The sequence below is a fragment of the Semicossyphus pulcher genome, unplaced genomic scaffold (genome assembly GCF_022749685.1).
Source record: "Semicossyphus pulcher isolate SPU_LCO1_2020_fin unplaced genomic scaffold, fSemPul1.0.p SCAF_3, whole genome shotgun sequence".
NCBI lineage: Eukaryota > Metazoa > Chordata > Actinopteri > Labriformes > Labridae > Semicossyphus > Semicossyphus pulcher.
Genome location: NW_027211704.1, coordinates 20,588,473 through 20,691,707, shown reverse-complemented (window position 1 = coordinate 20,691,707; position 103,235 = coordinate 20,588,473). Strand labels below are relative to the sequence as shown.

The 103,235-nt window shown below is 41.7% G+C and overlaps 5 protein-coding genes and 1 long non-coding RNA gene across 8 annotated transcripts; 2 read left to right on the top strand and 4 right to left on the bottom strand.

Annotated features, from left to right (window-relative positions):
• Positions 1-9,957: 9,957 nt before the first annotated feature.
• LOC138606096 (histone deacetylase 7-like) lies at positions 9,958-51,747 on the top strand. 3 transcript variants are annotated; one of them, XM_069678554.1, is made up of 26 exons: positions 9,958-10,032; positions 17,567-17,644; positions 27,368-27,552; positions 28,216-28,306; positions 28,798-28,912; positions 29,116-29,195; positions 30,201-30,314; positions 30,588-30,685; positions 31,093-31,191; positions 31,672-31,825; positions 33,943-34,172; positions 34,365-34,568; positions 35,082-35,280; positions 35,381-35,514; positions 35,618-35,738; positions 35,828-35,877; positions 36,906-37,013; positions 37,246-37,301; positions 38,424-38,511; positions 39,113-39,232; positions 42,410-42,507; positions 45,510-45,628; positions 46,516-46,649; positions 46,731-46,815; positions 49,111-49,258; positions 49,357-51,747. In XM_069678554.1, the coding sequence occupies exons 3-26, from the start codon at positions 27,421-27,423 to the stop codon at positions 49,397-49,399; spliced, it is 2,820 nt and encodes a 939-aa protein (XP_069534655.1). In that variant the 5' UTR covers positions 9,958-10,032; positions 17,567-17,644; positions 27,368-27,420; the 3' UTR covers positions 49,400-51,747. The 3 variants fall into 3 exon arrangements, with proteins under 3 accessions (XP_069534655.1, XP_069534654.1, XP_069534656.1); XM_069678553.1 differs by lacking the exon at positions 17,567-17,644 and having other exon boundaries at positions 10,009-10,032; XM_069678555.1 differs by lacking the exon at positions 9,958-10,032 and having other exon boundaries at positions 17,304-17,644.
• Positions 51,748-51,934: 187 nt separating this feature from the next.
• Positions 51,935-58,053, bottom strand: LOC138605967 (twist-related protein 2-like). Its single transcript, XM_069678429.1, has 2 exons — positions 57,030-58,053; positions 51,935-52,840 (listed from the first exon to the last, which is right to left on the bottom strand). Exon 1 carries the CDS (start codon positions 57,877-57,879, stop codon positions 57,307-57,309), a length of 573 nt encoding a protein of 190 aa, XP_069534530.1. The 5' UTR covers positions 57,880-58,053; the 3' UTR covers positions 51,935-52,840; positions 57,030-57,306.
• Positions 58,054-68,046: 9,993 nt separating this feature from the next.
• On the bottom strand, positions 68,047-73,255 carry LOC138606206 (heme transporter hrg1-A-like). Its single transcript, XM_069678671.1, has 3 exons — positions 72,863-73,255; positions 70,814-70,981; positions 68,047-69,192 (listed from the first exon to the last, which is right to left on the bottom strand). Exons 1-3 carry the CDS (start codon positions 72,990-72,992, stop codon positions 69,056-69,058), a joined length of 435 nt encoding a protein of 144 aa, XP_069534772.1. The 5' UTR covers positions 72,993-73,255; the 3' UTR covers positions 68,047-69,055.
• Positions 73,256-75,671: 2,416 nt separating this feature from the next.
• On the bottom strand, positions 75,672-82,189 carry LOC138605263 (uncharacterized). Its single transcript, XR_011309314.1, has 3 exons — positions 82,041-82,189; positions 75,956-75,996; positions 75,672-75,871 (listed from the first exon to the last, which is right to left on the bottom strand). It is a non-coding gene; the product is annotated as an uncharacterized lncRNA (long non-coding RNA).
• Positions 82,190-84,601: 2,412 nt separating this feature from the next.
• Positions 84,602-91,609, top strand: phf13 (PHD finger protein 13). The gene is made up of 5 exons (XM_069678238.1): positions 84,602-84,946; positions 86,031-86,132; positions 87,677-87,856; positions 87,947-88,367; positions 88,461-91,609. The coding sequence occupies exons 1-5, from the start codon at positions 84,902-84,904 to the stop codon at positions 88,691-88,693; spliced, it is 981 nt and encodes a 326-aa protein (XP_069534339.1). The 5' UTR covers positions 84,602-84,901; the 3' UTR covers positions 88,694-91,609.
• Positions 91,610-91,667: 58 nt separating this feature from the next.
• Positions 91,668-99,708, bottom strand: LOC138605825 (dnaJ homolog subfamily C member 11-like). The gene is made up of 16 exons (XM_069678271.1): positions 99,625-99,708; positions 98,949-99,078; positions 98,737-98,810; positions 98,537-98,638; positions 98,268-98,396; positions 98,050-98,172; positions 97,847-97,920; positions 97,569-97,758; positions 97,341-97,426; positions 96,555-96,671; positions 96,290-96,445; positions 95,980-96,049; positions 95,721-95,778; positions 93,866-94,008; positions 93,652-93,781; positions 91,668-93,550 (listed from the first exon to the last, which is right to left on the bottom strand). The coding sequence occupies exons 1-16, from the start codon at positions 99,697-99,699 to the stop codon at positions 93,525-93,527; spliced, it is 1,683 nt and encodes a 560-aa protein (XP_069534372.1). The 5' UTR covers positions 99,700-99,708; the 3' UTR covers positions 91,668-93,524.
• Positions 99,709-103,235: the final 3,527 nt, after the last annotated feature.

Genomic DNA, 103,235 nt, shown 5'->3' with positions numbered 1-103,235 from the left:
ATTGTTTGTGATCACAGCTCGAGGCAGGGGGACACCTGTCGACCCCCGCGGCCCTGTGGTCACCCCGGCCTACATACAACAGAGAGACAGAAAGAAAACTCTTACACACAGAGATCAAGAAGAAATTGGTTGTACTTAGTCATTACTATATAAATAAATGTGATTTTTCTATAGAAAGATCCATACGAGGGAGGGGAGCTGGAAACGCGTGCAAGACAGATCCTGGGAAAATCAGAGAATACGACTTTGTATAATTTGATTAATGTTTTGCTTGAAGCTTCACACATGGATAACTACTTGAACCTCCCATTGTTTCATGCTTTTTTGTCTTCGATATGCACCTATCAGCCATAACATTATGACCACCTGCCTAATATTGTGTAGGTCCCCCATTTGCCGTCAAAACAGCCCTGACTCGTCGAGGTATGGACTCCACTAGACCTCTGAAGGTGTGCTGAGGTATCTGGCAACGACGTCAGCAGCAGATCCTTTAAGTTGTTAGTTGTGAGGTGGGGCCTCCATGGATCGGACTTGTTTGTCCGGCACATCCCACAGATGCTCGATTGGATTGAGATCTGGGGAATTTAGAGGCCAAGTCAACACCTTGAACTAGTTGTGTTCCTCAAACCATTCCTGAACCATGTTTGCAGTGTGGCAGGGCGCATTATGCTGCTGAGAGAGGCCACTACCGTAGGGAATACTGTTTCCATGAAGGGGTGTACTTGGTCTGCAACGATGCTTAGGTAGGCGGTACGTGTCAGTAACATCCACATGAATGGCAGGACCCAAGGTTTCCCAGCAGAACATTGCTCAAAGCATCACACCGCCTCCGCCAGCTTGTCGTCTTCCCATAGTGCATCCTGGTGCTGTGTCAATCCCGGGTGAGCAACATACACGCACCCGGCCATCCACATAATGTAAAAGAAACAGTGATTCACCTTCTTCTATTGCTCCATGGTCCAGTTCTGATGCTCATATGCCCATTGTAGGCACTTTCGGTGGTGGACAGGGGTCAGCATGGGCATCCTGACAGGTCTGTACAGACTAACTGCTATGCACTGTGTGTTTTGACACCTTTCTATCAGAACCAGCATTCACTTTTTCAGCAACTTGAGCTTCAGTAGCTCTTCTGTTGGATCAGACCACACCGGTCAACCTTCGCTCACCATGCACATCAGTGAGCCTTGGCTGCCCATGGCCCCTGTCGCCGGTTCATAGGTTTTCCTTCCTTGGACCACTTTTGTCACTGACCGCTGCAGACCGGGAACACTCCACAAGAGCTGCAGGTTTGGAGATGCTCTGAGACAGTTGTCTAACCATCACAATTTGGCCCTTGTCAAAGTTGCTCACATCCTTACACCTTACACATGTCCCACCCACTGACAGGTACTATTGTAACAAGGTAATCAATGTTAATCACGTCTGCTGTTAGTGGTGATAATGTTATGGCTGATTGATGTACATCATTCATTCTGCTGTCTAACATTTCCTATGTACCACATATATACCACACTTATCTCTGTTTTCAGAGCAGTGGAAAACAAGCTTTATACACAATATTGAAATGGTGGACTTGGTGGAAATTCAATTTTCTTTCTCCTTTCAGCTCTATCTGAGTCTCCACTTACTCCTGAGAGGGAGATATCTGTGTCTCGGGCCGTTAAATTCTCCTCCGTCTTCACCAGCTTCGCTCTCTGAATTTGTCTGTCTGCTGCTCTGTTCTTGGCAGGTAGTGTACACAAGAGGATTTTGCTTTTGCTTTTTCTTGGCTTCTGTTCTTGCTCTGGCTGAAAACATTGCCATGAGAGCGGTGAGTGTGAACCGAAATAAGGGATGTACCGTAAAACAACTCATTAAAAGAAGCTTCATAGACTCTGTGAGTTTGTCTGTTCACAAAGGTATTTAACATATATACCATCATCCACACTGCCTCTCATCAACTTCTATTGAAATATGGATACGTTAAACTACTTTTTTATTTTGCTACGTTGGCGTGTATGCTACCCATTGGCAAGTGGTTATATGGGGGTAATTCAGCCATACATCTTTGAACCAGAAAGTGCTTCAGAAGAAGAAGTGGACGTACCAGAATGGTAATGTTCGAATGTTAAAATTACAGCCTAAAGCAAAACACGTCTCTGCCATTGTTTAGTGGCAACTTGTTGAGGCTTAGCCAGCTTGAAATGTCGTAATAAGTAGTAGTAACCTTAACGTTAGCAGTCAGTAGTTTGCAAAATGAATATAGTTGGCTCGCTCATCGTGCGGCTGTGGCTCAGTGGTAGAGTCGGTCGTCTTTCAATCGCAAGGTCGTCTTTCAATCGGAAGGTTGGAGGTTCGATCCTCAGCTCCCTCAGGCTACATGTCGAAGTGTCCTTGGGCAAGACACTGAACCCCAAATTGCTCCCGGTGGCATAGCCAACGGGTATGAATGTGATATCTGATTGACAGTTGGGCAATTTACGTAGCAGCCTCTGCCATCAGTGTATGAATGTATGTGTGAATGGGTGAATGTGACATGTAGTGTAAAAGCAGCTTTGAGTGGTCGTAAAGACTAGAAAAGCGCTATATAAGTACAGTCCATTTACCATTTACCATTGTCAAAGTGGTTGCCATAGGTTGCACATAATGACATTAACGGGATTGGCTCCTTAGGTTTGTGACGTCTCAAACCTGCCAATCTGAAAACGTGTTGTTCAGCCTGTCCTTGGTACACTGCAGTTTAAAAGCAGACAGGCCCAGCCATGGAGATGACTGCTGATGTTGTCCCTGATATGTCTTGTAGCACATGAGGAACACCGCATGGAGATGTTTACAAGGTTAAACACTTGATTTTCACTCGAGGGGTTCTTTAAAGGACAGCTTTCTGAACCCTTATTTAAGTTTTAGTTTTTAAAAGTTCACAGATTCATATTTCATTTTAGAAACCTTCACATTAAAAGAGTAAACCAACACGCTGTGGTGACACAATTACAGTGAAAGTGGGTTTAGCAACTCAAGTATTAAGGTTACAAGACCGAGACAGTACAGGTGGCGAGTGTGTGTGTGTGTGTACTGTGGTGATGGGGGGAGCAGCACTTCCGCCAGCACACAGGTGCACCGTGACATGTAGCCCCTGCAAAGCCTTGATCTCATACACACACTTACACAAAAAACATACACACACACGCGCGGCAACAAAAACACACTTCAGATGCTGTGATAAGTGTCACCCCCCCACGGCAACGGCGTTGTTTTCAGTGCAGATATGAGGAGGATTTCACAAGAAGTGAAGCCTCTGAGGTAAAAACGCTTTAAGCAAAGTGTGCAAGTTATGCCTAAAAAAAGAAACTAAAGTTTATGTTCAATTAATATGTGCCTTGATTATCTGAGCACCTCTGAGGTGTGTGTTTGCACCTGTAGCATGATTATGCATGTACATTACATGTGTAACACTGCGGTCCTCTGACTGTGTCTCATGATTGTGGTTTTGCCGTGCCGTTTTCTCTTTTTTTTCATGCTATTTTCTCTCCCCACAGTGTGTGTACGCAGAACAAATATGTAGCTCATCTTCTGAAAAATGGGAGTGGCAAAATAAACCGCAAACAGATGCTTTCTAGCATAAAAATACCGAGTGCACAGACACAGAAACATAACGTACAGATGCATATCTGGGCCAGGTCTCACCCATAATCGGTGGTTAACAGCTCGTAAAAGTGTTGAAGTGAAAATGTATGTGGATAAGTATGTAGCAAATCAACACGCAAACATTAAGCCAATTTTCCGTCGTCCGGCTTTCACATATGAAGACGTGATGCAGAGCCAAAACCAAATAGCCAGTACCCTCTTAGCCAGAGTGATTTCATGTTATTTCCACTACCTCCCACACACGCACACAGAATCACAAGGGATCTGCAGTTTGTCGTCCTTGCATTGGTCCTGTTCATTCACTCTCTCTCAGCCGTTCAATTTCCCAAGGCTGTTTCATTACAGAGAGCCCACTTAATCAGAGGCACATCCACCCAACAGCGGATCGGTTCTGCAACAGCTGAGCGAAACATCTGCTCGGCGTTCGGCCCCCGCCAGGACGTTCTGGGGTTGATTTAGACCAACATTTGACATAAACCGATAAATTTGTTGATTCCACTTCCAGAAACGTCCACCCTTTCCACATACTATTACTCTTAGTACGTTTTTTCCCCCCTTTTTTTGCATCATCTGCGGCTGTACCTCGCCCCTCTTCTGTGAATCAACTGCCCCCCACCCTCCGGTTTCCCCCCCTCTACTCTATACAGCTGTTCCCTTGCCTCATGTTGCACATTCTTTCATTCTTTAGGGCTCTGGCTGTCAGGGACCCATTACTTTCCTTCCTGCTGTGTGTGTGTGCGAGGGAGAGAGAGAGAGAGAAAGACGCAATGTAACAGTTCGAGAGGGGTCTAGCGCCTGAAAGACAGAGTACAGCTGCATGGAGTAGAGGCCCCCCTCACACAAACACACACACACTCCCCCAGCTGTTTGTCTCTCGCCAATTACTGCGGTCCCTGCTCGTCCTGTCCCCTTCAATCCTCCCCCCGGTCCCATAAGCACCTTCCTACTCTCGCTATTTTTAGCTTGAGAGACGAGGAAAGACGGGGGGGCCCCTTCACAGCCTAATCACGGCCTCCGCCGAGCGGCCCCGGCCTTCATATTTTCAGCGCTCAACCTCCCCCTCCTTTGTCTTCCACTCCTTAAACTTCCCTTCTCCATCCTCCAGATCTTTTGGCCACAGGCTCAGGTAATATACTTGGGAATGCTAAACAAAGGAAAAGTGCAACACAAAAACAGGCACCGGCCCGACAAACAACAAAGCAATTAGCCCAGTGTTTGGTCTGCTGGAACAACCGTGACCTTTCAGGAAACTCCCCCTTCCTGAGAGAGACGGGTCGGCTCGCCGCTCCGGCTGATTAAAGGCTGAGAAGCACAACAGACAGAATTTTTGGAAGTGTGAGAGTGTTTTTGACACAGTTAGAAGGTGTGTTTCTACAAGAGGTCATTACAAACTGCATGTGAGTTGTTAACCATTGTTGTCTAGAGATCGTCGGGGGAGTTTGTTTGTTGTTTTGTTATTGACCCTTTACACTTTTTGGAAACCAACCAGGCATCACAAATCACGTACGGAAAACAGGCATCTTGTTTCTCAAAGAAAAAGTCTGCTCATATTCTATAATTTACTTATTGTTAAAAACCTACTACCAGACCAAAATCAACATTGTATTGATCCTCCAAACAAGTAAATACTCACAGGAACACCAACTGAGTATTAATCCTCAGCTGAAAATAGTCCCCACCAAATGCACCGTTTATTATGAAGAAATGAGCCACATGTTCTCTTCATGAGATTTGTTGAAAAAAAAACAAAAAAAACTTTCGGCAATAGTTTCAGATATAAACCGATTTTTTTAGGTGACGTGAAGTTCTTATAGATAGGAACTTTTAATTGGTTCCTCCAACCAATGCATCAAGAAGCATACTTATTTTCTATTAGTTGCAAAAACTAAAGTATGGCAATGGCTATAAAACATGTAAAATAATATGCAGATCTTAAGGCGAATGTGAGGGAAGAATTTTGGTGCTGCAGCAACAAAAATCTTTTTGATACAAGCCCATGAGGTAGACTGCTGTTTAACATGAGCCTGGTTCTGCTCGAGGTTTGCGCCTGTTAAAAGGAAGTTAACTCAAGTACTGCTCATTCATGTCTGGTCTCTTTCTAAATAATATAAAAAAGAGTACAGTTTAGACCTGCTCTTTTTGTTAAGTGTCAAAAAAAGATAACTTTGGGTATGATTTGGTGCTATATAAATAAAATTAGATTTTTGATTTGATTTGATTTGATCAAAATTGTCACTTTCTTGCCTATGCCATGTGCAGCAACGATAAAGGAATAAAGCTCCATCCATCCATCCATCATCTATACAGCTTATCCTGTTCAGGGTCTTGAGGGGCTGGAGCCTATCCCAGCTGTCATTGGGCGAGAGGTGGGGTACACCTTGGACTGATTGTCAATAACAGGGCTGAAACATAGAGACAGACAACCTTTCACATTCACACGCATGGGCAATTTTCGAGTCACCAGTAAACGAGCGTGTCTTTGGACTGTGGGAGGAAGCCGGAGTACCCGGAGGAACCCACGCATGCACGAGCAGAACAAACTACAAACCAGGGTTCAAACTAGAAACCGTCTAGCTGTGAGGCGACAGCGCTAAACACTGCAACACCGTACAACACATAATTGGAAAAACGATCATTCACATACTGATAAGAAATTCACAGTATGTTCCTCTTCTTGGGATCTGTCTCAACAGCTCCGGCAGATTTAGACGTCCCCCTTTCCTACCGCTCCTCCTCCCGTTGATCTTTAGGAACTTTTAACCGCCTGTGCTCCTCACGTTTCCAGATGATTCAGATCCCATTGTATTCCTCAAGGACTCCTAAACCCTCTTATCAGCGCTGACGTCTTTTTTGTGTCTCCCTTCCCTCTTCATGCTCTTAAAAAAGAACAGGTTTGCTACTTGTCTCGGCTCACCCACAGCCTTTTGCGTCTCCCACTGATAACACCAGAGAGAGTGAAACGTGGGTGAATACAATGCAGACTGTTTCTTTTCTATCAAAACAAACATGATCTCATATTGAAAGTGGACGTTCTGGGAAGTCATTAAATGTTGAATCAGACAAAAGCATTTTTATTTATTCATGTCATGCTTGGACACTGTTAGAATGAGGCAGAACATCCATCCACTGCAGTTTCTTTGACACAAATGTAACAACAACAACCATCCATTTGTTGTGTATAGATTTGAAATTATAACATCACAATCCTCCTTTTTGGAAGTTTGTTTGAGGAGAAACTGAGACCAGGGCACGCCAACCTCAGAATCCCTCTCACTTGGCATGAGGACAAAAGGTCATAACCCCCAAACACGGTTTCCTTTGGTCAGTATGTTTTCCCAAAGGATGAAGTTACATTTGAACCACAGAGCTAATCCATCGCAGCTAGCGCCGTAAAGGAAGGAGCCAGACCACACAGCAGATGAGGTCAGGAGGGCTGTCGACCTTTATAGATGCATTTCTCCTCCACAGACGGAGAAAATCATGGAGCATACACTCCCAAAAGTCAACGCAGGTTAATTCAACTAAACAGGACTACTGTGTGTTGACTCAGCAGCATGCTGTCTGCTACCGGCTTGTTATGTCTGTCTGTGGCATTGTTATGTCTGCTGAAAGGTTTGGGGCTGGTCAAATGAAAGATATGTTGGTTCAATTAGGCCAGAATAAAACATGCTAATATAAGCGACCACTTGATCTTCCTAGTTGGAATCCTGGTTTGGACGAAGTGGGCCTTTGAGTTGGCATGTTCTCCATGTGCATGCATGGGCTCCGTCCAGCTTCCTCCCACAGTCCAAAGACATGTTTGTTAGGTTCATTGGTGACTCCAAAAATTGCCCGTGGGTGTGAATGTGAGCGTTAATGGTTATCTGTCTCTATGTGTCAGCCCTGTGATTGACTGGCAATCGGTCCAGGGTGTACCCCGCCTCTCGCCCAATGACAGCTGGGATAGGCTCCAGCACCCCCGCGACCCTGAACAGGATAGGTTGTATAGATAATGGATGGATGGATGGATCTTACCATCAAAAGTAATCTAGTTTAAGCAAGAATCTAAACCCCTGACATGCATATCACATGACCATTTAAAGGGCCAGTTAGCCAATTTTCAACCTCAGTCCTATCATACTATTATGGGGAGCTAATGACATTACATGCCAGGGAGCTCGTTAAACTACACTTCCGCAATCTAGGACGTCCGCCTCCTATGTCATGAGCCCTGTCGTTTAAAATCGTCAGTTTGAAATGTAGACTGCAGACCTGAAGATTTTTGAGACGATCCACCGGTATATTCTCGACCTATTTCGGATTCTGTCCCGCTCTGACCCATTGCCTGCAGTGAAACGGTAGTATTTCACTCTAGCATCTCTCGCTGGGCTGTTCCTTTCAGAGGGAGGGGCGCAATGCACGCTGGGTGTTGTAGGAATGTAGAATGGGCGAAACCACGAGCTGTTTGTACAATTTTCTCCACAGCTATGGCGCCAATTTCAAATATTATTGCTTCTATCGATCACAGAGAACACCAGCTTTTACTGACAGAGGCTTTTTCCAGGGGCGAATTGCTCCTTTAAGAATACTGGACATGCAAATGCTGGTGTAGATTCACACAAAATAGGGGTTCTCTTTGTAGGTCTTATATCGCTGCCAAACACGTAAATGTAATTGCACAACAGGACCTATCATAGTCAAAAAGGTGTAGTCTGCTGCTAGTTAAGACTCATATGGTTTGGACATGTCAAATCTGATAAGAACAAATCGGCAAGCAAACACAGATGTCTGCATCATTGTTTGCAATAGTCTGCGCATCCGCCCCGCCAAGACACAACCCTGGAGATTTCAATCTGAAAAGGAGTAAGCAGGATTTCCAATTCTTCGTTTCAGGGGCTCTAAAATGCATTAATAGTGTGGACGCAAAGCAGGAACAGCAGTTACATTTGATCAAAATGGTCTTGCTGCTTTTGTTTGCTTCTCTGCTGTTGTAGAAAGTCACCTGAATATGTCGGGGTTTTGACCTAATGGTGGGACACAACAGGACTTTGACTGGAAGTTATAAAAGGCATTTTTCAGTCTTGAAAAACAGAACAATATTCAGCAGATTTCTCATTTATTAGAATAGTCTTTGGCTTCGGCACTGAGTTTCCAAAAACCTAATAACTTTCCTTGAAACAGAGTATCAGTTTTTTGTAATGGCCTTAATGGTTTTCGAGACTGATTTACAGTAGTTCAGAGAAAATAACTGCACTGAGGGACCACAATTTATGGCCACACTACCATCACTGTTGAAGACACGTGCTCCTTCCTCACCCCATGACTCAGTGGTAGTATGCTGCAAAATGTAAAACACAGGCTCAGCCTTTTGAGCTCTCTGATGTTGCAGTTTTATATGAATGAATCTCAGGTTCTCACACATCTCTGCGGGGACTATTTTGTGACGAAACTGCAAACTGTAACTCGTCTTTTCCGCGAGTATTTCCGGAAGAAACGTGCATTCAGCAGAATGACTGTACCGGTAGGTCATGGAGTTTTACCCTGTATTTGTCACAGTAAAACGCACCCAAAGAATGGGTACTGGCATGTTCACAAGATAAGACTATGACGCAAGCTACTACAATTTTCCAAGTATGCCTGTTATCTTCCTTGTTACACTCACTCAGGCTGAAATGTAATCGCTCGGGTGAATTATGTCACTTTGTGTTGGTAATCACACTGAATGCTCAATTTGTGTGTTTACTCAGAAGTGGAGGCTTGACTGGGTCATGGAGTTTAAAGGGACAGAAGCTTATCGCAGGAATACAGGAGAGAAACACTCCTATTGAATGAGCTTGATATCGATTAACACCACTATGATATGTCTCTTAACGCTTGCAATGCTCGATGCAGCCTTCCTATTTTGGTCCTCCGTACTTTGTGCATCCTAAAGCAGCACTTCCTGCCATTGTCTGTCAGACACAAGCGACTATGCAATCTGTCTGTCTCTCTTTTTCTGTCTGTCCAACACACACAGATACACACACCCCCCTACCCCTCCACCGCCCTACATCCCCGGAGCTTCTGGTGCAGGGGCAGCACAGACAAAAAGTTAAAGGGATCTGATAGGGCAGAGCAACTGTGTCTTCTCTGAGGAAGAAGAAAAAAAAAAAGAATTAGGGGGAGTGATTAAGTGAGAGAGAGAGAGAGCGCTCACATGAGAGGAAGTAGGAGACAGAAAAGTCAGAGGGAGCCCGTTGTGTCAAGCAGTTGACCGTGACTCCCTCTGTCAGTGCACAGCCGTGCTCCAGCGCTGCAGCACCACTCCCCTGTCAAAGCAGGATCTATCTTCTCCAGCCAGCCTGCCTGTCTGCTGCCGCCTCTGTGATTGACTGGACTGCTGTGGGAGCCTGGAGGGACCTCTCACTTGGATGTCAGCACCCAGAACTGGTAGGAGACGTTCTACACTTGAGCATAATATATCTGTGAAAGCTGCGTAAATGTCTCTTCAAATCTTAATAGATGAGTATGTTATATGTGTTGTTGTATGTTTTATGTAGTATGAGGACAAGGTTTTAGCTGATCTGGCTTTTTAGTCCAGCCGCTGCTTTGGTTCATCTTCACTGTTACTACCGGCAGATGGTCAGCTATGGTTGGCTTCAGCTGTAAGTGGCTTGGGTTTGCTCTAGATTAAGTGTTGTCACAATCATTGCTAATGTAGACGTCTAAAATGTTTAGGAAGAACAAATGAAATCGTACCCCTTTTTGGACGGGGGTTTATTTGTTTGGTTTTGGATGTGTCGTTTCTCAGTACGGGGAAGGGGAGAAAATTGGAAACAGACCCACCCACCCCGGAGAGCTGGTCTGTCCACGCAAAGCACAGTGCAGAGACACACAACAATAGTTCCTCACTGCAAAGCTGAGGAAGAGGAGGATTGAGAGGCAGAGATGTGAGGGAGAATTTTACCAGGAAAAACAAAACGGTTTGGTTGTTATCTCAAACAAGGATCCTACGAACAAGCAGCAACATTGAAAAGAGTTAACATGCTTGAAATGTCAAATCTTGCTTGTGCATTCATTCAGTTTCAGATCACAAAATCTGGACAAGCCCTGCACATCACATCACATCACCGCTCACCACAAAAACATGACTATTAGATTGGTAGTTATTAGAAAGAAGGTAGAAGCAGCGTCTGCTGTGCAGTAGGGTTAGTGCTTCACCTCCTGCTTCCTTGTCTTTGTGCACTGTACATAAATCTTGCTGCATAAGATGAAATGATGGCCTCGGCCTTTGCTTGCTTTCTCGCCCAAAACCCTAAACTTTCACTCTATTTTTACCCTCCTGTGCTCGTCCATTTTTAGAGACTTGTCTACGTGGTTTGTTGGGCCATATATCAGACTGTAACTCCTTAGTGTTCTCTCTGGAAATATAAGGGTTGCAATTAATGTTTACATGTTGGCCTTTTGCAGGTCTTTATGAACACAAATTACTGGTTCTGATTGGTGATTCATCTTTCTGCATTTGTAAGCGAGTTTGTCTTATTCGTCCTCAACAGCAAACAAACAGTTTTTAAAGAAAGCTCCTGTGCAAAGTGGGGAATCAGTCCAAGTAGTCTGTATTTATAACTTGGAGAACTTGACAGCGTGTATTTTTGTCATTGTGATAAATCATTCAGCTCTGGGTTTGTTTGGTTTGTAGAGATCCAGAGGTAGCAGGTTAAGAGGCCACAGTCAGCTACAAGTGGTCTTCAGGGACTCTCCCTCTCTCAGGGTCACTGAATCAGACTCCATCTCTGTGAGGGAGTCGTGTCACGAGTCTCTAAATCAAGCCAAGTGAGGGCAAAGAAGGAGTGGCGGTGGTTGTGTTGGGCCCTCTCTAAAACTATTTAAATAATCTGAAACAAGTCATTATCAGTCTTTAGGAGGCTCAAATTGAGTTATGCTATTAAGTAATTGTTTTTTGTTTTGCTTAACCACTTGGACTTGTTATTGTTAAATCATAGTTTCCAAACTCCTGAAGGACGGTACAGTTACTACAGACAGACACAAGTATGGCAATCCAGAAGACATCACCTCATTAAGACCTCCCATGGTCTGACGAGAGTTGTTCATCACAGCAAAGACTGCCCAGTGAGGTCAAGTTAACACTGTAAAAGGATGAAGAGAGAACTCCAGATTAGTGGTTGAAGTGCAGGATACATATAAGTGGCCGAGAGTAGGTTCACTTTAGTGTCTTACACCTGAACAAGCTGTTGTTTCAGTTTAACGATAGATACATTCATTTATTTGAGTACCATCCCCTTGTGGATTTTATTTTTTCAACTACAAAAACTTACTCCATTTTTAATTCAACTCCCCCGGGGTAATTAAATTGCATGGAGAAAAACTGTCAGAAAGGTTTTGTCACGGAGGAAGCAGTTAAACAAAACAGTTTCAGAAATTACTGAAAAGAGATTGAAACCACATTTAGCTGGAAAAACAAAGTAATTAGTTTGCTTCATCTCTATTGAGCTGTTCATCATGCCTTGAATGAATGACCAAAGAAAATCTATATGTGTCTATTCCTATACACAATAAAAACGTATGTATGTATAAACGTACATTAGGTTGACTGCAGCTTCAGTGAAACCAGCACCTCGCAGGTTTGTACAGTTTGACATACATAGTACATAAAAAGAAAAATCACAAACCTTTCACAAGGAGAACAAACTGTTCTGAAGTCTATGTCTTGACCTTTTTCGAGACATGCACCTACAGGAGTGCGAAGGCGTCGTAAAGTTACACTTTCCACCATCAATGTCAGTTTCCAGAGAAACTAGGCGAGTGCTGGGTGCTATCTATCCCCTCTGCGGGTTGACTTTTCTTTGCTGTTAGGAATGGAAAAGGCTATAGAGAGTTCCCACCGCTCTGAGCAGCCTTCAGTGCTTTCTCGGTTCAAAGTCACCACAGAGCTGCTAAGTGGTGCGTACCTGAACATGTGCAAATGTCTTAAATATAAGAAGTAGAATTATGGGAAAAATTATAGCAATAGCAACTTCAAATTGGTGCAACACTCAGTTATGTTTATACAACAGGACATTTATCCGTAGATCCTTATTTTAGTTAGGTTATTGTCTCGTTTCTGTGAGGGTAAGGTAGTGTACAGCGGCAAAATCAGAGCTTTTATAAAAGGCTGCATGCTGCTGCTAAAAACTGTCGATGTAACACTAAACCTGAACAACAAAGCTTCAGTAACACTAAAAGAATGAGCTCAAAAGGCTTAAATGCTCTTTAGAGACAGAGCTCTACTTCAGGCTCACTGAAGAGCTATGTAACTCTTACCTGTAAATCTAGCACATAATATTTTATGCATTTTCAATGTGAAAATATTTACCAGTGCTGCTTTAAGTCTCTCATGCTGTCACACAGTACCAGTTTACTAATAATATTACTGCTTTAACTGCTCTCTAAATCTGTCATATAGTTATATATAGCTATTTTATGTCTGAGAAGAATCATCTCTTCCAGGAAGATTCTCCTTTCTTTGCAAAGGTGTCAACGAGTCTTCTTTTGAATTGACAGTAAGTCAACAAAGATCAACTGACAAACATCAGTCAGAAAGAGACAGTTGAATTTTTCAAACAGAAAGAAAGAAAGAAAGGTACACAGGTACTGTATGCATGGCCATGTTTTCTTGTGTTTCAGTGTATATGCGAGTGATGTCTTTGTATGTGTGTGTCTGTAGGTAGGATGACCCCCTGGGAGGTAAAAAAACAAATGATCGTTTGCAGATCCTCAGCCTCCATCAGTCACAAGGAAATCTATTAGAATGATACAGTATATCCACGCACATTCCCGCTATTGACTCACGGACATCACCCACACTGTTCATATCAGAGAGAAGAATTACACTTGCACCACATGCAACGACAAAAAGCCTACTGGCAGTTTGTGTCGGTATGTGAGCGTGGCTGTGTGCGGCTTTTGTCTGATTTTGGAAATGAGTTATTGGTGACCCAGCTTTTTCCACTTTCCAATCACTTTTTAACTCTTCCTATCTTTTCCCCCTCTCTTTCTATTTCTTTCACTTTTTGGCAATCTGCCCTGCAACTGCTGCCTCCATCACCGTATTGCCTGACTGCATTCCTGTCATTCCTACTGGCTTCCTGTGACTGGAAGAGGAGTGAGTCCTACTGGCCTCAAAACTCAACCTTGGAGTCCTACACTTATATGCCATATGTGTCTTTTCCCTTCTTCGCTGTTTTGGCTTTCAGTTTTAATAACAATCCTGGGAAGTCTGTTTAAAATTGTATCTATCTCTCTGTCTTATCACACAATTTTAAGCATGACATTTCCACACCATCTCTGTTATAGCCTCATTGTAATTTGAGTTGGGTTTGTTTATACTGAGGGGTCTAATGACCATCCCTCCTACTGTTTTCCAGTCAATCATACACACACATAGGTAAGCTGACACACCCACAAAGAGATCAGAAAACTCCCATGCCACCCAGCAGTGGCACTACCTCTATGATGGCAGAGAAAAAGTATAAAGGGGAAAGATTAAAAGGTAGCGCTCTTTGACATCTGAGCATAAGACGTTAACAGAAACATAAATATTGTTGCCAAAATCATCATGGATGTTGATAAAAACTGAAGTCCTTGTATTATAAATTGTTTTAAATATAAGGCAAAATAAATGTTGTCTGGTTTTCATGCCAGCGTACAATGTTGATATAAAAATTCACATCTTAGACAACTCGAACTTAGACAATCCTATATTTGCATTCAAATTGTTGGGGTTCAGGCAGTACGCCAGCTGACCGAATAAACTGATTGGGAAGGCTGAGTCTGTTGTGGGCCTGCAGTTCGTCAGACTGGAAGAGGTGGTTGAGGCCAGCATACTGGAGAAACTGTTCACCATTAAGGACAGTGAGACCCATCCTCTCTATAGAGGATATATATCTCATGCTGGATAATCTGAAGAGCAAGTTTTAGTGACAGACATCTCCGTTGTTTCCAGAAATCCATAGGAGGTCTTTCCTACCTCAATCAGACTGTACAACACATCTGTACATGCAAAACCTACAGCCACTGATCTGGACTAAATATCTTTGCACTATTTGCTCTGTCTTTTTTCTACACTGCCTTGAAAACTTCAATGTGTTTAAATATATTTAAATCTATTAGATTGTGTTATATGTGATATAATCTGTATTATATTATAATATATCCCATTCTATTCTATTTCTATTCTATTTAACATTTACTTTAACATTTATATATTTTTCTATTGCCTCTCCTTCTTTCTTATATAGTTTTGGTCTTGTTATTTATTATAGTATTTTGTATTTTTTATGTAATTTTTAATGTTGTATTTTTTTATGTTTGAATGTTAAAGCTGCTATTACAATCTAATTTCCCCTAGGGCAGCGGTTCCCAACGTCCTTATGCAATGCACCCCCTTCTACATCCTAACCGGGTTAATGTACTCCAACCCCAGACACTTAAAAAAAAAAAATTAAAACAAAAAAAATGCAACACGGCCTATTTATAGGTGCATTAAAGGACGCATTAAATCAGATATTAAAAATATTACACAGATCACAACAATGCGCTCTTACATTCGAAAGTGAAACTACACTGCGAACTTACGCACAAGTCCTCACTTTTAAAGACCAAAGAAGATGAGTGAGGGCGAGGAGAAACGCACAGGCAGATAGGCCCATGATGAGAGAAGATGGGGAAAATGCTGTCATGTTTTCAGCTGCATTAAAAAAAAAATTAATTAAGTTTAAATTACAATTACCAAACGATCCACCAAGGAAAGAAAATTAGATTGACACATGCATAGGCTCAGAAACAGATCACATGGACAAAAAGTGGATCCATTTGAGGATTTTCAAGTGAAAAATCTTGGTGAAATAAATACACCATTACACCACCATTGCATTTTGACTCACACTCACCCCCTAGAGGTAGCTTGCATACCCCAAGTAGTGCACGCACCCAAATTGGGAATCCCTGTCCTCTGGGATTTGGGATCATGTTTGAAATTATTTAAAGTCATAAAAAATATAATAATAACAACTTATAATAATATTAGTATATCAACTAAGATGCAAAAGTTACCAAACACACTCTCCATCTGCAAATAGAAGACACCCTGTCTCTAGTCTGTGCTGTTTAAAATGAAAGATCTACTATAAATTCAATTTGCTTGTACTTATCTGAAATTATTCAGTCCACAGTCAATCCCGTGACAGGGGGATGGACTGTTTAGTCTTGCCAAGAGCACGGGGAAAAGACATACTGTTGTTGAAATCAGAGTGTTGTTGATAGCAGTTTCTTTCTTTTTTTTAGCTCAGGCCATAATTCTCCCCTTAGGTACACAATTTAACCAAACAACAGAACACCTATTGACTCCCTCGCAAGACCGGGACAAGTCCGGGTCACATGAAATCAAATCCTAGCTCAGCTCACTATCTGGATTGTCCCAGATTGGTTTATCTTCATGGATCCGATGATGTTAATTTTTTCTTTTATTTTTTTTGGCAGAGGTCAGATTTGGCCACAAGCAGAATGAGAAAACTGTGAGAGACAGTGAGAGGTCAGTTTGGGAGAGGACATGTGAGCATAGCACTGCAAATTGCCATGGACTTTTACTCCCCGTTTTTTGCGTGTGTCCATGAACTTTCATTTACGCATGTGTGTGCAACCCAGAGAGAATAGAACCCTATTGTCTCAAGAGGTGGAAATTTGCCTGTGGCTTCACATGGTTGTTATATTCCAGTGAAATCAGGACAGGGCACACACAGAGCACTTTTTACATGCCTTCTGAGTTTTTTAGGGCGCTAGCAACCTTCCTGCAATAAAAAAAACATCAATTGTTGTGAATTAAGTTATTGATTCTACTAAAAAGTTTAATTTGTTCATTTGTTGGGTCCTCCAAAACCCTTTTAAATACACAATTGTATAGATGGCTAAACTAAATTGGCAAGTCTTGATTTTTCCTTCCTCATAGAAATTATTTATTTTTCTTTCGAATATTTCTTCTTTATGTATTCATGCTGATGTATGAATATAACTCAATGCTAAGGGGAACAAGGGTGGCCCTTTTTCTGTAACTTGCATTGGCAAACAAATTGCATACTTGTAAGTATGGATTTAGGATACATGTAAGCTGCGCTAACCAATAATTCATCCTCACCTTTTCTTTTTTTTAAATTTAAAAACAGTATGTGTTATTTAGTTATTATTCCGCCCTCTGGGTAATCCTTAATTTGAATCACACAACAAGAAGTGTACACAAATGACGCGTTAGTGGGTCATTAAAGTCCCTGCTATAGTCCACAGGGGCAGTGCTGAGTATTGACTTTGACACTGACACCTGCTGGTCCCCTCTTGGCTGAAATTAAAATAAATTAATCAGCATGTCAATAAGTGGACCGCCTAAAATAATGTCCCCTGTTGGCTTATCAGTCCATTGTTCATAAACTTGTTACAACGACAAGGTCCGCTGTTTGATGGCTACGCAAGTTGTCACACAAGCACACTTACACAGAAACGCAAACACGCACACACACAGGGCATCCGTACCCAGCGGAGTTCAGCAGATGGAGCCCTTACACCAGCAGCTCACGCAAGGATGAAAGAGACTCACAGCAGGTTTATCAGCGGTTTCACCACAGACAGGCAGACAGACTCACAGTGAGGAGGAGACTGATAAGTGGAGAGCAGCTTTCGGTGACGGTGGACAGTCTTTCTCTTACATAATTAGCGAAACATTTTTTGAAGTGCTGAGTTGAACTTGCTGCACGTACACAACTATAACAGGAGCGCGCGCTGACGGTTGAGAACGACGTTTTTGATTTAATTGAATTTAATTAAGACCAGCTGGTTAACGGACACTATTACAGACAGCTTGTTTGACTCAAGATGAAAAGTGCACACAGTCGGACCAGGTTTTTATCCGCCTTTTCTTTTCTCTGACCTGCCGTTGCAGACTTAAACCTGGCCACCAGCACCGTCAGAGTCACATGAAAATGAAAATGCTTCGCGTTTGAACTTCAACTTCTAAAAGGTAAGCGGTGATTATTTGATAACGTGCAATGTGAAGCAGCTAGCGAACGGTTAAAAGCTATAACTTTTTTTTAGACTTAATACAGTCTTAACTGTTACTCCTCTGCGGTCTTGTGCACAACAACGACTGTCAGCTAAAATACTCGACCAGAAATATTGTTATTTTCTTGTTTTGTATTAAAAATGTGTACTAAATTTAAGCTGTCTAGCATAAGCACTGTTCAATCCTTCTTCTGGCTAACATCCAAACTGAACAGGTGTAAAATCTCACCTGCCTGTGAGTATTAGTTGCAGTGAGATGTTTTTTCCTGTCCCTTTTAAGAATTGCTGCACTTTGTATCCCCAATATAATTCATAAAATCAGGGTACATTGAGGTCATGACCTGGAGTCAGCTGTACAGATTGAATAAGTAAATACCTCATTACAATGTACCCTCGTAATTATCCTAATCTGACAAGCAACATGACTATGTTAAAGTGATAATAGAGCAAGTAATTGTGTAATTATGGTATTAAGGCCTCATTGTGAGTGCTGGTGTAGACTTTCCTACTAGATGTATTTCTGCCCATAACGTCATTGAAAAGTTTGACTCATTCACTACCAGGCAACAAATGTTTGGTTGTTTGATGGACCATGGGGTGGGCAACTGTGTTGGACCGTGTGTGTGCTGTATTATGACAGAAGTCGTAAAAAAAAATTGTTAGATCCCACCCAAGCCCCTTAAGTCCCTAGAAAATTAAAACACACACACATTCACTCACTCACTCACTCACACACATACACACACACACACACACACAAGGCAGCCATGCGTGGAATAATGTTCTCATGTGTCCAGGTTCCCGATGAGGTCATAGCCTCGGTGCTGTAGCAGATACAGTTACATTAGTTTCATGTGGGCCCTGCCAAAGGAATTGACACCACCTACACTCTGCAGCCCCCTTTCTTTCGCCATCACTCCTTCATATTTTCCTCTCATCATCTCAGATAACCAGCAGTGATTAGTAGTGCTTTGAATGGGTAAATGTCTACCTGTGTGCATGCGTGGTTGTCTCTGGAGCATGCTAAACACTGTGTCAGGCGTGTGTGTATGTGTGTTTACAAAAGCTTATCACTATATAAATACTTTCATTATAATAACCAGCCTTTTATGCAATACCATCTGTGTCATCTTACTCAAAATGTTTATCACAAAGGCCTCTGTTGTCCCCTATTTGTGACAGCCCCTTAAAAACCGAAGAGCCTCATGTGGCTTAACTTTCAAGTGAAACTTCACCACCATCATCTTAGAAGGCTAAATATTTTCACTTACACTGGAGATGATGAAATTCTGTTTGTCTGTCAGTGGAGTTTGTCTACATTCTTGTACACTAAGACATTTTGATGTCAACACAAGTCCGTCCACAGCTGGCATCAGCTGTGAGTCACGCTCTGGTCCAACTAGTTGTAAAGTACTTGTAACTTATATAATTCTTATTACACAGTTGTGATTGTGACGTGATTGCTGGCAGTCAGGCATACTGTAGGGAAACACATACAGTTGTAGAGGTTTGCTAGTTGTTTTGGGTTCCTTTTTTGAGCTTGCAGAAGATAAGGCTGTAATATTCCTACATACTATTTTGTCTCAAAATTGGTGATATTAAATGCAAAGCAGCGTTGAATTTCTCCACATTACCTTATGTTGCATAGATGTTAAGGCTGCACGATCATACCTTTTATTATTTGGGACTTATAAGTCTATTTTCTTCTAACAAAACAAAACCCCTCTATTACTTTTACCACTCTTCTTTCAGAGACTCTGACACCCTTATAAAAAGAGGGAGAGTGCAGGTGGAGCAACACGTTTCTTTATAAAAAAAATACATACAGACGCGTGGGCTGCAGTTCCGTTACTAATACGGTATGTCGCCTACCATTTCTATTGATGTTCATATATGTGTTATATCACCTTGATCAGCTAGGTGACAGTTGGTAACTTCTGGAAATGAAAGCTCACCATATCCTACATCCTGTCGACACACACAACCTCACGCCGTGTGTGTGCTGCAGGTGTAGCCCACAGCGTTAGCACCAGGACGAGGTGCCGATGTTAACGGCAATCCTAATACTGAAAAGCTGCCATGCATGTCATCCAACAGAATGGAAGTAGAGATGCGATAAGGATTATTTACATTATGAATGAATTTGTGGATTATGTCTTGAATAATAGCGTAATCATTTTGTTTATAACATTTAGGAATATAGCAAAATATTGCCGTCAATTTCAGATTTTGTCTTTGATCTGGCCGTCAGCACAAAACCTAAACATATTCAAGTTACAACTGAATTATCTACAAAATGACTCCGTCATTAATCTAATTAGTTCACTGTTTGAGTGTTGGTGTGATCATTAATTATACCGATGTGAGGATTCATACTTAATTAGTCTATTAATTGTTAGGTCTTTAAAGGTCACAGAATAAAAATAGATAAATTAAAATACTGGTTACAATTTTCTAACACCAATGCTGATATCATCAATTAGCTATACATTCACATTGTTTTTTATGCATTCATTTTAATGAGTTGGGGACATTAAAAGTGGGTAGTTTTATTTTTACTTCCTATGCCGCATGGATGTTTAACATGAGGTGTTAGGAACCTTTCACCACTAGTGGATGAATCACTTGTTTCTTGGGTATTTGACTAGTGCTTTAATCCTAGTTGAATAAAAATCTGATAGAGAAGATCAATGGATTAACTTCTTTATTAACCTCTCTACTGAACCAATAAAGGCCTTTTCATTTATAGGAAGAAGCACAACAAACACAGAGTCATATTTAGTGTTGAGGTCTTCGTCAGGTTTTCATTTTGAGTGTATCTTTGTGCTGCCAGTTGTGGAAGTGAATATAAACCTTTTCCCAGGACAGATAACCTTTAAAAGTCCCCAGTGTTTTCCCAGTGTGAGCCACAGCAGTGCACTGACAATAGGGACACTGTTCTGGACCGGCCAGAGCCCCAGATCACATTTCCTGTTCCTGATTTAAGATCAACTCAGCTGACTACTGATACACTCTGCTCCTTAAAAAACACAGCAACAGGAACATCACCCTGCTTGTGTGTTTTAGTGTGTGTGAAAAGGAGGGCAATGGAAATTAACAAAGACAGTAACTTCATCAAAACCAGCAGTAAAAGCAGGCTAGTACAAAAGGACAGTAACCTTATTCCTTGTGACTGCTGGGTGTATTAGAAACAAAGAAACCCTTCTGTGTACATAGCCGTCAGACCTAGTATGCAATAACAGACAGTTATACACAGTATGACACATGGGATACTTACAGTAGGAAGTGGGCTTTACCTGCTCTCTTAGTCAAATCAAATGCTGGGCGTAACAAAACAAATATATATCAGTATTTGTGCGTGGGTTTGTAAAGACCACATTACATTAGGGAAACATCTGGAAATGTCAGGATCACTGAGCAGGTGTGGGTGATTGTAGGTGGAGATACAGTCCATGCTTAGGTGATCAGTCACTGTACTTTTGGATTACATAAAGGAAGTCAGCGGGAGTTCCTGTCGGGTGAAATGGCAGCGCGAGTCTTGATTTGCATAATTTAGGTCAATGTTAAGGTGATAATTTGTGTGCGGTGTGTCTGAATGAGGATGTGTATTAGTACCAGTGTACTGTATTCAACACCTGCCAAGTTCTGAAAGTATAATTGTTGATCCATTTTACAGTAACACATATTGTGTGTGTCCTCAGGCAAGACAGCATTTCGGTCTCATGCCAACCTTATGACTGATCCCTGAGCCAAATTTAGCTCTGTTTTCTCCCTCCCAAAAAGAAAATTGACCTTTTAGATCCCACGGGAGAAAGAAAGTGAATCACTTCAACAATTGTCCGTCTGTTTTGGCTGTGAGAAATGGAGCTGGGCAATCACACTAAAGAGCATGCTAGCTTGTGACACTCTCATAAACACACAACTCCTCAGTGAGCTGGTGACCCCTCATGTTTTTCCCGCGCCGCCTCAGGGAGACGACATCAAGAGAAGTCTTCTAAATGTCTGACCTTTTGACCGAAGAGGGTGGCAGGGACAGTTCAAAACAGTACAGACAACAAAAGAAAGGACTATTTGATGAGAAATGTTGTATTTGCTTGCTGATAGTGAAGTGCAAGAATGTAGGGATCATGTTGTAATATGTTGTTACTTAATAAGCCTCGCAGGGAAAAGAAATGAGCTGGTGGTTTGCTTTACTGAGTCCATCGCAATAATAACTCTGATGCACATGTTTGGCGTGAAAAAGATTTTTGACCAGGATTTATTTAAATGTGTAAAATCATTTCTTGATTAATATTATGTATCTGCAATTGTGTTGTCACTTGAAAGATTGTTGGAGTAATAATTTAAAGTAAAACTCCCAAATGTTGCATCAACGCAGCTTCTTACGTGTAAGGATTTTTTGCTTTTCTTCGTTTGAGTCATAGTAAAATTGCCTTTCTGTTTTGGGCTGTTGAACAGAAAAAACATTCAAAGTCACAACGTTGGCCTCCAGGAAAATTGTGTTTGACATTTCCTGACATTTTAGAGCAAAATATGCTCCAAACAGTTTAACGATCAGTTACAGAATATTTGCGTGTAATCGCAAAGGAAAAAATATTAGATTTTGATTTATGTTACCGCACAGGATACGGTATTTCACATTAATCTATAACACAATATGACAAATAATACAGATGAAAGTACATTTATAGTAATACTTGATGAAAATAAGATCAGTACCTTATAGCTAATACAGTAACACAAAATAGAAAACTTGATTTAAAAGTGTCAAACAAACAAACTAAAACTGTAGCTTACAAAGTATTATGTGTTCTATATCTTCACACAATAGGCCACATATGCTGGTGTAAGCCAACATGCTCAGCTCTCACTTTGTGGCCGGCTGTAGTAAACATCTATTTGCAGTAGGGCTGATATGTACGAGGCAGAAGTTATTGACAGCCACTTGCGCACACGCCATTCACATAAAGAAGCATGTGTGGGCAATTGGGAATACTATTAATACACTTATAAGCACACACACACACATGCCACGCGCTCGTAAAAACAAGTGGTGTGCTGCTATTAATATGTTTAGAAAAGGCATCGTGCAAACTCACTCTTGCATGATTACATACAATAACACAAGTGTTTACTGACAGGTGACACTAAAAATAAACCAGCGTGGTTACATACACTGAAACTTGCACAAAGAGCCCCAGTGTTCCTCTGAGGGAAACAAATGGGCACTATTAATACATTGGCACCAACACACGCCAGCACTGACACAGTGATACACGTGTGCACGCACCCTCAACTGTCGCACAAGAAGATCCTACTTATGCAAACACAAAGACCTGCTGTGTACACTCAAAAGAAACAACTGCACGCTATTAATATCTTGGCGCACATTGGATGGACTCACACAAGCACACACGTATGGATGCACACATAAGGAGATTGATACTCCAGCTGCTCGGAAGCAGAGGGACAGAATGTCCACAACAGCTGTGGATTCCTCTTAACGTAAGGTCGGGGGAGGGAGGGGGGAGGGACGGAGGGATAGGTGGCGGGCTGGGGGGGACTGCTGAAGGTGGTAAGAATGGTGGACAAGCTCTCATTAAGTTAATGTTAGTGTGGGTCTGCTCTGCACTTAGTGTGAGCCAGATTTATTAACACTCAGGAAAAGGGGGACATGGTTCCAAATCTTAATCAAACATTGCTTGAAATGAGTTTTGATGAAGATTATTAAGGCAGGATCTGCAACTCACATAGTGGTTTTATGATTGCGATAAGGCCTAATTTGCCATTTCCAAAAGGACGTTGCTGTTTACAAAAACTCTCATTAAATTCTACATTTTGTCATACCTGATAGAGTGCAACATTACTGTGCACAAGCGGTACGCTGGTGTTGAAAAGATCTTGATCTGGCGAGCGTGCAGTTGCTCTTGGAGCAAACAAAAGAAGGATGCAACTTCTTTTTTCAAAGTGGTTTATCACGGACCATCTCTACAGTCAGTTCTCTGGTTTTTATCTCTTTGCAGTTTCTCCCCTATAGATGCGTGCTTAGTATTCTCTCTTCCTGCTTCAACGTACTTTTCACTGTGAAACCTTGCCAGAGAAAATGTAAACACAGTCTCTTGGGTCTGCAATCGGTGAAATGCGTCATGGGAACCAAATCTGATTTCAGAGGTGACAGGCATTAAGAATATTCATGTAGAGATAGTCAATCTTGTTGCTGATGTTCTGGTTTGAATTTGTAGTTCATATAGAGGCATCGTTATCTAATTGAGACTGATTCATAACCAGTTAAAACACCCTCACAGTAGGTTTAAATAGAACACTGAATCGAATTGTGACCTTAAAATTTAAAGTCAAACCAATTTTGAGACGTTTGTGACGGATAAGAAGAAGTTAATATTTTTGTAGTTACTGTATTAACAATATTTGCTTATATTTGCCATGATATTTTCTGCTGCTCTTTCTGCTTTATTGCTCATCGTACCAGGCATCAATCTCAGGTCTGCTGCCTGTGTTTATGTATACAAATAGTAACTAGCACTTAACTCTAATTTGTGACTTCCAGACTTAACTCAGTCCAACACCATTGTGGAGTTACTGCAGCCCAACCGTAAACAAAGCACATTTTAGGTCCACAATGTGAATATAAATACTGCTGAAAGACATCTGTAAGTCTCAAGCTGCAGGAATGAGCCAATGAAGCCCTTCAACCAAAATAGCAGCTTCTTCTTGCCTAAATGAACTAAGAGGATGTTATGGTTCAGACTAACTTTAGAAACAGGAAGTCACTGTTTCTGTGTGCACCAGAAAGCCTATATGTGTGTGTGTGTGTGTGTGTGTGTATATGTATGTGTGTGTATGTGTGTGTATGTGTGTTTGTCAGTGCTCCAATGTGTTGCTGCACACAGAAAGAGGATGATGGTTGTGAAACGAATATGCTATTACAGAAACCAGAAGTTTGTCTCCTGCCTATTTTTAGCACCACGGAGCTCAAATGAGAGACCGAGAAGCACGCAAACAGATCTTATCGAGATTCACTTCTTATTTTTAAGCCTCTCCAGATTGTATCTTATAAATAGCAATTCTCTTCAGTTTTAAATTATGAATCTAGTATTGTAGAGCACAGTTGATTTATAACAGACCCTGGAAAGCAACGTTGGCTAAAAATACCTGTAACATTGCATTACTTTATGTGATGTTGAAAGACGCTGGTAGTGAAGATGTCTCCTTGCTAAGATGATAGGGAGTATTCAGCAGCTTTGTTTTAAACTTTTCAGGGTTGAAAGTGCCTTAACTATATAGTTGGCTCTTTGATTGCATCAGGCGGTGACTGTGCTGGCTGTGTCCAGTCATATGATGAGTCACACTGTAAGTCTGCCCTTTCCTTTAAAAATGCAAAAACTCTTCTGATAGAAAATGAAGCAAGTACAAGCAGAAGAGCGTCTGTTTCCTGGAGGTAAATTAGTCACACGTTGTTTAAAGTGAGTAGAAAATGCTTGGTTTCTGCAGCCTGATCTCTGCTGTGCTTTCAGGGTAAAAATACACCGCAGGTGTTTCTTTTTGTTTAGATGAGAAGTAAGCCTGACTTCCTGATCATTTCCTTGTTCTCAAGGGGAGCTCGCTTGTTTGGTTATCATGTTTGTGTGTGTTTGTATGCACCACCAACACCGCTTACCCGCTGGCCCAGTGATTGTCTGATTTCCTTTAAAAACATAAAGTCATTCTTCCCGTCATACGTACGGTTCTGCTGCTACGGCTACTTCCTATAGAAACTTTCCCTTTTTTAATTAATTAATACAAAGCTTACAAAAAGCCCTGTCAGCTTCAAGAGTGTGGCATGCAGGTATAGACCAGCTGAAAGTGAGGCAGGTTTAAGTCTCTCTGAGATCAAGTTTTGTCTACGTGTCGTGACTTCCTCCAGTTACCTGGAAAGGTAGGATTCCAGTGACGCAGGAGAACCATGCAGAGCAACGAGCGTGTAAATTGCAGGCATAATTTGCACAGGAGGCTTGTCATCCTTTGTTTCCCTGTATCTGTGATCATAAGTAAAAAAATAAAAATGCATCAGAGTTTCAGTTGTCTGTATTTCTGTTCACCTGTGTGATATGCAAACACACAGTGAGCACAAATAGAGTACTGAAACCACTTGTTTCAAACTGTACGATATTATCTTGCACTGTAAACAGCTCCGCTCTTATTAACTCCCGGCCTGTTTTTTCATGTTCTTCTGTGTTAAGTCTCCCCTGACCTGCAGTAATAAGACCGTGGGAGTGTTTTTCTTCTCCAGAGGAATTCTGTCAACCCGAAACGCCTTCACAGACATGATTATTTCTCCCTCTGAGTCAGTCTTGCTGTTGGAAAAGAGGGCCAAATAACCAAGCCTAGAGTATTTACTGTAAGGCTCCTACAGGAGTGGCGTTTGGTAGGCCTTGTGTGCAGCCTGCATGTTCAGGTTTGTTTGGGGCGTTTTGTTGCACTGCTGAAGGTCAGATCTCTGTAACTTACGGAAGTGTGAGCTAATTTTCAGCCATCTATTTTGGCTGCAGATTGTGTTCATTTTTTCTATGATAGATGTATTTGCATCTGTTATTTTGTCATTTTTAATGTGCCTTATCATTAGTTGGTTTGGTACTGTATCTTCAAATTGTTAACTCCTGGATTACTCTTAAAACAAGTTAGTAATTGTGTTGCAAGTATATTCTTTGAGAGATACTGTGATGTGAGAAGTATCATCACTATGTTGCACTGTGTTCCACAGAGGGTCATGCAGTCCAGCAGGCTATGCCAGTAAAGAAATGTCCACTTACAGGAAACATGTTGAGTAATATTTTGGGTTGCATTCATTTAGGCGTACGAGTTCAGTAAATTTCCACGTCCTCCCCCTCCCTCCCACTGTCCCTCTACCCCAGAGGGACGAAGGTGTCTCCTTCCACACTGTATCTGTCTTTACTTTTGTATCAGTAGTACCGAAACATTCCTCTCCATGTTTATTGGTTTCGAATGTCTGTCACAATGACACGTGAATACAGGATCAAGTTATCTGTGAGCTTGCATTTGTTTTTGTCCCGTTGTTTTGGCGCATCACAAAGAAAAACGTGTGGCTGCTGTTTCACATCATGTGCCATACATTTAAGTCATTACAAGTAAGATTGCTCTAACATGTTTACAGTCGCCTCTAATTGCATAAATGGATCAAAACCTTTCACACTCCCGCGCACCTATAAAAAAAGAACATCTGTCTTTCATTAGGACACAGGAGCTCGGTTCAGTTGTCTCACTTGCGCTAAATTTAGCTTTTATTTCCTTCATTTTTGTAATGCCTGGAATGGGGATGACAGATTGATGTACCTGACCCAAATGCCTTGACCACACAATGTTCAAACCAGCTCCCCACCCTGTTTCCCTCACTCTTTCTTCAGTGCCCCTCCAACCCCAGCACACACAAACACCCGTCTCTCTTTTGCTTTCCTGAATGCATTGCTGGACAATGGCCAGTTGACTGGAGGCAGGAAGACTTGAATGAGATGAAATATGACTGCTGAACGTGCAGAGTTCAAGTACAAGTACACATCTGTGCATACACTTACGCCAAATACACTGAGTGCACTCGATGTTTATGTAAAGAACAGTTAAGGACACTCCGATTGTGCTTTCATATTTTCTCCCTCTCTCCCTTCTCTAGTGGATGTGATCATCAGAAATCAGGTTTCATCATCCATTCATGGGGAGCAGCCTATGGACCTGAGTGTGACCCAGAGGTTGCTGCATTCAAGCCCAGATTCGGCCATGCTGGCCCCCCAACCTCCCTTCTTCCTGGGACCCCTCACCTCTCAGCATTGCCCCCAGTTTTCCCAGCAGCACTTGCAGGTAAAGGACAAATGTGTTTGCAGGAGGAAAATACTCTTTAGCCAATAAAGGCTGAAGGTAACAATGGAAAGTTTTAACTTGACACAAAGCATAACTGGCATGAGTGTGAATATGAGTTAGGATGATTGGGTCACTGGGCTAAATCTGATGTTTCTTATTGTTTTCTTTTGTGTATTGAGCCAGTATAAATAACCATAACAGGCACTTTCACATTAGGTACATAGCGACACTTCTAACGACTGATATTCATTGTGAAATTCGTTTTTGTGGGGGGTGAGATGCACAGAGTGAAAGGCAGATCGACCTCCTGCCACATTAACCACAAGAACAAGCAAGCTGCTTTTGCTGCACTACATTACACAGGTGTAATACTGAGGAGAAATGACACAAGTCAGGTTTCAGGAAACAGACAGCCTTCTCGGCATTAGATTCTTATAGAAGCTGGTCGTGGGTCAGCTGCACAGGGCTGCACCTCTAATGTGTTGTTTCTTTAGGTAAACATGCAGCCTCATTTGACATTCTTGAGACAGTATTCAGGAATTTTTGGGGTATCTGGGGGGGTTTGTTTAAAAAAAATATGATCCTAGCAATGTTTGTCTTCTCACACGTGCAGTCGACGCACACTACACTGGTCAGTGTTTATACCTCTCTTTGTCTCCTCAGTACAACATTGAACAAAGGCAAAGAGAGATGGAGGAGGAAGAGAAAAGAGAAGAGCTACAGCAGCTGATACGAAAAAGAAAACCTGGGCCGAGTGAGTATCACATGTGATGTATTCCTCCCTACTGTAACGGGTTTCCGCAGGTTCTCTGAAAAACCATTTTGTTGTTGACGTGCTCTTCATCTGAGTCATAGCCCACTGTAGGTTTCAATGAAAAAGTGGGGGATTTCCAAGAGTGCTGTGATGTATTCTGAGATTCCAGGGAAATTTGTACTCATATCGAACCACAGTCAGACAAACACTTTTTTCAGGAAACGTTTTTTTTGCTTTGACTAGTTTTTATTTTTACCACTTAGAGGAAATGAAGGGAGCGGAAAGGAAAGAGACAAATATCCTGGATCCTACTTCAAAAGTCTTCTAACTTTTTATTGATCCTACACTGACATTCAGGACTTACAGGACAACATTTTGGCATTATTATAAATCACAAGCCCCACTGCTGGCTGTAGGTCTACCTCTTGTATGGCTGCACATGATCCAAATCACTGAGTTATTCCAAATGAATGTATTTTATTAACTTGTAGGTGCTGTAGCTAGTCCCATGGTGAGGCAGAAACTCCGGGAACACCTAATTATGAAGAGTCAGTCCGCCCATGACAGGGTTACTCCCACCCACAGCAGTCCTACACATGGATACAGGTGAGTGAGACAACATGCAAACAGAGCAAAACTCCACAATCATTCAGTTTACAAGTAGAACTCAGACAGTGAAAGCTGCAGACACAGCTTAGCTTATGAATAAATTACTTAATGGGTATTTTATAGTTATACTGCAGAGCCCTAAAGACATAATTCTCTGCTATTTTTAGTTAAAGTTAAATCTAATTATTTTGCTTACCCAGGCTCCCGGTTCCTGACATGTCCCCAAATCCTCAGGCATCACCTTGTGACCAGCGTAAAGACCTCGCCCTGCGCAGGACAGGTGAGACACCTCTGGCTGTGTGTGTCTGTGATGGGGTACCCACCCTGAGGTTAACATGGTGGTGAAGATCACTGGTGATTTTCCATTTCAGGTCTGTTATGTTGCGGCGTGCTCTGTGTAATTTGAGTCACACTCAAAGTCATCTGACTGCATAGCTCAGTGGGATATTTTGTTCAGCGTGATACCTTTCAGTGTCGTTACGTTACAAACTCTGGACTAGAGAATGAGACAGTGAGGGAGACAATGAGCGTACACAGGAGTGTCCCCTCCAATATGACGAGGGAAACTCGTATAGCAGCCGGCCTGCAGGGCCAGAGAGAGACCAAACAGTCATAAAAACAACAGTGACCGCGAGACACAAAGACTAAAGCAGTTACATAACCGAACTAAGGTATGTGTAAAATGAACTGCGTGAGAGTCTGGAGCAGGTCTCCCTCACCGTGTGAATGAGAGTGGGAGTGGTTTCGTCTTCCTGTACATATCCGCGAGTACACTAACAATTCAAAATGCCATTATTTATTTGTGTTGCCCTAGAACCCTTAGGTGCCAGCACACACACACACACACACACACACACACACACACACACACACACCCCTCAGTGCTTTCTTTAGCTCGGTTTCAACACAAAGTTGCCTTTTATCCGCTCTGAGCCAGCCAGTGATTGATTGTTTTGTTTGGGCTTATTGGAGTCTGACCAATGTAAACATGGAATTTTTTTATGCTGTTGACCAGAGCTCAGTTATTTGCTTTGGTCCAGCTGTGCTGCAGAATGCCTTCACTTGATTTTGTTATGCAAACTGAGTGCATCATTGACGTATTTGCATTACTGAGTAAAATTGTTGTCGCTGATGTCACTGAAGATGTTTGAAATCAGTCAGTTTATCAACAAAATCTGTGAGTGAAAGGTTTCTTTCCTTTCTATGAGGCCTAAGGGATGATTATGTCCGTGTGTGTGCGTACTTCTTCAATTTCTTCCTTTTGTGTATATTTGTGCGTGTGCAGTTTCGGAGCCCATTCTGAAGTGGAAGATAAAGAAGCTCATCAGTTCAAGGCCAAACCCGCTGCTTCGCAAAATCAGTGCCCCGACTACTGTCAAGCACAGGACAGAAAATCTGGGTAAAGTCTCTAAATTCAGCTGGAACACTCTCGTGATCCTGTGCCTCTGTTTTACTTGCACTGCTCTTCATGATCACTTTCTATCTCTGTTCCTTTTTTAGTCACTCTTGAAAGATGTGTTTCTGTTAAGAATGTAATCTCAAGACATACTGTGCTGACACACTTTGATCAATTTTTCCACTTTGTTATGTGCGTCATTGCTGTATGAAAACATCTGTTGTGACACTGTTGGCTCTCATGAGATGACAGGCGTGTCTCAATTCTGTCACCCAGACTCCTCCACCAGCAGCAGCAGCAACCCAGCATCAGGATGCAGCTCCCCCAACGACAGCCTCCATTCAGATAACGGGGCCCTCCCTCTAAATCATGAGGTGAGCTCTACTTTCATGTTCATAGTGCAGCAATATAGCAGACTGTCCTATTCACATTAGCATACAATGAGTTCACAGGTTAGGGTTCAGTGCCTGTACATTCAGTGTTATATGCAGTACACTGATGCTGCCAAATGCTTTAAACAAAGGTGTTTAATAAGGTCAGTGGGGCCATTGTACAAAAGCCCATGTTACTTGATCAGTCCTTTATTTACAGCATTATTATTAAACCATTTTCTCTTTACTACATTAAACACAATTTACCTCGCTGGTACAACAGTACTGTGGGTTTAATACTTTTAAGCACACAAGCCTTATATGATAACCACAGTCTAATTAACTTTTATTAAATTATCTGTAAAGAATGTGAATAAATCTCTATAATAAATATTTGATGTCTCATTCAGGCGCAGAGGTTGCTGCTGAAGGATGGTAGTTTGGCCCATTTCACTGTGCCCCCCAGCTCCACCGCCATGCCAAACATCACTGCCGGGCTTCCTGCACAGGTGAGTGAAGACACCTTCAGTGGTTCAGTTCAGAATCTGTTATTTTGTTCCTGTTTTATTTTACAACAAAACTACAAATATGTTCCTGAATCAAGCATGAATTTAATGCATACAGGAACTAAGTTTACAGATGTCAGAGATACACATAGACACAAACCGTGCCATAAATACAGTTTATGTGTAGACTGTAAATGGAGCCTGCACATTGGACTGTTATAGAAACATTTTGTATTATCAGGCTTTCACTTCCCTCTTGATCTCTGTGGTGCTTTCATATCTTATGAATCAGTCATGTGGTAGTTTACCGACTTCATGAGTGTTTCATGAGTCTCTCTTCTACACTGCAAACAGCCTGTTGAGCCACACCCGGTTCTCTTCCACTACAGTTGCTCATTTGTGTTAAATAGCAACCGTGGTAACTGCTTCCCTAGTTCCTACTGACCCCCCGTCATGTCTTTCCATTGTCTCTCCTCTCCCCAGGCCGATCTGCGAGTAGCGAGGCCATTTGCACTATCTGCTCTGCATCAGGTCTACCTGCCCCTGGAGGGAAGCAATCCAGCCTTGGCTCAGCGTTTACAGCCGGTGCTTATACTGGAGCCACATACTGGACTGGTGCATTCCCAACTTGTCTCTCGTGAGTTATCTAACTGTAGATGTGGTCTACAACAAAAACAGAAATGCCTCAGTATGCACATGAAGCACAAAGACATTCGAGTGACAACACAAAAATGTGTGTACGTGCTCATAATCTTATTTATTGTGAAATAACTTTTGTGCAACATGTGCAAAAAAGCTACAGGGAGTTTATTGTGGAGCTTAAGCTTTTATTTAGTCCTTTGTAATCAGGAAGTGATCCATCGCAAAACAGTTTTGCAGTTTCACTTTGAATGAAGCCCTGTCAGTTACAATGAGCGCCTGTGCCAGGCAGTAAAGTAAACTTGTTACTACAGTTGTAGATTTTTTTTTGTCACTGCACTGCCAAACCTTAGTTTTAGGTTTGGTTTCTGTCAGACAAGTCTGTGGATGAAAATTCAAGGGCACAAATAGCTTCTTGATGTGAAATCATGTGCGTCATGCAGTCATTGATCTGAAGGCATGTTTGTGTGTTGGCAGAGCCTTTGCTTAAAAAAATGAATATAAAGAAAGCCCATCATTAATCAGAGCTGTTGCTGAGTTAAGCCCCCATGGAAGCACAGCAGAGTTGGAGCTTTTACCTTCACGTCAGGGTTCCCACGAGAACTATTACCAGTGATCAGTAACAACCCAACCAAGTCTGATTTAGGCCATCAGGACCAGCAGCCATCCAGTCTACTGTTGTTGAATCGGGAGCTGAAAACCTATTATCCCACAAGAACACCACTCAGGTTGAACAGTCTCCAGAGAACTGAGAGGGACCAGCAGCTTGCACCTTTGATTTAAGATTCTGCAGGTAGTGGGATTACTTAGAGATGACTCAGGTAGCTGGATGGCTCTACTGCATTTTTCGTCAGCCAGGAAAATTCCTACCAAACAATAGACGGTATACAGTACACCGACTTATGTCACTGCAGCATTCTTTTAAAAGTCATACATGACTTCTTGGAGTTCATCCAAGAATTCTTAGGTAACCATGTTGCCAAGGTGGCATCACTGAAACCTGGCGCCTCCTTCTTTTGGTGTGTTGTTGGTTTCATGGTTTCAAGCGCTCAGTTCAAATGCATGTCGCTAAATTATGTCCAGGGTCCAATGTCTTTACAGTGTCTGGTTGTCGTCATCAGGTTTAAGGAACCTGTCACAGTGCCTGATATATAGCAAATATTTCATTGTCACTTTGTTTGCAGTCTTTTGCCATACATTCCCATATATGGACATGCAGCTTGTAGTTAATGTACAAATGAGGTACAATCCACTTTAGATCAAGATGAAGCCCATGTTTGACACGGCATAAGCTGCACAAGGCTGCAGGTGCATGAAAAAATACATGAAAAATACAAACATCTGCTGTATGTAGATGATGCCCTCAGATCCTCTCCAACAAAAGTTGATCACGTATCTCTCTCCAAAATAACACTGTGTTGGCCCTTTCGGGATCCTTTTGCCCAGCTCAGCTTAAGTCCAGTCACATGACATGAAAAGTATTCGACCATCTACGATAAAAAAAAAAGATCCTTTTTACTCGCTCTTATTTTGACTTGCTAACGCAGGATAAACCATACGTTACTCATGACATCCTGCATTCTGTGACACTGGTCAGGCTTACTGAACCAAAGTAACAAATGCACTTCTACTGCTAAAACAAGTCAAAATGTCTGCTGTGGAAAAGGTCTATTCTTTTCTAAATCTAAACTTTATCACAACATTGATGTTCTCTGTCTTGTACTGAGTTTCTTTTGCCTCATTATTATACACAGCACAAGAGCGCCCTCTACTTGATTTTTCCAGTGCTGCAGTTTTCCTTTCAGCACAGAAATAAACTGTTAATGCCACACTCAAATATTTATTTAAAAGTTGTATTTTCCGTTGTATTGTTGTTTTGACCACGAAATACAGCTGTGATTTATTTCACTCTGCACTTATCTCTCCATACAAAAATGAACTATTAATCTAGATTATGATGCCACGATTATATCTTCAATTATTTTCTGTTCCTTATACCCAGACTTTTCCTGTTTTACTTCACTTTTCTTATTTTTTGTTATGTTAGTCAGTTAGTGCATCCACTGCCTTTACTTGTGTTAACCTCTCCTCCTTCTCCTCTCCTCCTCTCTGCAGTTCATGGTTTGAACTCCATTCCTCTGCAGCACCAGCAGCACTCTCACCTGTCCAGAAGGGAAGGCGTAATTACCCACAGACCACTGGAGCGAACACGATCAGAGCCTCTGCCCTACAACCACTCTCCCCTCACTCTGCATGCAAGCCATCACTCACACATCCAGCCCCAGCTGCCTCAGCAATACACCCGCGGAGTGGAGAGGTTCAACCAAAAGGCACCCCTAACCAAGGTGAGTGGTTACGTCAGCGTGTGGACTTATGCATGGAGATCCTTTTTAATAAAATGTATACAAAAAAATTACCACATATTAAGATCCTTTGCCGTCAGTCGTATACGAATGCTTCTTAAAGAGATCATTAACAACTTAGCAAGACTGCAACACTTTAAAACACAACTAACTAGTTAACTTCATCTGACACAGATCCCATCAGAGGACATGGACCTGGAGGAGATTGGATCAGAATTCGGTTCAGGGCCGGGGTCCATATGTGGATCAGAACCAGGCTCAGTGGGTGAGGAAAGCTACCGCCGGAGACAGAGCACCACCAGCACAGACTCCGTTTACGACACAGAGTCCACCACCTCCTCACGGGAGAGCCTGATTGAGCCATCACATCTCAGTCAGGTACTTATACTAACTCATGGTCACACCTGCATGCACAAACACGCACACAGTGGAAGAAGAACTGTGTCTACAAAGACTCTTTGCTAATGAATTGGGCTCAATTAATTTAAACTCTTACAAAGTTAAAGTTATGCTTGTTATTTAGAATTACTTTTGTGATTTAACACATCTCTAGTCTGTGACTTTGGCAAATGAAAAAATACATTGATTCAATTTGCATCCCCTGTGCGGTCCGTGATTTGAATTGACGTGATTTTTGACATCAGGGGGCGCTGTGGCTTTATTTATGCACTATGAAAGGAGCGATAGATGCAGCATGTCTGAATTTTGTCGCTTGTTCAAAACAAACTGTAATAAAGAACCAAATATTAACTAGTTGTAATGTACTTGATGGTGTTTTTTGACTTTTAATAAGATCAAGTTTACTTCACGTAGTCTTCACCATGTCATGCTGCTGTTGAAAGCTCCCTCATTCCCTGTTCTCCTCTTCATGCACTGCCCTGGGAACCACAGAGGCAGGTGATCCTCAGAGCAGGACACCAGCTGGACCATCTGGGTGTGCCGGCCGTAATTTGGCCTCACCAGCCTCTGGTTCGGACCCAGTCCTCCCCACCCTCCACCTCCCTGCCTCCTGCACAACATCCGCCCAACACCATGCCTTCCCTGTCACTGTCCAGCCCTGCTGCAGACGTCAAGCTACGCTACACCACAGGTGAAGGACACTTCTAATCTGGAAGGTATCTAAGTTAAAAATTACATACAACTGGATCATGGTCAATGTGATTTGTGTTTGTGTGTGTGTGTGTGTGTAGGTCTGGTTTATGACGCACAGATGCAGAAGCACCAGTGTACCTGTGGAGACAACAGCCGCCACCCTGAGCATGCTGGGAGGGTCCAGAGCATCTGGTCCAGACTGCAAGAGAGAGGTCTGAGGAGCCATTGTGAGGTACAGCTCATAAACCCTCTCATACTACACATACTGGCAGATGCACACGCCCAGACTCAGTGTTTTATGTAGTAAATATATGCTTGTGTGTGTGTTTGTGTAGCGTATCCGCAGCAGAAAGGCCACTCTAGAAGAGCTGCAGTCGGTTCATTCAGAGAAACATGTTCTTCTGTTCGGCACCAACCCGCTTAACCGCCTCAAGCTGGACAACCGCAAGCTGACCGGTATTATGAATAATAAAAACATACATAGAAAAATACTGTAACAACAATATCAACATACATTAAAGATGAATGCCAATTATCTCCTGCAGGAATCTTATCTCAACGGATGTTTGTGATGCTGCCATGTGGAGGAGTTGGAGTGAGTGCAACACACATGCACACACAGTCATGTGGGAATCTTTCCACTTATCTAATTGCATTACTGAATAGCAAACATTACAGGGTTGATTGCCCCATTAGACCATTAAGCTAATAATACCACAAATTACTAATGCTATTGTTTTTGGCCAAGATAACTAATATAATCAGGAATCAAAGGCTGTACAAAGGTGAGATGTGGTGGAGGGGAAAAAAGGGATGCATGTAAAGACTGCAGCCTGTAGGGGTGCGTGCCACTGAAACTGGACTGTTCTTAAAGAGAATGGGTGTGGCAATGAGCGAATGAGGATATAGAGGAAGAAAGCTGAAGGTAGCGGAGAGAGTGGATGAAATTAAACAGAGGGGGAAAAGGCGTTTTCTCCTCTATTCTAGTGAAACACAGATTATAATGCCCATGAGAAACTGTGGTGAAGGACAATGAGCAGAGAGGAGACATATAATAGAAGTGGAGAAGAGGAGAGGAGAGGAGAGGAGGAGAAGAAAAAGGGGGCTGGGTGTCGGTTGATAAGACGACTGATCTTCCTGGATTTCCGGCCCTTGGCTGCTCTGGTGAAGAGAGGTGATTGGAACAAGATGGCAAAGTCTGTGATAAAAGAAATTCCTCTTATTTCATTGTTCCACCGCGGCACACCACCACTCTGAGCTTTAAAACACGGGGTTACACTGAAACAGAGTTTAAAGAGGGAAAAGATGCAGCGGAGGAAAAAAGGATGTGAGGAAATGAGCTTTCTCAGTGATTGTTAGTAAACCAAAAAACAAGTTTATTTCACATTTTTTATACAATAAAAGAAGATACTTAACTGTCAAAATAATTACTCATGTAAGATGGTTGGTAATATAAGTTGGGGCAGTCAAAAGTAAACTTCTGCTCCTCATAGACAAAACTGTCAATATTGCATGCCTTGTAGATCTTTTATTAAACATGCTGCAACTATCTACTATGCTACTACTCAGAGAGCGCTCATTTTTTAACGGACTGTATTTGTCTCACGTCTGCTTCACAAACAGGTCGATATCGATACAATCTGGAATGAACTGCACACGTCAGCAGCTTCCCGTATAGCTGCAGGCTGCGTCACAGACCTGGCACTGAAGGTGGCACAAGGAGAGCTGAAGGTGTGTCTTTGTTTCCAAACACCTTATCAGTATATACCATGTGTTTGCTCAGGAATTTCAGAGCAACTTGCGAGGTAAACAAACATGATATCCAGTTAAGTACTGCTTTGGTAGCTGTTGTCTGCAGCGTTCAACATGTAGTATACACACACGGCATAACCAGGTGATGTGAACTGAGGTGGTTTATCACTGCAAGCAGCAAGGTGCTTAAGTTTTTGATCTCCTCCTGCAGAATGGCTTTGCAGTGGTGAGGCCCCCTGGACACCATGCAAGCCACTCCTCCCCTCTGTAAGTACAGCAGCATGCGCGCACACACACACACACACACACACACACACACACACACATTCCAGGAGCCAGGAGGTCTCTCCATAGTGTTTCAAAGGATTTATTACAGAACAGCTACACTTCTGAGCGAGAGAGAGAGAGAGTGTGTGTGTGTATGTCTCTCTATCTTAATGTGTGTGTGTGTCTGAGTTTGTGTGATGTGTGCTACCTGCCTGATGCCCGAGGCAAACCTTCGCCTCCGCCGAGTTTCTTTTAAACTTTCAACACACAGCGCAAAGCACCTCAAAGGAGGTGTGTGCATGTGTGTGTGCATGTGTGTGTGCATGTGTGTGTGTGTGTGTGTGTGTGTGTGTATGCGCCTGGATTTGTGTCAGTCTTTGATAAGAGGTATTAGCCAAGTAACCACATTCAGCTGGGACTGTGTGTGTGCTCAGCAGTACATGTCACTGGTTATTTATGAGATGATAATGACTTTTCTTGATGAGCAAAGTTTGGACAGCATATGATATACCGTCCACACACACACACACACACACACACACACACACACACACATAAAGACACCCGAGAGTTTACGACCCGTGCTGACACTGCCACTTCCAACATTCCTCCATTGTTTTTCATACATCAACACTTTTTTGCATACCTTTACTGTAGACAGTGAGCGCTGAGGGAGCCAAGTCGTGAGTTCATTTCTCTGAAATCATCTCACACGTCACGCCAGCAGCTCACACTGTTATCATCTGGAATGTGAGGAGAATTTTACGATAAGCTCGGTTTGTCACAAAATGTGTGGGTTCTGCATTTCTCAAGAGTGGAAGATTTCAGCATAATGTTCTCATATGAAAAGCTATTTTTTGTTTGTCAGCAGTGGAAGATTAAATACAAAACAATTTCTCAAATATTTCCACTAAATGTTTGCCTGGCAGGAGTTTCTCTCTATGACTTGCACATTAAAGTCAGTGCTGTGATTGTCACAACCTGGACCGAATAGCCACCACATGAAACCAGACGAGTCTTAGAGGTTCCTAAGGTCCATATGGTGACTCTATGATATTAATTTACTGGAGATGTACTGATAAACACATGTGGCGGCCTCTCTTCATGTCTGTTTGTCCACAGGGGCTTCTGTTTCTTCAACTCCGTGGCCATCGCTGCCAAACAGCTCCAACACAAACTCAACGTCAGCAAGATCCTCATCGTGGACTGGGTGAGGACCCATTGCATGACCAGCATCACTGGTACCCACATGGACAGGAGTGCGCACACATGTGCAGGCACACAAATGCATCACGGGCACAAACAAGGTCCCAGAAGCAGAGCGGCCCTCTACAGTAGCATCCTATTCATCATTAAGTTCTTTATATCTCTGGTCTCCATGTGTGATCTGAACTGTCACATGTTTTTAGAGAGGACACAGAGACACACACAGTCATATGAACTCGCACCCACGCACACACATGCAGATATTGATCCGCAGCCAGGTGGTCGTCTCTGTTTGCCATGTGTGTGTACACGAGCCTGCACCGTGTCTTTAAACACACCCTGCTGTCTGACATATTACTGCATCAAACACTAATTACTACCTGCTCCATCAGAGAGGTTTTATGATTAAAACACATTTGCTCTCTGACAGGAAAAACCTTCAAGCTTTTTGTGTTATGTTTTGTTTAGACAATTAAGTTTTGTGATTTGAGAAAATTGAGGTTGTTTTGAAAAAGAATCTGAGCCCGTAAATGTTTTTAATCATGTATGAAAGTCCTAATTTGTTCCGTGACAGCTTCCTAACCTCTCCTCCAATCATTGTCCAGGATGTTCACCATGGAAACGGCTCCCAGGAAGCCTTCTACAATGACCCGAGCGTGCTGTACATCTCTCTACATCGCTTTGATGATGGAAACTTCTTTCCCGGTAGTGGACATCCCAGTGAGGTAGGTCGTCGTCCACAGCAGTGCTGTGTTGTCTGCTCTTGTTTGTGTTGTCTTGGTGACATCTGGGTGTTTGTGTGTGTTTGTGCGTCTCAGCATGTAGCTGGATTCCTGCGAACACAATAGCTTAAGAGCAACACATGAGAAACATGTAGACTTGTAAAACAGGTTCTTTTTGTCGAGGAGCTGGTTCTGTTTACGTAATACTCTGTCTCCTTCGAATACAGACTTCATTATGAAACCACCCACGTCTATTGTGAAGATAGATATGTTGGCATAGAAATATTTGCTAATTATGTGATTCCAGTGGAACATTAGGGAGCTTAAGAGCCTTGTGTTTACCATATACTTGTCAAAACAAGAAGACTGATTGTAACAATAAATCCCGGATTAATTTACATGATTTAAAGCCCCAATTACAACCTCAATTTGGTCACGATGACTGATTTCTATGTAGTGGAGTCTGCACTGCACAGGAGGGATACTAGTAAGTATGGATTTGATATCCTACAGTGTACAATGTTCAGGATTTAAATATCTTTCCGCCAGGCTGCACAGTGGTGCAGTGGTTCGTGCCGTCGTCTCACAGATAGAGGTTTTCCTAGTTTGAACCCCGATTCAGACGAAGTGGGCCTGTTGCATGTTCTCCCCGTGCATGTGTGGGTTCTCTCCAGGTACTCCAGCTTCCTCCCACAGTCCAAAGACATGCTCAATAGGTTAATAGGTGACTCTAAAATTGCCTGTGTAAGTGTGAATGGTTGTCTGTCTCAGCCCTGTGATTGACAGGCGATCCGTCCAGGGTGTACCCCGCCTCTCATCCAATGACAGCTGGGATCCAGAGCTGTCATGATTGGATCAAATGTATTTTACTTACACCTCTGGAATCTAAGAAATGTGAGCCTGTGATAAAGCAGCTTACCATAAAGAGCTTGTCTTCGAGGTTAGTCACTGAAACTTTGCAGTCAATTTATTTATATAGCACAGTTAAAAACAACAGCAGTTTACCAAAAGTGCTTTACAGTGGTTGCTGACTGTTTATGTTCTACCACAGTACAGGTCAGCAAGGTTAAAGGAATAGTGATGCAATAACAATATCATTTGAAACAAATATTATGAAAAAAAATCAGGATTAATCAAACCAACCAGAGTTTAAAATGCATGAGGACATGAGAAGTAAGTTAAGAGAGGAAATAGCAAAAAAAACATTGGGCGACATCACCCGGAAAAAAGCTGGAAAAGTATTTTTCATTTAAGATTTCTTTCAAAGTTTAAATCTTTTCAGGCTTCACATAAATAGCAAAGGAAAATTAATTTGTTCAATTCTGTGCTTAATAGTCTCGCTTCGTCTTTGTCCGCAAAAGTTGTGATTGTATTTAATGTTTCCACATGCCTCACATGTGTTTATTCAGCGAGCCTGTCACTCTCTGATTTTGTGTATCAACTGCAGGTTTATTTCTCTTGTTCCAGTTTATTTTAGAAACTGGAAGGCTTTGGATGTCAGGACTCCACAACAGGATGTGTACGGTTCAATTGCATGTCTATGTTTGAATACAGGAAATTGAGATGCCTATGAATTCAGCCTGCGGTCTTACCAGAAACCAAGTGTGATGAGTATCCCCAGTCAGATGAATTGACCCCAACCCACGGTGGCATTCACCACCCATTCTATCCCCCGCATCCCCTCCTCCAGTTCTCCCATCCTCCCCCACAATAATGAGCATAAAATAGTCGATGTTTTCCCATAAAATCCCCTGACGAGGGACGCTACATAAAACGCTCGACGGGCTTGGATGTGGCTTTGCCTTAAGTGGCCCCTCAACCTCTGTTGAGCTGTGTGGTAAACCTCTGGAGTCTCGCTGTCCCCCGTGTAGGTATATAACGCACCATGGGGTAGGGGTGTGATGTCATAGCCAAAACAGAGAGTGCCGAGCACCACACAGAAACCAGCGAAGGCCTAATGCAGTCCAGCAACTCTAGAAACATGAAAGAGAGAGAAAGAGGACAGAGAAAAGCTCAAGAGACTTGAAGCTAATGCAGGAACTGTGTGCGTATGTGTGTGTGCGTCTCTGCGTGTGTATGCCGGTGTGCACGTGCGTGTGCGTGCGGGTACATTACCAGTTGGCAGAGGACAGGAGGCCTCATGTGTTTTTGGTTTGCCCTGTGAACATCTCGTCCACGGAGAGAAGAATGGAGACAGACGCTCTGCAATGCTCATCAGCATTCTTTCAAACATCCTCTCACACCCATACGCACACACATTAACACACACACGCACACACACAAAGGAAATTACCACGCTTTCCTGCCAAGAGTGTGTCAATCAACCTCCTCATCCTCCCCTCAAACTGACACATTGACTGATGGTGAAGGGCTTCGAGAACAGCTAAATGGCTTCTAGCAGGACTACAAAGAGAGCGGCAGGAATCCTTAAAGCTCCTTTCCAAGAGCCGCCGGGCCTCAGTTCACTCTCTGCCCCAAATATGTGAGGTCAAACGGAGAGAGCCTCCACAATCTGTGCCTGGCATGTCGGGAGTACACGTCAATATACAAAAATGATAGTATATAATCCACTTAAATCAATTTAACAGTACGTGATGTATGTAGTGTACCGTATATGTTTTATTTGACATGTCGGACAAACCAAACCTGCTAAATGTCTACATACACAATGCATGGCACAGTGCAGTTAATCCAATTGTATAAGAATAATATATTTTCAATATATAAATAAAACATTTTACAGCATCCCAAATGTGATTTTAATACATTGTTTCTCCATATATCAGGGAGCGTTCGCCAAATGTGAAATACTTCCCAGTTTAGCCGTAGCCTAAATCTTGGAATCGTAAACGGCTGTAGCTCTGTTGTGGCTACGAATGATTTATAAGCTTATTTGACAAATTGTATCAAAATCAAAATGGAGGGACAGGGGTGTCGGATTAATAGCCATCCGTCTTTTATTTACGAATCATAATCACTCCCTGGTGTTGGACTCACTTTTTCTCGAGTGCTGCAATGCGAGGTTTTGCAACAGCCGCGTCGATTTTGTGAACATTCGACACAAATCTGTCATCGTCACCGAGTTTCTCAACTTTCACTGGGACTCATTAACTTTCCTGACATTCTCAGAGATTCTTTCTCGCTCTTAGTCTCGCTCTCTCTCTCTCTTTCTCCATCTAGGTGGGCGCAGGTGCAGGCGAGGGCTTCAACGTGAATGTAGGATGGACCGGGGGTTTGAACCCGCCCATGGGTGATGCTGAGTACCTGGCTGCATTCAGGTAAAGAAGGAAGTCAACCTTTTTTAATTTAGGGTCTCTACTCGTGTTTCAACATGTTCACTACTGTTTGATTCTATTAAATAAAGCTGCATACATTAGTTAAGATAATTTACAAAATATTGTTCAAACTAATGAATGCAAAGATGGAAGCAAAGATGTTCCTCTGCAGTTCTTAACAAATATTCTCTAATCAGCTTTCAGTCAGATCAGTTGCACTGTAGTTCAGGTTGTTATTCACGTCAGGTAAGTTAAGTTAAGCTTATAAAACCACCAAATACACAACGACTGCAGAAAACAAGGGAGCCAATTCAAGGCAGAAACAAATGATATTCTCTAGTAGAGGGAAAGTTAGTTTTTTCCACTGATGTGAATGACAAGTGTTTGTGCCAAGAGGACAAACAACAAGGCATTGTTTTTCTCCTCCTGGTGAAATTAACTCTCAGATTTTGGAGGGCGGAATTTCCCATCTGCACTGGAATGCAACACCTGTAAACACAGCACTTTGACTACATTACCCTGCAATTACACCGCACAGTTGGCTCTGATTACTGTGATGGATTACCTGTAATATCGTAAGCAGGTTTTATATCCGATTCCTGGTTTCCTCTAGAAAATTTTTGGTCGTAATCGATGGCAACACAATTTGTATGAAATACATTGCCATGGTCTTTGCAGTGATCTTAGCGATAATGCTTAAAACAAAACCCCACCTGGACGTGTTACTGCCTCTCTTTGCTCTCACCACACGTTTCATGTCATTCAAACATTTTTCCTGAATGAACATAGTTTGGTTCTGCTCTACACTGTAATAAACTCAGAGTGTTTCTGTCAGCAACTCTGGCTCACCACCAGATGATTAAACAGTATGTGAGCTCTACATGGTCCTGCATGCTGCAGACGCAGTGGGTGGGCCCCTCGGCAAAGGAAAGATGCTAATGAGCTAACCCATACTGGTAAAATCCATAGAGCCAATAGGCCGGCTCGGAAACACTAAGTCCACTGTTTACTGGAGCTCTGGATGCTAATTAAGAAACAACTGGTCTTTTCCTGAGCAGGCGTCTGGCTTTGGGATTTTGCATCCACTTTGGGAAGTGGCAAGTTTTTTCATGAGTTAAACTCCCTCAGTGAACCACACTGCAGTACTGTACTGTATTGTAACTCAGTCTTAGAAATCAAAGCTCTGAGGAGAAGGAGTGTCCTGGTGGTCCAGCGGTTTGAGGCACAAACCATGTAGCTCTGATGTCCGTGGCGCATATCCGGCGAAAACCTTTGTCGCATGTCATTGTGAGGAACAACCCTGTGTTTACTGCCACTGACAAATGTCTAATTAAGGCCCAAACTTCCACATTAATGATCGAAATGTCATTAAGATTTGGAAGGAATTCACGAAGCAAACAAAAGAGGCGGCAAAGGAGAGATATCTGTAAAAACACACCGTCATTTTCTAAGCCACCATTCTGTGGACGCACTGGCGCGGATAAAATCATAACACGCCATACAGACAAAATTTAATGCATCGTGAATTCATGTTTATGCAATTAAGTACCCAGTCCGTTGCCAGATCTGTAATCCAATTTGAATACATGATTTAGACGTCGGGGTGTTCCAGACTGAGCGCTGCTCTCCAGGATGGAACAGAAAACTAGCCAGAGTGCGGTCGTTGATGATGTGTCTCTGTTTTTGGGTGTGTGTGTTAGTGACAGGGGAAATATTGTGGTCGAGAGCGGTGGTGGGACTCCAGTACAATCAGAAGAAAGCTCAGCTGCGTTGCGATTAAGTGTCATGACGTATTGAGTGTGTGTGTGTGTGTGTGGAGGATTACTGAGGTGGTCAGGACGTAAGGTCAGTGTGATCACCGGTAGCACAGCGCACATCCTTAAACAGTGTGCAGAACTTTTAGAGATATACTTGCAAAGCATGTTTGGTGCATGTACATATTTTCATGTGCATTTCTAGGCTGCTACTGACAAACTCTGGAGGAGAGGGGAGAGCAGAAGAGAGGAGAAGAAGTGGGGGGTGCATTGTTAGGGAATCCAAAGGCGGCGTAATTAGGCCCAATGGATCCCAGATGGCTGGCTGTCAGTGACGTGAGAAGAGGGACGAGCTCCTAATAGGAACCAGACGCACACAAACGCCTTTGAACTGCCGCTGAGAGAGCGAGAGAGAGAGAGGGTTAGAGAGAGAGAATCAAACGCGGCATGGGCCGTGCGCTCTTGCTAAATAACTGGCAGCGGGAGAGGAGAGGAAGTGAGGAGGAGAAGCAAGGAAAGTGCTCTCCCCTGAGTGCAGTATACAGTCTGTGGGCGTCTCAGTCCAGATATGTCAAGGGTCTCATTTTTATCTGCTTGTGTCACTCGCAAAAACTTTTCAGTGTTTGCCACCTGCTCGCTCAGTGTTTCCTTCAACTGTTTTTTTGATCTTTATAAATCCACAAAAAAAAGGTTTCCAAAGTGCTCAAGCTCCTTTTTTTTCATCCGCGCTCTGCTTCAAATTTAAACAGTTGCACACATTCACACCTGGGAGCTACCCCACCTTCCAGTGTTGGCCTCGCTCCAGGAGCAGATCAGGAACAGAGATCAGGCACCTGGAACATGGCCTCGGATCATTTATCTTTTATCATTTTCAAATAGATGAAGTTTACAATGAAGTAAATGTTTGCAGCGAACAGTCCAGACCTGAAGTCTTACATGGTGCACGTGTTCAAGTCGCAAATCACCTGAATTACACTTTCACTTTGTTTTTATACCTCAAAGTTATTTACAATATTTTTTCCAGTTTATTCTGATGTTGAATCAGCCTCACCATGACTTCCTCTCCTCATTACTTATTTGCATTCACTGTTCCAAGTCTGCATTTTTTACTAAATTACAAACACCTGCTGAAAACACGATTTCTTAAATTTACTATCTAATCTCAGCGTGGCCGCGGGGCTTGAATGAATGTAACACACGTCACAGTGTTTGCCTCACAGTGTGTTGTTTCCTCCTCCTCCTCCTCTTTAGAGCCGTGGTGATGCCCATCGCCCACGAGTTCTCCCCTGATGTGGTGCTGGTGTCAGCCGGCTTCGATGCTGTTGAGGGACATTCGTCATCACTGGGAGGCTACAAGGTCACAGCCAAGTGTGAGTGTAATAACACAGTGTTACACACAGACATGAACACAGTCATGCATCAGAGTTAAAGTCACACAAAGTGCAGTCTGACATCCTTCACACTTATTTTTTAAGGTTTTATTTAATGACAGATTTTCTGTTGTAGGTAAAAGTGAGTGTTAGTGTGTGAGTGGCCTCTGCATCTTTTGTTTTTAATATGTACCTCTATTAGACCTTTAATTTAGCTGTCCTTAATTTTATTTACATATGCTTATTTTCAATGCAGCATAAAAACAGACACCAAGACATGTAGTGTTATTTTGTCCGCTTGCTTGCAGAATCATAAAACTCCCAGACTATATTCAGGAAGATAAACACTCTCACAGCTCAACAGTTTTTAGTATTAATGTGAAATATTAGCACCCAACACATAGCACCATGTAGAGCAGGAACAAATAGCACCATGTAGAGCAGGAACAAAAAGCACCATGTAGAGAAGGAACAGGATGAAAAAAAAAGAGAGAGAAATCAATGTTGTGCCGATTTGAGAAAAAAAGATTAGGGACTACTTTTTGATTTTAATTAAGATATTTGTTTTAAGATCACTATATACACTACCAGTCAAAAGTTTGGACACACTTTCCCATTCACTTGTATGAGAAAATGTGTCCAAACCTTTGACTGGTGGTGTATATATATATATTGTAAACAGACTGTGAATGATGAGCACTGATGTAGAGGTGAATGGCATCTGAAGGGCAGGGAGCACCCTTATGCACACTTATGATGTTGAAACCAGCATTTATAACAGTTAGAGGCTTTCACCAATAATGAAGGAAACCTTTAGTTACTTTAATCAATATCTCAGGAGAAACACCTGTCCAGTCGTCAAGTTAACCTGTGTGTTTGTTTTGCAGGTTTTGGCTTCCTGACCCGTCAGCTGATGTCGCTGGCCGGGGGTCGGGTGGTCATGGCTCTGGAGGGGGGACACGACCTGAAGGCCATATGTGACGCCTCTGAAGCCTGCGTCAGCGCCTTGCTGGGCATGGAGGTGAGATGTGTGACAGTACATGCGTGTGTTTCTGTAGAGTTGCACAGTTTGTTTATCCTCTAACCACTTGCTTTGTCCCAGGTGGAGCCTCTGTCTCAGTCTGTGTTGGACCAGAAGCCTTGTGAAAACGCTGTCAAAACACTGCAGAGAGTCATCCAAGTTCAAGGTGAGCACTGACATCACTGTATAGCACAATCTGTGGCATCCAGAGCCCTCAGCAGCACCTCATTCTGATATGCATATCATTTTGGGTAGTTTTGTAAGGCAGTTTTAGGTGCATTCAAAACTATATTTTAAGTCTCACAAACAACTAATCAGTATAAAAGAATAAAAGGCATCAATGTCAGCCACACGTTACCACCCACTCAGGCCTCTGCAGCGAGTATTAGTAATGTTATCAACGTTTCCAGCTTTCTAAACCCTCCGCTCACCTGCAAAGCTCAGCGTTTAAACCACCTCATTATCTGTAATTATTTTAAAATCAACTCTTGACACATTCAGATGTAGATGGATCATGTGTGCTGCAGGCATTTTTGACAGAGTTTATTCGCCAAGATAATTAGTAGAGAAGCAGCAGACTAGCAAATCACCCAAACGCCCATATTTCACAAGCTTCTGCTGACCATTTATAACGCCAGTGTTTCCACTAGTTGTTGGCAAGTGTCTGAAACACTTAGGAAAAAGAACCAGTTTTTACTGCTTACATTTCTACATTTGCTGTTTAACCTAATCGTCAATATTTTCTGTCTCAGTTACCTTTACTTTCTTATCCTTTTCAAGGTCAAACATAAGATAAAACCAAACTCAACTTTTACTTACAATCAAACAATTCTTTCTGTGGCGTAAAAAAACATTAACCACCCTGGTGCCTGCCCATCCTATCCTACCTGTCCATATACTGTATGTATACACTTATGTCACCCAGTGGTAAATGTGCAAAAAAAAGTCTAAATAAATACTCAAATATATATACATAAAACAAATGGTATCAAACTTCTTATATCTTCCTAAATGAAATAACAAATAAATAAATGACTAAATGTAAAATAATAAAATGATACAAACAATGTGAATAGCTCCAACAGAAGCTTCAGTTGGCAAGTTGTTTCACATACGCTTGTGAAATGTCACAATGAATGTCAGTAAATGAGAAAAATCGGTTTTCAGGAAAGTATTCCTATTTGTCAATCTGTAATTGCTCCTTCATGTTGTTGGGGTGCTTGCTTTCATTTGAATGTGAAATCAAAGAAATACACCTGTTTCTGTTGCACCAGCTAACAGCCGTGCCACCATGTTTACCGTCCCTTTCACTGGAAGATTTCAAATCAGCTTTTGTTGATAAGGCTCCAAATGACACCAAGCTTCTTTACTATCTGTTCAGCACACAACATCCTCTATCTCCCCGTCTAAAGACCCTCAAGTGAGACAAGAAAAAATAGTGAAAAATTTATGAAATAAAGGCAGTAACTCAGGAGCATCAACAAAGAACGGACAGTAAAATTAGTGTACTGTTACAAATAAAAATTGCTCGGATTTTACGGGCAAAAATTCAGGCCATCCGTAGAAACTTTAAAATCTTTAAATAGTTTTTTGCTACCACCATTTTTATTTTGCCTGAAAACATTTTGTGTTTAAGAAAAGAAACGTATATATTTGTCATGTTTGGGATACACTTTTAATTTTGATTTGCTGAATTGTAATCAACATAAAATAATAAGGTTTCTATTTGTATCTCTTCGGGTGTGTCGTTTTCCACATTTACACTCTCTACGACATGAGTCTCTATTCCTCCACTTGGCACCTCCTCCTGTCCTTACATCCCCGCTGCTCTCTGACCACCTCTCCTCCTTTACATCCCTGTCTCCCATCCCTCCCTCCAGCCGTCCCACACACAGACAGACTCACACACACACACGCACACTGCCGCCCTGGCTCCAATTATCTTCAAACACTTCTCTGGCACACGACCTTCGCAACATCCCCTCCTGATTGCACACAAATGTTATCCCAACCAAATTAGATTAATTAAAAATATTTGCAAAGCCACAAGAATGTTAAGCTCATAATTTAGGCCGGGGGTGAAATATATGTGAGTTGCAAACACAGCCAGAACACACACGCTCATAGACGAACATATTTGCAAACACTGATTGGTTTGACTTCCACTGTGTGACACAGGACCCAGAGACCCTGAGAGGACAGACTGAATTTAGGTTTACGCTGCTGAAATTATCAACACGGATATTTAGACCTCCGGCTGTTTATATCACTGTCAATGCTTACATTCAGATCAAACAGCTACAACTGCTGGATCAAACACACAGTCCTGCTTTTTAATAATGCAGTGCAGGCGCTTTCCCTCAAGGAAACATCAGGATGAAAACAACTGAAGCCATTAATCTTTCCTTCTTTCTCCCTTCTTCCTCCTCTCCCTCCTTTTCATCTTCTCGCTTCCTCGCAGGTGAGTACTGGCAGAGTGTGAAGGACTCGGCCGCCACGGTGGATCTGTCCTACCTGCAGGCGCAGAGACGACGACAGAGACGAGACTCGGACAGCGAGGCCGTCAGCGCCCTCGCCTCGCTCTCGATGGGAGCTGTCTCCCCGGACAAGTAAGGAGGACGTCACTGAAAATATCTTCTGATGAAGCCTCATGACAATTGTGCACTCTATTTTTCATCAAATCCTTTTCTTTCTCTTGATTTATTAGGAAACAGCCAGAAAAACTGACAGAGAACAGAGATTCTCTTTGAAGAAAGAACCACCTGACAGCTGCCTTCAACCAAGTCTCAGTGGAATCACCGAACACACACACACACAGAGAGAGAGAGAGAGATACACACAGAAAGCTATGCCTTTGGACCATCACTGGAAGCAGATGTCCTCTGTTTGACCACTGTATTCATCACCTCACAAAAACCCTCCACCTGCATCACTACTGGCTGCAGTCTGACCACTCTGATTCAAACACACACTGAGGAACACACATATTCTCGTGACACCTCTACGGGCTCTTCCTGCAGGAGACGCTGACCTTTGAACTGAAACAAGTGAAGAAGAAAGACAATAGACGGCAGATTAAATGAAGGATTTTTACTTTCTTGTAGCATCGGGAGCTAACCCCAGGATGTAGCATATACTCACACTTGACAAAGCGCAGCTCTGCGACTTCAATCATTCACCTTGTAAATTACTCCCACAAGACCTGAGGGACACTGCTAGGACTGATATGGCCTTGAGTGCGGGGTCAAAGGTCATTTTGGCTTACTGGAGCCAATCACTTATAAAGGAAGGAGTCATCCCTGAAGGAGAGCAGATATATCCTCTGCGCTAAAGACGCGTCCCGTTATGATGATGTCATTTGTCTGCATGTGACGAAGATCCAATGAAGGAACAGATCAGTAACTCTGATCGTCTTGCACTGCACCGTTCTGTAATGTGAACCGGATTAGATGGAGCCACGTCGGCCATGTTGACAGTCAAACATCTCGTTTGCTTGTATTTTTCGTTTATTCGATTATTCATTCGTTTGACCTACGGCACACTTTTTTGTGGATGTCAGCAGGAGGTTTTTTTTCTTTAAGAGTGAAGCTCCAGTGAAGTCTGAGATACATATGTTTCATATTGTTCCTTATGTCCACATATTTTCTTAAATCTTCTTTTTTCTTTCTTGGCCTGTCGGGCGAGCACATGCAGCAAGGCTGCAGATCGCTGCAGTTATTATTATCGCTCCCCGGCAGATAAAAGCAGACTCAGCAGCCTTTGATGGAGTGCATCTTAAATATTTAGACATACTGTAGTTCGTATCAGTGGCATCAGTCACAGCGAAGAGCTAATACCTCTAATCGTGTGTGTATCAGTATCAGGGGGGAAAGCAATCACTCCTAAAGGTTCCTGACAGAGACTCTTTACACGTCAGCAAAGACACAAATCTCCCATGATGCTTCAGTGCAGCGTGACCACTCAAAAATGATTGTATACGAGATAACGCAGATCACCTCCTCTCTGTCAGGAGATTTATTTTTAACAAATGATTCTCATCCAAAGACTCGGTGACAATCACGCACTCACAGTGCCCTCAGGATGAGAGGATCAGAAGGATTCGGGTCTTAAAGTCTGAACGTTAATAATGTTTGTAAAGTGGACCTGTGTTTCTACCTGTGGATGAGCATTCCTGCTGTATTTTATAAATGTATTTTATTGTTTGTTTTTTATAAGAAGGACGAACCGATGTGTCCTTCGTACGTCATTGACGCAGCAGCGCTCCGTTTACCGCCAGTGCCTGGGACGTTTGGCTCCCCGGACCAAACTCGGACATTTAAGCATTCAGAGAGGAGAGTAATACTGTGATCGCTGAATATCCACACAGTGCAATTGGACACAGGTTAAGCGCAACCAAAGTTTATAAGAACAATGTGCCTTCCTGGACTGGCATGGCTTAAAGAACTTCAAAGACTTCTTATTTTAACCAAACAGTTGAAAAGCACCAAAAGCACAGGACGGATATATAAACACATTTATTTGTTAAAGAAAAAACCTACACGACTCTGTGTCTTTGAAGTGCTCTCTGCATGTCTAACACGATCTCTACGGTGCTATGTTGTTGTTTTCTTAAACACAGTATGTTTGCCTTCTTTTTGTTTCTTTCTTTCTTTACGTTGCATTTTGTGTTTGCAACTGAAAACCTCTCAAATCTTTGACGTGATGAAAATGTGAAAAATGAATGATGGCGAGAGAGCGTGGAGCGGTTTGAGCTCCACATCACTTACGACAATCCTTCAGGGAGGTGAAGCTTTACTGAGCTTTACGACAGAATTCATGACCTGACATATCTAACGTTTTACCTTTTGTCTTAATTCATGCAAATGACTTATTTTTGTATTCGACCTCAAAAATGAACCATGTGTCGAGACCAAAAGACCCGCCCGTGTGCCTTTAAGTATGATGCTGACCAACCTGTGAAGGTAGCCTTAAACAAACTGGATCTTATTCAATCTGCAGGAAAAGTCCAGTTTTATCATAACTGACTGGTTTTGTTCTGTACAGTGTAAATAATGACTTCTTTCTTTTTTTGTCTGTGTTTGTCTTTTCTACTATTTTTGTTCCCTAACAAAAATCCTTAATAAAAGTAAATGATGACAGTTGAATGAGATCATTTATTTATCTCTAAAGCCATTCTTATTTAAACTTTGTGAATCTTGTATCATTTTATTTGAGGTAATTTACCTCATTTTCTAAATTATGTTATTGTACGTTTTGCTTGGATTATCAAAAATATTGCACTCATGTACAGCATCGAGAAAAGTTTTATTGTCCACAGGCGCTGACACGATAAAGATTATCAAAAGCAAATGCACACAGCACAAAGGAAACATCATCCAACAGTAACGAGACTACTACGACTGCTCACTGCAAGTTTGCAAAGATATTTAAGCTTTTTGAAAATAGTACATTAATCAGATTTTCTTGCATTTTAAAATCCATCTTTCTGCAGCGCTCACTAATAACACAAACTGAAGTGAAAATGAAGAAGTTATCAGTGGTTTTAAGACATTTTCCCGTGGACATTTCTTAGTATGAAGCAGAGTACAACGCATGAGCAGAGTTACAGTGTGCATACACCAAATTCACAAACAGATACACTTTAAAACCCCCAAAATACACAGAAAGCGATCCAGTTACTACAGCACAACAAAGTGGAGATCTGCGCCAGATTCCTCCTGCTCCTCTTTTTCCCACAAGACGGGCCTTTGAGAGCCGGAGCGATTAGCTTATTAGCATTTTAGCTGTAAACATTCATTGGCTGTGACCGCCCTCTAACCATCGCAGTGCCATTATCATCAGTCATCGTAATGTCTGTCTGGCAGTGAGTCACCCCCGAGGAGAAGAGTCGGGTGGATGATGGTTATCACGGTGGTACCCAAAGGCACTCCTACCAGCAGCCATTTTGTTTCATTGTCAACGCAGGCCAGCTGTTTGTTTGTTTTGTTCTCGTCATTCAAAATGTTCAGCGCTCGACTGTCGTGTCTCCTCACCAAGTGAGGCGATGTGTGTTAGAGTCGAGCTGTAAGAATACGTCTCAGTGTCCGGAGAGAGAGAGAAAAAAGTTTAAGATGAAGAAAAAGGGGGGATTATCTTGTGAGGCGGGAACACATTTCTTCTTTGAGGGCAGAGAATTTTCCATTTGTCGTTTTCTGCAGAGAAACACAGAGAGAGGACATGAGTTTAGATTAGAAGATCCACAGTGGTGTGTTGTACTGAAGCAGTGGCACATCTGTGCAAAGTACAACTAAAACTCTGTTGAGGTTATAAAATGTGTCTACAAACAAACAAAAAACAATTCTGTTCAGTGGAAAAATCCCTACAGCTGCTTAACTTCTCCTCTCGTGTAACAAGCAAACATTTCATCTGGAGTGTATCTGTTCTCCTTAATTACAGTCTGCCTTTTGATGCTTTAAGAAAAACACACAGAGAGAACAAGTCTGTGTGTCAAACCATCATGTAACTCTGCTCTGCCTTTTTAAAGTTCAGAAAAATCATTTCTCACAAAATCAGACCCTATTTTTGGTTCTTCTTGTGGTTGGCATATGTTCTGCAAAAGCATTGATTGTATCCACATTCAGTATTATTTATGTGTAAAGGAGGAGGTTGTTGTTGGTAGTGGCGGAGTCCGCCAGTCCTGCAGTGGATTCAGAAGGCCTAACTTTAACAGTTGTTGAAGATAGGGTGCTTTTGTCTTTTTAGTGGGGATCATTTCTTTTTATTTTACACTACAAAAACAGTTTGAGAATGATTTTTCTTTCTGCTTCTATGAACTGTATGTGCATTAGTGTTTGACAGATCCTGATGCAGTTATGTGGCGTTTTGTTGCCTACGTGTCAAACCAGAAATAATTCCTCCACAGCTCTCTATTCCTGCAGCTGCCTGAGCAAGGCCAACACACTTACATTTGCATGCATAAGCACATACGCATGCAACAGTCACACATGAAACACACACACACACACTATCCTCCCACCTGTGCTCACTTCACAGTTTGGCCCTCTAAAAATAAAGATGACGATCAGAAGCCACAACTTCTGGACCTGGCTTTTAAAAAACGCAGATGAGCCGCAGAGGATTTTACATCTGGTCTCAGATCAGCGCGCAGTGAGAGCCAGAGATTTGATATGCACAGAAGAGCATCCAACAGCTGGTCAGCGCAAATTATAAAACACACACACACACACACATACGGAGACGCAGCAGAGCCAGGGGTTCCGGCAGAGGAAAGAGCAGTGACAAGCTTTTTGATTATAATATAAACAGAAGGGAGAGTATTTGTTTTTTTCCAGCTCAAACAGAACAATCCTCTTATTTTGAAAGTCTCAACCTGAGCCAGACAACCACACTGCCTGAAATCATGGTCATCGAAATGCACACAAGTGTCTGCTGGACATTCATGTTTGTACGTGGTCATACTCTAAAAAGAAATATGTCTGCTTTGACAGAACAAAATATTAGGGAGACTTTTTATGTATTAAACTGATTATCTTGCTCTTTTCTCAGAGGAAACTATGTTGGGTGGACAAAATAACAGGAATACCCAATTTACTGCAATCCAATATATCAATTAAAATTACTTTAAAAATATTACAAAATAAAATCCTAGTCTTAACACAACATCTAACCGAGCGAAGACGTGGATGCAGGATAGTCGCTGTAACTTATATTTGGACATCCTTGATACTTGAACCTCTGGGTATTTATCTATATGAGTGATGTCATTTAATGCATGCATACACACTGTTTTAAATTACACGCACACACACTTGCATGCACACACTGTCTTTGAAGTTCCTCAGACTTCGTTCTGACCTCATCTCTCTCCTAAAATGAGTCATTCAGGTCCGTTTCAGGCCTTGAATTTTTCTAGCACTTTCTGTGGCGGCCCCTGCAGAGCACATGATAACAGGCAGAGCAGGCAAAGTGGTAGGTAATAACCACCGCGCTGCGTTCAAGGACACTCCGCTCCACGTGCAAGGGGGCCTCGGCGTTCCATCTGCAGCACCGACTGCTGCAGACGCCACTGGAGGTTTAATTATAACGCAGAGAGAACACCTGCAGTGTGCACATGGCCGGAGGCTGCATGTGTGTGTGTGTTGTGTGTCTGGACAGTGTAATGCACATGTGTCTTATGTAGTCTGTGTAGTAGCACATGTGATCTCATTTGTGATGTGCTGATTCGTGCACAGGGAATAAATAACGTGTAACTCTGTGCTTGTAATGCTTACAATGTGTCGACACAAAGATCTGTGAAAGTGTGTGCGTCTGTTTGAAATGTGTTTACCTTGACCTGTCGTCAAGCTGTTGAAAAGTGTGTATTTACTCCAGCCGACATCACAGCATCATCTCTGCTACTTGTCACATTTCAGTCTGCTTATTTAAGACGTTGTCATTTTATTTTGAAGGACTCTCTGGCTGCCTTTTTCGCAAAAATGAAAGTCTTATAAAAGTTAAACCAGGAGGAGGGAGAGATAAAATCACTGAGACAACATCTGCCTTTGTATTCCTGTTTACTTATGTGCAGACCTGTTCGCACACACACACACACACACACACACACATGCATGTGCACTGCTGCTGCTGCTGCTGCACAGGTAATTAAAAGTCACTCCAAACACAAATACACACACCAGTACACACATGTACATGCGCTGACACACACAGGCCCGTGTGCCTGACCCTAACCCTGGTACACACACCTTCCTAATACCTCACAACTGTTTCCAATCTAAAGGTTCCTGCTTGTCTGGGCCCCGGCGGGGCCTGATTGCACGATACAAGATCCTGAGGAAAGAGGGCAAGGCTGCAGGGGAGAGAGAGAGAGAGAGAGAGCAAGAGAGAGAGAGAGAGTGATGTGCCTGTGCTTATTTCTCTTCACTCTCCCTTTCTTTTCCTCCTTTCATCCTGTACCTGTGCACGAATCTGGTGTCTGTTAAAGCCACTGAAAAAAAAAAACAGAGCCTGTGAAGTGGATCCTGAAGATTGTGGAGGAAAACATTTGTCTGAAACACATCAGAGGTCTGTCAAACGCTGCAGAGTTTAGATTACGCTGATGATAACGTGCTGATAGCTCATCTTGGTTATTAAAGTGCAACAACATGAGGGTTGCCTTCTGAAAATGAAGTTATGTTTATTAAAGTTTTTAAATCAGTCGTAATATTTTTCATGTTATTACTTATGGCCATGATGTAAACTTTGACACATTACAGAAAGTTTTTTCCTGTTTTTAGAATTTTTATCGGATGTGTTAGAAATGGCAGATACATTTGATCATATGCTCGAGTGTTTGGACTCAATTAATAGGCATTTCTTTTGACCAATATTTTAAATGCTTTGCTATCTAAATTCTAAATAACTAATTCTGTTTTATCAAATTTGTTTTATTATTTTACGTCAGAAAGTTTTGTATTCTGTGTAAGTTTAGTTTGTTTTTGGAATATTTGTATATATCATTTTTTAAATGTGCTTTTGTTTAACAGGAAGAGATGTGGTCCAAAATGTTGCCCAAAATGGCAAAAAAAAATCTGCCCAGACCCAACATGTGATTACTTTAAATTGTCTCATGCAGGTTCTTTTCTTTTTAAAGATCAGCTTTATGTTGACAAAAAAACAGATAAAAATCAGCCAATAATTAATGTTAAACTTTACAAAGTTACAATAATAATTATGTGCAACTATTAAGTATTGAAGGTCATAGATAAGGTTGTTACATTACAAAATCAGAATTATATATAAAGATTGTGCTGTATTAAAACAGGTGGGATTACCTTCACAGCTGTTATAATACAATCTATATAATACATATCACAGTATCATTATATACTTAAGGAACTATTTATGTCTTTTTTCTTTTAAATCATTGTTTAAAAAAAACTACAGTGTGTAAACAATCAGCATGTGTGGATGTGTAATCGTCATTCTTTTTAATTCTATTGAGATTCTACTATTCATCTGTAAATATGTCTGTTTATGTACAATTAAATTAACGTGTGAAACAACTTGTTGTCTCAACGTATCTGTGATTCCAGAGAGTCTTAAGAGCTGCATGTTTAACTGAGACTAACTAAATAAAAGAACATCGTGTTGTTCTTATTTAATCTTTGCTTTTATTTTAAAGGCTAAAAATAATTTACTGTGACCCTCTTGAGATTATTTTGAAACATGAAAAGCAAAACATGGTACATTAAACATGTCCATGTGCTGATGGCATGCTGGATACAGGAGTGTGTGTGCACATGTGCATGTTTGTGCTTGAATTATTCCTGTATGTTTTTACGCATATATTAGAACCCAACCGTCTAATTGTGTTAGTGTGTGTTTTATATATTTTATCCATACCTGAGGGCTGCAGCGGGGTGTCTTGTTGCTCTGGACTTAACTGGAGGACAGACAAGGGAGAGCAGTGGAAACAGCGGAGGGGAACAGGGTGTAGAGATGGAGTGAACCACCATGGAGCACAAATGTGTGCAAAGGACTGAGAGTAAAAGGTGAAGATCAGAATGAAAGGGAGGAATTCAGAGGTTCAGGGGTCAGGGAATGGGTGCAAAGACAAACAGAGGCGGTGGGGTGGAGATGTGGACACGAGAGGGTTTAGGATAGAGGTTTCGATGGGTTCCTAGTGGCTCGCCGACATGGCCCAGGCTCCCTCCATCCTCCACACGGAGAATGCGTAGCTCAGTCTTTCGTGGGCCAGGTAGTTGCAGCTGGCCAGCTTGGCATCCATCTCATCGCTCTGCAGCACCTGGTACAGGAAGTCGATGTAGCGCGAGGCCAGCTTCAGGATCTGGATCTTGCTCAGCTTGTCTGAAGGTAGCGTCGGGATGATCTTGCGTAGCGAGGCGAAGGCGTCGTTCAGGGACTGAGTGCGTTGACGCTCCCGCACGTTGGCGATAACACGCTGGGAGTGGAGGTCTTCGAACGGCTGGTCCAGCCGGGGTCCCAGCGGCGTGGGGGCCAACGACACAACAGTTGTAGGGCTTTTCTTCACCCTCTTCGGCCCGGTTGGCAGCAGGCTGGTGGGGCTGCCGGTGCTGCTCTCCTCTGCCTGAGCGAGGCTGTCCTTCTTGGGGTAAGGCGAACGTTTTCGATTTCCTTGTTGGTGGCTCTTCTTCGATCCTCTTTCAAGTTCCTCCTCGCTGGCCCCCAGACCTCCTTCGGGGGAGTTGGTGCAGGACACCTCTTCTCTCATTGTACTGTCCACCAACAACCTTTTAACCTCCACTGCGAACAGGCTGTGATTCTCTTTATAAAGACCCAACCGAACTGAACGTACTTGACAACCTCGTGTTACCAAAGTCTTGTCTTTGGTCAAACAAAGTTACGTCTGCTGAAGCTCCATGGGATTGGACGTCTCCTTGGCGGTCCTGTTTCCTGGTTAGCTTGTTAAACTTCTCACTTTCACATTCCCCTCTCAACCTGGCAGACAGAACAACAACAAACCATCTGACAGGCAGGTCCACCTCCGCCTCCTTTTATACCCAAACTCCAACCCGGGGCCTACGGGCAGTTCTCTTTGGCTCAGCGGACTTCGGAGGGCGTGGTTCGGCCTGGGCCAGGCAGAGAAGCAGGAAGTTTGCGTTAGCAGGGCGGGCGGTGGAGGAAGGGGGTAAGTGGCTCTCTCGGCCAATAAGAAGAGCTGTGTCTAATGTTGCAGGGATGTCTGAGGCTTTATGGGTTCCAGATTTGGGGCTGGAGCGTCAGTCCGCATGCACCCTTGTGTCTGCACTCTCCTTCATCAAGTCATTATTAGAACAGAGATCGATCCAAACCTTTTATTTCTGACAGTCACTGGTGCAAACTTTTATATTGAAAACTTATCATCAACTATCTTTACGAACATCTGACTTGAAGCTTTTTTCTACAGCAAATTCAGCAACATATAAATCATGTGTGTTGATGTAGTGTCTTGTTTTTCCCCTCACATGCGATCAAGTTTGAGTTCACACTAACATTTGTCTGCCGTGGATTTTATCATGCTGATAACCAGACGCTGTAAAAACAAATCTGTTAAACCAGGGGTCACGACGTGGACCGAGTCAATGAAACTACTGCAGATTATAAGACCAAAGGGGGATTTATAGATTAAACTGTGTATTTTATGGTGTGGAATTTGTGTTTATAAATTACATAAATTATACATTTTGCCATGACAGACCATAAAGTCCTGCAAACCAAAAAAAGGATGTTTCATAAATCTGTTTGGCCGCAGCGGCTTTAAGTAAATCTGGGAGAAAATGTGAGGTTGTGCAAGCACGAATACTGGAAGGAATTTCACAAGATGACCTTTTTTTCTGACGTACGATAAACACAGATGTACACTGAACTACTTAAACCTCTAAGGACGCTCATCTGACACCTGATCGGTTGATTTGGAAGAGTGCTTAATGTATAAACAGTGCTAAAATCACTGCTGACGTCAGCTGTCAAAGGATACTGGGGCGAGAAAGGAGCACAGACAGGACCCTGAATGACCCCTGACCTGAGTGGCCCGGTGACCTCAGTCTGCAGAGGTGAGGGAGCACCTAATTGTGCCATCCACGGCCTCGGGGCAGCGCAGACACATGTTCCACCTCCACACCGTGAACCCATCTGCGTCTGCAGCCACTTAAACACGTTTTCTACACGTTGGCAGTCGTGACACAGCAGACGGGGTCTCCACGAGAAAAAATGACAAGACGGCGCTTCCGGCTCGTGTTTTTTCGATCCAAAAGGTACAACTTCCGTACAGTCTGAACAAATGATTAAATGTTGCGTAAATCTACCTTTGAATCCGGATCAGTTTCCCAACATTGTGTCTGTTTATACCTTCATGCGTCACGACATGAGTGAGTCATGTGCGGATCACTGCAGAGGAGACTTGTGGGGAGTTTTCCGCTGCTCTAAGCTGCACAAATCTGGTACTTTTTGATGACAGCATACTTAATGGTAGCCTTTACATTTCAACACCTCCAAACATTCTTTTTTAACAAGAGTACTTGAATCTTTCATGTTTCCAGAACTTTCCAGAGATGTAACGTGAAGAAGCTAAAACGGGACTCGTATTCAGCGACAAGAAGAGTCTTCGGTTGTAACTAACCCTCCTATCAGTCTTGACACGCTGCTTGACAACTTCTAGCCGACAATTTGGGTGTGATTGCGGCGGCGTTTGAAGGAGCGTCTGTGCAGAGAACAGTTCAGAAGATTTCTGATGAGCCTCGTGATTGCGCTGGTTTACATTTCATTCAGAGAGGGACGCTGAACGGAAAGTAGCTTGATCCCAGTTGGGTTCAATCAACTTGGAAGAAGAAAAAAAAAAAGTCATCTGGCCATCCAAGCTAGGCCATGGACAGAGACTGCGGATCATACGAGGTTGTATTTACATAACAGAACAAGTCAATGCCAGGATTAACTTGCATTTGAATTGGGGCTTATTTGGAGCTCCGGTGGAGACAGCGGAGGGACAGGAAAGTCATTGTTACAGAGGCTAATCTCGCCGCTTACCTTTAGCGAAAGCGTGGCTACGTGCCTCCATCATGGAAAAAATGAGCTAACAAAGCGAGTAGGCCTGCAGGAATGTCGTGGCGCAAAGAAGAAGAAAAGAGGAAAGAGGGAGAGAATGGGAGAAGAATAAGAAAAGGGGAAAAGAAAAGGAGAAGAAAGGAGAGGGAGAAGGGGGAAAAAAGTGAGGCTGTCCAAACAGAACCAGATGCAGGAGTGTGGAGGCTCGTTTGATCTCTGTCCTCATAGGCTGATTGATGTTGCACATTTCATTTCCTTGTCAGAGTCTTGACATAATGTTTCACTAAACACTCAGGCCCCGCTCTCGTCTTCGTTTTATTTCCACGGGGGTCGTTATTAACCCTTTCTGGAGCTGAAAATAGACCATACACATATCAATATATATCAATATGTATTGGCTTACATACGCACACGCGGGGGGGGGGAGCTTGGATATCAAAGAGGGCCGGTGTATTGTCTGTTTCTGTCTCTCCAACATATGGTTCGGTCCTGACTGAAATACTGCACGGAGGAGCATGTTGAAACTTTTGAAGTTCTCCAAGGGGGAAGAAAAGGAAAACAGTTTCTTTAAGTTCGTAATGCAGTCAATTCAATTACCGTCATACACACAGAGGTCGGAGTGCGGCGGTGACGTCGTCAGCCGGTAGGAGCGCGGCGGTGTGACCAATCATAAATGATGTGTTTGGAAATTTGCGCTGGCTGGACAAAAGGAACCAATCATTAAATTCCTCCTCACCTTCACCCCTGGAGTTCCTTCACCCTCCTTATTGATGTTTGCACACAGCACACTACACCATGACACCCCCCCACCACCACTACCAGATACCCACCACCAGTCCACGGCTCCTCCATCCCTCCCGAGGAGCCTATAGTGGCACAAAGGCAGACATCTGGGACCCATTTCCCCCCTGGAGAAGCCCTTCCTGTGGGGTATCCACTTAGAGGGGTTCTGGGTGGAGCGGGGTGGTGGGCGGGGGGGAGGGGGGCTGAAGGGGTGAAGGTGCATGGTATGTGGGGGATGGTGGTGATAAGGGGAGGGGGGGTGTCTTGCACACTAATAAAGAAAAGAAAAGGTGTGGATGATGAGTAAATTTAGTGCAAACGTGTAAATGTCTAGACTTTTAGGAAAAAGGTTTCACACTAAAGTTTCACCGAACACTTTCTTTGTACGTCTTTTCTGGTTGATGACCAGATCAACCAGAGGAATAGGGAAATGAGCTGTTTCACGTTTTTTTGCTGAGAGTTAGACGAGAAGATTGATACCAATTTTACATATGTCTGTGAAGTATGAAGCTGGAGCAAGAAGCTAGTTAGCTTAGCTTAGCACAAAGACTGAAAACACGGGGAAATAGCTAGCCAGGCTCTGCCAAAAGGTAGAAAATCTGTTCAAGAAAACCTCTAAAGCTCACTGATTTACACTTTTAAACATGTTTTTTTTATCATAGTTGAATAAGTTGTTTCAAAAATCAAAATGTTTAAAGATAAATCCTACAGGACGAGGATATTTAGCTTCTGTTTTTAGCTTCAGATTTACTGCGAAAACATGAAAGTGGCATCAATCTTCTTATCTAAGTTTCAGCAAGGGAGCATATTTCCAGGCGTGTTTAACTGATATATTAAGTCTCAGATTTCAAATGATAAATCCAATTCAGAAAGACATTAAACAGAAAGCTGAGCTTGTAGGATTGAGCAAAAAAAAGAAACACAGAACCACATGTATACCTGTTATAACCTGTAAAATATTCTAACTTACTTTCTATGACTCATGAAGCTACACAGACAATCTTACATGATCTTATGTGAACACATTTTCTGGCAAAGTTGTAACAGGTTTTATTCTTTAAAATTAGTTTTCCTTTTGCCAGATTTTTACCTTTAGCAGCTTTGATTGTTTCTGTTACAGTTCTGTAATGAACACCTATAGTTACAAGGAAATCCTTTCGATTTGAAACCAAGTTTTCAGGGGCTTAAAGCGCTCGAGAAAAATATGAGTATTTGAATATCAACACTTTGGTAAAACTTACTACTGATAAAGATCATGTGATAACGCTAAACCACTTCATCAGCATAGCAGTGAGTGTTTTTAAAGATGTTTGTGGAAACCTTTAACGTACACGTTTTCACATATAAAAGAGCAATGCCACAGTAACAACCCTCCCCTCCCCCGCTGCGTGCAAGCCTGTGTTGTTCTAGTTTAGCTGTGACTTATCTTCTCGTATTAGAGCGTAATTTATCATAATATTTAGTGCTCAAGCTTCCTTCAAATGTCCCTGCTTTCATGTGTAATTTAGCCAATATCCTGCCCTGGCTCTGATTACAGTGTTTAAGCGCTGTTCGTCCATGGCACGTTACAAACAGTCCCAGTGGAGCTCACAGCTGAGCTGGAGATACGGCCTGTTGGGCCGGAGCGTGCTGAGCGGCAGGTTGGGCTGGATGGAGAGTGGATTGTGGGCCGTAAAGGGAAGAAGCAGTGCATGATGGTTCATAGCAGATTTAGGCGTCGTGCATTTTAGACAGATCAACTTCAGTACCACTTCCTAAAAGGTTGAAAAAGCATTATTATTGTATAAAACGCTTCATAATCCACTTACAAGAACAAATTCTGGGTTGCCAGGTTGTGAAAAACACTTCCCATTGGTAATACTGCAGCTGTAGGAGTCAGTGTATGCTCCAATCAGTCACAACCTGGCAACTCAAAAGTTTCTATCTTTAATGGCTTAAAACTTTTATGAAAGGAAATTATTTGTTAATAGTTAATGAAGCCATTAGTCACACATAACGCCTCCTTACAGAGGTTTTATTATAAAGTCTGCCATTGTTTTACATTAAAATACGGAACATAGGAATTTAATAATGTTTGTCTGTGTGTGAGCATGAAAGGTTCATGTCCATATGTGCAAACAGCAGGTCATATGATGTGCATGTGCGTTACCAGGACGACGACGTGTATGGAGATAAAGCAGATCACCTCTTTAGGCCTGTACACTTCAATCAAAAGAGAGGAAACGCAGCTTATTTCATTTAATAATAACGCTGACTTTAATCAGACGAGCAGATAGACACTGACGTGATTGTGCACTATTTATAGCAAATCATCACATGAAAGTCATTTTCACAGCTGAGTCAGATGTTCAGTGTGTGAGGTTCACTTTCTTTGTAAACACTAAAAAGACACCCAGTGAGTCAGTGGATCAGAGCTGGATGTGTGGGTTGAAAAATCATGTTCAACATTAGAAATGAGTTTACTGAGCCTGAAAAGTGCTGCTTAAAGGAGAACTATTAACAAAATGTGCGCACCTGAACGAGGCCGGATAACTTGAATATTAAAACTAAAGCGATAAAAGGCCCTGGATAGATAGAAAATCAGCATCTCTAGCAGGTAAATGTTGATAAGATCCTTCCTGTGTGTTGTCTTGTAAGTATATTGGCTGATCTATATCCAATTATTTTGATTTTATGGGGTAAAGAAACACAGAATACAGCTCAGAACTCAACACCACAAATCAACTTGAACGTAACATCCACAGTAAAGGCGCCTGTTAGGAAGTCACACCCTGCTGTCTCCAACCTTCAAATACTTGTTCCTGGAAGCAGTGTCAACCTAAGATCTCCAGGATTATTCACTATCACGCATCCACTCCTGTCAAAGTCACAGTGAAGCTCTGTCTGCAAGGTAGAGAGGAATGCTGCGCTCCTCCAACTGAGCTATTGCATTAGAAACATCAACAGAGCTTCAAAGCGCTACGCCTTCACATTGAATCAATCCCGTCTTCCATTAGATTAGATGCATTTAGCAAAAGTTACATTGCGCTAACGTTTCTTTATGGTTGCTCAAATCCCTCGCTCTGGTTCTGGTTCCCCCTGTGAAGCCACTTCAAACAGCCTCTGCCATGGCATATCCCTTTGTGCTCTAAAACAGCAAATATGTGTCTCTGTAAGATGTTTCAGATGCGAGCTTGCAGTGGTCCCAGAGGCACAGACGGCATCGCAACACACAAACACAAGAGACAGCGGAGGAACAACAACAATAGCTGAGTGTAAAGGTAGGGCCGGAGGGAGAGTTTGACTGACTGTTGCATGATGGGAGGAGATGATAAAGACAGATAAATGCAGGGGAAGAAAGGAGAGGAAAAAGCAGGGAGTGTGGGAGAAATCCTGCAGCAGTAAATCAGTGCGGTAATAAGGAGAGACGGGAGGGGAGGGGGGCTGCAAACATATGTTTCAGTTTGTAAATAAAACAGTAAATTGCTATGGATATTGCTTAAATATCTGTGGGCTTTGTACCACGCTTTGCGGAAGTTCCTCGGAAATCATTCTGGGACGGCCTTCTTAAAATGCCAAAGCGGCTTCTTAATGTCAAAGAGGCCATCTGGTTCTCGACCAATTCAAGATGTTTGCTTTTCATTTAGCTTTTTCTTCCCTCCTGATGCTTCTTTTTTTAGATCAAATGCTTCACTTTTTGTTTTATTAATGCCATTGTTCATATTTCACAATGGATCTGTTAGTCAGCACGCACACATGCAAGTCCAAGCTGTGAATCACGGTTCTACTTTGAGCGGGGAGAAGTAACTCCGGACTTTTACTCACGTATTAACGTACATGTACTCTTCAGCGTTTCCATTCTTTGCTACTTTCTATCACTAGGTCCGCTGCATGAAATATTACACTTTATACTCCAATAATTTTATAACGGAAATACCAGTTACTGTATACTTTGAGACGGATCATTTTACCTTCAAATACATGTGAATAAGTTATAGAATATGACGCATTACAATGGATTTAGGTACCCAACAGTGTATAATGTTCAACGTAGCCTCCCATTAACCAACGTTAAAGTGCTGTTTATGAATCAGTGGTAATCCTCCATAACAATAATGTAAATGTGACACTGTAGTGCTGAAAAAAGTAATTTTCCTTTGAACACTTTTAATACATTGTGTTGCTAATTGTTCTATTTTCACTTAATTAAAATCCCCAGAGCACAAATACTTCTTCCCCCTTTGTCTTTGATAAACAAAAAAATATTGCAAATACCCAACATAGACCACACTGACAGCAGAGTTAGAGAAGTCATCTGAATCAGTGGTTCCCAACCTGGGGTCCGGGCCCCCCTTAGGGGGGCGCCAAAGATTGCTGGGGGTGTGCGAGGCTTTGTCTGCACTGAGATTGTCAAGATAAGATTTGCACATGTTGTTTAAATCATTAAAAAGCACTTATTTTTTAATCAAAAGTCTGTTCAGCTATTAAAATATATTCATCCATGCATACACACATGTATGCACACAGATATATTTGCCATACATTCATACATGCATGCAGAGATGCCTCCCTCCACATATTTAAATGTAACTAAAAGGGGTGTTTATTATAATAACTAAAGATAACCTTTATAATTTAAAACGACAAAGAGCTACAGGCTGATTGGGGTTAATTTTTGCCAATAAAGATTTGGAATAAATCACTTTATTGTTTTGGTGTACGTGTGTGCGGCCGAGGGGGGGCTCAGCCTCTCTTAGATATAGCAGGGGGGGGCTCCAAGGAAAAAAGGTCAGGAACCACTGATCTAAATTGCTAAGAAGTAGCGATGCTTTTACTCAGGTCAAAATAAAAGTACAAGAACTGCATTCAATATTTCACTATAATTAAGTAGCCTTAGAATTCACTTAAAGTACAGGTATATAAAGTAAAAGTACTCATCCTGCAGAATGGCACCTGCCACTGTTGGAGTGTCACATTATTCGATCATGATTATATATGAATTATGTAAGCTGTACTTTTAAGTTGGAGTTGGTTAACACAGAGTTTTAACTATGTTTTAACCATGCATCATATCTTAAGACCTGATTATGTTTTGTATGTGAAATACGCATGTGAAAATTAAGTAAATATGACGCACGCATGTATAAAGTGGAACACTTCTCTCAGAGATGTAGAGGAGAAGAATAAAGCACCACGTAAAAGAAATACCCAAGTGAAGTAGTAATTCATTCAACTTTTGTTTAACACTCGAGGAATCATTGAGGGCATGCCCTCATTTTCAGTGATGTCGAGAGTACACAACACAATCAATATGCACAAAGAGCATAAATACAGAAAGAACGGCAACAACACAATTAAAAACAATTACACACAAAGGCAGAGTTTGTTATCATTGTTTTTGACCCACATGTACAAATGTGGGAAGTTTGTATTGCAAAGTGGTTTGCATGTGCGACTTTGAGCATCAGCCGGTTACTAGTACGTGTTGAATATGGACTGTGAGACCGGTTTAATAAGGAGGTGAGATATGGTGGCATGTTGCCAATTAAGGCTTTATAAATAAATAAAAACCAAGCCTGTCACGTCTCACTGTTAGAGGTGCCAAAAGGTGCCTAATAAATGTGTAGCTTTGAATCTAATCGCTGAACTATGAGTACATAAACAGGTGTGAGAGTGGACAGGTGGGTGATCATAAAGCATGAGTATGTTTGTGTCTCTTTCAGATACTTCAATTGTGACATCATCTGCAGAAAAGGTGTGCATGCGCGCACATTGCAAACTCAGGAATCATTTCCCCTGTAGGTTGTTTGTTAAGGTTTGCTTCAGCTGCTGCTGCTCTTCAGTTTCTAACTGTACAGGATGTTTAGGATACTTTTGTTATTTGAATGTATAAACTATTGTTTCCAGTCTCACCGCACTCTGCCAGACTGCCAGTCAACACTCGAGACAACTTCCTTCCTTGATTTGGGTAGAAAGGAGTCCTGTAATTGAATAAAACCAGACCCCTCCCTCTCTTTACATACCACACAAACACACACACACACACACACACACACACGTTTTACAGGCTGGTGTATAAACTTAATAGGACGCATTTGGTTCCAAAGCCCCCAGCTTGCTCAGTGGAAAGTGAGCCGGATTGTTTTTCAGTTTCTTAATGTCGAAGTTTATAACGGCCAGATAAAAAATGTTGCCATGGCGATTTAACCACAACATCGCAATTACCTTGATGCAATGAGAGTCTTGGGGCTTACAAACAAACCAGCGTAATGCAATTAACATATAAGTACCACCAAAAATGTCCCTTAAACGCAGAGGAAGGATGCAGAAAGGCAACAAAGAACGTGAAATAATGATAGTGGCTTCTTGAGGATCAAAGTTCCTGATACTTCTAATAAATAACGGAACACTTTCTTCTTATTTTGCAAAAGGGGAGTTTGTCCCGAACAGCTGCAGGATTGATGCAAGAGACACATTTTTTCCATCAGATATCGTCTTGTTAATGAATAACTTAATGAACTGATAGCGCTGTTTTAATTCCGTAACACATTTTTCACATTAACTTCAAAGTCTTCAACAAATTCATACACCCAAAAAAAATCCCCTGCACCCACCCCCCAAATCGCCCCTTTGAGGGACAAAATAAAAATGTGGATGGATGGAATAATTGCCTGACTTCAAAGCGCAGGTTATTGACCTGCATTTACTGTTGCGATTGCAGCACTGGGGGGTGTTTTTGTCTTCGTAAATGTGGCTCAGGGTGGGTGGGAAATGTGGTTTGTTTCTCTTATGGCGCAAATCCCACTTTAATGCCCGACACCGACCCTCCTGACCCGGGTTTGGTTTGAAGAAGAATGCGGAGCAGCTTCTTCTGCTTCTGTGACACTTTCTCATGTTGGATCAAAGTCATGAGGCTTATGAGGAAAATGATCAATTGTTTTGTTTTGTTGTTTTGCTGCTGTAGTTTCTTTGGAAAGTGCAAAGAAAGGAACCGAAACTTTAATAACAAAACTATTTTCCTCTTAAAAAACATATTACCCGCTGACATGTCTTGTTTTTAGATTTCACTGCAAAAAAACATCAATGCACAGGCGAATTCAAAAAAACACATTTATTAATGTGGCAATCAGACGCTCTGATACGAACACACACTCCTACATTCAGTCAAGTGATACATGTGGATACACAAAATGCTTCATTTCTTACATGGTAATGTACAAAGATATGCATTCAAAGAAAAAAATAATCTCATTAAGCAACAACGTTAATGTCATAAATGATTCACATGAGGGTGATACAACTTAAAGCGACATGCATGCACATTAGTGGTATAACTTCTGGTGCCATAAATGAGGCTGAAATTCAAACTTCCTTTTGTGTTTAATGTCACACAGATAAAAATACATTTAAAAATCTTCTATTAAAAAATGCCCGGTCATGGTTCGTGAATGCTCTGAACCAGGACATGTGGTGCTTCTCTGAAAAAGCACAGGATTTTTAGGTAACCTGCCCTTCTGTGAGACCCTGACACATCAACATTAAAGCGCCGCGTTCACAATAGCATTGATGCTTTGTGATTCGCAGATTTCATCACATGACCACATGTGCGAGTGGTGATGAAAACAATTCTTCATCTTCCAGTTATCTGTAGATGTAAGTTGGTATGTCAAACACATACTGTACATTGTGTTAAATTCATGGAACGACGACCCCTTCTAGTGGCTGCAACATGAAACTGCAGCTGATAATTACCACTTAGAAGTGTGTTGTAATGCAGAAGTTCCCTCCGCTGAGTCACGGTTAAATATGATTTAGTTCGTCATGAGGAAATTGTGCAGATGCATGACTAAGCAGGCAGCTAAGGTAGTGAAAATGCTAAATCTATCATATAAAATTGGACTGTCTGTAAAGTGACAACTACAAACCCTGCACACATTATTAAAAAAGAAAGAAAGGAGGTTTAGGATAGACGCTGGCCAAAGAGCAGGGTTCCTTATCCACAACTCAAAGTATTCTAACCTCTCCTCTGATTCCTATTAAAAGGTCCTCCAAAGAGTCTTCTCCAAAGTCTGTGTACTTACAAGATGCAGGATGTTTAAGAACCCTTAAAAGTCACTGAGGATGCTGATATCTGCGAACTCTTTGCGGTAGCGGTGGGCGCTCAGGGCGAGCAGGAAGGACCACTTGAGGCTCATGAAGCTCCACACACAGGACAAGTAGAGGCTGCTGGGGTTCGTCAGGGCTGTGGAAGGGAGACACTCAAGAGATTAGTGTTCAAGCCGAGAGGGATTTATTTTACGTATTAATGCACGCACCGAGCTTAACATACAGTAAATGGCATCACAAAGCTCTTTACAGAAATGGGAAAGCTTTCCATGAGATGTTGGAACCCGGTTGCAGGGATTCAGTGCCATTCAGTCACAAGAGCAGCAGCGGGGTTGGCCACTGACATGGTGTGAAAAGGCCAGGACCCATGTTTTAGGATTACACTGAGAGAAAGCTTTAAAGATCTAATTTAATAGTAACATTTAAAGGTATAATAGGATTTTCCTAGAAAAACAAAATATATACTTTTGCAAATATAATATAAATCATCACTTATGGGCCTCTATACATGTGTGTTGGTGAGTGTGTGTGTGCAGACCCTTGTGAGACCCTTCCCTCTGCATCTTTTCTGTTTTTTTTCTTTGCACGGGCCGTTTTCATGAGGGGCGCTGTTGTGCCAATCACAGCGTATAGGTGAGTGTATGAGTGGTTCAAATTAGCAACTGGGCCCCATTCAGACCTGTTAACACGGTCCCAGGGTAGGACAAGCTAACCGGCTAGCATGTTAGCGCAAAGGTAACCGTGATCTTGTCGGTGTTAGCTCGGCGGGGTGGGCGTGTTCTCGCACGAGAGTGTGAGAGTGAGCTTCTGGTGATGAAGAACCCAGGAAGAGGGTGTGTTGTTGACAAAATGTAAGGAAAAATCCTACTTATTATACCTTTAACAAAAAACTTACTCTTAACTAACTGGCAAATTAAGTAAGCTTAAAGAGTAACTCTGAGGTGTAAACAGATTTGATCAAATGTATGGTCTGGGGAGAATATAAGAACTTATCCAACGTCTGCAATATAACCCATTCTTTAATTATTACAAATGATACTGCACGATATCTGGCAATTACATGCGTGACTTTTGTAAAGTATATATATTTGTACATTTTACAGGGTTTTTCCTTGACAGAAATGAGATGGATAGCCTTTCTTCGTTAGTTTGTAAATAGAAATAAAAGGGTTTTTTTTGTTTTTGTTATAAAAGGTTAGTTTAATTACTTTCACCTTTTGCTTATGTCTAAAAAATGAGAACAAAAAGTACAAAATGATTGGAACAGAAGAGAGGTTTTTTCCATTAAAAGTAGCCTTGAGGAGGAACATGCACTACAATTTGGGTATCTGCTAAACTGGAAAAACCTGCTCTGATGATCCCCCCAGGGTTGGTGAAGGGCATTATGGGAATTTTAGGAAATGTGTTCATGGATTAGACACAAAAACAGTCCAGGTTAGATGTGGGGAGATCTACCTCCAGTATGACTTTTACTTAATATATATTATGACTTGTCCTGTATCTTTTTATTGTAACTATCTGCAGTATTACACGCTTTGCTGGAAAACTGATTTAACTCTGCATGTGATATCTTTAATTTCAATTACATGTTAAGATAACACTTTTATTTTGTATGTATAAACTGTTAGTTATGTGTGTTCAGTGTCATGACAAACAGCAACTGGTCAGAGTTTGCTCGGTGCATAAACACATTCGGTTAAAAATGCCTATAAACCAGGTTAATGTGAAACAGGACACAGCGATGCAGAAGAACTCACACTCCTTGTTGTGGATGGCAACAGACAGGAAAGTGATGAAGGCTACGACTGCCAGCAGAGAGAAGAAAACCCCCATGAAGAGGAAGAACTTGAGGCCCTTCAGCCAGGTCCTCCAGTAGTCCTGCAGGTACATGACGTGAGTGATAAGGGTCCACAGTGCCAGCACACCTGAGAGACAAACACAGACACAGTTAGCTTTCAGAAACTGTTTTCTAGAGAGGCCACTGGTTATGATTTTATGTTTTCACCAATGACTACTTAGATGTTTTAGGTTTCTTACGTCAGACTAACTTTACTTTCAATTTATTTAAATACCATGTGAAAACCAACCAAGTTAAATATACTTGTTTCGTCTTTGTTAAAGCCAAGTTAGTGGGCATTGTATTGTAGTTGCAATAAAGACCCAAACGTTCTGAATACTCAGAAAAACTGCGCTAAAAAGCTACTTTTTTATTTTATAACCTAAAGTTATAAAAAGACAAACAATACGCAGAATTATACTTTACAAAAACCATATGTATATGTTAGTTTCTTAATTTAAAAAGCATGTTTTTTAGCAACTGATGGCCACAGCCATGATGTATTAGTTTTCCAAAATGCATCTACAGGAAAAAGGTTGCTTTCTGCTGATTAATACCTCAAATATTACTCAAATTAATGCAAACCAGTTGCAATTTAAACTCTAATGGTACAGTATGCTTTTCATAAACTGGGTGTCATGTACAGTATAGCCTACATTGGGCTAGAACATGCAAAACCACCTTTAAAGACAACAGACTCGTGTAACTGCCGCTGACCTGAGTGTGGATTGCCATGAGCTTAAGTGGCAGACGCATCATGACACAGCATGTTGCTGATTGCTGAGTCAGCGAGTCACACTTCTTTCTTTCTTGTTCCCCCTTTTTTATATTAACTGCAGAGTTATGATTTTTTGCCACATCTGACAGCAAACCAAACTTTACCAACCAGCCACAACCTTCACTGAGTCTTAAACTGAAACAGTGGTAGCAGCCACAGAAAAGGCGCTTAGCAATTTCTCCAATACCAATAATAAACCACATTGGAGCTTAGTCAGAGAATGAGGTTAACTTCATGTATGCAGGTTACTAATGTCGTTTGAATCTAAGAATGATGACAAGCTACATTTACTCTTTTCACCCCTTGAGGTCAGTTTAATGTTTGGTAACTAAATATTTAACAACCAATAAAATTGATCATGAAGACAAATGAGTGCACAGGTTATAGATATGAACCTGCAAAACTCCACAGAGGCTCAAAGGTCAGTGCTGTGGAAACAACACTCAACAAACTCTTGTCTATTGCATAATTGTGCAAGTCAACCAATCTGCCTTTTTTTGGAAGACAGAACAAGATCTTCAATATTTATTCCCAAAATAAAAAATATATGGCTGAAAGGCAAATTGTTTATATTACTCTGTTTGATCAGGTACACACATGACAAAACTCTAAGGGCTGTATTACTATTGTTTCACTGTAGCATTTACTCTACATAAATACACCCCATTTGCCTTCTGTTGTAAGTGTTTCGATGTGTGCTTTCTGTCAATATGTTTAAAAAAATCTACTTGCAGAGACTTGAAATGATTAACAGCTGACGGAAAGGAAGGAAAAAATGAACAGTATCAGTGAATCATTTATATTTGGGATACCTCTTAAAATAATCTTTCTTTAAATATTTTAAAACAAACACAAACTGCCATAATATCCCATTTTATTAGTAAAGTGTGTCTGTCTTGTCTTAATATTTCTTTAAAATACATTCCAAAGTTATATTTAGCTTCTATAATTATTCATTTAGCGGTCATGTTGGGTCAAAGATGGACCTTTGTACACAGGCTGACACCTGTAAATTCTGCAGAATATATTGACCTTCAAAACAAGTTTAAACTGTGTTCTGCACCCTCAGCCTGAGGACAGGTCACTGGTGTTCAGCTGAAGACTGGAACAACAATATAACAGGATACATATGGTTTATTATAACACACTACAACGCTTTAGTTGTTTGTTCAACCATATTGTTTACTTTACCTGACAGTCCTCCCATGGCTGCCGTCCACGGCTGCTTGAACACGATGTTCCACATCAGAAAAGCAGAAAAGCCCACGAGCATCCCAAACGTGGCATAGCCGATACTAATGTACGTTTTATTAACGGCCATTGTCACAAAAAATAAAGGTGGTAGGAAAGCGAGGACAAGACGAGAGAGAGAGAAGAGCGCGCGCGTGTGTGTGTTTGTGTGAACGAGAGCGAGAAAGAAGCGAGCTGGTAATTTCAAAACAACAGCATCCGGTTACTCTTCAAACATGCGCGAGGGGACAAAATGTGACCGTTTGTCCCGCTGACTAATGATTGTTGTCACACACACACGAGCTAAGTGTGAAACATGACAAAGCGTTTCTAATCTCAAGTGTTTTCTTTTTTACCTCCAGCAGCAGAAAAACACATCGCTCCACTCAACGTCATCTGATATCAACCAACGAGACCCCGCTCAGTCCTGCCACTCATTCCACACAGCGCCCTCTACATGAGGACAAGGAAAACACAGACCCCAGTGCTGTATTTTATAATATTCTTTATTAAAAATACATCAACCGACCTTCACGTATTTTTTTCTAACTCTGAAAATGAAGAAATGGCCATCAAATACTTTGACCAAAAAAAATTAACAGAACATCAACTTAATTGATAGCCGATAATTCAATCAAAATGGCAAACAAGTTCTTTCTAGCTTGAATGTAGAAAACATTAATGATGAGATTCTGGTAATTATAGTAGGCTATTAGTCAAAAAATATGGGGTCCACTCTTGTATTTTAGCTGATAATTGTGTGAACACTTCTGTGGTTTGGTGAAGCAGGTGTGGTGCTGCATAGAAGGCACTGTGAGCACTAATTCCTAATATGGAGATATTAAAAAAAACCACTTCAAAATCATGTTGTTACATGTATTTAAGTCACAAACAAATCATGTCAAACATTGTTAATATTGTTTTCTAGGGTGTTAAAGTGTTCCGGGGTCTACAGGACCCAAAGCATAACATTAGGATGAAGACTACGGACTACTTATTTAAGACTATTGGCACCAATGTAATGTAATCAGAGATAATTTTGAGCTGAATTTTTTTTTGTTAAAGTTCAAAGGTCAGGACCAGAGACCTGAAGGGTTCAAAGTGTCGGAGTGTAACCATTAAAGTGAACAGTGAAGAGTTAAGAGATGAAAGCAAATGACACAAAATAGGTGAAAACAATAAAACTAACTAAAAAATTGCCAGTTTTTTTAATTTTTAAAACGTATTTCTGCTTTAAGTCATGCTCAGTTTAAGCTGTGCAGTAACAGCTATCTCTTATTGGTCTCTACTTTGGTAGTCTCTTAAAATTTCCTATTTCCTATACCACCATTTGAACCTGTCATGCTTCTTATGAGCTTCTCTCATGCACACAAACTTGTTGGTGCCAACAAAGCAACTAAAAAGTTTGTTGATAAAAGGATATGCAGAAAATAAATCAGCAACAGTTTTAGAAATCCAACATTAAATTTAGTCATTTCTTCAAGCAAAAACACCAAATGTTCCCTTTTTCCAACTAGTCAAATGTGTTTAATCGATATTTCTTTTGACTTGTATGGGTCTAAACTGAATATCGTCTGACATAATAAATGTGAGCTTGGACAAAAATTGAGGTAGACATGTTTAATTTCCGGACATTACGCTGACTAAAAGATTAATCAAATGAAAGCAAAAGTAATCAAAAATCATTAAAAAAAACTTTACATCAGTAGCAGCCCCAGAACAGGTTCTCTTTGGAGAGGATATATTAACATGACCAATAGTTCGGTCATTGCAAAGTAAAAGGAAATTCAACATGTTTTCATGGCTGCAAGGAAAAACAAACAAACAAACAGATGATTAAAAAAAACAAGAAAAAAAACCGCACAACCTTCCTCTTTACTAGACTAAATGAAAACAAAAAGCATATCACATATTTATTATTGCCAAGAGAGGAGTGGTCTCTGAAAGCTTCACATTCAAGTAACTTGCAATCTGTAAAAACTCAAAACCATCCCCTGTGGGGAACAGCATGTAGTGTAAGACAGCAGTGTGACATCAGTTTATAACAGACTCGGCAGGTAGTAATGGAAGAAGAAGTTATCCAACTTCTCTTTCAAGGTGCCTAAGACAACGTCGTCTCTGTAGATGCGTTGAACCAGTAGGTCTTCACTGGAGAACACCAGCAGATCACACCATGACATGCCTGTTACCATCATCTCTCCTTGGATGTGCCAATACAGAGAGTGCCCCTTCTTCAGTTGCAACACTTTGTCATTCCAGACCAGGAACTCGCAGTCGTTGAACTTCTGTAACCTGATGCATTTGATGTGCACCAGCCCAAAAATGGGCGTCTCCTTTGGGTCGTACACCAACCCATCAGGCAGCGCCCCCAGCCAAGGGGCATACGGGTGGACAACCAGGCCACAGGGGGAGCAGTTGACACCTACATGGTGACAGTATTCCTGCAGTGCTTCAGTATTCTTCTCCTTTTCCATCTGTGGAGTCTCATGCCTGCGGAGTCCCTTCCGAATCTTGACTATCAGTTTCTCTGCATAACTCTGTCCTGGTTTCAGATTGCGGATTTCCCTGAAGAGGCTGATCATACGCAGCTTCCGCAGCTCCTCTGCTAACTCCATGTGTCCATGTGGAGGACGTGTGGAGCTCTCCAAACTTTGTGCTGCCTCCCAGGTGATCTGCATAAGGTTTAGATGTTCCAGCTCTTTGGCACTGAGAGAAGTAAAATCTGTCAGTGGCTCCAGCATGTGAAGAGATAAAGGAAGCAGCGGTCGAGGGGGAGCGTCTTCATGAGCCTGATAAGGCCTACTTAATGGAACAGTAGCACAGTCTGGAAACTCTACATTCTTGGTGAGGCCCATTTTGGTTATCAGAGGCTTTTTTTCATCGGGAAAGTCCTTGAAGGCTTCGGTGAGCCTCACCAAAAGGGACTGGCCATCGGCTGGTGGAGGTATGAAAGTTCCGTAGGGCATCTTCCTGTATAAATCAGGTTTGTATATTAGCTTTACAAGGAAGCAGGAGGATATGGTGCAAAATTGTAGTCATTCAGAGTCTTCTTACCTTGGTAATCTGAGCACGGTTTTCTGCAGGGTCCGTTTCTTCTATTTTGTAGCAAAAAGAAAAACTCATTATTTCATGCTTCAACTTTGAAAGATAATCAGACAAAATGAACAAAACAGTGAGCACCAGTTGTTTAGGGCATCAACATACAGCTTCTTGTAAAAATCATTTTTCAGGACTATTTTTAACTTTAGAGCTTAAAGATATAATCTCGAAGATTTTCTTGTGAATAAATGTCTGTTAAGTCACCATCGCCGAATGAGGTAACACAATGTTGATTGAGCCTATGATCCACTGATGAAAGCCTTTGCATTTGCTGTACATAGTATTATTATGGACTGGGTGTCTGTGGTGACATTGGCGAAACAAAACAAAAAAAGAAACAAGCGGCACGTTTTCCATCACCCAGCAGAGGTTGGACTGCCATAGAGGGTAGGTGCAGCTACGCAGCTAAATTTCCAACTTCGCCGCTCAGATGAAGGCAAACAGTCTATAAAGGAAAGCAACCGTCAGGGAGGAAAATAAAGAGTTACAACTGTAACAAAGGGAGCCAACTATAGATGTCTGGTTATATTGTAAACCCACAAATACTGTTTGTGGGCCAAAGGTGCTGCCAGAGAGAATGAAACTGAGACCTTCGAGATTAGATCTTTAAACCTGGATACATCTTTCTGTGACCATTTCATTTGATCAAACAAGAGTTTAGTTGGTTACAGCTGACAATGAGCCCAGAGAAGAGTTCAAATAACAAAACAAAAAAAACCTCAAGTTATAGTGAATTAAAAGTCAGGCTTTTGTGAGCCCTTGATGTTGATTTAGCAAAGAGTGATCTTTGGAAGCGATTATCAAATCAATCACTACAAAAGATCCTATATGATAAACTCTTTATTGTTAACTATGATTTCAACAGACAGCTGGTCTAAGCACACAGGGGGAAAAATCATGTAGGTGCGCCTACAACACCTAAGATTAAGTAACATCAGGGACAGCTTAGTTTTCTTAACAAATGTTCTCTATCATGAGTGTTCAGGACTTCGCCATGGCTGGAAAGCTGCATCAAAATTGTTCAAGTTTTTCCAGACAAAATGGGCCGTATGCACACAGTGGTGCTGACGTGGTTCTAGTAAGATTTAGTCAGCTAAATCACTTCAATCCGCTGCTGCTCCGCTCTAGTGCCTGCGTATTCCTTGCACTCTGCTGGCAAATGTTCTCCTATTTTCTTCTCTAATATACAGTTCCTCAATGACTGAGCACAGGTGAGGCCAGGAAGACCCAGGCCATTGCATGCCTAAGGGTACATGACGAGCGCCTCACATGCCGAGTGAAGGAACACAAGTTCTTTGACACAGAGACTCCACTCTTTTTTTGGCAACATTAATCAGCTGTTTCCTGACAACCCATGCAAACAGGCCTCTTCTAAAGGCTTGGTCAAAGAAGCCAGAGCATTTTTTAGAGATTTATCATAATCGTTTGGTCTTTAAAATGTCGGAGTAGTGAAAAATATCCTATTTCAACTTCCAAGATGATGCCTTTAAATGTCTTGTTTGTCAGTCGAAAACATAAGATATTCAGTTTAATAAGAATAAGAAGCTAATCTCCAAATTTAAAGGTTTTGAAAACAGCATTTTCTACCATTTTTGGATGAAAAATTACTTTAAAAATCATCTGATTATCAATAATAGCTCTAATCAGAATCAGTTTTATTGGCAAAGTATGTGTATGCATACATGGAATTTGACTCCAGATTAGATTTGCTTTTAAAGCTGATTATAGTTGTGTATCTAAATAGTGTTGTTTTGTATGATTGTTTTAACTTGTGTTAAGTGTCTTTCAGTCACCTGGGAAATGCTTTTACTCAAAAGCAATGTCCTCTGCCTGGCTTTTTTTGAGGATAGAAGAGGTGTTGGTCTTCCACCGCCTCTTTCATCTTCAAAAAACCAAACAGAGCATTTATATTGTTTTGAGGAGTAAATCTTCCAAATAGCAATTATGTGTATATACTTAACATGAAATCTGTTTTATATTGTTGAAGTCATTGAATATTGGTTTATTGAAATACATTCACTTTGATCACTTTAACTAGTACTCAGGTTTCTTTTGCTTACCTACCCGTCTATAACAATGACAGTACTTTACACAAGACACCGAAACACTTCAATGCTAATCATTTGTCTTTATTACACTGTTATTTATTTATGATATACAATTGTTATATTGGCATGGCCCCATGTGGTGCAGTGACATTCCTTTCAAATCTTTATGGTGGTTCGGTAAGTGATAAGGAGATTTTCAAGCGATCTGGAACAGCTGAAAAGTTGACTGAAAACTGGATAAATTGGATACTGGTGTGCTACGTCAGTTTACACACAAAGCCAACTGACATTAATAACAAGATGCACAAACAAAAGGACAAGAATGCAAAGAAATTGACATAAATAAAACATTTGAATCATTTTTGTTGTTTTAAATCGAAGAGTCTGGATTTTGCTCATATTTTCATAGTTACTTTTTCAAAGACAGATATTTTGGCACGTATGTGTAGAAATGGTCAGCTTTTTCTCTGATTGCTTTTTGCACTTCGGGATCCACGTATATTCTTTGCACGAGGCGGTCCTCCTGCGCCAACACAACAAAGTCACACCACTGCATCCCGGTGACAAGCAGTTGTCCTTGCACTTGCCAGTAATATGCATGGCTCTTCTTTAGTCTAGGGGAACCACGTTCTGTTTGCACATATTTGCAGTCAATAAAACTTCGCACATTGGGGCATTTGAATTCAACAAGGCCAAATTGGGAGATTTCAATGGGGTCAAAAACTATTCCGTTGGGGGAGGCACATAGCCAGGGGGTAGAGGGATGAATGACAAGACCACAGGGTGAGTAGTTAACCTCTACTAGCCGACTGTACTCGTCTGCTACTGCAGGCTCCATCTCAGCACCTCTCCTCATGTCTGCTGTCTGGCGTGTACCCTTAATAATGCGGTCTGCAAGTGACTCTGCAGAGCTCTCGCCTCTGACATGACACACCTCTCAAAACCTAGAGGCAGTCACCTTGGGTCTGCGGAGCAGATGCCACTGAGAGCTAGAGCTTCGCTCATGAGAAGCCTCCTCAATTTTGTGAGCCATTTCCATAGATAGACAAGCTGTTGAGATGTAGTAACTCTTCTTCTTAGCACACAAACGCGCAGAAGGCAACATGACATACCCCTACAGAGGCAAGTGTGGTGTTGGTTGTGTGTCATGATGTAGCATGATGTACCGGGATGTCAAGCAGGCTTCTGATACGATAGAACACTGCCCTCCTCCTCCGAAGGCACTGTCCACAAGGGGCTTGTCAGGTCCCATGTTCATCGTGGTAACAAGTGGCCTGTCCTCAGTACTGCATTTTGTGTATGCCTCCGTTATTCTGAACATGCAGGGATCTGATAATGGACCCACCATGCCTCTGTGGAATCTACTCCTACAAAGAACTGTTAAGGAAATACAAACAAACAAAATTATGAGGAGATGATAAAAAAGGAATACAGAAAAAAAATGGCAGCATGCCTTTGCAACACAGGAAACAAATATCTGCAATTCAAATTGCGTAACGTTACCTTACTCCAGTCTGGACCATTCTATTTGGTACTGGCTTGGTTAAGACCATAGAGTCGATGGGTCCTGGCTTCACACCCTAATAGAGAACATGTTTACTGTGGATGGAGTCACTTTTAATCAAAACATAGAAACAATAACTAAAACGTATTAATTCTAACTTAATCACATTTTCTGACCAATCAATTTAGGTGTGATAAAGCAAGGAGACACAGAAAACATTCAAGTTTGTGGGCCTTTAGGAGCAAACTTAGCTAATGCTTGAGAGAAGTGAACCCCACTGAACAGGGGGCGAACAACAAAACTCGGCAAAGATAATGTTAACTAGGCTGATGTAAAACACTGGTGAGGAAAACAAGTTGAAGTGCTTGCAACCCTGTCAGGAGATAACCCTGGGTTATGGTATGGTTGGTGGTATAGGACAACCCGACTCACAGGCACTGGGTGCTGGTAGGAGATAGGACTTCCTTCCTGAACTTTCCCAAGCGCTGATTCAACCAGTGGGACATCAGCACTGATTGCCATGGTGGTGATGAGAGGTGCAGTGTCCGCTGAAAAGTCCTTATAAACCTCAGCCACTTTAAGGACATTTGGATCAGGCAATTCCCCCTGCACTGCTTTGTGAAGTGTGCTCCTGTGTGGATATGAATTTCAGAAAGATTTAGAAATAATAATTGAAGGCTAAAAGATACAGTTTTGTATAACAGGTATAACAAAGACACAATTACCTTACACCATCAGCAACAGTCCTCTGCTTTGGCTTGGTAGACATCACATCTGTGTCACCGACCTGGCCTGAAAATTAATTGCAGTTGTCTTTTATTGGGTACACACCAATTTAATTCTGTGTGAGAAGTGTATTCTACTGAAAATAATCTGATCAGCCTTCTCATTTCTCTCTCATTTTTTCAATCATTGTAGTAGGCTTAACCACAGCAATTTATCAATGGCATCACAAAAAAAGAACAAAAATAGTCTATTTCTGTTCCGTTCTGGATGATTGCAATGTAGGGGAACTGAAATAGATTCGTCCAAGTAGGTCATAACGTTAGCAAGTTAATTTACTCAAACCTACATACAAAAATGTATAACAGTGAACAGCATGCAGATAAAAAAAATAAACAGCCAAGAACACAACCAGCCTGGGGATTTCATGAACACTAGATATGTTTCTTTTACCTACAAGGCAGGTAACGTTTATGTTCCCTTCTTCGGACGTCAATGTTGTAAAGCTACTAATCATATACTAGCCTCATCAAATCCCCCATGATTGGAACAGAACTGGCTTGGAACTAAGGAACAACTGAACTATCTTCCATCCTACTCTGAGGTTTGTGAGGTTTCTCGTTTTTCCTCACTGACCTACGGGAGGTAACTCAGGCGTTCACCCTCCCTATGCGCTGATCTTTATTTGATACTGGGGACAATATCACGTTATCAGCAACACACATATAAAAGGCTATGAAATTGCTGTCAAACCATCAATCGTAAGATTGCAGAGTGAGCTGGTTAGCAAGAAAGCTAATCATCTGTGGCTGTTTATGCTAGGTAGCTATTAAGCTAGCTTGCAAATTAACTTACCTTTGTAATTATTGAGGTAACTAGAGACTTCCATTTGAAATCCTTTCTCTTAATCCTTGGTGCCGATGTGGTGGTTGTTGTAGTTGTATGATGCGGCTTAAAGCCCTCGGCGGATCTTGGAGACACTGTCTATAGAATGTCATTTAAAGTTGACACTGACCGGCGTCGGTGAATCGAAAATGCTTATGCCCGCCATCCTTAAACTGGAAGCAGTACATCAACTAGCCAATTAAAACCGGTATACTGCACACCCTTATGTAAAACTATTAAAAATAATAAATTAGTGAACTTTTGTGATAAAGAAAACATGTGTAAGGTGAGACATAGACCAAATAACTACACTGCATTTAATGTTTAAAAGCTAAAACTGTAGCCAAATCTTTATTAATCTGACTTGACACAGAACATGTGTAAAAGATGTGATAGAAATCAGAACTCCTTATCTAGTTTCTGTGATGAAAATGTAATGAGACTGAAAATGACTTAAAGAAAAGTGTGACAGTGATTGAAAAACACATAATGTTAGCATTGCTACACTAGCATCAGCTAGTACGCAACTTACCTTTGTAATTGTGGAACCGGAAGCGACCAGGTGAAAAATACCATAGCTAGTTCTTCGTGTTAAATTAACCGGAAGTGGTAGAGCTGGTTGACTCGGAATGCGGAAGTGCGTGTGCATATAGCCTATACCCTGCAAAACACTATACGCATACTCTTGACCTGAAAAGCACTATTTGAAAGCTTTACAACTTCACATCTTGTTTTTCAACAAGAAAATATCTTTTTATTTTTCTGTGGTCAATGTTTTGCTAAATTAAAGCCATCACAAAGATTCTCCAGAGCATTACAGTCTGAATCATTCATCAAATGATTTTACCTATTGGATTTTCTGGTATCAAAACAAGCTTACCTTTTTTGCTGACTTTCTATCATGGTTTCGAGATACCAGACTGTCACTTGTGCTTTCTTCGCTTCCGGATAGCGGTGGATAATCTGCGAGTGCATCTGAGTCCACGGAAGAAAGGTTCCCACCTTCATCAATCACTTCATCAGCTGAGATGGTATCTGAAGTGTCGATGTTGTCGCCTACCACTTGAATGTTGTATAGCTCAGTGAGGCAGGACATGCTCGACTCTTCTGCATCTGGGTCATTCTTCACATGATCTGGTGTAAAAAAGTTAGGAGCTCCCCCAAGCCCTTGTTGTTGAGCCAGTCCCAAACTTATGTCATATTCCATTTGCTCTTCTTTGGGTTGTATACTCAATGGATCTGATGTTGCTGCAACTATCTCTGAGGTTGGCTCCGGAGGCGGATGTCTGACATCTGTGGTTGATCTGGTGTGTTGAATATCATCTATTGTTCGGAAAGAAAACATCAATATTTACTAACAAAGAATTTCTAGCTTCATTTTGGGCATAAAAGGTTTTTGCTGCACCAATGCAGTCCAGGTGTTTTAATCCTGATTCTTTATTTCTGGCATGTGTCCCAAATAAAACATGTTTACTGCACGAGTATTTGTATAGCTAGGCTGAAAGGAAAATTACTTAAGTAAAAGTATAAAATAGCACAGACTGAAATAGTGAAGGGAAGTAAAATCAACCAAATAATGTACGTATAAAGCTTTTAAGTATCACAATTATCATGCTTGAGTCACACCACAAAGCCAAAGGATTAATCAAATATAAGGTTCATTTGCAAAACCACAATTGACTATATTTACACCAAGCATGATTTTGGACAGACTGCTGAGCATGCAAAAGTTAAACAAAGATAGCGTGCAATACAAATATAATTAAAGCCTTAAACACGACGAATAAATATGCGAATATAACAATGGCTAATTTAGACAGCTAACGTTAGCGAGCATTATCTACGTTTCATCGTGTGATTTAACTGGCTAGCTTATTTTCAGATCGATGCATGAACTTGTTAAAATCTAATTGTTGTATCTCAACAATATAAGGTATTTTGTTGTCACTCGCGTAAGTCTGAACAAATAGCAAGTGTACAAAAAGTAACAAACCTATTTTCGGTATCTTTATCTCAGGATTAAGCACCATGTGCAGGACATTCCGCAGATGTTTGTTTTCCTCGTAGTACGCCTCCACGATAGCTTCAACTTCTCCAAATATTTCCACCGCCACGGCGGTGAAGCGCTCGGTCAAAAAGCTGCGAAAATTCTGGTGTCTTATGCTCGACATTTTGAACACCTAACTTACATGAAGATATTAAGAGTTTAACTTGTGCTCAACTAGCCTACTGTATAAGACGCGCGCGCAGGATCTCCAAACAACCGGAAGCTGGAAGATTGACTTCCGTTCCGTCGGGAACATTCTTCTGTAAGGAAAAAGAGGTTGTTGTTGTTTTTGTTTTATTTATTTGTTTTATTTGTTATAAGAATTAAAAGAAATAACAACAAAATACATGAATAATAACAAAAAAAAGGGAATATAAAAATAATAAAATAATATATTAAATGTGTATAACAATTCTGCATTCTGCTTTCTTGTCCAGTGAGTTCATCAGAGGCCATCATATATTTTCAGTTCATTATAAGCTCTGAAGACTGGAAGGAGATGTTTCCCTTTCATTAGTTTTAAAGCTCTGACGTGATCGTCCACAAGGTTCCTTCTGAAGACTGTGAAGACGGGTTTATTTTTCCTCCATTTAAATGTGTAAATGAAAAAGTTGTTCATTATCAAGTGAAAAAGAGGTTTATACGTTTGCCATTCAATTTGCCACATTTAGCATCTTCCTCCTGACAGTCACCAAGTTCATTATTACCTAATATGATTACTACGATATCAATACCTTATAACCTCTTTCATGGCTCATAGGATCCTCTAGCGCTTACAGTCCTATCATGTAAATGATGTACTTATGCCATGATATGGTATGATTTCGAATTGTTGGGAAAAAAATGAGATTGACAACCCCTGAAGGAAAAAAATATTTATGACATATTATTTCTCGAGACAGTATTAGATTGAGATGTTGTTTTTTATAGTCTCCTTGGACTCAAAAAGAGTTTTTGTTTTTATTTACTCTCCTTGGATGTGGCCCTCACAGTGCAGTATGATGTATGATTGAGTTTGACTTGAAAAGGCTGTTTTCACCTTCATTAAAGTTTTTATTTTCACAAGCATGGATTTCTGACATCATAACTGTTTCGGACATATGCTTTTCTGTGTAGAAAAGTGTACATCTTTGTGTACATCTTGTGGCAAGTAGTTACAAAGGTTTTTCAAATCTGATTATTTTTTACATAACTTGATATATGTCAGGAGGGGATCTTTTGTTTATTTATTTTATCTAAAATGTATCAAACCAGGTTTGTCCCATTGAAATAAGGGACGGTATTTAATACACGACACATACCAAAGGAGGGCGCTAATGCACCACTATGATCACGAGCTGCCATTACCATGAAGAAGAAGAAGGGGCAGGCAGCTGGTGACAGCCAAAGTGAACCGCTCCCCCAGCAGTCAGTAAACTGGATCAAACGGAGGCATTACTGGACAGTGATTTACATTAGTCGCGTTTGCTAACGTTACATTTTCACGCGAGGAACGTTTTATAACTTTAAACATACTCTGGCTCTAGTCCAAGTGACGTTATTGCTGGTGCTGATGGCAAACTGAGTGAGCACTGTTGCTTCGAGTTTTAGCATAAGTAACGTTGACGTTAGCAATAACGACAGGTATCTCGAGTAGCCCGTTGCTCGAGCCTGTCACGGTATCAAAACGCCAGGTGGTCGGGTACTAAGTAAAGATGGGTGACATTAACCCATCGACATCCAACGCATTTCAGCCCGAGGTAAGTTTTAAATGTTTCACAGTGAGTTGTTTGCAGTCTTGGCTAACGGTGTTAGCAAACGTCAACTTGTCACCACACGATGTAGCAGCTGCTGATCAGTTAGCGTTAGCCTAGCGCGCTAATGTTGACATGATATTAGCAACTGGTGCAGACATTAGATCTAAAGTTACACACGCTAAGTTTTATTTAAACTGACAACTTGATACTGCTACTTTACACTGTATGGGAATACGAGTCATTAACGTTACTTCAGGTATTACTTTGTATGATTGGCGGTTAGCTCAACGTTTCATCGGAAAGAAAACATTCCCTCATCATAGCAGAGCAGGCTAACATTAACACTGGCTAACTAAGCATCATGTTTACGCCTAATTATCTGTCATTAAACCGCTGGCAAACATTGATGCTTTTATGAACATCTGTAACACTGTGGTATTCTTTAATTTAATTTATATATAGCTTGATAGTTTTGTTTACTAGTTAAACTCCGCTGATATTAGCCAGTAGCTAGTTTCTTAGCAGTAGTTACTTATTTGACGTCTCTTGCTAGCAGAGGTAGCTAACATTAGCTGTCGTGTGTAGTTGGGTTAATCGGTGGGGGTTGGTAGGAAGATTCACTGAGAAATGTACCCATGTAGTCAATCAACTTTCGCCTATGTTGGTGTCACCGCGTTGTTATGATTAATTTGTAACGCCGCATTAAGCCAATGAGTGGCACTTTGCGTGTGCCGATCGCTTTATTAGGAAAGGAAGGTATACTTTATTAATCCCCTTTCACTCTGTTTATACAGAAATGCTACACAAACATAGGCCCAAAATACACCACATGCACAAACAGGACCCTATGGACATGCACTAATGGAGAGATGTCAGAGTGAGGGGGCTGCACGTGGACATGATTCGGTGACTTGCTCAAGGGTAGCTCTCCAGCTATCAGCCCCAATTCCATACTTGGGCCGTACTGGGACTTGAACCGGCCACAGTCCCTACGGACAGAGCTACTCTCTACCCCTTAATGTCAACGCCATGTCGGGATGTGTCGGTTCGATGCATCTAATGTTTCAATGACGTTACTATGTTTCAGGGCTTCAGTCCGCCATACAGGAGGAGGAGGACAGTAGAGGATTTTAACAAGTTTTGCACTTTTGTCTTGGCCTATGCCGGCTACATCCCATATCCCCAAGAGGTGAGTAAAGGAGGCTGTCAGTGCCTGTACATGCATCTTCACTTGATCACCTGTGTTGTTGGGCGAAACAGGCATTTCATTTCCATGCTCTCATTTTAATAAGCTTTTGTACTTATTCAGACTCAAATAAACAGCTGCCAAAATGTTCTATTAAGGTATGAATATATAAAAACACATGACAAAATCATTTGATGGATTTAATGTTTAAAACTAGAAGCACTTATTCACAAAACTAAACATGTAATAGGTTCACAAATTAACTTTGAGCGATTGAGAATTTATGTTGATGGAGGTCATTGTCTGGAAAGGTGAAGTGAAACTGTTGGCCGACCGTCTTAACAAGTAATACACATCTTTTTTATTTTTATTTTAATTTGTGCCGACTCAGCAAATTTAATTGGAAATTGGATGTAAGACATTGTCTTCTCCTATTCTCATTGAATTGCGTCCTCTGTTTGCAGACAGGGAGGGTGATAGCCAGACAATGAGATTATCTTAAACAGATTCTTTTGTCTCTGTAGTTTCCCTGGCTCTGTTTATTTTAGTTTCAGTGGGCCCTCTGTTAAGAATTCACTTCTTACTATTCAATACTTCAGCAGTTACTCTGTTATTAGTGTAATAAATGGCTTCCTGCCAATTTTTAAGGAATGCCCAGACTGTATGTTTCTTAAAGCCTCTTTTGCAGACACTACATTTTGTCATCTCCTTAACTGAGCCGTTTGTTCTACAGCATGTTGTCCTTGTCACACGATCCATCCTGTCATACCAATGTACCTGATGACACATTTATACATATTTATTATTGTTAAAAATAACGGTTACTGTCAAAGAAAAAATGTGCACTTCCACTTCCTAAAACATTGAAGCCTTGTCCTGTTATCAGGGGAGGCTACTTTTACAGTGTTTGATCCACTGTCCAAAATTGTAGTGATCCCTCCAGTTCTGCAACTGTGGCAAAATGTTGCTTAAAAATGCTTTATTCTGTCATTCTTTTTTCTAAACCACAAACGGAAAGCAAAGTGTGACACCTTTTTGTTTCCTCTTCTGCGCCATCAGAGGCAAAGACCTCAAGATTCTGACTCATATTGATCAAGTTGTGGTTTTTCCTTCGAAGGTTGCTCGCTTTCAGTGTTGTGTTTCTGTTTCTCTCGAACACATGCTACATTTGTTTTCATTTCCGCCCCCACTGCCGGTGCACATTTTACCACGTGGTGCAAGGCTTTGTTGTCATCTGTTGATGCTCGATGATGGGTGTTGTGCATCAGGTCGCTGCCCTTATTGAAATAATAGTTTTCTGGTAAGAATATGAGCTGACAGAGGACTCAATTATAATACAAAAAATGCAATATGATAAATAGTGCAACTTAACATTCAAGCTGTCATGACGGTGTCATTACTTGCTCTTTAAAAGTGATTAAGTATAACACTAACTGTGCTGCATTGTTACACAAGGGACTTTCTGACACTACAGAATTGTCACATGTATATTGAGTCAGTCATTTACCGGCTTCATCTCACAGCTACTACTTTATTAATGTTCACAGGACTCTCCACTGCGCAGTAGTTCCAGCCCCCCAAACAGTACAGGCAGCACAGCTGACAGTGATGGCTGGACGCCAGGACCCCCAACCTCTTGCCCCCAGCGCCCTCCCAAGGCCCCCCAGGACAGGAGCAGGAAACGTCCACAGCCAGGAGCCACACTGTCCGGTCACAGCAAGAAAGATGTGAGTTAAATTAATGTCACGTCATTAGCCTTATATGTTCGCCTTCATCCCTATTAACATATGACACCTTTTTTTTTTTTTATTCTGCAGCACACATTTACCGGCCTGCACCCGGACGACCGCAGGAAAGCAGACAAGCTGAAGAAGAAGAAAAGGAGAAAGGAGAGGGAGCACTCAGGCGGGGAGGAAGGCGGGATTCAGCAGGCTCACCCGACAGTCCCGGAGTTGCAGTACCCCGTCTCCTTTGGTGGCAAAATGATCAAAGAAGAGCCTGAAGATGATATCAGCATTCCCCTCCATCCCCAGCATCTGCACAGCCCCGCCCCCTGCAAAGAGGAGCCCAATGATGAGCATCAACAGTGGGAAGGTCAAGACCTGGAAGAAGGGGTGGTGAAGGTACAGAAGGTCGAGGGCTTTTCAGGAAACAGAACGGTGTTCCGCCAGGGGAAACAGGTGGTGTTCAGGGATGAGGACGGATCAGGAGAGGATGAAGACATCATGGTAGACTCAGGTGAGGCTTCTTTGTGGTGCATATTATACACGGTTACAAGTTTTACAAAGCCACCAAGCTTAACTCGCCGTGTGCTCTCTCCTGTCTCCCCAGACGACGACTCGTGGGACCTGGTGACGTGTTTCTGCATGAAGCCCTTCGCAGGCCGAGCCATGATCGAGTGCAACAAGTGCAACACCTGGATCCACCTGTCGTGCGCCAAGATCCGCAAGAGCCACGTGCCAGAGACATACGTGTGCCAGAGCTGCCGAGAGTCTCACGGAACCGCCGATACCCGCCGCTCCCACCGCTCACGCATTGGCCCGCGCAAGCATCTGCTAGACTGACCCTTAGGCCGAACCCTGAACTCTGACCCCTCCCACTCCTGCCCCCTCCGACACCTGCTGGACTGACCCCTTCCTCAAATTCAGGTCTTGCACCCTTCAGTCTCTGTCCGTCATGGTCAGCCACATTTTCTATGAACACTTTGGTGGACCTATCCTAAGCCTTTATCCCATTTGTAAACAGTTTGAGTGCTATTTTAGATTTCCTAAGGTTTGTTCCTGCTCTCTACCGACTCTGTGCGTAAGGCAATCACTAAATGGATGTCTGTCTGTAGATGACATTAGCATAGCAGCAAACCGCTAACGACTAAGGACTTGGTGTCTCGTGAACACTGGAAACTTTTGAACTGCCATATGTAGAGAATAACCCTCACAACTGCCACCCCCTATGGTGCATGCTGGGATTTATGGGAAAGACAGTTTGCACTTTTTTCTCACTTTAAAAGAATCACCTGCCCTCTCTGTCACAGGGACAGGTATGACTTTCTGATTAAACTGGATTTAACTTCTCGTAGATGCCTCCTATAATTGTTACACAATTAACCGTTTAAAATGAGAAAACAAGTTAAGCCTTGTGTCATTTGCTTCAGATGGTGCTATAGTTTAAAGCTGAGGTATAATCCAATAGAACAAAGATGTAGGAGAGAGAGTAGAGTCTGCATCTGCTTCATCTATTTCGGTCATGTTGTTTAACACACTGTGGAAAAATATCATCGTGGCGTCGAGCCTGTACAGCCGAACCGAGCTCTTTCTTTCTTCCTTTGACTTCACAAACTGTCTTCCAGCCTCGGCTACTCCTCGGAATCAAGGTGTTAACTTGGCCACACGTGGAGCTTTTTTTCACACGATTGCTTTTCAAAGATGTTTAAACAGTGTTGTTATTTCACCAGACTTTTGTTTATGAGGATATTTTTCCATGATGAATCAACCAGTTATTTCACTGATTTCAAAAGCCAGGCAACATGACACATTTGCAGAGAAGAGTTGTTCCAATACCAGAACAGAAATCCTTTGATACAACCTATAAATGAATACTAGGGATGCACGATATTGGACTTTTTTCAGATATCCAGTATGCTGATATTTTCCAACCCTCTTTGCTGATTGCCGATTTTGATACCGATATATTAGGTACATGTATTTTTTAACATCAAGTCTCCCCTGTAGTGGAATTGATATCACGCCTACTCTTATTGTAGTGGCCAAAAACTGCCATACCGCAGACGTCTTGCACTCAAAGAGGCGTGGTGAAGGCAGTGCGCGCGCACAATCGCGCCGAGTTAATGTTGTAGCATTAAGCTGTTTTAGGGAATCATCGAGCATTTAGGCATAATTAAAGCGTTGTTTTATCTGCGGAAAATATCGGCAGAAAAATTACATTACAAGCCGTAATGTGCAGAAACGATAGCGTGCCGATAATATGGTGCATCCCTAATGAATACGGTGTATGGTATCTGCGTGTACGCCGGTCAATGCACCGATCTGATAGCATTATTTTCTTAGACTCCCCAAACAGTTGGCTTGTTTGTTCTTCTCTAAAACAGGAGCTTACACAGCAAAAATACGCTCCCACTAGAAACTACTGTTTTAGAGCTCTAAAGAAGAACTGGTTTCAGCTAAATTATCATGTGATGATAATTTACAACAACAGTGCAGTGCTAGCATTTAATGTGTCGGTCAAAGCTAGCATAATGTCAGCAACATAATATCTGTATTTTTAAATGTGTCTGATTTGGGAGGCGTATTCGGTATTGGAATATTTTGAAGGAAAAAAATGTGTCTGATCATCTCTACTTGTTTTCAGTGTCTTCTGTCGTCTCTGCTCAGTGTTGTTGCTGCATTTCATTACAGGAATGAACAGCCGTATCGTTCACCAATACTTTTATGTTCAATTAAAATTCACTTTCGTGCTCATGACAAAGTTTTCAGAGACGAGCATATTTACAGAAGGGAACGCATGACCGTCCTGTTTGGGTATCAGCAGAGTAAAGGCTATCTTAACTGGAATAGTGTTGGGAAAGATTCTCCAGTTGGAAAATATGCATGTGAGTGTGTGTGTTTGTTTGAATGGTTTACGCTGTGTGAGGGTGTAGGCAATGCATGTGCTGCTATGAGTTGTCTCAACTGAGCTCCCTGGTTTTTGGTCTTCTGTAGGATGGAGAAATGGATGTCTGCAAAGTACCGTGGCCAGGGTGGGGATGTTTTGTTGTTGGTCTCTGACGGGTCGGATCAGATAACAGATTTCAGTCTCTTATCGCCTCTCACGAACATTTTAACAGCAGTATTTAGTTGTTTTCATATGCAGCAGGTTTAATGGATGAAAAAATGTTTTTTGGGGCACAAGAGAAACAATTGTAAGCTGTTGTTCATGTGCCATCTGCTGTTTCTGATTCTATAAAAGCCATACCGTAGAGTGACATTTAGATTCGGAGCCTTGAGTCCAGGATGGGATTTTACAATGCAGCATCAAGGACTTGGCTAGGGAACGACTAACACACACACACACACACACACAATGAATGTTTGGTTTGTAAAGACTTTCTGAGAGTTTGAAGCTCGTCTCTGCACTCGTCTTCTGGTATTTACAGATGTTGTTTTAACTGGTTGGTGCCCAGCAATCATCCAGGTCCTGATGGTCTTTATTTTTTTTTTATTAGACGTTTCTAGACCCCGAATCATTTCTCAGGACGTTCATGTCTTGAAGAGGACCTGAAGACATCTTGGGGTACAATCGTCTAATTTTAGTCTGCGTCTGTAAGACATCGGTGTAATTATTGTTAACAATGCTCATTGTGATACAGTTTATTCTGATCCCGGGTTGTCCTATCCCCTTATTGAGAAAGCGTTGTCTGTACTGTGGTGCAAACTGTTTCTGTGAAACTATTGTAAACTATTGTAAATAAAGAGTTACCATTTTAACTCCTTTTCCTCTTTTATAATATCACAGTGCATCTCGGTTTACAATGAAAAACAAGAGTCCTATCCGTTCATATTTATTGTAGTCTTTACAGGACAGAGAAAAACAGGCTCCTCAACCATACAGCACATTTACATACTAACATGGGTCAGTTAGGATGGTGGGCTGGGCTCTAACAGCAGGATAGCAGTCTTTCTACTGGCCTCATGGTGGTGCCAGAGCTGAGGTGACCAGCTGACCTTTCGAACACTTACAGCACATAAAACAAACAAACAGAATCAGTGCAAAATGGCTACTGTAGCAGTGACCCCAATTCAAGACTGTTCAGGATCTCACTGCGGAGAAGGACAAAGACAGACATACTCCAACTAATAAGTATCAATCTAAACGCCGATCAGGCAGCAACGACCAAAGTCACTGTAGGTTCGGTTCAGTTTCAGGCTTCAGCACCTCTTTTATAACATTTTGTGCAAAACATTACCTCTGTGTTGATAAAATTCCATTTGCAGCCTACAGTAGTGGGTTTGGTGCGTTTCCCTTTATCCCATGACAGGATCGCCCCAGCAATATCCCTCTTTCACATTTCCCCCTAACAACCGAAACAAAGAGATTTAAAGGGGTTCATGACAGAAAGTGCAATATCGTAAATTAGATCTGCTGGTAAGACGAGAGCTACAGCAAAGGTAAATTATTGTTGGGACAATCACGTAGATGCTTCCTCACACGTATGCTTTTAGCATCTCATACATTGTATTACATATACACTACCATGTAATACAAGGGACATTATGGCAGTTAAATCCATTTGAATATATCCAAATTTGAAAAAGCGGGACACATAATATAACATTAAATATATGGCACATGATTAGTGTACAAACTAAACAAAGTTAAATAAATAATGTTGCGATGTAAATGTGCCATAATCAGTAAAATAAATCAACCGTAAGTGTGGCTCAGGTCTCCAGGAACAAGTTATTGTCAGCAGCAATCACAACCTTCATGAGGGAAAGTGTCCACCTGCGCCCTCTAGTGGTCAAATCCCTACCATAATATAATCATTCATATTGCTCTTTTTGCTATATCCTTACATTACAGTGTACACTGGCGCAATTCAATCGAAGTGACATCCCTGCCTTTAAATATCAGTCTGCTCTGAGATACTTTTATCTGTGTAAAAAGCCTGTCACTTCTTGTTTGGAAAAATACCACCAAAGGGCATCTCTATCACTTTCCCTTCCCGTGCAGTATCTCTCCCAACCCCCACATCCCACCCCTCACAGACAGAAGTTAAGAGCACCAGTTTACAGCTGCCGACTGGCACCTCTATGAGCAGCAGATGTATCACTTCGATCCTCAGTCCTGGTCAGCCTTAGGGTCACTGAGACATGATCCTGCATAGTGTAACTCTAAACATTTGAGTTAGTGATATAACTGTTATGTTATAATATAATTAGATTCAAACCTACAGGGGTGACACAAACACAGGACAAAGACTACAATGATATGGAATAAAACAGCACAGCTGTATATACTTGACCTAAGACATGTCAAGAAACATCTTTAACCTTTTCTGTGCACCGTTAGCTCATCATTGACAGGAATGAAGTCCCTCTGTGTAGTGCATATATTAAACTATGTTCAGGAGTCTGATCTCCTGCAGCAGGCAGAGACTTCAGACACAAAGGTTGACACCTTGTAGGAACTCGGAGCCGACTCCTGTATTGTGCTGAACCTGATGGCCCACAGGAAAGGGGAGGAGTGGAGGAACTCAATGAACAGATTCACTAATACATGACAGAAGAGGACGAGAGGGGGAGAAACAGACTTATTGTTGATGTGTCCCCTCCACCCCTGGGTTCTTCTGATTAGAGAAAGTCTATTTTTATGTCTGACGTTCCATCATATGCTTGGCTCCTAAGACTCGGACTCAATTCTGTGAGCTGAAAAGACAAAGAATATTCATCATTTCAACATGGATGCATGCATATACTGCAGGCTGTTCTAATTAATGTGCAGTTACATTATAATAATGCATACTCACATTGCTTGGGTATCCGTAGTGGCTCAATGTCTGCAGAGATGACTTGGTGCATGACCCCTCTGAACTGGTACAGCAATTTGAGACTCTTCTCCTCTCCCACACAGGGGTCGAAGAATCCTGGCAGACCGGCCTGAGCAGAGAGAAAGAAATGAAGAAGATTTATGTATGCATGCAGACATGTTTGTAATGAAATGGGACATGTAAACACACCCACCTTAGAGGACTCGGTGAGGATGAGTTTGGAGTCTTTCACCAGGCACTGCAGAGGCACAGTGACATCGATCACCTTAGCTTTCTCCTGCTTCTGGCTGGTGTCGGACACAAACTTTCCATACCAGGCGTTCAGGATGATCAGGCCTACATGAGAAAATAAACAGTGTTTTAAGTATGAAGTGCCTTTGTGTACAAGCCCTGCTACTTTGTTAGCTCGCTTTCATTCTTATGTAGCAGTTTCAGTCACTACTTCTTGGACAGAGCATCTACTTTAAAAGGTGCTGTGAACACATCCAATAGAGTGAGTGTAACATCAGAGAGAGAAATTTTGCGCAAATGTGGACGAGCTAGAAGAAGCAGGTAGTTATTGATAAAAACTTTCTTTGGCCATGAAACCTCTACAGTTGTGTGGTTTGTTACTGAGTTTGTGAACTACACACTCAGATCTGTGTTATATATGCTTGTCTCCTCTATGAAGGTTTGTATCCTCGCTGCGCTGAATTATTATAAACTGATTAACTGCTAATGGGTCACATCTGTCCCCTGCCTCTCTGCGTCGTATCGCCCGCTTCTCTCATCAGTGCGGGATTATCTTGCACCAATCTCGGATCCCATCGGCTATAGTCTAATGACGATATAGCTTCTGGGCACAACAGTGAACATGCCCGGGCATGTAGCCGGCAGTTAGCGATAAATTACTTCATTTTCCGCGTGCTGTATTGTTTACAGAAAAAGAACCCATTTTTCTTCTGATTTACTTTAATTAACGGTAATTAACAGATTTCAACATCATGATTCAGATTTCAGGAGAAGAAAACTACTTTTAAAATGTTTGTTTGTTGAACGGAGGTGGGATCCATCATTTCTGATGCATTCGATGAAGTCAGGACATCTGAACGCTAAACGGCTTTCGTGACACAGCGTCAAGAGAATTTAATCTCAAGTTGAATTTTAGATCTAGAGCAGATTGTTAGCTGTTAGCCTGCAGATGTCTGTTTATAATAAGAAGCTAAATCATCGTCAGAGAGCCGCTGATCGAAGCTGAGATGTCATTATGGCGGATTACGTTCCGCCTGCTTTTGCTCTCCACACGGACTGTTTTCTTCCTGCATACGCCGCCTGCTGATACGTGATTGGTCAATATTACTCGGACTACAAGCGTAGTACAAACAGAAACCAGAACACTTGTCATCCTGGAAATCAACGTCCCTGCCTACAGATTCTACATAGAAATGTAGATAAAAACAGAGACAAAAAATTAAAAAAATACACTGGAATGAATATGGGCGAATTTTGTTTTCAAGAATACCCAAATATAATTCATCTTCTGTGTTTGCACATGCTTGGAATGACATGCTACAATAAAGCCAAAAGACTTTAACAAGACACAGCAGAGAAATACTACGTAAGTTGCCCTGGATACTCGCAATGAGGCCCAGAACACATTTGCATACACACTGCCAGACGAATGTGGACTAATGCGTCTCTGAATGTGGCCTGACTGTGTTTACACCTGTAATTAAGGCTGTCAGCGTGTGATCCGATCACTCAGGACGCATATTAATACCAGGTGTAAACAGGGCCTCTGTTGTATAACCTATGTAAATAGAGCAGGATGGAGATAGGCACTTTCACTATCACTTGCTTCACAGCAGTAAATAATCGAGGTCAGACTTTAAAAGAAATTGCATTCTTGAGCTTCAGTAGATTATGCAGTTAAAAGCAGCCATGAGATATGTGTTTGAACTACACTCTTTGGATTTTTACCAAGTTTTGACTGTCTGCAAGCTAAAAAAAAAAGTCTCTGTTTCCCACCCTGGTGTAGTGTCTGTGGATGTGTGTGTGTGTTCTCTCACCCATTTTGGATTCTTCCGCTTCTATGATTCTCCTCACAGACTCCTGCATCAGCAGAACCTGCAGAGGAGCCGAGGGAGGAAGAGGAGGAGGAGGAGGAGGAGGAGGAGGAGGAGGGGTGGAGGAGAACAAAAAAGAACAGGATAGGAGTGGGGTTTTTTTTTAAGATGATATGAGGGGAGCTGAACCTGGAAACAATGATCAATGATCCCCTACACACAATGAATTTGTGTGTGTCTGCATGCGAGTGTGCGTACTCACAGCCGACTCTGCCTCCTGCTTCTTCTTGGCGATGTCTGTGGCTGAGCTCTTTCTCTGCAGCTCCAGCTCTCTGAGAGGTACAGAGACACAGGAAGCAGACATCAACAATCACCCACTGGGAGTCACTGCAGAGACTCGCTATGATAACAATGTAACAAAACCAATAACTGATTTCACATGCATACAAGAAATCATGTTGCAATCGAAAACTTTCTGTTTCTTTTTGAAATCAAGCTCTTTTTATTTGGAGATTGCATAATAAATATATTATTAAATGAAAATAAAAGACAAAAAGGCCAAGTGTACTAACTCCTCCTTCTGTGCTCGTGTATACGGGATGATGACCAGTCTGTGGACGGCCATGTAGATCAGCAGCGGTCCCACGGTGGCGTAGAAGACGGCACTGGGCAGCAGCTGATCTGTAAGGTGGACCGGAAACAGGTACGTCTGACTTGCACGCGCCAACCTGCATGGAAACAACAGCACAAATATAAACACACACACATACGTCAGATAATTACGCAGTGAGACAAAGACCCAGGAGAGAGGAATGAGCTCATATTTTTGGCCAGTACTTGATCTTGAGTGTGACTCCCTGAGGGACCCCGATGCTGACAGTCGCTGACAGGACACTGTGTCGGCTGATCTTCCTCTCTGCTCCATATTCCACCACAGTGCCGAACCAGCCCGTCCTGGAGAGGGAGGAACACAGGAATAAACAGACAATTGGAGTTAGGCACTGAGTAAAATATAGTGTCTGCACAACCAGAGATTATTTAATATATTATATTTTCTTCTATTCAATTTCCTTTGACATTAATTTCTCTATTCATGAATGTCTTCCAGTTTACTCATACAAGTGCATGATGCTTGATCTCTCACAGCTGTTTAAATTAGGCAGTAAAAATAAACTATTTGTATTTGAAATATCAAAATAGACATTTAAAATGTTATGTGATGGTTGGTAGTTAATAAAACTGTTAATGGTTTATATGATAATCATTTGATATGTAAGACTAACTTCTCATGTTTTTACACTAATGATCCCAAAGCAAATGTTGTTTTCTTATCTCAGCATAACAAGGCAAATCTTTTTCTTGTAATTATGAGACTTTTTTTTTAACAATATCAAGAAAAAAGCTCATTACCTTACAATCATTTCACAATTCTCTTGCAGTATTTGATTAAAAATGTAATTAAAATACTCCCTCAAGAATAACGTTTTTTACCAGTCAGTGTTTTTGCTGTTGGTATTAAGTTGCTTTTTAAGGTCCTTTGACAAATAGTTCCTCTGCCTGCAGGGAAACCAGTTGTTTTTCATAGAATGATTCCTTTGAGAAATAACAAGCAGATAGACGTACTTCACAGAGCCTTTAACTTTGGTCTGGTCCTCATCCTGGAACTTGTACTGGTAGCTCATCATCAGATAGGAGTGAGGCACACCCAGCTGGAGTAGGGAATGGGGTTGACAGAAGTGACAGGATGCAGCAAATGTTATATTTAGGTAAGTTTAGTTACAATACAAACCGTGTTGATGATTTCAAAAGCAGCTTAGACTACAGGATATATGTGCCTGTGCCTGTTTGTACCTGCAGAGCTAGAGTAAAGTGGCTGCTCTTTGTGTCTCGGACCAGGCTGGTTGTCATGGCGCTGTTGGGACCCCAGCGCCACTGCAGGTAACCCATGGTGTTCTGGTCCAGGTGGCGAGCTGTCATGAGAGAACAGCTCGGCCGCAACCCTCGGGGAGAAAACTGCAAACCGCACTGAGCTGTCAGGAAACTGGACACAGAGAGAAGAAAACTAAATGTTGTTCACATGTACATACAGTGTGTGTTACAGTCCCCTGTATCAAACAGTGCAGCCATACCAGCGTGGGGTAACGTTACGAAACATCTTTAACCCAATGAGAGGTCCGAGTATGTCGCCTGCACCAAATTCCACCTGCAAATGCAAAGAAGCAAATCAGATGTAGATATTAAAATATTGGTTTTTTTTGTTGTAGTTTTTTAGGCTAAAAATATCCAGTATCGAGTATTTAGATATATACAGTATGTGTGTATATGTGCATACCTCTCCCCAGCCCTTGGCTGACGTAACCCTTCGCACAGTCATGTTAATGTTGCCCCCTCCGTTCCCATTGTGTGTAGAGAGTGAACCAGACAGCACAGCTGTGTCAGAGTTTGTCAAAGGAGCCTGAAATAGACAGGATGAAACAGAGATTACTTCCGTGACCCTGGACAAGTGCAGAGGCATGCGTAAAGAGTGTGTGCTTTTTGTTGTTGTTGTACCTCTATGGACTGAGAAATGTGCATCTTGTTGATTTCAATATGAGGAAACCCTCCTCCTGGCATCTCTTCAAAGTCCTCATCATAGCGGTCAAACAGGTCTGTAGCGTCCACGCCCACGCTGATGGTGCCCTGAATGATGACAGAGTGAAAGGGAGATTGACTGAATTAATTAAGAAAGAAGTAAAGGGGTTAGGGATGTAATGAAATGAATGTGGAAACCATCAAAATTCAATTATCTGACACATCCTATTCAGTAATATCTGCAAAACCTTGGGGTTAGTTCTTTGTTGCAGTCTCCTGTCTTCTCTTTCTCTCTGCAGCCTTTCGTACTCCTCCCGAATTTCTGCTGGGGTTCTTTTTCTTTCCACCACCTAAACATCATCATCATCATAAGATATTTGTAATGAGGATAATGTTTATAGCAAAGCCACTCAACTTTCAAAAATGTGATGTTAGACAGAACACATACCTCCCAGCCTTCCACCTCCAGCCCTTTCTTCCCAAAGATGTCATAGATGGCTCTTGAGTGATCATCACTCAGCACTGATGGGAGAAGAGTCATAATGGTTTAGTTTGTGCACCTTCTTTGTGATTTGTCTGTTTTCATGCCCTGCTCCTAAAGAAACACTTTAATTTAAACAGTACTTTTGTTAGGAATTCCTTTAGGTATGTAGTCCCTACCTTCATACGCCTGGTGCACCTGGTTGAACAGCTGCTCAGCCTGGCTTTTCAGCTCTGGGTCTCGATGTTTGTCAGGATGGTAAAGCATACAAAGCCTCCGATATGACGCCTTCAGTTCCTCCAAGGTAGCCTGTGAGAAGAAAAAATGTTGTAAAATGACAAATTTGCTTTCCACACTACAGTTTAGTTAAATTTATCATCATCATTAGAATAAAACAAACGTAGAAAACCTTCTCTTATTATCGTCTTTTCTTAGCAGCCTGGAAACAAGGACCTGATAATATACTTCATGTTAAGGGATAATGTCTGTCTCAATACCAACCTACTATTACCATACCTAATGTTATCCAGTTCAACGTCCGAGTATAAAACCTAATCAGGCCTCTTACTGAGAAAGTACTAAACAATGCACAAGTCTTAATTCTGCACCTGCTAAAACGTGCATTTACAACATTCAAATTAAGTAGATGCTGTAATATCCTGCTTGTTCATGCTCCTGCAGCATCAGCCGGTATCAGTCTGCACGGATGATGGTGCAGATGAAGAAGACCGTTATTCAACTGAACGCTGATGCATCGACTGCACACCGTTTCCCTGATGGAAATCCGCCAAACGACATTCACGGCGACAGGTCAGTAACTGTTCGGCTTTATTGTTCATCAGAAAAAATCCGTACCTCTTTCCTAACGTTGAGAAGAGAGTAGTAGTCCTGATTATTGGACTCATAATCATCGTCTAAGGACGCCGCCATGTTTGCGTTTAGTCCGGTCCCGCCCACCCCTCCAGTGCCCTGGAAGCTCATTGGTCAGCCATACTAGGACCGGAAGTTGTTTTATCGCCATCTTCTGGTTGTGTTTGAGCTCAACACGAAGAAACTTTACACCTTCATATGAGAAAGTGAGTGAATGCGAAGAGTGTAGTATCATTTTAGAAAGTATTGTGTTTGCTACTGTGTCAAAAACTACCGACACTGTCTTTTTCCATTCAATTGCTGTCTCATCAAAAACATTTGGCAGGTTATCGCCTTGGCTAACGGCTAACACCAATTCTCAATGCTGATTGGCTGAAGAACCACCGTTCATTAACACGACTAGCTTTGTTTACATGGGAAACAATGCTTTTAAGTAGGCCCTACAATGGTGAATTAATAATCAAAACGGTCATTTTAAAATCAAAGTCACAATAACAATATCTGGTCTCTTAGTACGCCTGGCTGTCTTGTCTGGTGCTTTTAAAGTGATTTATAGATTATTTTCCTAATCACTGAGTGAACAGTTCAATACCAGCTATTCTCCGCTCAATGCTTATTAACTGCTGTGTCAAAGTGTGTTGCCCATTGAATTGACCTCCTTGATCTTCCTGGGGATCCTGGGGCTAAAACATAATTAACTAAGTAATATGGAATAGGTAAACCCTATCTGATTGAATAATGACTGTCTTTAACTAGATTTTGATACTGAACCCTTCTTAAAGATAAGTCCTCAAGGTATGTGTCAGTTTATATCAGGCTTTACTGATGCATATGAATAAACAACGTTACAGGAGTTTAAATTACCACAGATTAATGACTACGATTTGAATCATTTGCTATTTGGAGAAATGGTGGGAGTCCTGGCCCTGTCTACATTCTTTGTTAAACTGCTGCCAGTAAATTTCCCCTCTCTTTTCTCATTTGCTGCAGCAATGGAAGACAAATGTTATGTAAGTAAAAGAATCAATACCACATGTTAAAATACTCCAAGCCCAAGCACCATTAGAATAGTCTAATAAGTAAAAGCATGCCTACCCATCATTAAGATCCCCCTCTTCAACAAAAGTGGTGCAATATAACAAAGTACTTGACCTAAACACAGTACTCAAGGCAAATCTGATGAACTGGAACTTTACTTAAGTATGCTGCTTTATAATTCTAGTCTACCTTTTCTGTAAATATTCCACTGTTTATCTCTCAAATTTTATCTGACAGTTGTTGTTAGCTATATTTTGCAAATTAGGTTTTTACAAAGAAAACACATCAGTTTATAGAATACGTTGCTATGGGTTACTACCTTACAGTATGATGTAATTAAATATGCATCCTGGAGACTAGCTACATCAATGAAATTATGCTCAAATATATCAGTAATAATAATTCAGAATTGTATTAAGTGATAATACAACACTAGCTGGAGCCATCCAGCAGTTACTTTTGATGCTGTAAGTACATTTTATGTTAATACCACTTTTACTTTAAGCTCCTGTGAGGAGTTTTTTCGCTGGTTATGAAACAGAATTCTGATTACTCTATATAACCTACAAAAGCACACTAGACCTTCAGCGACAAGATTGATTATTTCTATATAGTTATTTTTAGTGCCTGAAACTGCGGGCGGGGGGGGTAGGTGTCAGATGAAGCGATTAACTGCACGCTGCCTTTGTTTACATTTTTCAGGGCAAAAATTTATAGTGATACATATGACTGTTAAAGAAAGCAGGATGAGATTTGTTTGTTAAAAAACACCACTTAAGCATGTACAGGACAGAACCAGCAAAGAGATAAGAGGTACTGCTTTGTCCACAGGGGGCGCCAAAATCAACACAAACCAGAAGTTCCTCACAGGAGCTTTAAGAAACAGTTTAAATGGACTTTTAATGTTAAGTGAGGGAGCTGTTGAGTAGTTTTGGTACGTTGGTTTTCAAAGGGTTGGAAACTATTATCACTCAAAGACTTGAAACATACAGAGTAATTTTGCATGAATAATTACATGGTATCCAAAGATCTAACAATACTTCAATACAAAATTGCCCAAAATGAAAATATGGTTTATATTTGGCAAACAATTAATTTTGTTATTATTGAATGCAAAATGTTCTCTGATTACATAAACTGAGGTCCAGAAGGTCGTTGCTATCTGGAAGATTGCTGTCCTGGTTTTGAAAATATCCCCTGGAAATTTGTTTAAATCTGTGCAGGATCTAATAGAAATGCCTTTAACTCACATACTTGGAGAATGTGAGAGGAACAAAAAGTATTGTATTGTTATTAATAAAACTCAAACATATCAAAGCACAAGGCAGTTGCTGCAGACAGTTTTATCATGAGAACCTTTTTTTTTAAATCATAAATTTGTGACCTTGTCCATTGTTGACAATACATCTTATACTTATACACCTACAGCATTATTCAAACTTCGACTACATTTTGTAAATATATGCTATATTTTCTTGTTAAAAGTTAATTCTGCCAACCTTAATGCTTTGCAAGTCGAGGCTACAGCTTTGTTTTTGTTTCTTTTTATAAAATGTCCATTGTCTTGTTGTTGCACGGCTGCATACAGCATCATGCTTTCCATCGAACAAAGACAGGCGGTTTTGAAGGTTTAAATCTATTTTTTTGGCAACGTCTGCGCACGTCTCTCATCCTGCTTGAACTCCGTATGGATGCCAAGAACCATGTGTGCCTCTGCACTTACACGCCAAGCATATGTCGCTGAAGAGGAACCATTCAAACCCTCAGTTTACCGTGAAGCGTGTCTACGGAGAGGATTGTCTCTGTCAAACACAAGGCTTTTTGGTGCAAAGGAGATATCGTACCCCGAGGCACAGAGTGACAGTGTGGGCTTGAAACGAGAACATAATAGTCCCGGTTAAGCCCAACTGTTTGGAAGGGATAGCCTGGTGTAAAGCGGTTGTATCAGTGTGAATATAAACTTAACTTCCTGTATAAAAACAACGACTTCCTGCTGGAGCCAAAATGGGGAACAACAAGGGGACACGGGGAGGGGGAGGGGGGCATGTTTCTCATCCCATCCAAGTTTTCACCTGACCTATCATCACTTGTATTCAATAACGCGGCTCAAAGACAGCAGGTAGTGAGTGCATACAGCCTGTGTAGGCGCGCGTGGAGCTGTCCTTTCAGCACCGCGAGCTTCAGCACCACAGCGAATAACAGCACCCGCGCGCCAGTCTAAAAATCTATATCGCCTCTCTCTCAGGCAGATATTTGCCTTTACATTCAAGAGGGGTTCATAATTTATGTCGGGACGCGACCTTACATCGCATTTTCGCAACACTCCACTGGGTTTGCTTGTGAAGAAATGAGCGCGCGCGTTAGTGTGCGTAATGTATATTTGGTGTGTAGGCCTACGTTGTGTGTGAGTTTGAGAGAGAGAAGACGATGATGAGCATGATGATGATGCTGTGGGAGGCTGTCAAGGTGTCCTCGAATACAGACGTCGTTCAGTGACGTGAGAGGAGAGAGAGAGAGAGCGAGGAAGAGTGCGCGTGTACGTCAGGGGGGCGGGGTCT

Coding starts and splice junctions, on each gene's coding strand:
- LOC138606096 (XM_069678553.1), top strand. Junction 27,553..28,215: donor TTTCCCAGCAGCACTTGCAG/GTAAAGGACAAA, acceptor TTGTCTCCTCAG/TACAACATTGAACAAAGGCA. Junction 31,826..33,942: donor GCATTCCCAACTTGTCTCTC/GTGAGTTATCTA, acceptor TCCTCTCTGCAG/TTCATGGTTTGAACTCCATT.
- LOC138605967 (XM_069678429.1), bottom strand. CDS start 57,879: ATGAGAGAAGAGGTGTCCTGCACCAACTCCCCCGAAGGAGGTCTGGGG.
- LOC138606206 (XM_069678671.1), bottom strand. CDS start 72,992: ATGGCCGTTAATAAAACGTACATTAGTATCGGCTATGCCACGTTTGGG. Junction 70,982..72,862: donor AGCCATGGGAGGACTGTCAG/GTAAAGTAAACA, acceptor TTTGTCTCTCAG/GTGTGCTGGCACTGTGGACC. Junction 69,193..70,813: donor TGCCATCCACAACAAGGAGT/GTGAGTTCTTCT, acceptor TCCCTTCCACAG/CCCTGACGAACCCCAGCAGC.
- phf13 (XM_069678238.1), top strand. CDS start 84,902: ATGGGTGACATTAACCCATCGACATCCAACGCATTTCAGCCCGAG. Junction 86,133..87,676: donor ACATCCCATATCCCCAAGAG/GTGAGTAAAGGA, acceptor TAATGTTCACAG/GACTCTCCACTGCGCAGTAG. Junction 88,368..88,460: donor AGACATCATGGTAGACTCAG/GTGAGGCTTCTT, acceptor CTGTCTCCCCAG/ACGACGACTCGTGGGACCTG.
- LOC138605825 (XM_069678271.1), bottom strand. CDS start 99,699: ATGGCGGCGTCCTTAGACGATGATTATGAGTCCAATAATCAGGACTAC. Junction 98,639..98,736: donor TGGAGGTGGAAGGCTGGGAG/GTATGTGTTCTG, acceptor GATGATGTTTAG/GTGGTGGAAAGAAAAAGAAC. Junction 97,759..97,846: donor CGTAACGTTACCCCACGCTG/GTATGGCTGCAC, acceptor CTCTGTGTCCAG/TTTCCTGACAGCTCAGTGCG.